Source organism: Cydia pomonella, chromosome 12, assembly GCF_033807575.1.
Source record: "Cydia pomonella isolate Wapato2018A chromosome 12, ilCydPomo1, whole genome shotgun sequence".
Taxonomy (NCBI): Eukaryota; Metazoa; Arthropoda; class Insecta; order Lepidoptera; family Tortricidae; genus Cydia; species Cydia pomonella.
The window spans coordinates 14012613-14131905 of NC_084714.1; the positions used below are offsets into that span (position 1 = coordinate 14012613).

At 38.3% G+C, this 119293-nt stretch overlaps 1 protein-coding gene and 1 non-coding gene across 5 annotated transcripts; one reads left to right on the forward strand and one right to left on the reverse strand.

Moving 5' to 3' along the window:
- The first annotated feature begins 2737 nt into the window (after window positions 1-2737).
- LOC133523665 (protein-L-histidine N-pros-methyltransferase) lies at window positions 2738-117997 on the forward strand. 4 transcript variants are annotated; one of them, XM_061859343.1, is made up of 6 exons: window positions 2742-3514; window positions 11146-11352; window positions 50770-50960; window positions 114791-114991; window positions 115570-115745; window positions 116131-117997. In XM_061859343.1, the coding sequence occupies exons 1-6, from the start codon at window positions 3458-3460 to the stop codon at window positions 116352-116354; spliced, it is 1056 nt and encodes a 351-aa protein (XP_061715327.1). In that variant the 5' UTR covers window positions 2742-3457; the 3' UTR covers window positions 116355-117997. The 4 variants fall into 4 exon arrangements, with proteins under 4 accessions (XP_061715329.1, XP_061715327.1, XP_061715326.1 ...); XM_061859345.1 differs by lacking the exon at window positions 11146-11352 and having other exon boundaries at window positions 2738-3514; XM_061859342.1 differs by lacking the exon at window positions 2742-3514 and having other exon boundaries at window positions 10736-11352.
- Trnaq-cug (transfer RNA glutamine (anticodon CUG)) lies at window positions 32890-32961 on the reverse strand. The gene has a single exon. It is a non-coding gene; the product is annotated as a tRNA-Gln (tRNA).
- Window positions 117998-119293: the final 1296 nt, after the last annotated feature.

Below are 119293 nucleotides of genomic sequence, written 5' to 3' on the forward strand. Positions count from 1 at the left end.
TTTAATGACATTTTCTTGGAACGTGAAGCCGCAAGAAAACAACCAACATGCCCGGTTAGCCGTAAATCATAGAAAGATTTGCGCGCATTGATAAAAATAAACGACGGATGAGATTACGAAATCAATATGAAATTGCATTTCCTAATGTCAATTGTTAGTTACGAAGTGCAATAAAGTTCCAATAATCATGATATGAAATAATTCCTGAGCGATGCGCCAGAGTGACTTCGATCTCTGTTTAGCTTTAGTGTTGGTATAAGTCCTTCTCTTTCGTGGCCCGAGGATCGCACGGGGTATGATGAACACGGTAATGATCCAATCAGAAGTGAAGTGCATCAGCCGGCCGCTGTGAGAATGCGGTTGGGGGTGCAAAAACTACGAGCACGGATTTAAATTAAACTGACCGCTTGCTTTTATTCTGAAACACCTTGTTGTAATATATATATTATGGTTCAGATAATTATTTGGGTACAGATCTGATTGCTTGATTGACTTAAATTATTACTATACATAATTAGGTATATAGTATTTCACTTGTAGTAAAAGCTCTTCTTCAGTATGACTAGAAGGAAATTACTAAGCTATTGAAAATTTAAATCGATATTATGATCGAAATCGAGATAGATACAGGGGTATAACTGCCTCCTTTTAGTTTTCACTAATGTAAAGAAGATGAGACGCTTTCCAGATAGATTTATGTACATTGACCCACCTGTTGCTATCTCTATTGCACGCGCATAATTATATTACTGTCAAACCGCACAGTGCCAATTGCAACGGGCATCATGGGTGGGACAGCAATATGATTATGCGTCTCTAATTAGGTTAAAGTACGGGTAGGATGCACGGATATCAATAACGAAAGATTTTATAGATCAATACTTATAGCCGTCTACTTCGTAGCCGTTGAAACTAGTTGACCGATTTTTATTAATGATGTGTCAAATGACTCTATTTCATGGCACGAGTGACATAAATCGATTTCTTTATTGGTATATAGCGAAATCTCTAGTTGGGTAAATGATATATTACTCGACTAGAGATTTCGCTAACACTTTGAATCCCAAGAATCCCTAAAGGCGTCGTTACTGCTTTACTAGTCGTGCCCACAGCGCCAAAGACAACTATAGGTGTCATGACGTACGCTGTCAAAGAAACCTTCACACTTTTAAGTACCTAAGGTTTACATTAGCTCGCTTGCGCCCGGGAGCTTGGCGTTTGAGTGATGTTTGTGTTTATGACATAAAGCGTTCAAAAGGTTAAACTTTTTATACTTTGTCAGATACTTGGAATGCCAAATTACTAATAGTAATATCATACTAACAAACTCATTGGCTTCACTAAGCTGCGGTATCAAGTAATATGGCTTCGGATTCCAATTTTTAATCATTTCGTATCTTTATTGGATTACTTGGATTAGATACCTACTGAACTTGTCAAATTAAAAATACTTATTGAAGGTTGTAAATCGCATAATCTAATTATTTAGCTAGAATCCAAGAGATTCGAGTACCTATAAATGTAACTAACGCGAAACCATGTATAGTGCGGCTACACCGACATGTAAAATAATTGATTACCTATTTCATCCAAATTATGGTATAATAGTCATTGCGCTAGTTTCCTTCTAGCTCTAGTTCTCGTCCACTAGGCGAAGGAGCAACTAATATATTTCATTTTTACTTCGCTACTTACCAAATATATTTTTTTATGTAGATATATCTATTGTGACATTAAGTCGTTTTTCACAGAAGGGAAACATCGTGAGAAAACCGAACTGACCCCAATAAGGCTTAGTTTCCCCTTCACTTGCCGCCCTGGAACTAAGTACCATAATGATATGATAACACTAGAATATGTTATATCTTGTGGCTACACCCAATATTGTCGGCGAAACAAAAGCTCACCGTCTCCGCTGGCTTGGCCACGTTTTGAGAATGGAGGAGGATCGCGGCGCTAAAAGGGCATACCTGGGACGCCCGGTAGGGCGGAGGCCTATCGGACGTCTCAGATATCGCTGGGGCGATGCTGTTGAAGCGGACTTGCGCGATCTCCAGGCCGATAACTGGCGGGAGATGGCGCAGGATCGAGACAACTGGCGTGTACTCGTGTCGGAGGCCAAGACTCATTTTCGGTCGCTGCGCCATTAAGTAGTAGTAGTAGTAGTAGTAGTAGAATATGTTGAACCTAGAATTAGATGTAAAAACATTTTTGCGATATGATATAATTTTCTTGAAACCTGTGCTTTACTGGGTTTAAATTATGTAGGTATCTTCTCGCGTCCCTTTAGCAAAATTTTCACCAAAAATCCATAAACCTAATTACACGCAGCATAATTCATACACCAAAATTACACGAAAAACTTGTAACAGTCTCATTTATTGCCCGTATTGCACCAATAGGCACTAAGTGTGTGCTTTTAAGCATTTTTTGGAATTAAAAAATAAGTAATGGTCTCAAAACACTGGCTGTTACGTTTCTCCGATGGCTTGTAATTATTTTAAATGTCCCGCGAGGCGCGGACGCAGCGCCGCGGGCGCGCGTGATCGACTAAACTAAACCGTATTGAACCTAAACAAATTAAAATGGTTAGTCTCCGATTATTTTATTAAAAAATACTTAGCCGCAGTGCTAGGTCACTTTCGTTTTATCTTTGCGTCCACTACATTTAATCTATCACTGATGATATAATTATTTTGAATATTAGGCCTTATGGTTACTGTGTCGCGAGTTGTTATTAAAACACGTCGAATTGAGCCCTGAGAGGCTACCGGCACCGCGGAATATGGCATCAATGTAATGGAAACGCACAGATCTTATGCCATGTTATTGACAATATCGAAAATAGGTAGCTATCAGGTCAATTCGAACGTATACATAGGTACTGACATCAGAATAATATCTGAATGATGTTAGTTAGTTATCGAACATATCACTCGTACTTGTTCGTACCTGTCTTCACATCATGCAGATATCATTTTCATATCAATGTACGTTCAAATTGGCCTTTATGATCCTGTGACACAACTCGACTTATTTTAGTGAGACCTTGAGCTTTATTAATCACTTTCGGAAAAACCAGCGATGACTCCAATACTTGGAATACAGACAAATAGACATCATTATCCTCATAGTCTTGACCGATTACGATCTCATTCTTGTTACCACAATGCTTGATGGTTGATCACATACTTGATAACAATAATCGAAGTGGGTCGCGCTACCGCGTGCGCACTGTAAACCGTGTGCTCAAACCATTTTAATTACACACTTAACATTTTCTAATGTTCACGTATTTCTAGAATAATCTGAATAATTCCGTTATCGGTTTTAGAACAACGTTATCTCGTTAACGATATAAATACTACAGCTATAGATAAACGAAATTACTTATCGCTCACTTCAAGGCGGTCGGTGCGCGGTTTACAACTGAATTCACAGTGTTAAGTGTTTCAAAATGTCAGATTGGCGGACAGAGTGGCAAAACTTAAAAATACCAGACATTGAAGAAGATGTGAGTACATATTACCTACTGAATATTTAGCCTCAAAGTGCATAGTTTAAAATTGAAACCTACGACACTAGCACTCAACGCGATGTAGTCTATTTACTTAGCTATGCATGTATTTTAATTAAGCGTATAGAGTGAGATCCAGATATATAGGTAACTCCGCAGCGTGTTTATAGCACAGCACAGGCTGTGCAAGTGTTATGTAAAACGTCTAATTTGAGTTTAAAATAACTCTTGCACATCCTATGCATAGATTTGCAGGTTTACTCTTTACTCATCACACTGAAATACTTAGAATCTTTTTCCTTACGTTCCGAATTGTTTATAAACAAACTGAGCAAGCGCGCAAATAACACCTCTGGAGTTGCAGCCCATAGGCTACGGAGACTGCTTACCATTAGGCGGGCCGTATGCTTGTTTGACACCGACGTAGTATAAAACTAATTACTTACTCCGTTGGTTCAGTGACCCAACATTTATTTATTTAATCGTAAGGTAAGATTCGAGTCGCTTAAGGTATTAGAAAGTAATAAAGAGTTATAGTAATCATCTGTATATATCCATTATGTATATTGTTATTGAAATAAAGAGTTAGAGAACTATATCCAATGTCTTGGCCCATATTAGGGCTGCGTCTTCACTAGGAGCGAGCAAGTCTTCATGGTTGCCAATAAACTTTCTCTAAGGGCAGTCGACTGTTATGTGGTGGATAGTCTGCTTTGAGCTCCGCAGTCACACTCTGGCGAGTCTCGCCACCCGCACTTGAAAATATAATCGGCACAGCGTCCATGCTCAGTTCGAAGTCGGTTGATCTGGCACCATTCCTTTCTGGGAGCCGAAAAACATGACCCAACGTGAGAATTGGCTTCAGACACAAGTCACAAGTTGGCGAATTGAAGCATCCCAGGGGTAGTGGATATTAGGGGAACGGTCGGTAGCACAGGCTAGCTACGTTACTCGGCTATTGTAATTGTAAGTCCGATGGGTTCGCTAACCAACGTAGGGTGTGTTCCTCCAGCATATTAGACGTTATTCGGCGGTTTAACACCCTTCCCACGGAAAAATTACCATTAATACGAAAATGACACAGGATAAGAATATAGGTAAGAAAAGAACTGGTAGGTAACAACATGTGTATTGTGTATCATGGTTTTTTTATGAAGTATGTGTAGGTGAAGTATTAATAAATTAATTAAAAAGATGAGTATGCGGATACATTAATTAAAAACTGCATTTTTCTATACACGCTCTTATTGTCAGCAGCATTCAGCTGAGCCTACATGATGTCCTTTGTGCGTCTATCTGGAGTTTTTCCTTTATGCTTGGCCATCTTCATAACTCTATTAGAATATTATCGAAACTGTGGAAGTATCTATTATACAAAATTTCAGTTTAATCAAACACCAGGAAACGGTACCTTTTTAGCCTCCAAGATTACCAGACACTTAACCGAAGACAGGTACTAGCACCGGCAACGGCAAATTGCTAAAGCAGATCACCGCTTAGACTATTATTTGACATCAGCGACTACTATGTAAGTACTAGAAATCCGGTAGGTACATACTACTACTTACTATATTTAGTTATCTTCCTCTCTATCGCTCGAATATGCAAGAGTGATAGAGAAGCAGATAACGCATTCTCGATTTTCGCTATGGGCCCTGTGCTGGGTAGTTAGAAGCACGATACAAAAAATAAATTAATCGGACTGAAGCTAAGTAAAAGTGTAGGTCAAATAAGCTTTTTTTTTTAATTTCATTTTTGGGACAAGCTTTTATCGCTGACTGTCTTTTCTTCCCACAGGCAACTAAAACTCATCGAGACAAATCTAAAAACCCCAAACACAATTAGAGTCGATACAGACAGACTGCAAGCCGACGTTGCAGTTGGCGTGCAGTCGGCGTGCAGTTCCCATACAAATTGCAATCGGGTTGCAGTCCATCCCTTAGGTTACTTTTTATCACATGCAGAGTTAGTTCCCACGGCCAGCACCTGTCTCCATCATTAGATCAGCTCGATGGTACCATGATGATGTAATATGCATTGTCACCCGAATGAAAATTTTCAGCTCAATCGAAAACTGGGAAGTGGGTCAAATTTAGCTTCCAAGATTTGACCCACACAAACATTACATTCTAACAGGCCAAGTTAAATAAAAACTTATACTTAATTAAATTCTGAATTCACTTACCGAATGGTTTGAAATAGAAATTTTAGCTCGGTAGCTCCACCCACAGCCTCTCCTCTCCTCCATTCAATTACTCGAGCGAGTATCATCATCAACATAGGCATATGAAATAAAACTGTGTACCTACTGTGTACCGCATTAGATATATTGCGTATTATGAATTTAGGATACATCTTTCCGTTGCGATCCGTTTTCATGCGTTTCACTCTCGCGGTAACCAAAGAGAATATCAACATATTATATTATATTGCACTATTGGGCACGAGACTCATTTTATACACGAGAGGAACAGATGCTAGTGGTAGATCTTAGATTCATAATTTGTGTCTTTACAGTTTCCAGTAATTTCTGGATGTGATAGACGGACGGACCACGCCTAACGCCGCCTCTGTGCAGAGGTATAATATAAGCCATCGCGCCATAATTCTTTCCTTCACATCTGATCCAAACCCTACGGGTTTTTAAAGAGGTTTATCTCACGTTTCACGTCAAGAAAACAGCAAGTATTACAAATTGTGTGATACATATACGGAACCCTTGGAACGTGAGTCCGCCTCGCATTTGGCCGGTTTACTTTTAAATATTTATTAAGTGATTACAACTATTTTACGAGATTAATCATACCGGACCGTACCTACCGATCCTCCAGGCTCACAGTCCTACCTATGGTACTTATTCAGTAAGAAAAAAAATATTTTTTAAAACAGAAATAATTAACTTTATCTCTAACATTATATGGTTCAAACTTCATTGGTAAATTTTGGACTTTTTTCTTGTATGGCTGGGCCTTAGAAATCTATAGAAAGAAACAAGATAAGTCAGATAAGTGCCCTTTGACACCCAGGTACCTACTACCTAGTACGTAGCACCTACATACAATATATTTTACAAACGATATCACATTTCACATCGATACATTTTACTTTTTTAGTAAAAAGATCTATCGCAACTGCTCAAGCGCGGCGGTTACTGTTACCAGTGAACGGTCGGTCACGGGCAAGGCCAAACCTTAACAATCGGGCTTATAGGCACTTTTACCGAACATTTCATTATTAAACTAACCAGGACACACTCCGACTTTCATTTGATAGTGTTTAAGACTATTGGGAAGACCATTAATTAGTAAAAATCAACCGCGTGTGTGCTAAAGTGCGTAAACGACGATAACAAACAGTTGAAGTCGGAGAAAGCAAGATGGTGCACTATTTACTTCGAGAGATGCGATCCATCGCGAGGGCTTCGGTGGAGTCTAAACAAGATACGGTTAGTAGGTACTTTCGGTGCCGGGTGCCCCGTCTCCAGTACAAAATGAACACACATACGTGTTCTTGGCAGTGAATGTGTAGTTTTTGGTTTACCTTCTGCTAAACTTCTACCAGCCAATATTTAGGCGCATTTCAGTATAGGAGCCCTAAAAAAACCAAGTGATTTTTTTTTCTGTTGAAATGTATTATATGTACCTACATGTCATCTAGGTACATCTTATTCTGACCTTATAAATGCGAAAATGAGACGAGACGAAAGGCGAGGAAGGCACGCCGTGAACGTTCTCCATACAGACGTAGTTTCCATTTTCCTCTCTGAATATTAATAACATTATAGAAAATATTTTGACGCAAATTGATGTCAAACGAATATGCCAATGTCCTGAGAGAAAAATGGGGACTACGTTTGTACGAAAACCGGTCGTCCACTATCCTCAAACACACACAATTTTCTCAACTTTAGTACGAGTAGGTACGGTCAGCTGCAGAGAAAAGTACCACCCGTGCATATAAACTTCTATAAGTACTAGTTTGAACCATAAATGCTCTAAATACGAAATATTATTTATTGGCCGCTCGTATACCTACCTACTTCATCGTATATCGTCCACGGTAACGCTAACGACACGATTTTATCGTCACGACACCAGGGCCAATTACATCCACACTAAATCAGGCCTGATGTCGGGCCCGAGTAAGAGTAATTTTGCGAGCATAGCCTGTGCAAGTGTCATAATATCATAGATATTGGACGTTTAGAATTAGAACATTTGCACGGGCTCTCAAAATCGCTGCCAACTTGTCTTGGTTATCAATATCAATAAAAGCGACTATACTCTGGTAGTCACTTTGTAGAAAAAAGTGCGATATTCAAATTTTGTATAGAACTGACTGACCCTTCGCGCCTACATTTAATAGCTTGCTAAACTACACATACAATCGCACAAATTTTGGTCCCCTGCTGTGATATGATATGACCATAAAGTCGTGTCGTTACCGTTGCTGACGCTCTTAAGTATTAAAGCGCCAATTACATCCACTCTTCTCGATATCGAGACCGAAATAAGTCCCGATGTCGGGCCTGATAATGGTTTCACGGAATATCGACACATCCTTAACAATATTTGAAATGTAAAAAATACTTTGTCTCTAATTGCCAAAAATGATATTTTTGTGATATTGATATTTGCATATGAACCATTTTTTTTACATGTCAAATATTGTTAGAGTCAGACCATGATAACTGGCAGCAATTTTGATAGCCCAGCCTGTGCAAGTGGTAAACGTCATAATTTCATAGATGTTTGACGTTTAAAATAACATTTGCACAGCCTGGGCTACCAAAATCGCTGCCAACTTATCTATTCCGTGATACAGAAAACGCTTATCAGGCCCGACATCGGAACTGATTTCGGGCCCGATATCGGGAAGTGTGAATGTAATTGGACCTTATAAGCCATAAGGCCATAACAGATGACCGCACCGGACCGTGACCTTGAAGTGGTTCTAGGAATAGCATGGACTTCCACACAATCGCGCCGAACCATCAAAACGGTACGATACTGCACTACAGACGGCCGTACACTTCCGCAAGTGTTGCCCATATTTCAATGATTATGTACGGTGAACACACGATCGAAATTGTGCTGGACCGCACCAAGGTCACGATCCGGTGCGGCCGTCTGTAGACACTTTAAAAGCGACCAGTAGGTAAAGCCTGATCAGTAATATTTGCTCTCTCTTGCAAGACTTGGGGGCTAATTTCAAGACAACACAACGAAATACGCGACTTATTTGTTGAACTATGTCACCAATCTTGGAGCAACGTCACAATAGAACCCATAATCATAGAAGAAGACCTTTGATTACGTAGTGACTTATCTTGTCGTGGCGTATGGAATGCTCAGAGAGAGGCGTTATTTGATATCAGTGTTGTAGACACTGACGCTCCCTCTTATATTGCACGCCATCTCACTTCTGTCCTAAAATCTGCCGAGACTGAAAAACAAAGAAAATACTCCGCTGCCTGCGAAGCGATACATGCTACCTTCACCCCTCTCGTGACCTCTGTCGATGGTGTATTCGCACCACAGATTACCTCCTTTTTCAAACACATGTACAGTCAGCGTCAAATACTTTGTAGCAACCAAAGTAGCCAAATAGTTCGGTACACCATATATTTTGTATGGTGTACCGAACTATTTGGCCACTTTGACTGCTACAAAGTATTTGACGCTGACTGTACGAAGTCCTCGCGAACCGTTGGAATAAATCGCTGAGTACGATACTGGGTTAGCTTAGAACAAAGATATTATTATGCATTGCTATAATTCGAGCCACGAGTATGTGCATACGAGGCACACGTCACAAATTCAAACCTGCAGCGAAACTGTTGGGGTTTTAGGAAGGTAGCAGCCATTTAATTCCCAGCACCAACTTCACCTGACCATGCATTGCAGAGATGTGAATTATTAATATTTTTTAATTAATTATATCGTCTAATATTTTTTATTGATCACAAAAAGAGAGATTCATTTACTTACATTTCAGATTAATATATTAAATTAATAGTATTTTATGCAACAGTTGTATAAGAAGGGTCAAAAAAGGAGAGTGGCGTGAGTTACAATGTGAGCCGGAGCCGAAGGCGTAGGCGAACATTGTAAAGGAATACGCCACGAGCATTTTTTGACCTACTTATACAACGTTGCATACAATATTTTTCCTACGTGTCAACAAAAATAAATCTTAATTTAGGTAAACAAATTACAGCAAAAGTATATAGCCAAGACGCGCGAGCATACCTTGTTACGCGCCCAGCCCGCCCCGGGCCGCGGCCGGCCGGTCAGCGACACCTCGTAACTCATGAGGCCCTGGTACTTGCTACTTGCAAAATTAAATTTTTGGACAGTTTTTTCTCAATTTTGGCCACCGTAGCCTACGGAGACTAACAAGCAACGCTAAGCGGTCTTCGTAGTCTATGGGTGTTGCTATATTACGGGTGTCACATGCGTGTTTCTAACTTATGAAGTAATTATTTTTACTGTGCAACCAAATGAATATTCTGTAAGTTGGCAGCAATGCACTTAGTTTAAAACTGTACTTCGTTTTGGTTTTGTTAGGTTGGTAGCCATTAATCGCAGTAACGTTACAGCGATTAAAAGCACAAGAGCTTTTATGAGGAATAGACAATATAGACTTTTCTTGAAACCTTTTATGTATGTTCTTATATTCGTGTTAATGAATGCATAAATGACAGATAACAGTAGAGGAGTAGGAAAATATGTTTATTATATTTTTTATACATTATTGTCATTATTTCTTTGTTATAATAAACCAGAGACATGTCAGTCGCTATGTAATAAACTTCGATGATCACGCGCCATATTGCGGAATTTCATTGGAACTAAATTTTTCATACAAATCTGAACTGTCACCCTATACATGAGAATAACAGCGCCCTCTTGACAATGATCATATGGTCGGGCTTTAAATAAGAACTTCTAAATTTGGTAACTGGCAAGGTGACAAGAGGAACGGGACGCCGCAATACGTGAAACACGATAAGAGAGGTCTTATTCGTATACAATAGCTACTATGATGGCTCTTAAAAATTGATTTATAATAAAAATATAGGGATGAAGAAACTGAAAACATGTCTTGAATGTTTTTTTTTCAAGAATGGTTTTTAATCATTCCATTATATAAAAAAAGTAAAAAATAATAATACTTTCATTTGTATTAATAGCTGTTCCCAACTACACAAATTGTAAGTTGTGTGGTTGGGAACAGCTATATCCGTAAACGCATATCTGTCACCGTGAGAACGCCCTCTGTTGGGCGACAAGAAAACTGCTATGACATTTAGAAACCAAATAATATTTATTTAAATGTATTGTTATCATTTTCATATCTCAACTGTGTTAAAACACATATTTAAGGCACGTGATAGTAGAGATATTTCATGAAGTTATTTACTCTGGATAGAATGTATTTCATAGCCAGGGAAAAGAGACACATAACCTGAAAAAATGTAACATACTGACCAAAATACCAAAGAATATTAAATGCCTATTGTTTTCCGTATGATATTATGCCAATTAAGCATAATATGTTATGCTGTGACTGCTGTGAATATAAGAATTAGATCTGATACTGATTTATATTATTGTTACTCAAAGGAAACCCAACAAGAGTGTCCTAAGGATGAGGAGTTTCTGAATACAAAATACTGTAGCCCTAAACAAGAAAACGATCAGAGTTTCATTGAAGACATGGCTAATAATAACCAATTGAATGGATTATACCGTCCTAGGAGCGCCCTGGCTCGTGCATTTTATGAAAAACAAAGGAATGACAGGCATCTGCAAGAATTTGACCAAACTGAGGTAAGTTTATAGTATTTATATTGTAACTGTCGTGTTCCTTTAATTATCTATGTATTGGTTTTTATCATATTTTGAGGCTGAACAAATATGCTTGTCAGCTATTTATTTGTTATTATTTATGAATGCATAGGCAGGGGGTGATATGTGCAAATCAATGTCCTGCACCTGTGTTTTGTCCATTTATAAAATGTTTGTCGAGTCTGTTTTTAAAAGAGTTCACTGAGGGTGCACTGATTACGGATTTGGGCAAACTGTTCCACACTTTCACTACGCAGTTAAGACAGGAAGTGTTGTCTTAGGTTGCTACTACTCTGCATCCTTGTCAGCTTCAGAGAATGCCCTCTCAGTCTATGTAGTCTTAGTCAAGAGTAGGAGCTTGGTACAGTCAAGGTATTAAATATCGGCATGGATAAAATGCCAAAAATATGTATACACGACCTTATTTCCCATACATTATGGTAGCGTATACATATTTTTGGCACTTTGTCCGTGTCAATATTTAATACCTTGACTGTAATCCGGCATGTCCAGTAATCCAGCAGTTTTCGTCTTGGATGGCCCGCTCTGTAATCCGGCATTCGGCTGTATTACTGCCAGTAGCTAATAGCGGTTGGATTGTTTGTGTGATTTTGCTCCCATCTTGGGCAGTTTAAAACATTGCTTTAGATAACACTTTACTGACTTTGAGGAAGTTAATAAGAGGCAATATTAGTAACAAAATATATTATAACAAGAAGGAATCAAAAGTAAATAAATATTTGTTAAAGAATAATTTTCCACTTACGCAACCAAAAAGGTTCTACATGTTGAACAGAATAATAATGAGATCCAACAGGTTGCCATTACTGATTAAACTATGTTTTCTATATAAAACTTTTATTTCTATATAAATCCATTAATCCAGCACTTCCAATAATCCAGCAGAAGGAAAAAATTCCAGTGCCAGATCATTGAGTGTCTACTGTACTTAGTTGATAGGAGAATCCTAGTTTATGTGTTTATGTTTAGTCCATTCAAAGGAGCAATAATTGTCTAAATAAATCAACTTTTCACTGAGTATAATGTCTGCTAATAAGTGTTTCTCACTATCGTTTGAGAATAAAAGGATAAATAAAAGAATCTTTCTAGGTCGAGACTCAAATTTGTGACTTTGGCAACTCAGCACACTCATATCTAGCTTGAAGCATTAGTTTTTTTTTTTCATTTTGGGTGTATTTCTAAATAGTAGTCCTATGAAACTAAAATTACTATATACATTCTCTTGTTTAAAAATGTAATTATTACAAAACATTCAATGTTAACTCCAAATATTAATTACAAAAATTTTAAGTTGCCTTATGGGTTAGTACAAAATTTTCAAACAATATTCTGCAAAACAACAAATCATACTACTGATATAATATTTTTTTCATTCTTCTGGTCATTTAAAAAGTTATGTGTAAAATATGTGTTTAAAAAGTTGGCTATGTTGTGCTGATCATACTGCTGCCCGCCATATTGCATTTATTTCATATTCTTGAAATGCCAAAAGAAATTCAACAAATTATTATAGAAAAAATATATATCACTATAAACTCTCAGAACCTGATGAAGCCTGTACAAAGATCAAGTGATCGCACATTTCCTCATAAATTTGTGTACTTCATTACATACTTCAACAATCCAGTAAGACTACATTTTTCCATGTGTATATGTGTACAATTGTGTAAATATTGATAGAACAGAAAAATGCAATTGCACTCTCATACTACAGTATGAGTATGGAATTACCATTATTTGGTATGTGTGTCATCATCTCGCTATCATATAACAGTCATCTTACATGTTCCTTGGTTGGTAAGTTACACATCTCACATCACTTACCAACCTGTAGCGATTCCACATGAAAGCAAACTATGATATACCTACCCTTTCGCATGGAAAACTCTCACAGCGAGGAAATATAATTTAATTTCTTGACAGTAAAAGTTCTGACGACTGTATGTGATGTAGGTATGCCAATGGGATCATTTTTACCACACTAATAAATAAGGAAGACTAAGGTTTTTCAAGATTTATAATGGATGTACATGTCTATTCTTTAGCTATAATTAGTTTTATACTTTTTTTTTTTACTTATAACTTGCTTGCTTGTAACATATGAGCTACATACATGCAAAAAATAGAGATAGCTTGTGGTGGATTCCTGTTGATCAATAAAAATTAAAGATGGCTCTCGTCTCGGAGGCCAAGATTCTTTTTGGATCACTGAGCCAAAATAGTTATGGAACATTCATGATTTTATGTTCCAAGGATCATGTTTATTTTTTATAAATTAAGAATAATTATTTCAAAAACCCATTTTAATTGGTATAGCATAATTATTTATACTTATTTGATAAAAGAATATCTTAATTTACAAAAAAGTCGACCTAACACCATAACTGCCATAAGATATAATAACAAAGTGATAGTAATTTACACCATGTTTTTTTTATTTCCGTTAATTTCAAGGGTACATTCCTGAGCTTAAATTAAGTAACTTTCTCAAAGACACCGGTATTCTAATTAACTCAATTTCGGAGAAACTCAATAATTTATTTTTATCTTATGAGGCCCCTACGAGCGTATACACTTATATATATATATATATATATATATATATACAAGAATTGCTCGTTTAAAGGTATAAGATAAACTAACTGTGACGTTCAACGGGAAAAGGTACCTCATGCGGGATTTCAGTTTCGGAGATGTTAAATGTCTTGTGAAAAGGTGAAAACATGTTTAATTTTTTTATATTGCGTGATCTCAAACCACTATGTGTAACGATTGTTTACCTGTGTTTTATTGATAAGTAAGTTATATGCCTAGTAATTTCAAAGTTTAGTAGAAAAGGTGCCTTACGGTGGAGTTATTGAAAATATTCAAAAATTATTATTCAGTAGCCGGGTCCACCCTGAGCGAACATACGCGCGAGGCAATTTCCTCACGCACAATACGGCTAGTGTAGACGCGCAATACACGTATAGTATGGTAAAAGAAGTTTGGTAGGGAACTGTATTATCATTCTGAAAGACAAATTTGATCATTTCAGTTCTGCCTGGGAACGAATATTATGACACCATAAATGCCAATGACTGTGTTTTTTACAAATCCAAGTAGCCTGCTATCATATCAAGATGCTTCTGTAAAGTCTTTAGGGCAGAATATCTTCATTTAGTTCAATTGCATGCAATAACTCTGCCATTGGATAGCTGAAAAATTGCCAATACCTGAAGCCTTATGTGAGGTTACCAAACGATATCCACAAGCCACTTATGGCACTATGGTAACCTGCCAAAAAATAGACGGGAAGAGAAGTAGAGTAAGAGCCTGGTGGACACAGTAAAGGCATATGCAGGACTCAAGGCCCTGGCTTGCCTGCAAATGGCGCAGAATATGAGTTCCTGAAAGAAGATGGTGCTAAGCGTCTGTGGTAATCACGACCTTTAGCATCAGCAATAAGGATACGACTAGAAAGAAGTAAAAGCCAAAAATATATATTTGATAACATATTTCATTATTTATGCCATCTTAACCCCAAAGTAAGTTTATCCTAAGGCCGGTTGTAGATGTCCGGTGTTTTCGCCGGAAACCGGACCGTGTTACGCGACTATGTCCGGTTTTGTACATGGCTACCGACAGCTACACCCAAGAAAACCAGACATCGTCGCCGAACACGGACAATTGTCCGGCGAAACCACCGGACTTCTACAACCGGCCTAACTGTTCCATCATTCATTGTGCCTCATCATGTAACTTAGCCACAAGGAACCTTTTTTTTACATACATATTATTGGTATTTTTTAAAGAATTTTATGAGGATGAACTAATTGTATTTGGGCAGTTTATTGTTAAATTAATAAATTAAATTCATAAAAAGATGAAATTTAATGTAATCGATTTCTTGTACGGATGAATTGTTAAACTTATTTCCATAACTACCTTTTCTTAAATGTATGGAGCAAAGACCGTGAAAAGTTAAAATTACTAGGTATTTAATTGCGGTTTAAAAATTGATATGCGCTCGAATATTTTATTTCTAGTCATCGTTATCAAATAGATAAATTTAAAACTTGAGAGCTCATTGCAATTAATCGTGAAAATAAAACAATACTGTACCCCTAGTGTAAATAAATTCGATTTCCAAACGTGACGTACGCGTTTGCGTTTAGTCTCATTTTGTATTGAATTTCGAAAGAGCGCGCCAAGCGGGACGTTTTGGAAACTCAAAATCCTATACAATATGACACTTAACGCAAACGCGTTCGTCACGTTATGATGTCGATCAAAGTTACACTAGGGGTACAGTATGCATATTAATCAGTCGATATCGAAGGTTTCGATTTGTTAAAAGTATGTCGCAACATTTTTTTAATCTGAAGAGTCTAAAGTATAATATAAGTTTAAGTAAGTTACATATTTATAGTCAAATATGTAACTTACTTCAGTAACATAGTTTTTAGGTGGCTAAACTTCTTCTTCGTCTGCTTCGTAAAATTGCTCTAATTACAATAATATTTTCAATTAATATTAATATTTCCTCTGTAACTACACAACTTACGAGGTTGATATTTTGTGTTATCGATAGCTTATTACTCTTAGATAATTACTGAGATATGCATAACTCCATACCAACCATAAGGTACCTTTACCCATGGAATGTCACAACTTATAAAATAAAACTTAATTTATACCAAAAAAAATATTAATGAAACTAAAATACATTTGAAAATTGGGCCCTTTGGCATGGCGCTGAGGATGCTGTCAGCATTTCCCCGCTGTATTGCGATACTGATATGTTGCGGGAGAAAGCTGCCAGCTCTTTGGTTACCAGTGAAATCAACCAGTTTTTTTAATTAAATGTATAATAGGTACTCACTACTCAAGTTTTATTGAAGTCACCTTCAAGAGTAGCTCTAGCATTATTTCAAGAATTTTAAATAGAGTCAAACAAGATAAGTTGGCAGCAATTTGGATAGCCCAGACAGTGCAAGTGTACAACATGTGTGTATTAACGTTCAACATGTATGAAATTATGACATTTACTTAACACTTGCACAGGCTGGGCTATCAAAATCTCTGCCAACTTAGCTTGGTCTGACTTTATAATTTTTTGCAGTACCAGAACTATGAACCTACCGAAATATAGCAGCCAATATTATCACATCAAATATATTTTTCATCACACTTGCTCGAAAAAGATCTTATTTCACGCAGGTGAACTTAAGGACAAAAACCTATATTGTTCCCGCGGGAGTTATGGATTGTGAAAAAACTTATAACTCCCTAGGGAGTTATAGCCTTTTTTATTATGACACTTATTCATACAAACCAAGTAGCATAAATGAGTTTTAGTTTTAAAATACTGACGTTTATTATTTAATATTTTGTTTATGTGTAAATTATTTAATTTGATTCATTTAACAGTCGTTTAAAATATTTTTATATAAATTTCAATCGTGGCTGAATGCCGAATAGGTGCCGCCTTCGATGCCTAAGCTGTCAAGAAATTACAAAATGGCGGACGAAAGTTTGAAATGTCACCGTATTTAGGAATTATTTCGCTTATAATTTAGTTTTTTCTTTGCAAGTGTGATGAAAAACATTGTGTGTAACTCCGGGGGTAAGCATACATATTGCAAAGCCTACGGCTGTCGGGAATTACCACCCTCGCTTCCAAAATTACACTTACCCCCCTCGTTGCACAATGTACTATAACATTTCTGCCAATGGTATTCCCCCCACCCCCAACCTACAAATTTTAAAAAGCAGAACTAATTTAGCAAATTTTATCTAATAAGACCTGTAGAATACCGAACGGGCGGAGTCTGAGCGCATTTCACATGTGTATGGCCGTAAGCCGATCGGCTCCTCGCGGACGCGGACGTCTCCGGACGGAATAAGAATAAGAATAAGAAATATGTATTAGCACAAAAAGTTACAAAATTTAGATTAATATTTAATTGTACTCACAGAAAATTGCGCTAAAAGGTCTTCACTCGGCTTGATAAATAAGGACTGCCTGGACTGACATAATGTATTACAAGAAGCCAAGTGCGAGTCGGACTCGCCCATGAAGGGTTCCGTACCATTTGTGACGTATTAAAAAAACTACTTACTAGATCTCGTTCAAACCAATTTTCTGTGGAAGTTTGCATAGTAATGTACATCATATATATTTTTTTAGTTTTAACATTCCCTTATTTTAGAAGTTACAGGGGGGGGGGGGGGGGGCACACATTTTACCACTTCGGAAGTGTCTCTCGCGCAATCTATTCAGTTTAGAAAAAAATTATATTAGAAACCTCAATATCATTTTTCAAGACCTATCCATAGATACCCCACACGTATGGGTTTGATGAAAAATTTGAGTTTCAGTTCTAAGTATGGGGAATCCCCAAAATTTATTGTTTTTTTTTTCTATTTTTGTGTGAAAATTTTAATGCGGTTCACAGAATATATCTACTTACCAAGTTTCAACAGTTCTTATAGTTTCGGAAAAAAGTGGTTGTGACATACGGACGGACAGACGGACAGACATGACGAGTCCATAAGGGTTCCGTTTTTTGCCATTTGGCTACAGAACCCTAAAAATGCGCTCTGGCGCGGCCCGACTCCAGCGGGTTGGTGGGAATCGTACATTAGCTATTTTCATATTTGTGACCCATACCCTTATTGCGAAAATGCTTAATTAGCCGGGTCCACACAGAGCGAGCTGAGATGCTCGCTCTGTGTGGACCCGGCTAATTAAATGTCAGTTAGTGACTTATTATCTACTAAGGGCATAGTCGACTTGTATCAGAATGTCCTATAATATGTGTATTAAAGTAAGTACAAGTAATTTAGTTGTATGTAGACTATGTAGCATCCTACCTAAATCGTTTCATAACCTTTCACCACGCGCATGTAGCTCTGTCTGCTACGCCGTAGCAATTCACTCTGTACATGACTGTGGTGCTGCCCGAGTGGGTATGGTACACTATAGTTATCTAACAGTTACCAGCTGTTTAACTACTACTGTACTAAATACACTGTCTGTGTGTACTAGAGTATCTGGGAGCTGTAGACCTCGTGCACCCCTATGGTTCCGCCATTTTGAAAAATTCCAAAAAATATTGATATCGAACCTGCTCCCAAAATTTCACGAGAATCGGTTGAGACTCGAGACATGCGACCGACCTGTAGAGAACAGCCGGACATACGAAAGCATTTATGTCCGAGCGGAACTCAAGACGTATCGCTCGCGCTTTGCGCTCTCTCAGGCAATGAAGATGTCGTCCCATGACATGAAACCTCACATTTCCCACGCCGCTCAGCTCATGACTGCTCGGAGCAGTAATTAAGGCAAGGTCTAGCTAGCGAGTGAGAGAAATAGTGTGTGTCAAACGTCGGTTTTTTTAGACAGTGAGCGTTTTGTACGTGTAAATCTATTCTGTGACCGTAACGCGTAGCATGCTTGTGGCCCAATAGCTCTATACGATATCACGTATTCGTTATTCGTTTATAAAACCATTTTTGACTTCTTTATGAAAAATACGGATTTGCTTCTCCCCACATATAATCATTTAACCTAATATAAACTGTTGATAAATTTAAAAATAATCAGTGGGAAAGGTTTAATTAAAATATGTTTGTTTGAGATACCGAGTGTATCAGACACGTAAAATGTTTTGTTATGATAATGAGGAGGAGGTAGATCGAAGGAAAAACTCCGATACTGAACTCGCTTCGTGGCTTACGTTACCTTGTCGCGTCATTTTTATTTGACATATACCAGATTTTAAAAAAGCACTCGATAACAAACCACGAAATAGTTAAATTGTTCTCTACTTTCATTTGGCTTTGCCGACTTACTATACTCGTACAAGAACCTCTCTAGTTGGGTTTCATATAGGAACACATTTTTTTAAACTCCGTTAATTTCAAGCTTTCCTGAGCTTAAATTAAGTTCCTTTCTTGAAGACACCGTTATTCCAATTAACTCAATTTTGGAGATAATCAATAATTCATTTTTATCTGATAACGGCCCCTACTTACGAGATTGCACACTGGCCCCAGGGCCTGTTTACACATTGCTTACCTAGTGTTTAGAACGCAACTTGCTTACTTACTTACTCACTTATACTTACGATCCCGGACGATCGATGTTCGAAATGACATTGATGCTCGTATGCCGTAGTAGTCAATTGTTTGGTTGAGTTAAATATAATGTCCGTGTTACAACAACGCTATACTTACAGTCTGTAAATCCAATACGGGCGAGTAATTAAAACAGATATAGAAATCAGTGTAATTATTAATTAAGAGTTTTTAGAAGTTACGGTTAATTATGATACGGGGTCATTAATTTTTGAAAATTCACCAAGCACAGCAATGTACTGCAAACATTACGAGACATAACATGACGTGAAGTAATGATGTACGAACTTTTTATAGTAACTGCCAACAAGCGTTGACAGTTGCTTTAAAAAACTCGTATCAGGTAACTTGTGTGTTGCTTTACATTGCGGGCTGAATTAAGTAAGTAAATATTCTTTATTGCACCAACAATTATACATTTTACATATCTGCAAAACTACAAATACATTTTAAAGGAAAATAGAACAAGGTAACCACAGGCGGCCTTATCGCTAAAAAGCGATCTCTTCTATGTTGGACTATTAAACACAAACACAAATACTACTTATATAAGTATTAAAACAATAGGTACTGTATTGAGGTGTGCAATAAAGAGTATTTGTATTGTATTGTACTTAATACCCAAATAAATATACAATATATAGTTAATATTTTCTTTGTTCTAAGCAAAATTTATCTCAATATACTTTTAGGTCCTATGCTAACCACCGTTTAAATATTCGCCCGTATTGAATTTAGACACTATGCAACATTTTATTACTTTATAAGAATATATATATATATATATATATATATGAGCTGTTGTACCTAGAACAAATAAAATACGCCACAAATCAGCACTATTCCCTGTAATAACTAATTATTATATTTTTTAAACAAGTTATTTAATAGCCAGCCTATATTACGTCTCAGAAACTTCCTTTATGACATGTTGTAGGTAGTTTGCAAATAAAATCTAGTGAAATAACGGCGGCTAGGAGCCTTGAAGGGCTCACAGCCTGATTGCCAGATCCAATTTTCCTCCTGTAGCCAATTCCCTCAAGCATCAGGTCGCCCGGGCACTTCTTGGCGCGTACGCAATCGACGCTCACGTGTACCTCCATAACGAGGATATATTTGCGTATGAAGAACACGAAATACCTCTGAATTGTGGAGGGAATAAGGCATTCAACCCGCTCCATTCCACCCCGAAAACGCCTCCCGCTCGCGACCCTTTTAACTTTCATCTCTGTCGAGTGCTCGGTCCACATACTTTTGTTCTATTTGATCAATGTTATTAAAATGTCGCGGGCTTCGGGATTACAGACATCTGACTATCGTATAAGCCGCTCAAGTGTAATAAGGGACTGGATTTCATGAAAGTTTGCGGTTTGAATTTTCTTATCTCGTTTATTGCACGGCCCTTGTGGTATTTTTTGGATAATATAAAACGAAAGGTACACAAACGCTTTCAATGAACTAATAAAACGAAGTGGTGGTGAATTTGGCTGACTTTCTTGATTTGACCGACCTTCTTTCATCATAAGTTGGAAACATTATAATATTCTTAAGGCCGTTTTCGTATTTTTTCAACTCGTAAGTGCCTGCATCATCTGTGTATAACGCCTTCTTATATATTTTTTTTATTTTTCCGAAATGTTTACAATTTCATATCATGTGATTCACGTGTGGTAATCTAAATCTTTCAACCTCGCACATATCTTATGTAGGTAGTTTCTTAACGAAACCCTTGTTTGGTCGAGAAAATTTCGTCTCGTATACATATTGATTTAGAGATGTTTCATATTCATATTATATTATATTCATATTATATGTATATGTTTTATGTTACTTCTGACTTAAAGATGACTTTACGGAAGGGTACTAGAAATGTCCGATGAATTGATCTAGATAAAGAAGTGAACTGGAAAAAGCATGTCGAACTTACCAAAACCAAAGCACTGAGAGTGTTTGGAATGTGTATATCGGCATATAGCAAAACATGGGTTTTCAATCCAAAGGGACTAAGATGGATCTATAATCCATGATGGTAAGACCTATCATTTTGCATGGTGGCCAGGCCAAGGACACTAAAAAGCACATGCAGGGATGCCCTTATGAAAATACAAATAACGGCATGCATGGCTATTGCAGGCGCGTTCAGAACGACGCCAACAGCGGCGATGGGATACCTACTGCTACACCTAGTAGTGATATAATCAGAGGCGCAGAAATCGTTACACAGGTTGGCTTTAAGAGGGAAGTATACCACGTGATCGTCCAAAAAAATGAGAAATTGTTTTTCCGCTTGTAAATATTTTCCATTATCCACGATTTTTTAGTTTGTCAAAATGAAAAAGAGGTTATAGGTTTTCCTTTTTTTTTTTCAAAATTAGCAATACAAAATATACATATTTGTTTATTTTCTAAAGCGAATTCTATAAACCGAGAATATATTATGCTGAAGCTATCGACAAGATCAAAGTGCTTTCTTAAGATTTAGTTAGTGGAAAACGTTTTCTCCTGAAATGACATTTCATAGAAAAAGTACCGTTATTTCGCTAAGATCGAAAAGCTATTCTTCCCTCTTAACAGGCCTCTGGGGCGATAACAAGCCAAAGACTAAACACACAAACAATGTGGCAAATTTAAGAAAAGGACAATGAATATGTTAAATATATCAAATCGGGTTACTAACGTATATCAAGTCGATGATTGCTCGACAGGTTTCGTTATGGAGCGAAACATGACAAGCAATCATCGACTTTAGATACGTGAGTTATCCGGTTTAATACATTTAATATGTCAGTGTCTCACGTAAGGTTTGTTATTAAGATAACGAATATGGGTTGGGATAAGATGTAACCCAAGTTTGTGTTCCGCAAGAATTTTAAATTTAAAGTTCCTACAAAGGCCGAATGGACTCAAGGTTTTGAAGCATCAATTTCTGATGGCAACAACATCATATGATACACAGACGGGTCCAAGACAGTATCTGGTACGGGGCAGCCATTTATGCAAATGACTTTAGTAGTAATAAGTAGTATAAGCATGGGCAATTACGCCACTGTGTTCCAAGCCGATAAATACGCTATAATTGCATGTGTAGTTAGGCAGACCCAAGGGAAGAATATCTTTATACTCAGCGACAGTCAGGCTGCATTCAATGCGCTGAAGGCGCCCAGAGTGGACTCTAGACTGGTATACAATGGCGTCCAAGCTCTGAACAAGCTTGGAAGGCAAAACAAAGTGCAACTGGTACAGATCCCATGGCACGAGGGATTCATAGGCAATGAAAATGCAGATGAACTTGCTAGAGCCGGATCTGTAAGCAAACTTATAGGCCCATTCGTGGGGCTCTCACAGAGAACCATTATAACGGCTATAAAAGAACATACTAAGATCAAACATCAAAAAGAATAACAGAGTCTGACGGGTCTAAAGCACTCAAAGCTCTTTATGCAAAGAGTAGACTCCGGTTGGAGAAAAAGCTAAGTTAACGGATCATTCTTAAGGGGGTAATTGCACAATAGATCCCTATGGGTCCAAATGTATCCGTATAAAATTATAAGATAAGATCTCTTCTTCCTCGCGTTGTCCCGGCATTTTGCCACGGCTCATGGGAGCCTGGGGTCCGCTTGATAACTAATCCTAAGATTTGGCGTAGGCACTAGTTTTTACGAAAGCGACTGCCATCTGACCTTCCAACCCAGAGGGTAAACTAGGCCCTGTTGGGATTAGTCCGGTTTTCTCACGATGTTTTTCCTTCACCGAAAAGCGACTGGTAAAAATCAAATGATATTTCGTACATAAGTTCCGAAAAACTCATTAGTACGAGCCGGGGTTTGAACCCGCGACCTCCGGATTGCAAGTCGCACGCTCTTACCGCTAGGCCACCAGCGCTTTTTTTTAAATTATAAGATAAGATACAGATGACAAATTATTGATCAGCACTGTAACAAGCACCGTGTCGCTGCACTTATAAATTACGGCGTGTGTTGTGTTGTGTGTGCTGTGTCAAGAAAAGAAAATCTTATTTATAGTTGTTTGGATACAATTTATAAGCGCAACGACGCGACAGAATAAGACTCGCTGCGCTCGCGTCACACGATCTCAACCGTCACCCGTAATCACTGCTATCCATTCTGTTAAAACCACCCGGGGATAAATTAGTTAAGTAGACGCTTCCGCTAATCGGCCGGTTGGTGCCGGTCGCTCTAAATGGATTAATTTATACTTATGAGCGAGGACATTTTCGGTGTCACGCGAGGATGGGGTGATTGTGTTGTGATTGCTTGCGCTTCCTATGAAGGCATCCTTTATTAAACGGGTCGGCCTCGCGCCCGTCCGTAACATTAAAACTCTTTAGTATTGCGTTGCGCAAGGCGATAACACTTTGCGATACATTATCCACTTGCTTTCATAGTTCACCAATTGACGCTGCATTCTATTTAAGGAACTCTTTTGACGTTGTAGGTCACCTTTGTTTCAATTAGTGTTTTGCGAATTTGAATAGGTGATAAATACTGATAATGTGTACATTGTAAAATGTTGTTTAAGGTATATTGCATTTTGCATGCTAGTAAAGTTCAGTACTCATCAGAAGTTACCGTTGTTTAAGGATATTTTTCTGATTGTACAGTGTACATTCCAGTGTTGGCCGAACCTTAATTAGAATTGAAAATATTGAAAACTCACCATTAAAAATGTGAACTGTAAACCGTAACGGACGGTTACAGTTTACGGTACGATTTGTAATGGGTAATTTTCAATTCTAATTAACGTTCGGCCAACACTGGTACATTCGGATGGAGGGAAGGGGACCCTGGGCCACCATCCAACATGAAGTTATGTCAAATTGACTACTTTATAAACTTTGATACCTAGTGGTTTCTTGCGCTACGAAAAAAGTGACTGCATCTCTTTTGTTTTCTCTATAATAAGAGATGTGATGTGATTTATCTATTCTCAATTATAAAGCCCGAACCTAACCTAACAAACGACTCTTTTTGGCCTAGTGGTTGGCTGTTTATAATTCTTATTTTATGTGCAAAGAAGTTTAAATAAATAAATAAGAGATGCGACACTAGTCGGCAACTGTCCGTAGTATCAGAAGCTTCAATTATTTCTATAACTGAAGTGCATAGACAACGTATTCCTCTGCTGGACCGAAGTTGGTTTACTTCAATTCCATCTTCCTCAGCTATTCAAATACGCTCATATTCCTATTTGTTTGCCGTATAGATGCACCTCGAATACCTCGATACCGGAGGCGTGGTGTCCACGTCCTAAGACACCTGAGTCGCACTGGGCGCATCGCTCACTGCAATCTGTACATTATTTCTCCATTGTTCGCGTAACGAGCCCCCTCCCCCTGAAGGCGCCACCCGTCAACCTCCCCCCTGTTCCCAGGCGCCCCCCCGGGCGGGTGGCTCGCGCCTTTCTTTTATCATTCCTCTCTTTATTTCCGAATGCAAATAATCCTCCACACGTGTGAGAACCGAAACCATTGTTCTCGCCTCCCGCCCCCACCGGGGACCTTGGTGACGCAATCTTTTTCTTCGGCATTTAGGCAAATGTGAGCATCTACATATCAGCACATGAGTCGTTACGTCATATTTTGAGAAAACTATAGGTACGAATACAAGATCGCATACAACTTGTTGACATAAGGCCATCGAAAACAATAAACAAATATACTTAACAAAACATATCTATGCCTGCTTTGCTGAAAAACTAATTTATAGCACCATACCTTGTAACCTCATGTTGGTTTAACATTTTTGTATTGAAAAATAATAGTTAATTTTGACTAGGTTCCAATGAAATATACATGTTATTCTCATGCTCAATCATTGCTCTATCACTTCTTCGAGTATTAAATGCCTCTTATAAACGAAAAGTAGACACTCTCTACTTATTCTACTTCTAAGTACATATTTTCATTGCTCTCGGCTATAGTAACAATTTTTTCTTCATTACTTATTATTAATCACCGTCTTTAAGAAGTAAATAATGGGCGGGCAAAGGGCTAGGGCAGAGCGCTCGGGCCAGCGACGGCGGCGCCCTACTTGCCGAGTGGAGGACAAACAGCTCGTTAGGCCTCCGCGGAAGGGTGGAGCGCTGACTCCCAGAAAAACGCTAAGTGGGAAATCAATAGGTATTAGGCGCGATATCGGACCACCGTGTCACACCATGATGGATGGCAGCCCCTAACTTCCCGCCTCGAATCTAATAATGACAATATACAAATTGACGTCCGCGACCGCTTCCGAAACGCGATAGTGCGCCCCTGTCACCACTCACATTATGTAAACAAACATGAAAAAACGGATCGGTCGCTCTCAATTTCAGTAATAGAAATCTCAATTACGGATATGTTTTTTGCGTCGCCATCTATCATGCGGCGTCCTCAGAAGGCTGCTCCCGTGTGAGTCAATCGTCGCGTCGAATAATGGCATCGCCTCCGTGACGTCTCAGAGCGCGATATTGGAGAGGATCGACGGGCGGGAGTCACTCGCGCCTCTACATATTGAAAGCTATTCGGAATTTGCAAATAAATACACACAGGTACATGCACGCCACCTTAGCCTGCCGCCGCGCGCGACACCTCGCGCATCACTGGTGCCTCTAATAAAATTGAAATCGCATTTGCTGACTCTCCGAGACCATCCTTCTTTGATATCGGAAGCCTCAAACCCATATTAGTTCTGAATTTCAAATAGTGCGCCCTTTACGAACTTGGGCGGCTCAAATTCTAATTTCTAAGCTACCACTTGAAGTAAAGTGGAAATAGTGCCATTGAAAGGGTTTTTCTAATTTCGTTGTCTGAGAATATGCTCAAAGCTTGGGTGTGCGTATGGAATGAAACTAAAAGAGTTTTCATGTTGATTTGGTTTGTGGTATTGTGACTCTCCACATTTGCAATCATGAGTCTGTTAAAGGCACACAAACTAATTTTGGTACATTTCTCAACCTTTCTTTAGAGAACTATAGCTCATTTTCAAGCAAATTCTTAAGGTGCAGTGAGTTAAGGTCGTCCTGAGAACTCAGCTCGCTGAGCACTGAGCGGACGGCCGTACCGTGTAAAAAAAGGTAATAGATGAGTTCGATCACAAGTACCTACGCATTTTTAGAAGGAATTTTGATTATGATCTAAAAATGGCAGTTTAAACTGCTGGCTGAACCCACTGCTGAAACTGTTCTAGGTGGTGGTCTAGATTGTAATATTTAGAGTTTACTTAAGCTAACAATACTTTCTACAACTCCAATGGGAAAATTATATGAACAATGAAAAACTGTCAACAGATTGTATGTATTGCTGAGGTAGACAAAACCACAAAGGGGCCATACCAATACTGATGTTGTTCAAGTTATAACTATCAAGATCAAACAAATATTTACGTTGCTGCTCTATGTTATTTCTACGGTTAGTCTAAAGTAAGAAATTTACTTAAGTAAGTTAACTAATTCGAGGTGAAGTGGCCAGCAAGAGCTCAAGCCGTTTTAATGCTAACTACTTCCGCGATGTCTAGTCTTACATGAGATTAAGCCGGGGTGGCAGGAGAGTGTGGGGGGTGTATTTATGTCACCTCGGGGACACGAGCGCTCGCCCCTCTCCCAATTATACCGCAGTAAAAGTCATAAAAAGACACCCGAAGTTTTTACACGAACCAAGAAGAGGCTCACGCGAAATTAAGAGGGGCGCCGAAATGTGAGATGAGCATGAATTTTTTATAAGCCCAGATGATGGTGCTCCGTTTATGATGTCTTATGGCGGTAAATGCTCGCGGAGCACGCGCTCTTTGTTTGCTCGGCTGAATCTTTGATAAGCCCGCTTTATTGCTGCCAGCTCTATCAAATAATTAATTACTATCCGGAACACACCTTCATGCCTCGAGTGACCATGGCTTGATGGATGTGTATCTTTATTATCATCTCTAATGTTCCATCCTGCATCGTAAAGGGAACTCAATATGTAGCAGACTATAAAAAGCATTCACAAACACAGCCTTAAATCGATAAACTGCAATTACCTACTTGGATACAGCACTTACATTTTTTATGTATTAAATATCATTTTTAACAACGGATATTCTATAAACCCGACACTTATATATTTTATTTATAATGTCATTGCCTTATTGCGTACTTATTTGTAACTTATGTTGACTTTTAGATGAAAATAATACGTTGTTATTATGGATATAGAATCCTATATGAGTACGTAAAGTCGATCGTACTTATTCAGTAGATGGACGCCATAAATTATACCTTTAATGCGATTTATGTTTACGAAAGCAGGTCGAAAACGACCTGAGACCTGGTTAACGCAAACAATGATTTTTGTTTTGTTTACGCTTTGTATGGAACAATACATTCTTACGTTTAATTTCTTTTGGGCCCCAATTGATTTCTTTTACGACCTTGTTTATTGAGTTCGCTCAAAACTTGAAAATGGCAATTGTTCGTTGGGGCTCGAAGCAGCGCCATTGCAGTCTGTACCGCTTTATCCTCTTAAGCTTAAGTTTTTCTAGACTGTAATAAAAATCTAGCGCAGTTCAAGGCATAATGTGTTCGATGCACCCGTAGCCTCGCCAGATAAAGAGGCAGCCTGAACACAAATCAATGTATAATTCATACGGTGAAAACACTTATATTAACGCGTTGCGTATCGCCTGTATCGCTACGCCATGTTTGTTATCGCTACTTTATGTACAGACAGCTGGATTAAAAATTATAATGAGTGCTACTAGAGCATCGGTGTAATAAGATCCTTACATTAACATGCTGTTATAGTATTCTATTCTTGGGCATACCCATTATGCCATCGCTGCGTCACACAAATCTTTGTTTCTTTATCTGAAAGACGGCTCTAGGAGCATAACTTGAGTTATTAGTTATTAGTAGTGACAGGACACTGACAACAAAGGCTATTAAATAAGATAATGAAACTTAGATAATCTTCTACACGTTTCGATTGATTAGTTCATTAAAGGAAATTAGTTTGTGTAGCAAATTGGATCTAAATTTAACTATCGTTTTATGCTTTAGTAATAAGTAATCTCCCGAGTTAGAAATCATGTTGTTATGGGTTTAACTGGCCAATTTAGCCTGCCGCTTAAAACGCATCGCAGTTTCGATCAAAATAGGTACTTGTTTAATTAAACTATCTTTTCAATACTTGTTTCAGTTAGGTGTCAGAAGCTAGACAAAAATATAAATGAGTTTATGGTCGTTATTACTCTAAAAGATTGCTGTCTAGGTGGAGTGTCTTGTTACATTCACGTCGAACGTCTCGTATCGTGCACACACGTCGTAAACTTTGAGTGGAAGTGCGGCAGAGGTGTCACGGCACCAAGGGTATGGACCGGGGACCCTTGAGTATGTACCTGCTCTGCGTGCGTGCCGGCCTCCGGTCCTCTGAGCTAATATGATTATGACAACGCTACGTGCCAACCCAGCGCCGGGAATCCTCGCACAAATATTCATTAATCTTTCACGGGCCGACGTCGGCCGCGATGGAGATTTAATCAGATTAAGGATCATCTTTTTTTGCGGGAAAAGTCATGCCCTTTTGTTGCTAGTCGGCCGTCGCTCGCACTTTTGTGCTGAATTTATGACTGACGACGTTTGTTCTGAATGTGAATTGTGTAGGCTTTCTCTTCTTACTTAATTGTTAGTATGGTTAGTCGGCGTGTGGCGTGTTAGGCGCCGCGGCGGCTGTCGTATTGGTTGCTTGCTCTGACACTGCGGCCCGCGCCCGTGCGCCACGCAGTCTGACCCAGACGAGGCGCCCGACGATGCGCTTTATGGCCGATACGAGACGTAAATACCTACACGGGGATACGACTTTCACGGTCAACAACTGTAAAACGCTCACTCATAGAGTAATCGGTTTCTCGATAGGGTTCATCCATTTAATATTCCCAATTAACACCAAGTACGATTGGATTAGAAAGGAACATACACGAAAGCAAATGCCGAGCAATAAATACAGTATTCGACTGCCTTCTCAAAAATGTTAACACTTAAATGTTCGTGCGGCAAGCAGTCCGTTTGATTCGTAGATAGGGCGCTGAAGGCCGTATAAAAAGGAGAATTAAGCGCGGCGAAACGCGCGTAAAATTATTTTACCATTGTATGCAAATCAACGCCGCCGTGATTATTTTATTTCCTAAGAGTCTCTGAATATAAATCTCGATTAAAAATAAACTAGTCTGCCAAACGGCTCTTAGTTGATAGGTGTTTTAATAGGCCATTAAGTGCCGCGTTTAAATTTCACCAAGATAACTTTTTCTATTGATTTGGCGCAGACAGAAAAATAGCCGCGTTGAAGACCAATAACGGGCTCAGACATACAAGAAAAGTATGAATGAGTAAATAAATACACGGAAAGTTGACAACACCGAAGTTTGCGGACGTTTACAGCTAACAAAAAGGTCGTGCGTGCGCGTCCGCCGAATGTGGAAATACCTGTGCACGTTTTGATGAATCCAACTTCTGACAGCTACGCTGTGTTACAAGTGACCGATGTTTATTTTGATAAAAACATTTCTTTCCAATACCTAACGGAAGATTATTATTAGAACGAAACTTCTTTCTTTTTCAAAGCTGAACAGCTTTTGTGATGCACCTTAAATAATTTTATACCACTTCAGTGGCATTTAACCATACGGCCCGCTTGATGGTAAGCCTTAAGCCTATGAACATCCGCAACTCCAGGTGTAAATAATTACATCCCTTTTTATACAATAGAAATTTTACTCAAAAAAACAAATGCGTTGATGCTGTGATTTTAAAATCGTATTACTTGCAGACTACACCGGTTTTGGGTTAATGAAGATGTTGCCACCCCTCACCAAGGCTACGTGTTCAAAAGAAGCAGTTCAAAAGACTTGTAAAATGTCCCAGAGTAGATATGTACCTACACATTGCATTTTTCTGCATTCGTAACGATTTACATTAAACTATCAAGCGGAAAGGTCCGGGTAATCGTAACATTCTTGACACCCGAGCGGGATAAAACGGGCGGCCATCTTGGATATAAACGCATAACTCATTTATTAAAAGGAGTCGCTTCGGTCCCTGCGGCGTGCGGTGTCTAATGAAAGTTGCGCTGCAAAAACGTAGCGTCGCCGGGAATGTGTCGCCCGCGCGTTCGAAGACGTGTACAGGCTATAAAAATACCAAGTGTCATTCCAATTCCTTACCGAGCACAGGGAAAACGAAAGGTCATGTGAACCAGTATATCGCCGTTCCAGTTTAAGCATAATTGTTGCTGGATTCGAGGGCAAGTTTCAATAGGTGGCCCGAGAACCTGATTAGCTTGCGATTGCATAACCTATGGGAATATTCACCCGGCCGACTCGCGCCCCTCTCCATTTCTTTTTCAATCAATTCAATCAAAGGCTTCCATATTCGATTCCCGTTTGATGGCCGAACTGCGTGATATTTTAGACGGAAACGAGTAAAACTCGATCCACCAATTAACCGGTAAATTTAAAAAAATTATGTAATGATAAAACCAAAAACCGTCGATTCGTTAAAATAAATTTACTCCCGAAACGACTTCTAATTTCGGAGCGCGAGAGTTAAAGCGGCTGCTTTTTGCCGCTGTTAATTTCAGCGGACAATAGGTGGAGCGATCGCCGAACGCGTTCGGACAATCGACACTCCATTCTGAGCGCACTTAATTGCTCCTTTTGCCATTGAATAATTTCCATTCCAGCGCCCGCACATAATGAACGTTTGCTTATTTCAACAATTTTCCATTGGCAAACAACTCTATCACACTGATCTTTGCTGGAATTTAATTGTCGACCCGGCGGAATGTTTCGATAATAGGCCTCAATGAAAGTGGGATCGACTTAGAACTGACCCATAGTTAACCTGGAGTTATTTTAACAGCCGAGCGCTTGGGTGGTAACGAGCGACGATATTGTCTCGAGACATAACGGCTGATTTTACGATCAAATCGGCCCAGTTGGTGCTTAATGTAGAACCAGTTTAAATACACTCGTAAATCTGGCGCGCGCGTGCCCACGCCTCGGATGACGGCTCGTCTGCGGCGCGTGCGGCTTGACAGCTCTGACAAACCTGATCTCAAACCTGCTGCTCTGATAAACTTTATCAATAGCAGGCCCTAGGTTTTGATTCCACACATGACTTAGGCCAAACAATCCTCATTTCGAAAACTACATTCAGGGCCAGTTGTCAGCTCGTTCCTGGATCAAACGCACACGTTGTCGTTGTATTTCCGAGCGAACCCCGTGCTCAGGTTGAAACTGGGAATACGCTATGACTATATGTCAAGTAATAGATAATAGTATCTACCGAAAAAAACAAAAACTCAGCAGACTGCAGAACTTTCTGATCTATAAGGGGATTGTACAAATATGATAATATGTATTTAACAGACAGACATAGAAATGTTTTTCATTTCATTTAAACGGCGTTTTTATTATGTCTCGAGGTGCTAAATAAAAAGTTTAAAGTTTTTAGAGAGCCAAGAGTTTAAAGTTTTTCAGTCGTTTTTAGGGTTCCGTAGTCAACCAGGAACCCTTATAGTTTCGCCATGTCCGTCTGTCTGTCCGTCCGCGGCTTTGCTCAGTGATGACAGGACGGTAAAATAAAAACAAAAAAATTTTTTTTTTTATTCCCACACAAAATTTTTTTTTCGTTTTAACCCAATGGTGTGAGGTATCGACGCAATACGAATTCGGGTCTCCAACAATCTCTCCGAAAGAAAAAAAATGCGTCCCCCCTTTCTAATTGTAGAACCTTGGGTCCAAAAAATATAAAAAAAAAATTGTTAGACAAAAGCTTAATAAATACTTTCAATGAAAACTATAGCGAACATGATCGGTCCAGCCGTTTTTGAGTTATATCAAAAAGTCTTCTCTTCTTAGTAAAACGACGTAAATACAAAGCGCTGCGAAGGTACTCCCTTATGCTTGTAATGTACATGATACTTACTAAGTACTAGCCCCCGTTTAGCCTATTCTGACAGAATGGTAACACGGAACCCTACATTACTACATTTTTATTAAATGCAGCACCTATATGACTGTTGATATAGTAAGTTTTCTTTTGACCGTTCATATTTATTATCGTTTTCTATTCGATTTATATATACTCATGTTTAGAAAAAAAAATTGTGCGTGGAAGTCCCTCCGCGCGGAAGAAGTGAAATTTCGTAATGTGGAGATGAAAATAATGCTCTAAAACCATATGGTTTATATTAAGAGGTTTATATTAACCTTGTTGGAAGTCGCATAAGTTTCACTTCAAAAATATTTTAAATTAAGATTAATAAATAGATTTAATATCTAAATATATATATTCTAAAATTCCTAAATAATAGAAAATATAAAAAGAAAAAATACAAAAGTCAGGTTCCACCGAGATTTGAACTCGGATCGCTGGATTCAGAGTCCAGAGTGCTAACCATTACACCGTGGAACCGGCTGAGCTAATCGACGAATTTACTCATCACAAACTCTTACTACTTTATGTTACCGATTATAGCGTTAAACGTTTAACGCAACCTTGTTGGAAGTCCCATAAGAAGTTTCACTTCAAAAACTTACCCACATGTATCAAATTCAACTTCTTCATACTATTGGCAATGTTAAATTTGCACCGATTCGTGATACAAATTGTTCGAGAGATCACTAAACTTGTCCTTCTGTTACTTGACAGAAACAGGGTTTAGTCTCTTCATTGCCCTAGACCCTAAGCGCAAGGTATATTAGCATTAGTCCAAATTCATTAACGTAACTGTTTGCCGGGAAAAGATTAAGAATCGTGAAGAAACGCAAAAGAACCTGCTATATATTATATAGGTACTTTTACTGGAGATTCCATTACCAAATCCAATGATTTGGTTAAAAGCCTGCATTCCCATGCTCTGATGCGGAAGTATCGCAATGCAAATTGACGAATAACTGTCGCATCCTCGAAACTAACCTTAAATTACATCAAACTCAACTTTATGAAGACACGTTAAAGTTTAAGTTTGGAACATTTGAAACGTTATACGATCGTGCGAAAGTATAGTAGAAATGAATCTGCGCGAGATCACGTCGCCTATAAATCCCGTCCCGATAGAACAATTAAAAGACGAGTTTGAAACAATTACGCAGCCCCTCCGGCGCGTCGTGACGATACGGCCAACCATGGCAATCTTAGTGTAATTGCGTTATTATAGGACATTTGTTTACTGAAAATTATGATAAATGCAAAATAATCGAGCTAGGCTATTAAATGGTTAGCACGTCTCGGAAATGATTTTTAAATGTACTTACGCGCAATATTTATATACGTGTTTAACGTAAGGTGAGTTCGACTAAAATGGGACACCGGGCAAGACGGTATGATTCAAATTTCCTCATGTTGCGGGGTTTTTTTAATGCTGGCAATGTGATGCAACGCACCATTTTATCCCGCACCCCCTTCAGTCCGCACTTGTTGCTCAGACTATAATAAGTCGCGTGATATGCCATATATATATATATATATATATAAGTGCAAACGTCAAAAAAAATATCCGGAAAGATTTTTTGTTTAATAACTGGTAAGTTTAGCGTTAAAATTTAATGAAAAGTAAATAATAAGATAAATTAAATTATCGATATTTTCCTTAATATTAGTAATCGCCGGCCCCCAGCTTCGTTTGTAACTGTATGTTTTATATGACCCCTAGGTTAGAAAAAAAGTATAATCAGTGAAGTTTAAAAAAATCCCTTTAAAATAAAGGAAAAGGGCTGCATTATTATCTTGTTTCATGTTAATACTTTCAATATTTATTTATTTTTTCAAACAAAGCTTGGAGCGATTACTATTTTACTCATCATAATTGCAAAGAAGTATCGATAATTGGGTTTATCGATAAAGGAACTCCCCTATCTGTCATTAAATTTTGCCCCCTAAATAACGATGTCTGCGTATAACGTATCTGCCACTTCTTGTGTAGTCGCTTATAAAAATGAATGGTTCGGTCTCTGTGTTCAGCTTAGGACCACGAGCAACTAAAACCAATAACCAATATCGCAGACATGTATTAGTCGAAGCAGGTCCAGCCGCGAGGCAACGGCAGTATGTAATGGAATGCTTTATCGAGTAGCAGCATTGTCGGACGTTAATCGAAATCAATTGTTTCACGGCAATAAGTCTTCGCAAGCAGTTTTAATTGAGACTTGCTATCAATGCTATCGTAATATCTTTGCCTCGGGCCGCTTCCATGGTTGCTTGTGATAGCAATGTCTGCTGTAGGTCCAAAGTAATCGCGCCATCTATGAATTCACTTTACTATTTTAATGACGGGAAATTGGAAAGCATAAGCGATTTGAATTCAAATTTCAGGTCGGTTTCTAGTGATTAGGCAATGAAAAAATCCTTTTACAAGTAGGTAGGTAATATTGTCAGTAGAGAAAATTAAAGTGTGATTTTAACGACCTGTCTGGCCTAGTGGGTAGTGAAGGGTCATTGGCAGGGGTCAATGACGTATATTTATGAGGTAGTGACACGTTAAGGAAAATTTAAACACATTCACGTGCAAAAAGATCACTCGTACTAGGCAGGGATCGAAAAATCAACTCTGCAACCATCCCATCAAACTGACCAAGTCGTTTAAAATTATGTCACATGTATGACCAAAAGTATACAGCAAGCTCTCAGCGGAGATATAGAGAAGTAGAAGAGAGAGAAATGCGGGTAGTACCCAAACATAAAAAAAATATTAAGATAATAGCTTTTGGGCTACTCTTTTTACGACATTAAAGATTTTTTTTGACCTGCCTAATAATTTATAAATGCAATTTAATCATTATTATATATTGTATCTAATTTAATAATTTTAGTGAATAATTCACATTTACCTTTTTTATTTATGTTACGTCGGTGGCAAACAAGCATATGGCCTGCCTGATGGTAAGCAGTCTCCGTAGCCTATGTATGCCTGCAACTCCAGAGGAGTTACATGCGCGTTGCCGACCCTAACCCCACCCCCCTCGTTGAGCTCTGGCAACCTTACTCACCGGCAGGAACATAACACTATGAGTAGGATCAAGTGTTATTTGGCTGCGGTTTTCTGTAAGGTGGAGGTACTTCCCCAGTTGGGCTCTGCTCTAGATCTGGAATGACATCCGCCGTGCTGTGCCCTACCACACAAGGCGAGATGATATTCACATTGCCCATACCTCTCTTTTGGACGTAGTTTAAGGACATACCCGGGTCCCGGGTCCGGGTTACCTATCCTAATATTATAATTAATATATATATTATTTAGTTATATATAGGGTTCCGTAGCCAAATGGCAAAAAACGGAACCCTTATAGATTCGTCATGTCCGTCTGTCTGTCCGTTTATGTCACAGCCACTTTTTTCCGAAACTATTAGAACTATACTGTTCAAACTTGGTAAGTAGATGTATTCTATGAACCGCATTAAGATTTTCACACAAAAATAGAAAAAAAAAACAATAAATTTTGGGGGTTCCCCATACTTAGAACTGAAACTCGAATTTTTTTTTTCATCAAACCCATACGTGTATCATGGATAGGTCTTCAAAAATGATATTGAGGTTTCTAATATCATCGTTTGCGCGAGAGACAGTTCCAAAGTGGTAAAATGTGTGTCCCCCTGTAACTTCTAAAATAAGAGTGATAAACCTAAAAAAAAAACAGTACATTACCATGCAAACTTCCACCGAAAATTGGTTTGAACGAGATCTAGCAAGTAGTTTTTTTAATACGTCATAAAATTAAAAAAATATATACATATATTTCATCAAACCCATACGTGTGGGGTATCTATGGATAGGTCAAGATCTAGTAAGTAGTTTTTTTTAATACGTCATAAATGATACGGAACCCTTCATGGGCGAGTCCGCTTTTTTTTGTAAATTGCAACTTAATATTGCCAAATTTATTTGAATAATTGACATTGTACCTTTCCGAATATTTTAATTAATTTGAATGTAATATGCAGACATAGATATTGCAACTGAATAATGCCTTGATTAATAACCTGATATAATATTTATGATACTATAAATAAATAACTATGAAGCCGATGGTCCCGGTTTCAAATCCTGGTAAGGGCATTTATTTGTGTGATGAGTACAGATATTTGTTCCTGAGACTAGGGTGTTTTCTATGTATTTAAGTATTTTTACATTATATATATCGTTGTTTAAATACCCACAACACAAGCCTTGTTTAGCTTACTGTGGGACTTGGTCAATATGTGCAGTAATGTCCTATAATATTTATATATTTGCTTACAAGTAAATTCAAATACATAGATGAATGTAAGGCATTTTGAAAATGAAAGTGAAAATGAAGTTTAGAAAGTGTGAAAAAAGTGAAATTCGTTATTTTTACACCACCTAGGTACTTATTCTTATGTACATATTTATATGACAAAACTTCCAAAACCGTTAGTTAAATTCACTCTTGAAACTACTTACATCAATCAGTATTCTGATCCGTACTCCAGGCGCACAGAGCTCAGAATGCCTGGACAGCCCGGTGTTTGTATTAATGAATATTCCGCGAGTACATATCCGGGAGTAGTGCAGCTAGTGATGTTCCACGGAATATAATACATGTATATTGCGAATTTTAAATATCCATATCCATTAATTTTAAAAATAAATTTTTCGGCGGCAGCATACAAAAAACTGGCCAAGTACGTGTACGTGTTGACACATAATTTTTGACTGTGGCAAAATACCGTGAAAACCAGTTTTAACTGAAATTAATTTTGAATAATTACCTAGTGAAAACTAGTTTGCACCCAAGTACTTTGCAAAAACTAGTTTTGACTGAAAAATCCTAGTTAAGGCCCAGTAAGTACTTGTTCTTCTCTCACTCTCACTGAGCGTAAGCGAGAGCGAGATGGGTGTGAGTGCCCGGGAGCGCGGATATCATGTTTTATGATATTGAAGATTCTTGGAAGCAATAGTTTTAGCTTTTGTGCAAGATTTGTTACAAATTTTAAAGTGCATTTTAGACCTATGTTCGTGATTTTTTTTAATCGAGCGAAAGTCAAAAACTCAGGATTCGAATTCATAGAGTCTACGAGCGAGCGTACGTAAAAGAGCGCTACGACTCTTCAAAAACTTCGCTCTCTGAACCTACTGCACCTTAAAACTAGTTATCACTAAGGCGTTTCGGAAAACTAGTTTTAACTACTGAAAATGCGTTTTCATCAAGGCGATACAGAAAACTAGTTTTAACTAGGTAGGGAAAACGAGTTTTAACTTAAAACGGGTTTTTATGGTAATATATACACTTTTTGTCTTTTTCTTAACTTCATATATTTATTCAATCTAACGTAACGAAATATGCCTAAACGTAACGTGACCTTAAAGTCACACTAATTTTCATCAACTTATCGCTGCCCTAGAAATTTTACTCCTTTCCATATAATAATATTGTGTTTAAAGTTTTATTTTCAACAGGTCACATTTCCAGAACATTCATATTCCCTTGGACTACCAGGGAAATAGGTATTCTTTGGAACATCACTAAGTGCATCTCGCGTTCCGCTCTAGCGTCCAGAGATCTGCATAGGGGCTGATCCCATTTTAATGGAGCGCCCGGCAAACAAGCTCCCGAGCCGCTTACGGCAAATCCACCGGGATCCCCGCGCCACTTAGTGAGAACATAGCTTTTATATGCTGTTTTCTTATGTTTAACTTATTTTTAAAGAAATTGCAGTAAATTTGTCATATTTGTCCTGATCGATGAATTTATATGCTGAACTGAATACCAAGATAGACATTGGAAATAAATAATTGTATTATATACTCCCTATTACGTATTCAGGGATACTGAATGCGCATAATACTGCATGTAAGTAGGTACAGCATAAATTTGATAAAATAAATAAATATGAGAGAGATAAATACATATGAGGTGATACAAATACCTATATTATGAATATGAATATAACAGAGTCACGTGATTTTTAAGTAGGTAGGTAGTAGGTACCTAAAATAACCAACTATAGTAACATTTGATGATGATAATTAGATTACCTGTTCTATGAAATGTTTTATGTTTATTCCTCTCAAATGACCCGTTTTCAATTTACCGTGTTTTCATTAAAAAGGAACTGTCGCAGAGGAATTGAAGTCATAATTAATTACGGACTGCTATTTCTTAAGGTCTATTCAGGTCTCAAAGAGTAGGTACATGGGTCCAACAAGTACAAAACCGTGCTGCAAACGCGGCAGCCTTTACATCTCACCATTCATTTTATATGCAGATACATCGAGAGCTGTAGATCCGTGTTTTTATATTATTGTATTCGAGTAGAAAATACCTTATACATTAACAGATTAACCGCTTATGAAATAGTACTATCTATTAATAGAAAGTTTATCTATTTAAAAAAACCTTCACTTCAATGTTAAATATATTATGTCGTAAAAGAGATATTCGTATTAGGAAGTAAACAGTTTGTGTTCTTCATAGTTTTTTTACAAAATATATTACAATGAGTTACGCGATTGGTCAGCAAATACTATGTTATTTGACTTGATTTAGGTATCTGTTGAAATAATGGCCCTAACTAATCTGGCACGTGAGTATTTTAAAATGACGCATGAATTAAGTCTTGCATATTTACAAGACTTAATGTTTATAGGAGGTATACAGGTTGGCTTAAAGAGCAGCTCACATTAATATCGTCCACAATCGCCTCTACACCTCCAGCCATCCACGATTTCACACATTTAAACGAGAATTAATCTGGCATTGTGAGCTCTCGCGCGGTCGTTAATATTTCGCTCCGTATTGACAATGCGTCCACACTAAAGGATTTGATTCATTAGCCCAGGGACTAACGTCCTCGGTACAAAGAGCTCGTCCTATCCGAAGGATGCACTCTCTGACCTTCTCGCTAACGAGTTGGGATAATGATCGTATTCAAAACGATGTGACTCGTCGAATGCCGTGATAAACAATTACGATGATTATTAAGTTTTACCTTTAAATTCTTCTGCAACGTGAGTCACTTTTGGATTACCAGCATCTTTCACCGGACGTGTGAACAAAGATTGGCATATTCCTAAATATATTTGCCAATGCGATATATGCAATTCGCTCGGGGAATGGCGACCTAGTACAAACTTGCATTGACCAAAACAGCTCAGACGGTCTCAGGGGAGCTAACACTGTCTTGCATCGCGAAGTTGTCTAGTCGCCAGTTTTCTAAATTATTTAAAACCTGTGCTTAGAAAAGTCAAGATAAAATTATTCTTCCCAGCACATTTTATTTATATTGCTGAAAATCCAATCATTGTTACATTAGTTTGGTGACTAGATGTTTGTTTTCTACTTTATGTAACCTTTTAATTATTATAATTATTTTAGGCCGTCTTATCTAAAAACATGTTTAAAGAAATATTGTATTATTTAGTTCTTTCCAATTCAAATATTATATTCAAATTAAGTAAAAAACAATAATAAATATCATGAGTGTGCTAAGAAATATATAGGCTAAAAGCGATATAATATAGTTTTTCAAACGTCTTTCCTGTTTTTATCCACGTGACGTAGGTATACATTATCCATGGACCACATCGACAATATTAGTAACCCAGATAAACTCGAAAACAAAGTATCTATAGTCATAGCTCGGCCTCGAAACCTCGAGGTTGAATAAATCATTATCGATCTGTCTTCCTTAGCAGGTAGATCTGAGCGAGCCAAGGAAGTAATTTTTATTCATTCAAATCTTAGTCTACTCGTGCTGAAATAGAATATTAAAAAGCGTGTCTCATAAAAAGTCATTTTGTTCACAAACACCAATGCGGAAGCAAAAATACACATAGTTCATGTTTATGTTGATTTTAATGTTTTATCGAAATGCTTATATCAGTTATATCCCATGGAACCTACGTTTTTGTTATTGTTGAGAATCAGGGTGAATATAATACAAGCATGTCACCTGCCATCTACTATTTTCTTTAATAAGGACCTCATTGATGAATTGATGATTGTTGGTGATATCGACGTAATTCTACATTTAGGTACTGATATTTGACAAATGAATTAATAAGTACCTAGTTAGTTATTTTTGTATTTAAAATAAATTCAGTCGTTAATGCCAAGATTAAAGATCATTAAAATTAATAAGCTTTTAAACAATTTTTTTTTGTATTAGGTACACAATGTATCTTCTTGAAAAAAATCGGTGTTTTTTATTGATTAATATTAAGAGTCCTTATTCCTACAGACGAGCGTATTTTGTAAAATGCTTCCTTTTTCATTCAAGATTACGACGTAACTATTAGTATTTATTCAAAAACTGATAACGTACTTAAATAATCGTTTCCTAAACTAGGGGCTCCAACAGTTCAAATTTTCATTTTCTCTTTTAAACCTCTTTTTTAATGAGGTTTTTTGGGAGTCTTTTCCAAATTTTGCAGTGAGATGTGGCGTTTCGGTTCTCAATTTTGCTATAAACAAGAATCATTTGGTACATGAATGACTACAATTTGATTCAACATATCTCGTACGAGGGGCTGGAATGATTAACAATCGAAGATTCATTTGAAAAAACTGAAAAATACCTTCCGAGTTTTCTTCATTTTTTTGGCGAAAACAGGGTTTTAGTATATTTTATTTCCGCAAATTGTACGCATGTTTTGCTTTAAAAATAATATTATAGCAAACTGTAACTTTATGTTAACCTATAAAAAAAAAATCGTAACTATGGGACCTACATTGCCGTAAATTTATATTTTTTTAAAACACGTATAAATCACGCAGCAGCGACGCCCCGCTCTCAGTCCGCGCGGAGCGCGCTTAGAGGACGGACCTGTGCTCGATTGTCAGGCATTCGTTGCGATCGTAATCAGCTACGGAGTTCCGAGAAGTGCTATATACTGCGATTAGAAAATCTTAATAAAAGTTCATTTTTTACAGTATGCCTAACAGACTCGCTTATTGATGGATTTTCAGTGTTACTTTTTTTTTAATACTAAGTCGGTGGCAAACAAGCATACGGCCCGCATATGTACGCCTGCAACTCCAGAGGAGTTACATGCGCGTTGCCGACCCTAACCCCCTCCCGCCCCTCGTTGAGCTCTGGCAACCTTACTCACCGGCAGGAACACAACACTATGAGTAAGGTCTAGTGTTATTTGGCTGCGATTTTCTGAAAAACGCATTTTCACTTGAAATTACGTTAGGGTTTGCATTATTATTTTTGACCCGGATGAAGTCCAAGTTCTCATGATGGAGTCAGGAGTTGGTCACCAGAACTTCTAATCTACTAATTATAATCCCATCGTGTTTGGGCTCAAAAGATTTGCCCTGACGAACACCATCGATCTAGATGAGGTCCAGGGTCTCATGATGGAGTCAGGAGTTGGTCACTAGAACTCCTAATCTACTCATTATAATTCCATCGTGTTTGGGCTCAACAGAGTTGCCCTGATGAGCACCTTCAATCTAGATGAGGTCCAGAGTCTCATGATGGAGTCAGGAGCTGGTCACCAGAACTCCTAATCTACTCATCATAACTCCATCGTGTTTGGGTTCAATAGAGTTGCCCTGACGAGCACCATCAATCTAGATGAGGTCCAGGGTCTCATGATGGAGTCAGGAGCTGGTCACCAGATCTCCTAATCTACTCATCATAACTCCATCGTGTTTGGGCTCAATAGATTTGCCCTGATGAACACCATCGATCTAGATGAGGCCCAGGGTCTCATGATGGAGTCAGGAGTTGGTCACCAGAACTCCTAAACTACTCATCATAACCTCATCGTGTTCGGGCTCAATAGATTTGCCCTGACGAGCATCATCAATCTAGATAAAGTCCAGGGTCTCATGATGGAGTCAGGAGTTGGTCACTAGAACTCCTAATCTACTCATTATAATTCCAACGTGTTTGGGCTCAAAAGATTTTCCCTGATGAGCACCATCGATCTAGATGAGGTCCAGCGTCTCATGATGGAGTCAGGAGTTGGTCACCAGAACTCCTACTCTACTCATCATAACTCCAGCGTGTTTGGGCTCAATAGAGTTGCCCTGACGAGCACCTTCAATCTAGATGAGGTCCAGGGTCTCATGATGGAGTCAGGAGCTGGTCACCAGAACTCCTAATCTACTCATCATAACTCCATCGTGTTTGGGTTCAATAGAGTTGCCCTGACGAGCACCATCAATCTAGATGAGGTCCAGGGTCTCGTGATGGAGTCAGGAGCTGGTTACCAGAACTCCTAATCTACTCATCATAACTCCATCGTGTTTGGGCTCAATAGATTTGCCCTGATGAACACCATCGATCTAGATGAGGCCCAGGGTCTCATGATGGAGTCAGGAGTTGGTCACCAGAACTCCTAATCTACTCATCATAACCTCATCTTGTTCGGGCTCAATAGATTTGCCCTGACGAGCATCATCAATCTAGATAAAGTCCAGGGTCTCATGATGGAGTTAGGAGTTGGTCACTAGAACTCCTAATCTACTCATTATAATTCCAACGTGTTTGGGCTCAAAAGATTTGCCCTGACGAGCACCATCGATCTAGATGAGGTCCAGGGTCTCATGATGGAGTCAGGAGTTGGTCACCAGAACTCCTAATCTACTCATCATAACTCCATCGTGTATGGGCTCAATAGAGTTGCCCTGACGAGCACCATCAATCTAGATCAGGTCCAGGGTCTCATGATGGACTCAGGAGTTGATCACCAGAACTCCTAGTCTATTCATCATAACTCCATCGTGTTTGGGCTCAAAAGATTTGCCCTGACGAGTACCATCGATCTAGATTAAGTCGAGGGTCTCATGATGGACTCAGTAGTTAGTTGGTCACCAGAACTCCTAATCTATTCATCATAATGGTAATTTGATGGTGCTTGTCGGAGTAAATCTATTGAGCCCAAACACGATGGAGTTATGATAAATAGATTACGAGTTCTGGTGACCAACTCCTGACTCCATCATGAGACCCTGGACTTCATCTAGATCGATGGTACTCGTCAGGGCAAATCTTTTGAGCCCAAACACGATGGAATTATAATGAGTAGATTAGGAGTTCTAGTGACCAACTCCTGACTCCATCATGAGACCCTGAACATCATCTAGATTGATGGTGCTCGTGAGGGCAAATCTATTGAGCCCAAACACGATGGAGTTATGATGAGTAGATTAGGAATTATGGTGACCAACTCCTGACTCCATCATGAGACCCTGGACTTCATCTAGATCGATGGTACTCGTCAGGGCAAATCTTTTGAGCCCAAACACGATGGAATTATAATGAGTAGATTAGGAGTTCTGGTGAACAACTCCTGACTCCATCATGAGACCCTGGACTTCATTTAGATCGATGGTACTCGTCAGGGCAAATCTATTGAGCTCGAATACGATGGAATTATAATGAGTAGATTAGGAGTTCTAGTGACCTACTCCTGACTCCATCATGAGACCCTGGACTTCATCTAGATTGATGGTGCTCATCAGGGTAAATCTATTGAGCCCAAACTCGATGGAGTTATGATGAGTAGATTAGGAGTTCTGGGGAGTTCTGGTGACCAACTCCTGACTCCGTCATGAGACGGCCTGGACCTCATCTAGATCGATGGTGTTCGTCAGGGCAAATCTTTTGAGCCCAAGCACGATGGAATTATAATGAGTAGATTAGGAGTTCTGGTGACCAACTCCTGACTCCATCATAAGAACCTGGATGGACTTCATTCGGGTCAAAAATAATAATACAAACCCTAACGTGATTTCAAATAACACTGAAACTCTATAGCACTAATGTGCGCAAACGATTGGCATCTTGACTACGCAGCATGGGTGCGTAGCCACCATGCCAATCGATACGACAACGAAACACTATCTGTCTCTCTCGTACTAATATGCACAAACGATTGGCATCTTGGCTGGGCAGCATGGGTGCGTAGCCAACATGCCAAACGTTTACGATACGACAAGGAAACACTATCTGTCTCTCTATCGCACTAATATGCGCAATCGATTGGCGTCTTGGCTAGGTATCATGGGTGCGTAGCCAACATGCCAATCGTTTACGATACGACAACGAAGCACTACTCTCTCTCTATTGCACTAATATACGCAAACGATTGGTATTTTGGCTAGGCACTAAGCAAGTGTGTGGCCAACATGCCAATCGTTTACGATACGACAACGAAACACTATCTGTCTCTCTATCGCACTAATATACTTTATTTATACCTGCAGTCATTTAGTAACTTCTTCATTTTCCATTGGTGTGAAAGAGACAGAATAAAGAGCAAGGGTTATAGTACACTCTGTAGTCTGTACACTTAGTAGTAGTGTACATAAAAAAAAAAACTACTGTGCATATACAATAAAATAAAGAGTGCCCATATGATATCATATGACACTAAAATTAATGTTGCTTGAAATTATATTGAAAACTATCAAGATTATTCTAGTCTGCATTGAAACGCGCGTCGCGTTGCCGGCGCTCGCGTACCGAGCGCCAACGCCATCTATCGAGCGTTATTTCGTGAAATCGGAGAACGCTCCAAGGATTAAGGGCTCTTAATCACAGGGCCTATCCCGTTATCTGCTTTATTATTCGTTCTATGCACGACTACAGCGCCGCCCTGGTGGTTGTTGGAGACATTCAATTGACAGCTGTCACATAGTAGGTATGAAGATCTCGTCACATTTTCCCACACCGTACTTTATCGTAATTTATATTTCCCCCTCCACGCGCTTCGCGCGCATATCCAATAGGTAGTATAGTGTTACATTTTGACATATTTTATAAAATTTTGTAATGTATACCTAAATCATCGAAAATCGATCAGTCAAAACTTCATTTATGTCATGTCCGTGCTTTTATTATAAGACTAGCGACTTTCCCCGGCGTCGCACGGGTTACATAAAACCTTAACAAATTATACACCTAAACCTGCCTCAGAAATCACTCTATTGATAGGTGAAAACCGCATGAAAATCTAATCAGTAGTTTTCGAGTTTATTGCGAACATACGTACACACAGGCAGACGCGGCGGGGACTTCGTTTTATAAGGTGTAGTGATTTAATGGGTAAAGAAACGTTTTCATATCACGCCTGTTAATTCCGTTACGGTTAACAGTTGGTTTTCTGCTATGATTCGAGATTTTTATTAATTTATGTGCCTTGAATTTAGGTGCGCAATAATAATATATTTACCCTATTTTTTTTGCATATTTATACATTAATTTCCTCTCGTCCAATGCATCCGGCCCGATTCGAAGAAAGATTAAGATACGTTTAAGATCTTGGAAATATCTTTAAAAGATCGATAACTAAACGACATGTCAAAATTGACGTTTATTTCAATTCAGCTGTGATACCAATAAGATCTATCTACGATATTTCAAACTTTCTAAATTGCCGGAATCTAGCTGCTTCTGTCAATTATACGACATACAAACGATATCTAAATGAGAACTTATCTAAACCAGAACTTATCGTTTTCGTATCTCATTCTTCGAATTGGGCCGATCATCTCTAACTTGATTTAACGTCTAGCTTAGTATCTTCCGTAACCTTAGATCAGAGATATACTGGTCTGAATAATGGCAGTAATGCAGTGTGAAGGTTAGCTCGGAACACCAAAATCATCATCAATTTTGGCTCCGATAGAAGACACTAAATAACATATAATACTCATGAGAATGTATGTATGTGTTAGCTTATTTATAAACACAATTTTTACAACAAAGTTAAAAATAGAAACATTCAAAATGTGATAAAGACTTTCCCTCTTATAAACGTGTACTAAAGTTACGATGCCGCTAATAATCGTTTGTCCCTTTCCATCATACCAATTCGTCGGAAAGGGAAAAACGATGATTAGCGGCATCGTAACTTTAGTAGTAGTACACGTTTATTAATAAGGGGGTTTGTTATTAGGAACCATGGCGTCGTGGGTGCAACTGCGTTTTCAGATTTTCTTAAAACCCTAAGGCGCCATACGCACTATGCGGCCAGCCGCGTGCGGTTGCGGCGGACCGCTTAGTGCGTTCAGTATTTATGGTTGCGGTTTCATACATTCTTAACCGTCATGCGGCTGTCCGCACGCGGCTAGCCGCTTAGTGCGTACGTAGCCTTACACGTAATGACAATCGGACCCGGCCAATTCTGTAAAAACACTGGAAATCTTGGCTTAATGGGAATTCATGGTGGAGGTTCAAGAGAATACGATCGTTAAGAGGGAAGGATACCACATGATCGCCCATACAAACAGAGCAAAACGTTTTTCCACTTCTAAATATTTTCCATTCTCCATGATTTTTATTATTACGTTATTGACACAATGAAAAACTAGGTTTATAGGTTTTCCTTTTTTTTTTCAAAATTTGTAATACATTTTTTTAAAGCACATCCTATAAACCTAGAATATATTATGCTGAAGCGATCAACATCAAAATCAAAGTGATTTGTTAAGATTTGGTTAGTGGAAAACGTTTTCTCCTGAAATGGAATTTCATAGAAAAAATTACCGTTATTTCGTTAGGATCGTAAAGCTATTCTTCCCTCTTAAGTAGGATTTCATATAATCTAGGACTATTCATATAGTCATAATTAATTAAAATTAACTTATTTACTTAGTTTTAGTTTTATTTTAGAATACATGTACTTTAGTTTTATTGATTAGTTCGTTTAAACATATAATTTTAAATGTTACTGTATTTTGTAATTTTATGTCTCCTTTAAATAAAATAGGAATACTTAATTAATTGACTTACGAAATGTCGAAATTTCTGTTGTTTGGTAACAATATATTATACTACATTATAAATTTCCAGTAATGGAAATCTATAAAGTTTTTCTTACGATCAAAATATACGTTCAACAAATTTAGATTGTTATGTCCGCATCGGTTGTTCCAGGCAACCTCACGCATGTTTATAAAGGGACCCACTGATTACCAGTTCGCCGGACGATATCGGCCTATCAGTTATTCGCGGTTGTCAGCTTAAGCGAATAACTGACAGGCCGTTATCGTCCGGCGAACTGGTAATTAGTGGGCCCCTTTAGAATAGCTAACCCGTATCGTATTAAGTCGTTTGCTCATAAAAAATCAATATCTAATCTTTTCAATTCACCAGCAACACAAGGTATGTAAATTTATGTTTTAGTTATTGATAACAATCGGAAAACAAGTGACACGAACGATCCCTACACTTCAGAATATCATCAACGATCGGCATTCGAAATTTTCCACAATTTGTATTCTGTCTGGATAATTCCCTTTCGCCTTGGCCTGCATTCTGTTATCCAAATCAAATCTTTATCTAATTCCAATTCAGTCCGATAATAAGGGGTTGATTCAGTAAAATATTTCGTAAAATTGTGTGTGACAAAAACTAGTAGGTATACTTTCGTGGAAATTAGTAACACTTTGCGTTGGTACACAGTAAAATAAAAAAAGAAACCGGCCAAGCTCAGTATAGGGTTCCATAGTAGGGTCAAATTTTTCACAATAGACTGCCTTGAACGGGGACTATTAGATGGTATCCTGTGTATAACAAGCATGGTTCTAAAGTTAGAAGGGGACACATTTTTTTTCTTCTGGAGCGAATATTTCCGAAAATATTTTCTTTAGCAAAAATGATTTTTAAAGACCCGTATTCATTTGGAAGATCTATCCAACGGTTGTACCTTTAAATATTTTTTTTTTGTTTTTACATTTTGTTGCCATGATTGATCCTTGCCAAATTGCAGCTTTCTAGCACTAACGATCGCAGAGCAAAGCGGCGGACGGACAGACAGACGGACATGGCAAAACTATAAGGGTTTCTAATTGACTACGGAACCCTATAAATGGGTGTTTTTAAGAGACGATATGTAGGTATACGTTTGGGAAAAGAAACTGTTTGTGACTTTGAGCACACGATTAATGTTCTCTTTTCTCTCCATTTGGATTTGACCATTTATTTGTTGTGTTCTGTCAAATATTTTTGAAAAATCAGCGATGGTTGTTAAATATTTTTGGTGCATTTTTGGTCTGGTTTCAAAATAGAGTTTAACATAACTTTTTTTTAAATTGGTAGGCATTACGTTGGTCACGCTCATACACATTTAAGTTTTAAATAATTCAAATCTAATATCAATATAAGAAGGTATTTTTTTTATTCTAGAATAAATCTCACTATTGAATCCCATAGTTCTGACGTAGCTAGACTATTTTGAATGTAAAGACTGTGTATTGCATAATCACCGACATGATTCACCATCAGGAGTCGATTGAGTATTAAATATTTACTACCTCCCGTTTTTATATTACCTTTGGCGTTGGATCGTAATTTGCAGTAATGTTGTAGTGATGTTTTTGTTTCTTTAGGTAGATATTTGATAGGATGAAGTTGATCTGTTCATAAATGTTATAAACATTCGATGTGTAGTGGTTGCGCATTTTCTAATCCATCAATTTTGATTTTGAGATTTGATAAGCAAACCATGTTGCTGTATTATGTAGGTACCTACTGCCTGCCAGCTCTACTTGAGGCCGCCGGCATTTTAAGAGACGATGGTAAGAGACCAGACGGAATCACACTAATCCCGTGGAAGATGGGACAGGTGCTGGTCTGGGACGCCACTTTCCCGTCTCATTTCCACGGCACATCTGCTGAGGTCGGCGCGGCGGCAGAAGAGGCCGAAAAATTAAAAATGACCAAATATGGGGTCTCGGCGGAGAATACTATTTCATACCTTTTGGCGTCGAGCGAGACCACTGGCCCGTGGGGTCAAAATGCTCTTAAATTAATAAAGGAACTTTCCTAAAGGTTAGCAGAGGTCACCGGCGACCGGAGCTGGCTGCTTCCTCGCTCAAAGAATTAGTGCCTTGCAATACAGCGAGGAAATGCTGCCAACATCTACGGCACCCTGCCACAGGGGGATATTTTTTTAGTATTTTACTTTAGGTTTAGTATTATTTATTTTTAGATTTAAGTTTTATAATTTAGTTATATAATTGAATGTGTCATTTTATAAATAATAAACGAATATATCCTAATCATTTCAATAAGTGGTGTAAATAGAGGACTTGTCACTTTGACAAGGACAAGATTGCACATGTAAAACAAAAGTAGAATTGATTGAGAGAAAACGCACAATATTTCAATGCATGAGTTGTTGTTGAACTGAAATTAGTCGTACTTAACCCGATATAATCATATACGGGACAAGCAAGTAAACTTTTAACACTTTGGTATTATTTACGACCCCTCGTATCGTATCAAAGTCATAATAAAAATTCAATGGCTGCTACCAGCCGCCGCCAACGCGCCGTGACGATTGTTTCGACTACCGGTTTTAGATAATTATCTTTTTCATCACACACCCGTCTTTCGATTTTTAATATAAAGACAGATCGGGCATTAATTAAGCTGGGCTGATGAGTTCGCGGCGTCCCGCTCGCTCAGTCATTACGGCATGTAGAGGCGAGAAGTTTTTTTAATTTGTTATTATTCTGTGGCGTAAAGAAATGTTAATTTGAGGCAGCGTGAAATTAACAGCGGCCCTTTGTAGGGCCGCGGCGGCTGACTTAAACACACAACGGGTGACGAGCTACACGCTCCTTTCATACTCCACTCTCTTATTTGCACTCGAATTAATCTTTTTATACACTTTCATTAAGAGCTCGGGTTGTTAAACATCGATTTGTAGTTCGGAGCACAATTGCTTATGCTTAATGTAGAAACTTTGGTATGAATGGTCCAATAACGGCATGATTATGTTCGCAATGTTCAATCATGTCATTACTAATACCTGAGTAATGTTCCATTAGAATCTCTTAAGCGTCCGTTTACCGTTATTTGAATTTGTTGTCGACAGTTGAAACCTACTAAAATGCTCGCTTTGATGATTATTAAACCAAAATATCAGATAGTTAAGTTAAACTAATTCCTCCATTAATAAGAGCTACAGCCATCCTATACGCGACAAGTTTTAGCAGTAATGCAACAATATGTTTAGTTATCACACTAACTTGATGTAAAAGCGTGAAATTATGTCTTCTTAAGCTGCGTACATCATCATTATGTATGGGAATACTACGACATCTATGTAAATTTTGATGCTCTGCGAGAAATCAACAGGAGGCCACAGCCGAGAATTGCGGTAGCTGAGGGTAACGAGAGGATGTGAGGCCTCTAGTATTGATAATATATTTATGCTATTGTGCGACTATCTTCCATTTTCCTGTAAAATAAGCTTTAACGAATCAGTATTAAATAAAAACATTTGTATTGCAGTGGTATCGTGTGGACAAAGGCCTCCTTAGTCCAGAGCTCAAGCAGAAGTTCAAGCAGCTAGATCCCGACGACGACACAAAGGCGTTCCTGTCGGCTTCCATCGACAAGTCCACGTGGGTCTGGACGCAGATCTGGTATCTGCTGGCCAAGGCCGTACTTCGACACTTCTGGTCTATCACCGACATCAATGGGTAAGTATTATGTTAGTTCAAGCAACTAGACGTATGCCGGCTTATCCTGGCTGGGTGTGGCGCCTGTCTCTTGTCATGTCAAGCAGCTACGCTGACGTCATTCCTACTGGCCTCCATTGAAAATCACCGACAATGGGTACATACGTCACCTATGCTGGTTAGTTCAAGTAGCTGGACTCAGACGACAAGAAGATATTCCCACCTTCATTGACAAGTTCACGTGGGTCTGGACACAGATCTCCATCGTGTCCATCGTAATCTGGATGGAGGGTGTTGCTGTGCTGGCGAAGGCCATCCTCAAGCACTTTTAATATGATCACGGACAATGATTACCTTTTATTGCATTACAGTCTCGTTTTTGAAGATGTACTCGATTTTTCGAGGTTTTGACATAATACATGGACGTGAAATCCATCATCGAATCCATGATAAATATCTATAAGATGGAGCGTAGAGCCACTCTGGCTAGTAAATTAAAAAAAAGCCCTCGATTTTTTTTATTCCTCGCCTTGCAGAGTACATCCTTCAATTGATAGTCTATAACAAACTGTGTCAATTTCAATCTTTGTTATAAATTTAGTAAAAACAGGAAACAAAGGTACAAAACAACCGAACAAAGCTGAACTAAGACGGTGTGAATCATGGAAGTTCAACTCAAGGTAAGTTACAAATCTTTGTAAGTGAAAGAAAACTTTTCTCTCATCCTTACGAACACGCTATCAAACTTTTTCATTTAAAAGTAATGAATCATTTCTTTCACAAACGATGAATTGCCATTTGAATCACGACAATTGGGCATTATTAAGTGCGTCCAGATTCGTCCAATTACGCCAATTACACTCCCGGTAGCTGTAAGTATGTATGAGTATATTATTTCCTCGTCCATTGTGTCGTGTATGCACAAATTAACTAATTCAAGTACTTAGCGCTGCGCATTCATCGATAAATAAAATCACTATTATTGTAGTAACGTTTACTGTTTGCTATAAACCTAGATTAACATAGGTGCGTTTGTAAAATTTCGTTTTAATCGCGATATTTTTCGTTTAGATGGAGGAGAAATGAAATACCGACGATGTTTTATTATTCTTATCGACAATGAATTGTTGGTTTAGCCTTTGATCGTTTAAAAACAATTTTACTACTTATATAGGTACGGTGCAATGCATGGTAAAAGTATCGATATCGATAATCGCGATTACGGGTCGGGAGTCACTGGTCGCGTCCGGGGCTCTGTGAACGGCACTGAAAGCGATCACGGCGGGTGTCTATAGCCGACCACTAATAAATAATTTAAATAAATTGACGGACGAGATTTACTCATTGGCTGTTTCCGTCTCTCAATTACGTTTTATTTATCACTTGCTACTCGGCGGCTCAAGAGGACCGCGCCGCGACCGAGCCTTTGATTTGCATGTTTGTACATCGGATTTCGCGCTAACTCAGATTGGCGTAGAAATATTGCCCGTTCAACGTTCGAATTACGAAAATTTCAATTGAATTGGATTTCGAAATAATTTCGATTGAGTTGTCTATGAAACGCCAATCAATATTAAATAAAGTTTAGAGAGATATTGCGAGAGAAATGATTGCTATTGATTTGTTTAGTTTGTTGGAAGTCGTTTTTGTTTACTCATTTCGGTCGCTTTCATATTGTTTAAGCTGTAATCATTTTCATTGCTTTGTTTTTATTAAAATGACTGATCTTAAGTCAATAATATCATTTAGAATGACAATCGTGGATGCAAATTAAAACAAAAATAGTGCTTTTATAATTCTTTATGGACTAGACTGATTACAAAAAATTAGGCTTTGGATATTTAAACCTTTTGGCTTTACTTTATATTATAAAGAACGTTGACTGATACTTATGAATTATGAACAATTCGCAAGGTATTCATAAACGCAGTCGGTAATCCCAGTGAGACTACAGGATATTTAATCATCACCAAGGCACTTAAAATATATGAGTCAATAAACGCCTTCCTAATAATGTAGTTTCCGGACAAAAATATTTAAACGAATACATTTCGAAGGAATGACACTTGATAGAATTGATTTTTATTTGTGTCAACATACGGAATTGTAGAGACATCCTCATTTACACTAATTGAATTTGATTTTGATTTAACAGCTCATGTCAATTCAAGAAAGACGTGTTATGATCAATATAAGTGTGAAATTTGATTTTTGTCGGTACCTATAGATAACATGTTTGATTTCTTCGTTAGTACTATATATAATAATAAATACTATAAACTATCAAAAACTAGGAAGTAGGTAGATAGTAGATACGTATTTACGTATCACGTCGTATTTACTTTTGTACTCATGATTTGAGTCGTTACTATTATCGTATGGAATGTTACAAGGGCTTTCTTCAAGATAGTACCTATGTTATATCGTTTAACACAGGATTTGTAATTATTTCCCAAGGTGCCTGAGGTGGATGAGCTTTCTGTAATGTGACGAAGCCTGCGCTGTGGATCTGATGGTATGCTTTTTTTTGGTTGATACAGGTTTTTTCCCAGGTAGTCATAGTGACAAACAACATAAAAGTAGCTAGAGACCTCATACTATTGTCACTGTGACAAGGTACGAAATGGGTCACAAATTAAATCTTTTGGATAAGTATACCAAGCTCGTCGCCATCGACTTGTAGTTATTCTCTTTTTGGTAAAGTATTTTTCAACTTTCTCTTACTTGTGCTAGCTCTTTGACTTTTTGATACAGTTTTTTTTTTCACTTGTTCCAAATATCTGCGTTTGTCCCTGACTCTTTTGCGGGCTACCCTCCCTATCAAATAGTTTAATAGAAATGGTCGTGTCCAAGTCCCAGGCTACAGATCATATATACATACATACGTATGTGCTATTAATTAGTTCAAAGTAGAAACGCATTTCAATCAGCCACAGTCATGTTAATTGGCGCGACGACGCACGCCCGAACCAATTGGAGATTGTTCAAATTTCGAACATACCCATTACGTGTGAAAGCAATGACCCATGATCATTAATTATCACTTGCGTTTATTGATATGAATATTAGGTCAATCAAATTCGAGCTATTTAAAAGCGTTTTGAGGAATTAATTTCCAGCAAGCTGGAAATCATTTTAATACCTTCATCTGGTCCTAAAATTGCTTAAATTGTGTGCTTAAATTTTGAAAGCCTTAGGAAATATTTTTTCCTAGGATTGCCAAACCACTCGATGTAGAAGGAACCCACCATTAATTACAATGGCACTACCAGCAAGGTTTGATGCATTGTTGAAAAGATGTTTTTTACTTTTTGTAGGTTTTTGTGTGTTTGTCCCTATTGATAGATATCAAAATAACAAGGAACACTTTGAATAGATTAGTTTTTACATAAATTTTTATGTATTAATATGAATTAGCACTGTTTTTTCGTATGTATATGCTATTTTGATATCTGTCATTAAGGACGTCTAGACTAGGTCCCTTAGTGGCGACATCCTCACCAAAAAGGCGTTATACACTAAATCACTATAAAAAAACGTTTTTTTTTTTAAATTGGTATTAACTCTGAAACTGGGCGACTTAAAAAAAGTTTATATGATATTTTTGTCTCTAAATACGATATGAGAAAAGAGAGTACTCCCATCTTAAATGCCGGCAACGCACTTACAACCCCTCTGGCCATGGGCGGCGGTAATCGCTTACAATCAGGTTATCCGTCTGCTCGTTTGCCTCCTATATAAAAAAAAGGATCCGGAATAGTGTTGAGTTGCTCACTCGTGAGGCACCTCATTTGTACCACTCATTTAGTTAAATTGTCGCAGAACTTCACACCGCATAAATGTCATACATCACTCCTCAATTAATTTTACTCATTTACTCGCGCGCATCACACACAGCTCTTACCACTCAAACCATTCAAACACTTCAAATTTGAAAAAAAAACTCTCAGCCTTTCAAACTCACTCGCGTTCCTCACAACTCGCAAGAGAGTCGCGAGGCGCTCGGTGCTCGCCGACATTCAAATGAAGAAATGAGTCATTGACGTCATCGCATTCATCGCTCACACTATCAACTGCCCAACTACAAACCTTATTGCAAGGACAAAAGGTCCACCGAGAAATGCGTGTTTGTACCATTCACTCGCCTCACTGTGACATCCCCTCAGAAATCCTTTCAAAATGAAACAATGAATTAGATTTACCGAAAGAGGGAGTGAGACAGACACGCGCCGTGCTTCAATAACACCTCATCGAAAATACGTTAAAAATGAAACACGAAAGAAAACAAGCGTAAGCGTCCCGCAAGCTTACATACATATTACGCCATTTTGATCCTAGCATTGCTAAGTTACTTGTCAAAAGCGAAAAATCTAAGTCATCAAAGAACCTACCGAAGAAAGTTTTTTCTCTCTGTCGCACTTGTAATTTCATACGTAAGTGCGACAGCAAAGCAAAACTTCGTGGTTCGCGGTAGGCCTCCATATTTGTTAGCTATTATTGTACTAACGCGCATACCAGTATAACCTGACCTCAAGACTCATATTGCTGGTGTCATGTATAATCTGAATCAATTAGACTGGACAGTGAAATAGTTACTTGATAAGCGATTGAAATGCCAACCAAGTCTCACTGGGCATTTACGAAGCTAGCTTAGAAACAGTTATCGTTTAAGAGACCAAAAGATTATTTAAATTATTGAAATATAATATAGTGGCGTACACAAAATATGATATTTTACATTAGTTTATTAATAAAAAAGTAAATATAATTTGTATAGGTGAAATAAACATGTACATTTTAACGATTTGAATTTGTAATACTTTTTGTTAACGTGCTTCGTATAGTATTTCGATCATTTATGATTTTGACATATTTATAGTACGAGAAACTCGAAAAAGTTGTTCGTAATCTTTAGTTGTGTTTTATAAATAGTGATCAGTGACCATTCTTATAATTATACCAAAATAACAATATATTAACATTGTTTTCGCGATAAAATATACCTGTGGGTCTTTCTTTGTGTCTTTTGCATACAAAAATCAAGTGTATATTACACGCCGGTGGCATTACCGCGCGAACGTTATTGAGGCTTTCGTTTGTTATCATATTACAATGCTATTATTACTGATAAATTATGAGGTGGTAAGTTAGTAATTTCTATATAATAATGGTACAAAAAATATTGGATTTGTTCTCCTTAGTTTGTTAATTGGTTGTTTGGTAGTTTATGGTTAGTATTTATTTCAATATATGAATGTTAAACTTAAAATTATATCAAGTAGCAAGGATTGATACTGAACAATCTAACAATAAAAATAATAAACTGCTAAATTAGAACAAGTTTCATAAAAGCATCAAATTAAGTTGCAATAGGATGTATGTACTTTAACTCATTAGTTTGATTCTTAAATGTATGTCTTCTGTTGTTAAAGTTCTGTTTTAAACCTCCAGAATTGCACTCCAAGTAAATATTTAAAAGGAAGTTTAGCAATGCCTAAATATGTATTTACATTAAATATGGTTTGCTGCCGTTGGAGTTGATGGAATAGTCGATGCTGCAAAAGTGCTAGTACCTCTCCTCATTTGAAGTAAGACATTGTAACACCTCATTTTAGAGAATGAGGTACTCATACAAACTCATTTTAAATTGATGTCCTACCCATCACTAATCCGGAATATACTGTTAAAATCTTTTCGTTTCCTAGCGGGCACTGTGTATGTATTTTAATTTTGAATGTGTATCGTCTCTACTTTTACGATTAATAAATCTAATAATCGTTGAACTTTCTTATAGAGTATTGAAATGGAATTCTTACTTTAAGTATCACATATTTATAAATGATATACTCGTTTGTCTATCCCCTTTATTTGGTCATTTATGTTGCTTTGTATAATAATACCTAATATTGTAAATCATTTCGCTTAAAAAATTAAGATGAACGGAGAATTATAACATTTCCTGTTCTTACCTGTCAACCAAACTCCGGTCTGTAACCCTAAGCTTAGACTACTGCTTGGTACGGTAACAAACTGACTCAGTATTTATGATATAACCGTAGTCATAAACTTCAAGTCAGTAATATCATTGAAATACAATTTCGCAATCAAAATACGTAATTGAATCCGATCTGTACGGGTTCGATGACAGCATTCGGTCACCAATTTGCCGGCACCTCATTACGTTTTATGGGCACTCAATCATTGGCCGAATTATGCACACACCGTTACTGCCCACACTTCGTGCTGACACAAAATCTCTTTACGTCACTGTCATTCTGAAGAAGAGGGAACGAGAGGCAATCGAGTGTAAACGGTACGCAAGCGAGGGTAACATCTCATAGTATCTCAACTGGACTGTAGTAAGCATGTTTCAATATCTTACTCCAGTGGTTATTGTTCCTACACAAGTAATGCATTTATTTACACTCAGTCATTGCACATAAATGGTTGCGAAGAAATTAAACCGTAACTTGTATGCTCTGAAAATAACAAGAAAATTGATTGTCATGTTTATTTGTTTAAAAAGCGGCCAAGTGCGAGTCGGACTCGCGCATGAAGGGTTCCGTACCATTTAAGACGTATTAAAAAAAAATCTACTTGCTAGATCTTGTTCAACATTTTACCACTTTGGAAACACATTTTACCACTTTGGAACTGTCTCTCGCGCAAACTATTCAGTTTAGAAAAAAATGATGTTAGGAACCTAAATATCATTTTTGAAGACCTATCCATAGATACCCCACACGAATGGGTTTGATGAAAAAATTTTTTTTTTAATTTATTGACGTATTAAAAAAAAACTATTCACTAGATCTCGTTCAAAACCAATTTTCGGTGGAAGTTTGCATGGTAATGTATATCATATATTTTTTTTAGATTTTTCATTCTGTTATTTTAGAAGTTACAGGGGGGGGGACACACATTTTTTCACTTTGGAAGTGTCTCTCGCGCAAACTATTCAGTTTAGAAAAAAATTATATTAGAAACCTAAATATCATTTTTGAAGACCTATCCATAGATACCCCACACGTATGGGTTTGATGAAAAAAAATTTTTTTTTAAATTTTTATGACGTATTAAAAAAAAACTACTTACTAGATCTCGTTCGAACCAATTTTCGGTGGAAGTTTGCATGGCAATGTATATCATATATTTTTTTTTAGATTTTTCATTCTGTTATTTTAGAAGTTACAGGGGGGGGGACACACATTTTTTCACTTTGGAAGTGTCTCTCGCGCAAACTATTCAGTTTAGAAAAAAATGATATTAGAAACCTAAATATCATTTTTGAAGACCTATCCATAGATACCCCACACGTATGGGTTTGATGAAAAAAAATTTTTTTTAAAATTTTTATGACGTATTAAAAAAAAACTACTTACTAGATCTCGTTCGAACCAATTTTCGGTGGAAGTTTGCATGGCAATGTATATCATATATTTTTTTTAGATTTTTCATTCTGTTATTTTAGAAGTTACGGGGGGGGGGGGGGGGGGGCACACTTTTTACCACTTTGGAAGTGTCTCTCGCGCAAACTTTTCAGTTTAGAAAAAAATGATATTAGAAACCTCAATATCATTTTTAAAGACCTATCCATAGATACCCCACACGTATGAGTTTGATGAAAAAAGATTTTTTGAGTTTCAGTTCTAAGTATGGGGAACCCCCAAAATTTATTGTTTTTTTTCTATTTTTGTGTGAACATCATAATGCGGTTCATAGAATACATCTACTTACCAAGTTTGAACAGTATAGCTTTTATAGTTTCGGAAAAAAGTGGCTGTGACAGAATCGGACAGACAGACGGACATGACGAATCTATAAGGGTTCCGTTTTTTGCCATTTGGCTACGGAACCCTAAAAAAAAGAACCGTAAAGTCAGTGACATAGATTGTGGGGTGTGGTATATTGTATGGCATAACTTTAATCTACCGCGCTGGTGGCCTAGCGGTAAGAGCGTGCGACTTGCAATCCGGAGGTCGCGGGTTCAATCAAACCCCGATTCGTACGAATGAGTTTTTAGGAACTTATGTACAGTAGCGGAAAAAAATCTATCATATTGTGATTTTTCTGTAAAATATTTCAAATTAGATGAAACCAATAACTGAATTTGTTGATAACTAATCAAAAAAGGTTATATTGATTTATTCTCAACCAATTATACGCTAACAGGCCGGTACATATTTCGAAATTCAATTTGAATTAATTTTTCTGGAATTTAGCGTCCGTCACTAGTGGTATTTAAGTCGATAAAAAACGGAATATCGTGCTAATTCATAATCATATTTGTAAGAAATATCGGTCACGTCATGGGGAGACCTCGTGGAAATAAAAACTTAACAGTAGCTAAGATACAAGAAGCAATTATAAATGGCTTCACACAAACGACGCTGGCTAAGCAATTTCAAGTCTATATCGAAGGTTTTGAAACGGGAAAAAGCTCACGGAGGTGTCAAAAGGCCCAACAGACCTGGTCGCCCACGATGCACATGAAGTTTGGTAGACCGCAACATTTTGCGAATAGCAAGACACAATCCACGACTCACGGCGAACGACATTATGCGGGAAATATCGTGTGGAAATTCAGTTTCTGTGTCTCTACGTACTGTAAGAAATCGCCTGATGGATGGCCTGGTGGACTTCCTGCTCGTCGTCCTGCAAAGAAACCACTGATTTCCAAGAGAAATCGAGCAGCTAGAAAAAAATATGCGAAAGAACATCTTTCTTGGACTGCGGAAATGTGGGAAAAGGTAATCTGGAGCGATGAATCCAAGATTTTACTGTTCGGAACAGATGGAATTACCTACGTACGACGTCCCGACCCCAAGTATCAGCGCCCTACAGTCTGCAGTGAGCTGTTTCAGTGCAAGTGGAGTTGGTCCTTTACATCGAATAAACGGCATTATGACGAAGGAAGTTTATGAAGGAATATTACAAGATGTGTTTCTTCCGTGGGCACGCCAAAATTTCGGCAGAGCGTTTATGTTTCAGCAAGACCCGAAACATTCGTCTAATCTTGTTAAACAATGGTTCAAAAAACGTAGAGTGAGGGTTTTGGAATGGCCCAGCCAAAGTCCGGACTTGAATCCTATAGAAAACCTATGGAAGGAACTAGATTGTCGTGTGAGTGCATGAAATGTCAACGAAAGATTTGAACAATTAAAGGAAGAGTGGGAACGCATTCCAAGTTCTTTGCTCGCGAAGTTGATTGCATCACTGCCCCGAAATGCCAAGCTGTTCTTGATGCAAAGGGTTTCAGTACCAAGTACTAATCTAATATTTTGATTTTCAGTGCAGAATCTGTAATTATTGTTGTTTACTTTTACCTATATTCCGAGTATTAATTATTTTATGCACTTTTTAATAAACTCGTACAAAACGAGTTTCTTATATGGTGTCATACAAATGTAGTATATGATTTTACTCTCCATCTAAAGGACTTTCACATGATAATCGTTTAGGCAGGCTTAGTCATTCTCATAAAAAAATACTTAAAAAAAAAACACAAATATGATAGATTATTTTCCGCTACTGTACGAAATATTATATTTGTTATTTACCAGTCGCTTTTCGGTTAAGGAAACTGGACTAACACCCCCCCCCCCCCCCCCCCCCCCCCCATTAAGGCCTAGTTTACCCTCTGGGTTGGAAGGTCAGATGGCAGTCGCTTTCGTAAAAACTAGTGCCTACGCCAAATCTTGGGATTGGTTGTCAAGCAGACCCCAGGCTCCCATGAGCCGTGGCAAAATGCCGGGACAACGCGAGGAAGAAGAAGACCTACCGCTCTAGTTAAGTAGTGTATAAGTATGTAGGTTATAAATGGGTATATAACATGTTAAAGAGCGCTTTATCCGCCAACAAACTGTCTTCAGCTTGCGGAATATAATTATGGAAACACCATTTAAGTTTTTTAGTTAATTTTTTTCTCCATTGAAAGCCCGGCAGGCTACAGGTTGAGTACCGCTGGATTAAATAATGCATATAAACCCATCCCAATTGTCCCACATCCCGAGGTGTTTACTTATTACACATAACTTCACAGCAACCGTGAGTAATAAATGATACAATTTCCATTTATGTCCATGACAATATTAAAATAACTTGAAATTACGCACACCCCAATCGAACACATGTTAAAAAGCCAATACACAAATGTAATCTTTTTTTGAGGTAAGATAAACTAAATTATGGGCTAAAACACGTATAATAAAATAAAAACTCACTTAAAACTCGTATGATTAAGGGACCTTCGTATGCAAATATCTCCATAAACGTCTCTCGTGACGTTAGCGTGATTGTTATTGCAAACATTAATTACTGCGACCTTCTTAAATCGTGAGTTAATAACTTGGGGGCGAATTCAGAATCAGTAAATGCTGTACCAATGCAATATTCATATCAGTGCGTCTAACTGAAACACACAAGCAGATCTAGCCTTCTTCATAGACTTCTTCAAATCGAAGGTCATTGGTTCGAATCTTGCCTCCTAGAAATGTGTGGTATATCATTGGTTCACAAGCATAGAAATACAATGATGTGGTATGTAAGCCAATTGAACCATCGTAGGGATTATAGACCAATACCACGCGTGCTTGACACTAAAAACACAAATACCAATTTACTATGTATACGCGTACCACCGCGTCGTGCTTCTACATACATATACAAGGTGTAACAAAAATAGTGTACAAACTTTTTTTCGAGCGTAAAATTTTGTTTTTCAATGGGGCCGGTCGTCCAAGTCGGCCAACAAAGGCCAAAAAATTTTCGCGTCAAAAAAATATCTTCTACTTTTTCCTGTTCAGAACAGCCCTTAAACGGATCCTCACTATTTTTGTGAAGTACTCCTTGTATGTACAGCGAGGGAACAGAGTGAACAGACTGAAAAATAAGAGTATGATATTGATATTGTTTTGATACAACTAATTCACATTCGAGAATGAGGCACATTCGAGAATACAATTATATTTCGGTCGCGCCTGTTTAATACTTTATCTTTTTACATTAACGCTTAAATGCTTGTTTTTGTTAACAATAATTACGTCTCTTGTTCATTCTCATATTTCGACTCGTTTATGTCCAACTCACGAGTTATAATGAATTGCTTTAATTACCCTTTTTCTCTGAAACGTTAATTACGATCCTGTATCAAAAGAAAGGATTTTTCTCAGCATAGTAAGGTCCATAGACCTTACAAGAATTGAATGAAGCGTATTAACGTAGCTACTCATTATCGGAAATTATTTACATTGAAAAACTTGGCGATTGACACCAATGAAATAAAATAAGAAACCTAAAAATTTTGTAAACAATGTTCAAACGAAAGGGCCTTTTCATGCTTTTAAATTAATAACAATATCCTTATAGTTCCTTACCAAAGCTTTTTCTGTTCTATCACATAGCTTTACCCAGAGTTAGTATAATATATTTATCTATTCAATCACGAGTGCCCATTTTCCATAAATAGAAGGTAATCGCAAGAAATAGACCACTTCTTAGCCCGACGTCTTTTGAGGCGTAATTACGCTTTCTTACGCGACGTGTCCGCAGACGACAAAAGGTCTAGACTGCGCGGCTAACTACTGGAAGGAAATATTCAAGCAGGCAATAAGATTAAGGTTATTTATTGTGAGCAGTAAACCGCCGTGTGGTCCGTATTCCGCGGCGGTCGCCACTTCTCAAGCAGCAGCGATCCTTCGATAGTGTACCATTAGCGCGAACGCTCGCGCCGGCATCCAATTGTGCGTTTAGATATCGCATACAAATGTCGATCGGGTGCGCGGCCGCGCCGGCTCATCTGCATTCAATCCCATTGTTGCGGTTATTATTGAATGTATGCGTAATCGCTAATTTATGGGGCACACTGACCACTCGGCTCACATCCGATCTAATCTCGGTTTGGCGTTTAGAATTCAGATCGAGCTGAATCCGCATTACGACCCGCTTGTTAACATCGACAATGCGCCGCTTACGTCCGAAGGCACTAGGCCGCAGCCAGACGTAGATGAGTATCGTAAATATTTCCATCCCGGGATCGTAATTATTTGTAAAAAAAAGGCGACAGTGTCGTAATAGGGAGTGAAAAGCGGCGGCCTCCGCCCGCACCCGCGCTGCCGTAAAAAGCGCAAAGAATACACCTCGATATGATCGCACAAAGGCCGCTCCTGAATCCTACCTCAATGCTAATTTCCACTATCGCGCTCGCCCTCATTCATTTTCAATCGGAGCCAGCCTCCGCTTACTTCTATTTTTTTAAATCACATTAAAGAATCGAATATGGTAGACGTTTTTTTGTGCAGCTGGTGCGTGCGACGCGATTTATTTATTTGCGGAGTTTTTTAAAGCGACATTCCGGCTCGCTGTATACTTGTGTCTACCCGCAATTGGCATTTCGGGCTAAGCGCGAGGTATACAAAGTCGCCGGTTTTAACGGTTGTTTTTAACGCTCGAATCCTCGCGCAAGAAACGGAGGATACAAATAAATTATTAATCGTTTGTCCTGTCTTTTATAAATTAAAATCCATCCTTTTTTTGGTCGAGCGCGCCCTGGCCGAGTATTTTTTGGCGTCGCGTTTCATTGTCTGTCTTCGAATTTATTAAGCTTATGCCAGAGGTGAGCAATTAAATCTGTGACAGAAATTAATACGAGCACACAGCCTCGCGCGGGCGACGCGGGTCGACCGGTTATTAATTCACAGCTTGTGTGCTTTATTAATCCCCATATTATAAATAAAGACTTTACATTGGTAGCCGCAATAAAGTACGCCAGTGCAGTGTAGGCAGACACAATTTATTATGAATACTTACCCGAATCGTAACGGCTTCATAAAACGTCTAACTAGGGTACGGTACGTCACAGAAATAAATTGAAGCAAATTAGATTTATTTTATGTGCCTGACACTTCAAACACACCGGTAATTCGTGAGTAACGTAAATTAAAATTTCCCCGTGTCCGGATGCGCAGCGTAGGAAAATTCATGAAAATTATCTAATTACGTGTGTGCAGAGAAAAATCGCGAGTTTACTTAGTAACCGCCCGGAAAATTACCCACATAAATCAACTGGCGCGCGCGGGGCGCTTGATTTTCCATTCGCTATCTTTTACGCTGTTATTATTTTGATTTATTCGTCCTGGTAATGAAGCCGTACGACTCTTATTGACTTACAGAAATCCGGTGCTCTTCTCACTTCGCGAAATTGCTTTTCCTCCTTTGTGTTGGTGTTCAATTATTATTAGAACTTTAAAAACGAAAAGTTCCCTTCCGCGAAAATCAACCAAACAATTCTACAAATAGGTAATTCATCATAAACATGATTGTCATTTTCTACTTTACCCAAATCTGCACCATGCAAACTCATGCTAATCAGTCGCAAACACTTTAAAACTTGGACTAAGTATTGTAACATGTCTTAAAATTGAATCGGTCGTCTCAAGATATCTTAATTCATAATCAATAGTAGTGTCCTTTCAGCCGTTTTCGAATCGATCTCTTCAATTTTCCATACGTCAGGTAATAAAGTAAGTTACGCATCACCACAAATAGGTGTTAGCCGTGAAAAATAAAACAGCGGACGTTGCGGTGGGCCCGCAGGGTTTCTATTCCGATTCCTTGCCAAGCGCAAGCGACACAAACGCTTACACAAACCAGTATCTCGCTCTCGCAGCAAATCCCTGGTTGGTGTAAGGAACCATCTACTGCAATTTTGAAACCCCATCTCCTCATCTGATTTGCAATCTTCCTCGCTGCCTGGTGGCATTAATTTTTCTCTGGACTACGACTCCACTTAGGGCGACATAATGTGGCTAAAGTTTAACTCTCTAACACCATAGCGAATAATAATAAATATAGAGCGCAAATTGTGAACATTAATGTGTATTTGAATGTACGTATTTTCTTTTTCTAAATTATCTAGCAGGTAAGTTAATATTCATGTGTTAACATATCTACATAATATTCATAATAACTGACGAAAATTTGTCTGTCAACACCGCCTTCTTTAAATACCGTCTAGGTTAAATTTGTACCAACTTGGGAGTGATCGCGTACGGGAGCACTGCGCGACGGACGCCCTACATACATTAAAGCAGCCAGACCCTGTCACGGTTTTCGAGTACACAGTTACGCTGGCTCATCTCACCTGCGTTCTTACAGCATTGGAACAACACAGTAGGATGCGCGTGATGGGGCGGCGATACAGGCTCGTTAACAGAGTGCTACATTCCGCGACACCGCACATCAGCTGCGGCGAGCTAACCAGCACGCAATTATGAAGGGACACGGCTAAAAGCTAGGCAACACTAGATTTCGCCTCTTGTAAGGGTTCTCTAGAGGGAAGATCGACATATAACCTTACTTTTTCTTTTCTAATAGATTATACATACATTCGTAAAAGTAGATTGCTGGAATATCGCTGATTGACTATTGTTCTTTAAAAAATGTTAAAACCCGTGTTACGCCAAACGTTGGTAGAGTATGACAATAAACGAGTTTGCCTGATGAACCCGCAATTTTTTTTTTCTTCTGGTGCTATGAGTAACTATGATAAACTACCCTTAATTATTAGGGTTACCCATAACGGTGGGTGACCCACCTGATAAGCAGCGCATCGCAGGTTTGTTCCACTCTGCTCCCTTAATTAATACGAGAAGATTCAACCACGTTGCAAAAGGTATAATTTCAAAAGAGAAGTTTCTATTGAGAATACACCGCACACTATCAGTGTAATCAGTGTATTTATTGCTTTCATAGGTTATACAGGTGGTACATTATATTAGTTCAGCTATGAAACCCTGTAGGGCACTGCAATATAACTTAAATCTAACTTAATAACTATGGCTTAGGGCTATCTCTAATATTTTTTTTTTTAAATAACCATGCGATCATGCATCATATTATATTCATATACATCTTTTAAACAGTTACAAATATTTTTAGGTTGCGATATCTAAACTACTATATTAAATACTAATACTATAATTAACTATTTAAGAATTCTTGCACTGAGTAAAAACAGCTATCTAATAACTATTTTGTAATTTTTCTGTTAAATAAAGTATTTTTTTTCTTCATCTCTAATTGTCTTTGGAAGTTTATTGTACACTTTTATACACATTGCATGTGGACTAGAGGCGTGCATTTTTAGTTTAGATGGTGGCATTGGAATTCTGTCTCTAGGGCGTATGTTAATATTGCTAGGGTTCTTTGCTTTTGGGAAAAACTGGTTATACTTTCATAAAAATGTACAAAGTTTGAATCTGTACAATGATGTCAGAGTCATAATGTTGAGCTTAGGAAAATGTGGCCTGCAACTATCGGGTTGATTTATATTAGCTAAGATCCTTATACATTTCTTTTGTTACAAAAAGAGATCATTAACATTTGTACTGTTGCCCCATATTATAATACCATACCGTAGCCACGACTGGGCGAAAAAAAAACTGGGCGAACTAGGTTAACCAACTACCCAATTATGACAACGTCGTCTTCATCATTGCGATACTGCATCATCTTTTGGGGAACCTCTTCATCCCAAACAGCAGTGTTACAATCGTAAAACCGAATTATACTCAAGCATAACTATGAATTATACTAAGCATACTATATTAGAAAAATTTACCATATGTATTTAAAATACTGACGTCGAAAGAATCACTTTTTTCTCTCTCTGTCATGGCATTACCCGTGAATATCTGGTTAACAGGGCGCTACACTCTCCACCGCACATCAGCCTAACCAGCTCCGCAATTATGACGCGATGATGTCGCTAGCCACTAACTCGGCGAGATTATCTCTACCGCTTGTAAGGATTCTTATACAGTTCCTAAGTAGCTTGGTTAGGCGGACGGATTTTATTATCACTTTAATATGTTGCCGTGGTTTGCAGCTACTTCACTTGCCTGTCTGAAAGTTGACGTTGGTGCTCAGTATTTTTATTATAGATAAAATTTACAGCCATAGGTAACACACACTTTATAGGTGAACACTTGACTATCGCACCTAATAATTCTCTAGAGACAAATTATTTTTCGCCTAGTTAGTATCTTTTTTTTACCAAACTGATAAGGGAGGTTAGTGCGTCGAGTAGGGCTTCTATTCTCGTTATTAAAATCCCACGTCTTTTTTAGGGTTCCGTAGCCAAATAGTAAAAAACGGAACCCGTATGGATTCGTCATGTCTGTCTGTCTGTCTCTCTGCCCGTCCGTATGTCACAGCCACTTTTTGCCGAAACTATAAGAACTATACTGTTGAAAATTGGTAAGTAGATGTATTCTGTGAACCGCATTAAGATTTTCACACAAAAATAGAAAAAAAAGCAATAAATGTTGGGGGTTCCCCATACTTAGAACTGAATCTCAATTTTTTTTAATCAAACCCATACGTGTGGGGTATCTATGGATAGGTCTTTAAAAATGATATTGAGGTTTCTAATTTTTTTTTTTCTAAACTGAATAGTTTGCGCGAGAGACACTTCCAAAGTGGTAAAATGTGTGCCCCCCCCCCCCCCTGTAACTTCTAAAATAAGATAATGATAAAACTAAAAAAAATATATGATGTACATTGCCATGCAAACTTCCACAGAAAATTTGTTTGAACGAGATCTAGTAAGTATTTTTTTTAATACGTCATAAATGGTACGGAACCGCTTTTTTTCAGTTTCGCTTGCTGCAGGATTTGAGAGACCGCATGCTAGACGATGCAGCGGGAGTTAGAGTTAACTATGTTGTCAGCCTCCCATCTTATTTGTTCGTCGGAATTTTGGGCTAATACACTTCAAACGACCATCCTCCATCATCGTGAAAATTATTCAGAGCCCACTGTGTCCCACTGCTGGGCAAAGGCCTCCCCCCTATTTTTCCATTCGTCTCTGTTTAGTGCTATATCTGGCCAGCCTCTTAAAAAGGAGTTCAAGTTATCCCGCCATCGCCGACGAGGTCCCCCCCCGGAATTTGACATTTGAGAGTAGTTCAAACAAAATTGGTCGGAGTTATGCGGCAAAATGGAGAAAATTGGAATTCGTAGGGTTAATCAGTTCTTTTTTTTGGAAGGCAAAACTGCGAAAATACGCGAATTAGCTGAAGCCACAAACATATCTTCTAGCGGGTGCATCTTAATTTACCCAACGAGTTGCACATGAAAAAGCTTTGTGCATGATGGGTGCCGCGATTGACTCCAGAACTAATGCGTATCCGCATGCAAATATCTGATGAAAGTTTGCAACTGTTTAAAAAAATCCAACAGATTTTATTCGACGTTTTGTCACTATGGATCAAACCTGGAACCATCTCTACATCCCGGACACGAAACTACAGTCGTTTAGAGCTTCTTGCACACCCTGCTTATTCACAGATTTGGCTCCGTCGAACACCTCTTCCCGAAACTCAAAACATTTCTCTTCTTCTTCTTCCTCGCATTGTCCCGGCATTTTACCACGGCTCATGGGAGCCTGGGCTCCGCTTGACAACTAATCCCAAGATTTGGCGTAGGCACTAGTGTTTACGAAAGCGACTGTCATCTGACATTCCAACCCAGAGGGTAAACTAGGCCTGGTTGGGATTATTCCGGTTTCCTCACGATGTTTTCCTTCACCGAAAAGCGACTGGTAAATATCAAATGATATTTCGTACGTAAATTCCGAAAAACTCATTGGTACATTGTATGAGCCGGGTTTGAACCCGAGACCTCCGGATCGCAAATCGCACGCTCTTACCGCTAGGCCGCCAGCGCTTCACTCAAAACATTTATCTTAGTGCGAAAATTTAAGTCCAATGAGAAGGTTCTACGGGAGGTCAATACTTATTTCGAGGCCCTTGAAGAGACGTACTTCCGTGAAGGCAAAGAGAAGTTGCAAATTCGTTGGGACAAATGCGTAGAAGTTCGGGGGGAATACGTAGAGAAATAAAAGAAATACATTTGCAATATTATTATTTTTTCATATCAAACCAAGTCACTACCTAGACAACCCTCGTACCGCAGGTACGGATATAAAATTTTGGATTCCCTAGATATTCGGATGCGGTGGTCGTCGTTGCTAAAGTCAACGGTGACGGCGTCATTAGGCGTCATTCCGGGCATTCCAGCACTCGCGTCAACACGCAGCCCGCATTAGCACAATTGTATTCGACTTGTCCGATGTTAGCTAGGGACATAGCGGCGATACGCCACTTTTATGTAAAGCAAATTGGCAAGAATGCGTAAGTGCTCGGATTATATATTAATAAATACATTTCATTCAAAGTCGCCGTTCATCTGGTTTGAAATATTAATAAACACCATATTTTTATGAATATGACGACCGGTTGGCCTAGTGGGTAGTGACCCTGCCTACGAAGCTGATGGTCCCGGGTTCAAATCCTGGTAAGGGCATTTATTCGTGTGATGAGCATGGATATTTGTTCCTGAGTCATGGGTGTTTTCTATGTATTTAAGTATTTATAAATATTTATATATTATATATATCGTTGTCTAAGTACCCTCAACACAAGCCTTATTGAGCTTACTGTGGGACTTAGTCAATTTGTGTAATAATGTCCTATAATATTTATTTTTATTTATTTATTTATGATGTAGTATAGACAGACTACAGATGTATCAAGGTATAGAAATGGAAATTAGACTTATGGCTCTCTTGATATTTCACAAAATTTGCAATGTCATAATATGAACAATTATAAAACAACGCGAAATTGCGCCTCCTGGGGTATGCGACAACACTTTATCAGCGGATTTTACTCCGCTCGATTACCACACTTCCCGTTTACGGACAATTTGCAAATAAATAGTAACATAATCGCAAAATATTAGAGATATTACATCTCCCATTTGAAATGTCATTATTTCCCGTTGAATCACATTTCCACTGCCGCGTAAATCATTAGTTCTAGAAAAAGCTCTCTTAAATTTGGTTCAAGATTAAATCTGGGCTTAGAATCGGGTTTTACAATAAAATCGGCGTGTTCGATCTTTATGTTACTAATTATAACACCCATAAAGCGGTGTCCACTTCCAATTGAACAGCTCCTTCGAAGCCTCACCAGCATTCCTTTAGGCACCCCAATAATTTAACCGGTAGACCATAATAAATCTGAGGTCTGCTCAAATAAAAGTCCAAAACTTTTAACGGCAGTTCGAACATTTCTTAATTAGCCAGTTTTTATTGAACAGCAAATTCGGTTAACTCCAACAAAGGGGCCTCTCAAATAAAAATAAAGCTGTGATTCGTGACGAATCCTGAAGGTGTTTTGCTTGATCCCTCGTAACCCTTTTTGTAACCGTCTGACTAATCTAGAGATGGCCTCTCGGTTTTAATTAAAGAAGTGTAACATAGCTGCACGTTCTATAGTGCTCGCACACCGCCATTTTAGGGTTGTCGGCACACATTAAGACCAATTAAATTCTAAATAAAATGAAATATTTTAATGAGAATTCCGATGTCGTGCAATCTGACAGTGATGAATGACCATTTGCAATTATCTTACCTATGTGAGAAAGTATGCAACGAGTTCACGCTTTTCCAGTTTTTTTCTGGAAAGCGATATTGCGCAATGGAAATCCTTGGTGAACATTAACCGCACGTTTGAGATTTCATTCTCCCATTCTGGCTTTAGGAGTACTTGATCTAAATTAAACGAACTTTATATATGTACTGGTTCCCATTATCATACTCGTTTAAGTACGTTCAGTTCAGACTTTTCATTGAAATCAATTTATATACATAATTCTAAAGAAAATATGACAGGGCTCCAGTGCCTATAAGGGTGAATTTTAACGACTAGTATTCGCTGTTAACGCCATTCATTGCTTTTATGCACTAAACCGGCAGAAGACATTCGAATTTGAGATTGTTTTTTATTTTAATGGCTGTCTGCTATCCAACACTCAAAACAGTTACTTCAGTATAAACATGGTACCCTGACTCATTCGTGGTCTGGTTGGTGCCACTCGAAGGTACGAGAATGAGATTTTACTCATATTTTGTTTTTCATATTCCATATACCTTACCTATATGATTTAGCTGATAAAGACCACATTAATTTATTTAATATTTTAATCGCATTATACATGAGCAACCCTGGTCCACGCAGTCCGATAATTAGTTGGAAGCTTATTCGGGCGTTCTGAATGGCAGCAACAATGAAGTCGGTAGCCGCCTGCCCGCGCCTCACCCAATATTCAATTAAAAAAACACAATAATCGACTCACTTCATTCTTATAGCTACCTCAATCACACCACATGTATTTAAAAACGTAACTATTAATGTCATTCGTGACTTTATTTTAAAATTGTCACTATCACAAAAAGATTAAACCAGAAGCCACCATTAGGTACGTCCAAATGTGAAGGCTCTTCAATTTTCGTTCACATTAACAAAAAGTAACATTAAGACGCTCTTAATAGTCGACTTGATTACCATCTAAGTTGAGTGGAAGACGATTATTTGGGAGTCGGCGTCTGAGTGGAATAAAAATGCGTACCTACCTACGCACGCGCTGCCACCGGGTTACGCTGTCGTTAAGAAATTACCGCGCCGACGCCGGGCTGATTTTATCGATGGAATTTATTGTCCACACTCGCTGGGGTGTTATTCCAATCTCTTACAACGCTGACACGAACTAGTATAAATTGCTCCTCCGATTACGCATTATACGTACTCGCAGTTACGCTGGATCTTAAGCAATCAACTCACATGCACTCGTTAAGCAAAGAACATACACGAATGTGCTCGCACGTGCGCCGATATGATGACGAGCCGAGATGATTCCCCGCCGATATTCAAGCGGTCTAGAGATCGCGATTTTCTCGATTGTCATTTCAGCGTCGTCATCAAAACATATTCTATTAGGTTTTATAGTGTCGATCACGTCGGCGCGGGCGCAGCACGGTAGTAACGAGTGTATAATTACACCGGCGCCGGTAGCCTTTCGGCCGACTCATCGTAATTTGATGGCGTCGCGCCCCGCCCGCCCCGCCACCACAAAAAAACTAATTAACAGAGATGAAGCTGGGTCCTTATTCATGAACTTACATTCGATGTATCAGAATGACATCGAAAACACATTGTTTTCATGCACTTGCTGGCTTTAGCGCAACTAAACGTAAATACCTGCGCGAGGGCGACGGACTATTGTTCATCTTGGATTGGCGTTGTATTTTTATCTTGTAAATACAGCACTTGTGCCACATATCTTTACAACGTTGTATTCGCGGGAACCAAATTTGGTAATTATTTTCGAAGATTGTTAGCTCTTGGGTCTTGAGCTTTTAGCCGAGGTCTTGTTTTTTTTTTCAAGTTTATGCTACTGTCGGCCTACGACTCTTGACTTTTCTCGAAACAATGGCAAATGTCTGTATGTGGGAAATCTTTTATACTACTTGTTGAGATTTGATTACTGTTGCAAAATTATTAACTGAACGGTGAAAGTCATAGGATAGATTTGTCCTAATGATAAAATATGAAAAAAGAAAAACACACGTATTTATATTTTACGAGTATAGCTGTTATATGATCCTACCCAAAACATAATCGTATGAAATAGATGCCGTGTATCCCTGATTCATCTCAACCTAATACGAGTATGAGTAAAAATAGGACGAGTCTTGATAAGCTTCTTTGGAGTGCCAAAGTTGCGTTTGGTAATAATGACCAATACTCCCATATCTCCGTATTTTGTACATCACTGTTTTCCGTGATAGATTAGCTTCTAGTAGATAGGTTTTTATATATCTGAAGCGAGCACGGTCAATGTATATATTACATAAAACATGCGTTACGCTAGTTCGCACCGTGAATCCGCGTCAGCATATTCCGTTCTGGCCTGTAAAATTAATAACTACTGTGTTCAATTTTTATTTATTTATATATTTAAACTTTATTGCACAAAAGAACAACTTAATGTACAAAAGGCGAACTTAATGCCATGAGGCATTCTCTACCAGTCAACCTTAGAGCAAAGCAGAACAGATTGTAGACGGTGCATTTAAAACTAAAATAAATTGTTATTGAAAGAATTAGAGTCCTAATTCACATAAATTAATTATAAACTACTTAAATACATAAAGATACATACATAAATTACATAAATAAATATAAAATAAAATTACATAAAAAAATACACAACCTATTCGTGAGACTGATACTTAAGTGGTCTTTGAACTAACAAATTAATGCTAGTTCATTTAACAAGGGCACTAGGATGTAGCTCTGCCTTTCAGAAGCAAAGAGACTAAAATCCAGATTACATCCAGATTAGGGTCTAATAATTGTGCTCTTAAACCTCCATTAATGTTTTTGAGAGACTATACATTATAGGGTTCGTCAAAAAAGGACAGGGTTTAAAGGGTCTGGAACGCACATGAAGCACCACTGGCATTGCCTCGTCCGGGGGTCCCTAGGCTACATTGCCAGGCGTCAAAATGGATCTGATTGATCACTCGATCGCTGTTTAATGTTAGATGAGTTTCCTACTGCCGCGTCTCTTATGACGCCTAGCTGCCTATCGTGTCAGTAGGCGCTAATTATCTGCTCCTCTTTCCCTACGCAACTAGAGCTAGCCATGAATACCATACGCTTATGAAAATTAGCTGACATTATGACGACCGCGCGTGGTGAAAACGTGTGATATTTAGTAAACTCTTTCATCACTCCGTAAAAACACTTACGAAAATATTTTTAATAGTTGATGGTTACGACGGGAACAACCCTCCCGTGATAGATCGTCGCCATGATGGATCGCGAACGCCAATAACGTCGAGACAACCGCAGACACCAGACACCGCGCGACATATTGCCGCGCGACTAACATTATTACAATCAGCCCGATACAACTGACAATCTCCATTCTAATAACATTCAGAGGAATAGCAGATACCACGGAAATCTCGGGAGTACAGTCGAAATTGTCGAATCTCGAATTAAATGTCTCGTAAATATTTTCTATTTATTGTCCCTGATATTTTGCGCAGTGTATAGAAATTTATAAGGGCACAACATTGTGCATTTTAAAGGTTACTTATACCCTGAACTAACCGACCACTCAACAATAACCTTTTATTTTAGTCTTCGAGGAAGTTTTTGACGACCGTGGTCAATCAAGGACTGTCTTCGGGAGCTCAAACCAACAAACAATCATCCCGTCTCTCGTTCGATTATTTCTAGACATGAGAGCGAGAGTGACAGGGCGAAAAATTTTCCTTTAAGCCCTGGACCTCCATGAATGAGTATTGCCTGACGAAATCCGATAACCGGGTGCGTCACGTCAACAAGCCGGACTTAATCCCTTTAATACTCATTTACCGTGGAAGCGGGTACAAAGCTGCGAATTGCCATTGTTCGAGTTACGCGCCTCTGTTTTATTGCCTACTTTGCGTGCGCATGAATATACCCGTTATGATAAATCGAAGGCTTTTGCGGACAGTGGTCAGAATACAAATAAAATTTTACTCGACGATTTAGCTAAGTACAGTAGATAACTTTCTAGCAACTATCGATTTAGGTGCAAGTACCTACCCAACTCTTAACTCGTTTAGCACTTATCTTATCAAAAGTTCAATAAGTAAAAAAACTTGTTGACGCTTGGTTGAAAAACTTGAGGTGTAGTTAGGCATAAGGTATCTGGCATGGTGGTATTGAAAGCAGTCATGCTTTGGACTCAACATTTCATGAGACAGTTTTGACTAAAATATTTACTTCGCTACCGAGTGAAATCTCCCTTTCGAATATGGAAATTTTCAAAAACGTAACAAAACTATTCAACCTTCCAAAGGTCAGTTTGTTTACGGATATAGTCCCTAATTTGGTTAGCCAAAAAAACTCTAAGAAAATTGGCGGCGCCGAAATAGGACGCTTCATTAACACAGGCAGGGACACGGCGACCCGAAGAAATGTCACGTCAAAATCGCTTTCCGAGAACCGTAGCGCTACCGGAGCCGAAAGGGAATTAATAAATACAAAAGGGTTATAAAAACTGTGACAGAATTAACAGCGGGCAGCGCGAAGGCGACGCGAACAAGTGAAACATAATGCGCGAAACAAAGCAGCCGGAGCGAATGCCTTAAATCATTTTTAATTATGTTATGGCGCGGCCGAGGTGCGTTGGGTTGGGTTACTTGCGGAGTGTTCTCATCAAATGTGCGAGCGCAGGCGATTTAATTTTTTAAATAAACTAGTGTTAACTGACCTCGAGATCCGTTAAAACAATGCGCCACTGGAGAGCGCTCTTATACTGGCTCATCTAAGACTTTGATTCATAGGTACTATGGAAGCGATCGGAATGCCACCCCTTGGGTTACGGCGGCTGCTGCGCTCGCAATGCTAATCATGAGCTTGAGCTCGCGCCGCGATGCGCTGCATGTCAACGTCCGATCGATGTAGAGACGCACCTGTTCCCAGGAACATTCCCGACATAAAAAGAAGGAGAAGAAATTTCTCTTTAAAAGAAGTTACTAAATAAGAAATATCTCTTCTTATTAAGTAACTTCTTATAAAGTAGATTCTGTTTTTCTTGCGTATTTGAAATATCTCGTGGAGATGCTGTTGAAAATTGTCGGGTCGGTTTATTAATCTGATTAAAAGGCGCAAAATAGTACTTCTTTGGTAATTTGGAATATAAAAACATGTCGACTTTTTGTTATGTCACCTTCAAGTATATATTTTCCTTAACCAGACAGATCAAGTCTGAATACAACATATTTTACAAGCTTTTATTAAGTTTCACCTGTCCCGTTGTCTGTTGGTCTATAATCAAAACTTAAATTTGACCCACGTCCCGGTTTCCAATGAAGCTGAAAATTTGCATACATATGTAAGTCGGGTGACAATGCAATATTATGGTACCATCGAGCTGATCTGATGATGGAGACAGGAGGTAGCCACAGGAACTCTGTGATGAAACAACGCAACCTAATTGTGCTTGGGGTTTTTTAGAATTGTCTCGATGAGTATTAGTTTCCTGTGGAAAGAAGGGTACAGTCAGCGATAAAAGCTTACACCAAAATAAAATTATTTTGTACTCGGACCTTCGCACTCTCCTTCTTATTTTAGGAAAAAAGACTACTATGACAATATTTAGTATATCCTATTATTATTTTATTTATTAAAATACAGTAGTATTCTTCAATGTAGGTAGTCATAGCCCCACAAAACTCAGCAATGTGTTTGACTGTGGGGTCGTCAGTCTCTAGTTATAAATAAATATTATAGGACATTATTCCACAAATTGACTAAGTCCCACAGTAAGCTCAATAAGGCTTGTGTTGAGGGTACTTAGACAACGATATATATAATATATAAATATTTATAAATACTTAAATACATAGAAAACATCCATGACTCAGGAACAAATATCCATTGCTCATCACACGAATAAATGCCCTTACCAGGATTTGAACCCGGGACCATCGGCTTCATAGGCAGGGTCACTACCCACTAGGCCAGACCGGTCGTCAACTATGTAACTAAAATAACTTATAGTAGGTAATTAATTACTACAATGTATGAAAATCTTAAAAAAAACTATTAAGTAAGTATGGAATTATTTTCCTAAGGGTGCTATCCCCGTAGTAGTTCTTTATTCTAGAAACGGGTAGTTTTCCTCAAGTCACAGCCTTTGTTATATAAGCGTGAGTAACTGGTGTTAAGACGAAAGCGGAGGTCCCTTGCGAAATCGCCTTTTCATACAAACGTAGTCCTCATTTTCCTCTCTGGATATTATTGAAAATATTTTCACACAATTTGTTGTATATCGACCACAGCTATGCCCCTACATTAAAAAGGAGTGCACAGGTTTTTAAAGGTCGGCAACGCGCAAGTAACAGATCTGGAGTTACAGGCGTCCATAGGCTGCGATGACTGCTTACCATCAGGCGGGCTGTATGCTTGTTTGCCACTGTCGTGCTATTAAAAAAAAAAGAGTTAAGAACATTAAAAAAATTGTATGAAAACTTTTTTTCGCTCCTAATTTTTACATTAACCAAAAAATAATAATTTGTTAATATACATCCAATTATGTAAACATATTTACCATATTGTCAATATCCAGAGAGGAAAATGGGGACTACGTCTGTATAAAGAAGCGGCCGTCCTCTTTCCTCTTAAGGACTCCGCTGAGTTAAGCTCTAATATATATTTCCGAATATTTTCTACTATCCCGGAAATATATATGTATTTAGACCAAGACAAGTCTGTAACAATTTTGATAGCACAAGCAGTGCAAGTGTTATTTTAAACGTCAAACTTCTATGAAATTATGACGTATAAATATCGACGTATGCTATGCTATGAATATCGTTCCAGACTTATATTATTCTAACTTTATCAACCTTTATGGGAACGAGAATGTTCCTGCGGCACATCACAAAATCAATGCTCTTGCGCCTCACACTCGACTCAGTGCCTTTTATCTGAGCCTTTAGTGTAATCGTGGCGTGCTTGTTCATTTTGCACAGTCACCTCAGTCAACGTGGGATACGCATACCTTCTACAGCATCGCCTGTGGGGAAAATCAGGATAGTCGCTGACAATGTTTGCACGTAGTTAGCAGAAACGACAACACAAAGAACTGCATTTGACCTTTTGCATAAAAGTACTTAAGAGAATACGGGAGCTGAGATTTTAATACTCTAGGTCAATATATCCGTCTCGTTAATGGAAGCGGCTCCTAAAACTAGTCTGATAAGGACAACTAAGTTAGGCGTAATAACCTGCGTAAAAATCTCATAAAACGATGTTTCGCACTCCACTGTTTCCTCCTCCAAAACTTAACCAAATGTAACGAAATTTTGAGATCTAAGTAAATGGTAAAATTATCTGTGTCGGACTGGTTTGCTTTTTAGGCTAATTGATATCAGTTTTGAATAACATGCTGCTCTTTGGGGCCTAGTAAATTTGGCCGTTTTTGGGAATATTTGAACTGCACTAGCGCCTTAAGAAACAAAAATAGCACAAAAAGCGAAACAGTCCGACATTGATATTAATAAAAATATTGTATTAAAATAATCATTGCTCTAGCTTCAAAAACCACGCAGGAAACAGTCGAGTACGTTTATATGGAGACATGACCACTCGTTTTGCCTCTTAAGGCTTTTAAGTTTTACCATGTCCGTATGTCGGTCTGTCTGTCCGAGGCTTTGCTCCATGATCCATTGCAGTGCTAGAAAGATACCATTTAGCATGGAATCCGACAAAATCGTAGAATAAAATCTAATAAAAAATCCTCCTACCTCTTCCCCTACACGTAAAGTGGGGATGACATTTTTTTCTATTTTTGTGTAAAAATCTTAATGCGGTTCATACAATACATCTACTTACCAAGTTTGAACAGTATAGCTCTTATAGTTTCGGAAAAAAGTGGCTGTGACATAAACGGACAGACAGACGGACATGACGAATCTATAAGGGTTCCGTTTTTTGCCATTTGGCTACGGAACCCTAAAAAAGCGGCCAAGTGCGAGTCGGACTCGCCCATGAAGGGTTCCGTACCATTTATGACGTATTAAAAAAACTACTTACTAGATCTGGTTCAAACCAATTTTCGTTGGAAGTTTGCATAGTAATGTATATCATATATTTTTTTTAGATTTTTCATTCCGTTATTTTAGAAGTTACAGAGGGGGGGACACACTTTTTTTCACTTTGGAAGTGTCTCTCGCGCAAACTATTCAGTTTAGAAAAAAATGATATTAGAAACCTAAATATCATTTTTGAAAACCTATCCTTAGATACCCCACACGTATGGGTTTGATGAAAAAAAAAATTATTTTTATTTTTTTGACGTATTAAAAAAAAACTACTTACTAGATCTCGTTCGAACCAATTTTCGTTGGAAGTTTGCATAGTAATGTATATCATATATTTTTTTTAGATTTTTCATTCCGTTATTTTAGAAGTTACAGAGGGGGGGACACACTTTTTTCACTTTGGAAGTGTCTCTCGCGCAAACTATTCAGTTTAGAAAAAAATGATATTAGAAACCTAAATATCATTTTTGAAGACCTATCCTTAGATACCCCACACGTATGGGTTTGATGAAAAAAAAAATTATTTTTATTTTTTTGACGTATTAAAAAAAAACTACTTACTAGATCTCGTTCGAACCAATTTTCGGTGGAAGTTTGCATGGCAATGTATATCATATATTTTTTTTATACATTGCCATGCAAACTGTTATTTTAGAAGTTACGGGGGGGGGGGACACACTTTTTACCACTTTGGAAGTGTCTCTCGAGCAAACTATTCAGTTTAGAAAAAAATGATATTAGAAACCCCAATATCATTTTTAAAGACCTATCCATAGATACCCCACACGTATGGGTTTGATGAAAAAAGATTTTTTGAGTTTCAGTTCTAAGTATGGGGAACCCCCAAAATTTATTGTTTTTTTTCCATTTTTGTGTAAACATCATAATGCGGTTCATAGAATACATCTACTTACCAAGTTTGAACAGTATAGCTTTTATAGTTTCGGAAAAAAGTGGCTGTGACAGAATCGGACAGACAGACGGACATGACGAATCTATAAGGGTTCCGTTTTTTGCCATTTGGCTACGGAACCCTAAAAATGATACTACATAATAGCACCCGTTCAAGGTTTATTGTGACGGGTGGGTAACTACTATACGGAACCCTATACTGAGCATGGCGCGAAACACTCTTGGCCGGTTTTATTTTTTGAATTTAATAATTCAAAAAATAAAACAAATTAATATTTGCGTTGGTTTCTAAATAGTTAATGATCATTGATACGAATGGGATAATAACAGGTTTTGATTGTTTTTGAATTTTGAGTGATAATGATAAAAAGTTGTTGTAGTTGTGGTTCAGATTAAGAAATATCAATGTTTGCATTTCAAATTTCCCACGGTCAAAAATACCAAAATTGTTTTCCTTCCATAAGTAAATAACGAAATAACCAACAACAGGTATAAACCTAATGTTGGGTATTTCGTTATTTTCATACCCATCCGACGTAACTGGAGTTACCACACAACGTGGAAGCTAATGGAATCTCCCTTTTTCGTCTTATTGGGACGTAATAGTCGTGACGTTTATCATTAAGGCGGTGAAAAAGTGGCGATTATTTAAGAGAACACGTAAGAGTGGTGGCTCATTGTTGACTCGGTCTTATTTCACGCTGGCTTAGCGGGTTCACTGATAAAGGTCACTCACTAGCGCACGGTGCGCGTTCTTTCTAATAAGTACAGAATCATTAACACAGAGAAAAAGTAGCGATTATTCAAGAGAACATGTGAAAGAGGTGACTCATTGTTGACGCGGTCTTATTTCACGCTGGCTTAGCGGGTTCACTGATAAAGGTCACTTGCTTGCGAACGGTACGTGTTCTTGCTAATAAATACACTGAACCTTTATAAATGAATAATGTTACTATTTTATTTATACTTGTAATATTTTAATCAAATTGCAGTAAAAATGTATTAGTCGGTATTATAATATGATTGTGTATAGTGATTGGGTCCTGGTTTGAATTCAATAACCGACCTGAGAGAGAGAGAGAGAGAGAGAGAGAGAGAGAGAGAGAGAGATTATTTATTTGTGAAAACACAGGTACAATGATCGATCTTACATAGGTTTCGTAGTCTCACCATGCTCTGCCAAACGTGGCGTACAAATACTAACTATACTTAAACATAAAACATGAATCATATTAAAATTTACAATTTGTAAATTAAATATTACATAATCATTTAAAACATAGTCACAAAAAATGGAACATAATACTTAAGAAATAAAATTTTAACATTTAATTTTCATCTAAATAATCACTTATTTCATAATAACATTTTTCAATTAATAGTGCAGTCAGTGTTTCTTTAAATTTAGATAGAGGTAATTTTTTTAGACAGTCAGGAATTTTATTGTATATTCTGGTAGCCATTCCAAAAATGCTTTTCCGCATCAACGTAGTGTTCCGTTGCTCATTGTGCAACTTCTGATCGTATTGTGATCGCGTTGCAAATCTGCGGTATTGTGAGACTTTACAGAATAAATTAGGGTTGCATTTAACAAATACTGCCATTTCTAATATATAAATACACGGAAATGTTAAAATTTTCATTAATTTGAATAACGGAACACTGCTTTCTCCGAATTTTTTTCCGCACATTGCTCTTACGCACCGCTTTTGGGCTATAAGTACATTTTGTCTATCGACTGAATTGACGACCTGTTAAAATATGTCTTAGACCAACAGCCCCTAACCAACTAATTTACTGCCCCAAATGCCTTTCTAATAATGAGACCTTCAAGTGTACTACCTACATATATATATATATATATATATATGTTTCGCCTTAAAAATGTAGGAGCTAACTTACGCGAAAGTTTCGGAACTCCAGCCTTAGAGCCAAGCCATCCTGCTTCTTACAGCGACACATTAGTACGGTCAAATTAACTCAAATTTCACTAAAGTCAGGAACTAATTCTAAGGACTAATAAAATCACTACGGATTGTTTTGTATGGGCTAAAAATCGAACTTTATACAATCGTTACTAAATTCACCCCCCCGGAAAGGGGTGAAATCGGCTGAAAATAATGTAATGGTTATAACTAAGAAGAGAAAAAAGGTGTACTCGGTGTAATTTGGCGTACGTTTTACAACACTTATATCTAAATTCGCACGTGTTATTTATGTTAATTTAAGCTACGGAACAGGTAAAAAAAAAACAACATTAAAAAAAAACTATTTTGGCCATTGCGGGTCTGGGGAAATTAATGTACTCGGTGCAAATTGAGTAAATAATTAGAAAAAATATCTAAATCCAATGTCAAATTCGCACCATGGTGCGACACCCGGAAAGTAGTTTTTCATGTTTAAGTGTCGTTGTACTTCGGGGGGAAATTTTAATACTATTGGAAATTGATGCAATCATATTCATTTGATTTTGTTTACATTCGCACCCCATAAAAAATTGGCATTTTTATACGGAACATGCAGTTTTGTAATCAAGTACCAAAAACGTAGAGCAATAAATACACAGAAGCGACAAGCGCGTGATTAGTGGCAAGAGAAGGAACGCGCGTAGATGCACCGACGAAGCACGGCTCTTGAGGCACGAGTAGTGGCATGTACTGCAAAAATAGTAGGGTTTCTGAGTATGCAGACAGACAAGTCAACAAATTAAATACAGGTACGCTCAATGTTTGTTAAATTCGAAAAATCGCGTTTTTCCATATACTTACGAAAACGTTAGACTACTTAGTTCACTCAATGATTGTTTAAAACAATAGTTCCGTTTTAATGCCAGAAGAAAGATTTGTGCTCGTTGCCCGTCAAAAGTGTCAAACAAACTGTCTCGGAACAATCGCTGCGCGTAGGGTTTGAGATCCGGATATCCGAAATATCCGGATATCGGGTCATAAGATCCGGATATTACGGATCCGTTAAATATGGTTATTGACCTATAACCGGAACAATTTTCTAATGAAATTTATGAATAATTTCATACCATATTGTCATTGAAATATAGTATTTTCATATATTTAATCAATTCAAATACTAACAGCACATCAATTTTGATAGGTACATCATGTCACACAGTAACTTTATACAATGAATGCGAATGTTGCTTAATGCAAACATTAGATCATTGGATATCTTGATGACTTTGGGCTATAGGCTCAAAACAAAAGCAACCTGAAGGCCAAGGCTAGGATAGTAGAGTAGGAAGGAGAGAAAATTGGTCTGATAATCAACCACTAGAATATCTCCAAATGAATAGGGCTAAGATGGTCGGCTCTTTATCATTTGTCATGAAGGGCATAGTGACAAGTGATAAAAATAGAACCATGCTGCCACCGCAGATCGAAAAGAAAAGACCTACCTAAAGTAATCGGGAAGAGGAGATAGATGTTCGAATCCAAAATGCCCTAAGATGCTCAGCAGCGCTTCGCCGAGTTCTAGTGTCCAAGCTGATCAGTAGACTGTCCATGATTCAAGTCTATAAGACAATAATTAGATTTTGATGAATGACATCGGTAAGTATTACACTTGGACTCTGAATCAGAAAAAAAAGAACAAGTTCTTAGTGAAGAAGACGAAATTCTGGCGGAATATTCTGGGACCTATCAGAGATGAAGATAGAGAAGATGAAAGCGTAGGAAAAATAGGGAGCTAGAGTAGCCCTAAAACGCCCTCGGAGTATCCAACTAGCGTGGAGTGGTGCAGAATAGAGCAGAGTGACGTTGTTCTTGTATCAAAGGCCAAGATTCTTTTTGGGTCACTGATCCAGTGAAGTAAGTAAGTATTGCTTTCATAGTTAGTATTTCATGACGAATGAACACGAGGTGAGGCATTGGATGTATTTCCAACTATGCACCAGCTAATCCAGATATAAACCCTCCTTATTAAGTACGGTTTTAGAGATAACATTATGTTAGCTATTATAGTAATCAAGTAATCATTTAAAATTAGTTGGGGTGATATCATTGTATTAAAACATAGTTAAAAACGTTATTTCTTTATTATCTAAATCAGTTTATTCGGATATTTATTTTGGTGGATATTCGAATAATTAGAATATCACAATATTCTAATTGCAAACCCTACATATAACTTCCCAGTAGGGACACAAATAGGTAATGTCAATACTGCGAGGGGGATCTTGTTTAGGAAAAACCAGAGCGATCGAGTATATTCCTTCAACAAGATGCTCTCCTACAGCATATAAAAAGGGCTTAACAGACCCACATTGGGACCAATTTACCTGAATAGAGACCCACAAATGCTAGATTCTTGCAACTAGGCTTGGCGAAAGAAAAATGATGGACCAGCGTACACCTCTGCAAGGAGCTATTGTCTTGTAAGTGCAAAGAACGCTGTACAGGGTGTGGGGGAGTAAAACACGGATTTAAATACACTATGCTTTGCGCATTCGAAGGTGCATGCTCTGGGACAAAATAATACGTAAAAAAATAAATATTTTTGTTTAATTAGTGTGTAACTTTAACTAGCTAGATCCGGAGTAAATTACAATAAAACGATCTCAGTATTCTTAATTTTGATAATAATACTTTTATCGAAAATATTTTAAGTTACCTTTATCTTAAACATCATTTGCCTTGCAAATTGTATTGAAACAGCCATCCGACACTTGGTGGTGTCATCCGGTATGGAACAAAAATAGTGTAATTTGCTTGTTTATAAACCGATTTTCAAAATTTTAATGGAATTTTATAGCTTATTAATGTAGCATTCATATCTTGATACAATGTCTTCCTGTAAAGTTACTAGTAAAGTTGATGAAAACAAAAAACGGATTTTTTTTCGGGAAAATTTAAATAAAACTTAAAATTTCTCGCAAACTATGGTATTTACAAGGTCAAATGTATAAACAATATTGTAGCGCATTTAATTTTGCTTTTTATGACACCCCACACAAGCTTACATGTGATATACTTGGTGTGGTATACGCAATATTCTGAACACGGCACCGGCCATTTTGATGACGTCATAACTGGTGACTTAACCACGTTAGAAACTGTCTCCCGGTGGTTTTTTAGTCAGAATAACATGCTTAACAACATACTAAAATATGATGCTGGTTTCATCAAAGGCACCTTTTGGGCCCTATATGACCATAAGGGAAGCGACTTCATACCTACTCGTATATCATTTTTTTATACAATCAAACACATTTGAATAAGTAGTCGATAAAGCAGTCAAACACCGATAGATTATTAATATGTTGTAACATGACATCACTATTTTTGATCTCACTTAGACAATTTACGCACAAACTTGCATTTCATTTTTGGTCGCACTTTTGAAGTTTGACAGTCGTTCTTGATATAGAAATAGGATTTCTATGTATCCGGATCCGAAAAATTGTCGGATATTGCAAACCCTAGCTGCGCGCTGCGCTATCTCCCCGCCCCGCGCGCCCCGCGCCGCGTGCTGCCAACCACCTTCGCTTGCAGTTCGTTGCGATTAATTCTATTTACTTTTTGACTAACTTTCGGTAAAAAAAATCTATTTTTTATTTAGTGCAAATGTAGTGTCTTTAGATAAGTACCGTTTTTAAAAATTTTCACGTCTCTTTTAATTTCCCTCGAAGCACAATGTACAAAATAATTAAAAATACATGTTCCATAATTTGCCCAGGCGTGCAAAGTTAACTGAATGTTTATAATGCTTTAAAAAGCTTAACTTGAGATTGCACCAACCGACTGACTTATCCTCGAGCCGCAATCGAAAAAAAAAATTTTTAGGGTATCATACATTGCACATCTTTTTAATTAAGATATACTATGCACCAAGGTGTTCTCTATACACTACTTAGCTTGAACCTAATAGCTTTTAATTTACTCCAAAATTACGGCACTTTATAGTTTATACCTAAAATTTAACGGTCTTCCGTACATAATAGAAACGGTGCAACTCGGGGGAAACAATCTAGTTGCGCCATCTAACAAATCCAAAAAAAGCACGACTACACGACTTACTTCCATACTTTTTCTTAACTTGACTATACTACATAGCAACATGTTTTGATAATGCACTATATGGTATCACCCGCTATTGTTTCGGCCATGTGTAACTTTAAAGAAAGCATGGATGGAGTGCTACAGCACGACAAAAGCGATGGTTAGTTGAGCTTGTATTGCAACAAGATTTGCTAAAGCTATTAAATATGCTTTATTTTTTTAAAGACCAATACTACGTACCTATGTTTAACGAATAAATGCTTTCTGATTCTATCGCACCTTAAATTTACGTACATGATATAGGTAGTTAGTTATAAGCAGCGGGACCACATTTCTAATAGTAAACAAACGCCGTCGCCGCGAACAACTGTTTATCGTATTATTGTGCCGCGCGCATCGCCGCTCGCTAACTCCACCCCAATACCAAAAAGGTCTATATCCCACGTAAGTAGTTACAGTCGATATACTATTTGGCACCTTATATCGTGACAATAAGGAGAAAATTGTTGACATATTTTGAATACCCATGAACTTCAGCTCTTTTAGCATGGCGGCTCTTAACTAATCTTCCATACTGGCGCGTGCCCAAAGAATCTGCTGCCGACAATACTGCCTGAAAGGTTGTTTACGGGTTTGAGTTAAGATTTTAATTTAAATCTTAACAACATATAAGTAGGTAATATGTAGATACATAAAGTTAAGAAAAATTAAAGTCTCCGAAACCTAATTGATTTATTTATTTATTTATAAATAGATTAGGTTTATTTTTAAAAGACTTTTTTTTTGTATGTTTTTTACCTCAGAACTCCGTTATTCCAGCAGCGCCAGCCAGCATCATGGTCGCATTTTTGTCAACTGTCATGCCATGCGTCACTTTCGCACTTACATACATGTTAGAACATGACAGGCATGGTGACAAATGATAAAGAGCGAGCCATATTAGCCCTACTGAACCGATACATTTTTTTTGTTTGAATGTTTGTAGTCCCAAATTGGTCCCGTTTTTGTCGAAGCCGAAGAAGGTCATGGATCCCATTATCAAAACTGAATAATGGGATCCATGAGGAATCCAGGGAGCTCCTCAAATGTTATATATAGGCGTACATATTACAATTTTAGTATTTTCATCAAGAAATTAAGCACTCTCATCCAAAACCGTGCCATTTGATGAAGTGGAACTGCTGATGATGACAAGAACGGGTTGGTATCTTAACAACGTTATGTTTGTTAAGCAAGTAAATTCTAAAGGAACATTTATGTTAAGGACTAGTTCTGATGATGAGTCCCATAAGTTCCAACTCCTCAAATCCTGATGGCTCTAGACCTTAAAACGTGAAAATATTTAGTCACATGACAGGTTGGCCAGAAAGGAACGAGTCTTAAAACTAAAAATAGAAAAATAAAATAAATTAAAAAAAGTAAAATATACTTCAAAAAGGATAAAATAAAATATTATCCTGTTTAATATGCACTAGCAACAGATACCTTTGAAGGCGGTGCCAAGCCAAATAGTTCCAAGACTGATTATATTGTACTTTTTTATTTATTTTATGTAATCTTTATTGCACATAAGAAAACAGAATGTACAAAGGCGAACTTAACGCCATAAGTCATTATCTACCAGTCAACCTTTAGACAAAGCAGATACGTTGTTGTAGGTGATGCAAAAACATGTGGTATACAATCATAAGAAATACACAAACATAAACATACATATATATATAAATAATATTGGTACAAATATATATACTTACATACATATGAAATCAGATGAACTTACAAAGCAGCAACACTAAGATTTTCCAGTAGTGACAGCAAAGTTTTCACTTAAAGATTTTTTAAAAGCAAATCTGTTCGGACACTGATTCTTTCTTTCTTTCTTATAGAACTACACCAGGGTTGGCATTCGGTTTGAGAGCGTGTTGACTCTTTTCATTTATAATTATTGTATGTATAAAGTTCGAGTTTTGTGAGTTGCATGGGAGGTCTCTCGTCTCGTATCTAAGCAAACTTCTATACGAATTGCACAATTTGTCATATTTTGCTATACAATGTTGATCACCGACAGTTCGCAGATCGAACATCGGCCTTCGGAATGCGTGACTGGTTGGATGCTCAGGAAAAAGCTGCCATCCGCCAGTGAATGAAGCGATTAGCGCTCAATAGCTACATCGAGCCCGGAGCTATCTATTACCGACGAACCCTATAACAATGCCATAAGGTCCACAATAGTGGGGATAAAACAGTCGGCACGCGGAACAAAACGCGAACCACGACGCGCGCGCAACCACGGTATGCATTGTCTCAGCTCGCTTGACCCGTGCCTCATCTAAAAACCGTGACCGAGTAAAAACCACCAAAAACCGCCGATCCGCTTTTAATTGGGGAAAAAATCTTAGTAAAGATGTTTTTGTTGGAAAAAGCTTGGCTTTGATAAATCGGTCGAATCTAACGCTTTCTACCACGCCTAATAAACTTGTATTTTAAACGCGTATTTGTATAATAGAGTTGAAATAAAAAAATGTTTGATGCATGCATACATTAAAAAACAAAGAAAAAGAGAAGACCTGAACATTCCATATAGAAACCCTAAACAAAAAAAAACCTATTTTTATTAGTTTTGAACATACATTATTTCTGAAGTATGTAGGGTCATTATGGCATCAGGAGAGTCACTCTGTGTAGAATTTAGCATATTTCTATTTGTATTTCCATGTCCCTATCTAACTTTATTAGAAAAAGGTACAGACAGAGACTACATTACAGGCCTTTAATTAAACGCGACCACGATAGAGTCAGACCAAGATAAGTTGGCAGCGATTTTGACAACCTAGACAGTGCAGGTGTTATTTTAAACGTCAAGCTACACCGGCTCTAACCCTACACCTTTGAGCCGAGAAGATTGCTTAACAGCTGGCAAGGGTAATCTAATCTTAAAGCATCCTCTGGTAACTTGTTATAAAAATTAATGCATTGCCCAACGAATGACTTTTGTACTTTGCGGACACGAAACTTTCTGATAGAAAGCTTATTTATGGACATCAGAATTCTTAGTGAAGGAGGAGTCTAGATTCTTAACAACATAAATAATACTATCATAGATGTATTGGGAGGCAACAGATAAAATACTTATTTCTTTGAAAAGTTCTCTTAATGATCTACGTGCGTGCTCTTAAGTCATATATAGAACGAACGGCTCTCTTTTGTAAGACAAATATAGTCTGACGGATTTTGTAAGACAAATATAGTTCTACACGGATACAGTATTGATAAGTATCAAATTAAATACGTTAGTTATATTAAGCATTTCATACAGATTACAATGGTTCCTTACACCATACATTTTAAATGAATATTTCGACAGTAATCGTAACTTAAAGTTTCATTTCGAGGCACATAACTTGTATGAAATGTTAAAGACGCTATCCGCAGTTAGTTCTAATTTTTACCACCTTATGCGCTGGGATCGCTTTACTTACCCCAACCATGCACTTCGCACGGTCCCAATATTATACTATACAATAGCTGATACTGTATACGTATATAAGTAAGCGAAACGATTATCTATTTTTTAGATTTGTGTACCCAACCAACCTTTGCTGCATTGCTAGAATAGCGGTGGTTTATTCCCTGATCCCTATAAGACAGGTTTACCTAGTTTAGGGCACTATTCCTAGGCTATCTAACAATAGAATGCTCCTAAAAATGTAATACTCTTCTACACTGTGTAATAAGCTGCAATTTTGATACCTAAATAAATCATTTTTCATTTTCATTATGTTATGTCTTTATTGTAATATAATGTAATGTACCAGTAGCGGAAAACGGTTGTAACACTACGACACTTTATCATTATGCCCATTTTAATCAATAATGAGGATTGATGATTAAATAATAATGAGGATTGTATTTATCTGATTTGGAGCCTACACATGGAGATCACTCGCTTTTAAGTAGTGTGAGAAGTAAAGTATGGAAGCCACGTCACTGTCACTCTGACAAGACGAAAAGGCACCTTGATTTAACGTACGCATCTTACCATTTCCAACGGTTTAAACCAACAAGCCCACCATTAGACCACTAGTAGTAATCACCAACGGTGCGAACACGCGAGTGCAGCCCTTACGCCTCGCATCTCATTTACCTTATTGAGGCAGGAGCCGCGTCAACGTCACTCGTTTCCGAGGAGTAAACGCCTCCTTAGCGAGACTATCGTATCGCCTATCGCCTAGCGGAGGGGTCGGAAAATCACGGCTCGTAAGCCGCCAGCAGTTCTTTCAAGATAAATTGCAGGTTTTCTATTTTCCTAAGTAAATTAGATATAGTTTATGCAAATGACGATTCTGAAGAGTTTTCCTCCCCCTGGAGTAGCCTAGTCGTAGCACGTCTCGCTTAGCCCTCTACACTTTAAGCATACATACAACTAAGATAATAAAAATTTATTTGTTTCCTATTTATTTGGATGCGCTGCATATGAGCAGGTACCGAATAAAAAAATATTTACTAGAAATAATATCTCCGATTTTAAGGCAGTTCATATTTATGTTAGCTCTTTTTGATCCACCACCACTTACAAAATCGCACATAACCCATATTTGCTTTAAACTACTTACTATAAGTATCTTATGGGAAGCGAAAGAAAAATAAGTGTCTAGGACTAGATCAAAGTACCGAAATGACTAAAAAAGTTTTGCAATAATTTGCATTTACAAAACACCCCATACCATGTTACAAGTAGGTGCACAAAACAAATCTATCTTGGATATTACAATCGTTCTAATTTATTGGAAAGCTTATCGCAATTTAGGTCCAAACGCTGCTGGAATCGATGGCCATAAATATGAAAATTTCGAAGTCAGTTCGGGCGATCGGAATAAAAGTTCCGTAATTGTTCAATTCGGATGCTTGCTGCTGAGGAACTCGGCTAATGGTCGTATTCAAATTTGGAATACGGTAAGGGGATAAATTCCGCAACCAGCGTGCCGTGCCTTCCTGAAATACCAGGTTCCCAATAGAATTATAGATTTATGCTGCTAAATTGCAAATCCTGAAATAAATTTGTTGAAAAATTATAAGATAATTTCGTATGCACTTTTATGTAAGTGGCGGTGAGGCCTATATTTAGTTGAATAAATGGTCCCTTGACAGCTGACAGATCAATGTCCATTTCAAATTTATGACAAGAAATTACTGTCTGAATAGACATCTCTAAAATATTTAAAATCTAAATGGAATTAACGAACTATGTAGGTGACTATGACCTTTGCGCCCTTACAACAATTCGACTTAAAAGCCTTTGTTTCTAGCAGAAAAAAAACTGACCTCAATTTAGAAGCTATCGACATAAATAGGTACCTCTACCTATAACATACTGGGTATAGATATAAGTTTGTTATCTTTTTTTTTTTTGAGATAAATTTTATCTATCTTATATTTATGTTAATCCAAGTCATCGGACTCATATTTAAGTAAGTAAGCTAGCTTTGTGCCAAATCATACTCAAATCTATTCAGCACGTGGGGCGCGATTCATAACTTATATTAGTAGAATTCTAGAACTTTAAGGTCGTACTTGGCATTTACTATGTAAAGCTTGGCGTGCTATGTAAAGCTGTTTTCGCTAGACATATGATGATGCCACTTAAAATATTCGTAGGTATATTCCTAGAACTTTCAGCACCTATTTGGCACCTACCTAAAATCTAAATCTAAATCTAAATCTAAAATCTAAATCTAAATCTATTCAAATCTAAAATATCCAGTGCCCCCGCAAACACGAGCCAAGCGAAGCGCAAGGGCACTACCTACCTTTTCACGAAACACTTCGTCGTTTTTTGAACCCTCATATCTTGGGTATGGATAATCCCAGAAAAACGAAATTCTCGGAATATAATGTCAATTAGTGGACTAATGTTGTCCCTAAACGATATCGTCGCTAGCTCACTGATGATCATCAAAATCTTTAGGGTACTTCCTGAAGTCCCAGAAAGCTGAAATTTTGTATGTATGTAAGCTAGTATTAGTACACAAACAACAACAAACCCTAAAACATGTAACTCTTACCCCCCAACCCCTTAAGCTAGAGGATGGAAGTTTGTATGATAGAGACTATATGTATATATATTGAGACATACCAATTGAATATTGACAAAAAGAAAAACAAAAATTTAGACAAAGAGTTAATAAAACAATTGATTTAAATATTAATTATGAGAATACACAGATTGACGAAACTATAATGACACGCTTTTTAAGTTTACATTTAGACAATAAACTGACATAGAAAAATCAATTCGATACAGTATGTAGTAAACTAGACCAATATTCCTACGCTTTATATAACTTAAGGAAAGCAGCTAATCAGTTTACTGTGCTGACAGCATATCACGCCTATGTAACGTATACTTTACGGTATGTTGTTATATTCTGGGGAAACTCCCCAGAAGAGAAAGAGCCTTTAGAGTACAAAAGAAATGTCATAGAGCAGCATTGTTATGAAAAAATAAACAGAATCATGTAAACCCTGTAAACGAAACATCAAATATTAACTTTGCCTTGCCTTTTCATCTATGAAGTAAACATATACGTAAACTTAACATACGTCAACATACTAAACTTCATGGCATTATACACCAAGAAGAAATATACGCAAACCATTGAAAACTGCATTACTTTCCAAAAGCGTATTTGGAATATAATAGCACCCAAATTATATACTAAAATTCCAAAATCTATCTTAGACTGTAATAATGTACATTTTAAGAAAACTTTAAGTACATGACTTTTTGTCAAATAAAGCCTACTACTCCATTCAAGAGTAGATAGGTACCTCTGTGTGTGACACATTTTAACATTATAGCATAGTATTAGATCCCACCAAAAACATATTCATGTCAAATGTTGCCTAAACGAAACCATAAGGCCTAACTTCACAAACTTTAGACCTTAGTCAAATTATGTGGCCTAACTTCACAAACTTTAGACCTTAGTCAAATTATCTGGCATAGCCGTTTCGCTACCGTCACACGGGCGTAAGGTGAAACAATTATTCGCTGTTCATTACTTTTCTGTTATACAATAGTTCTTGTAGTAACGAAACAGCCAAGCCACATATTTTGACTTAGGTCGTGTAGAGTTTGTGAAGTTAGGGCTTGCAAAGTTGCCTCTACTTGAGATCTGGTAACTTTCTGACAGTGCAGTGTCATTTTGACAAAATTTCACATGAAAATGTTTTTGGTGGAATTAGTATGCTCCTAGAACTTGCTTCTATTTGGTACCTATTTGGCGGCCCCTCCGCTCCTGGCTGGCCGCTCTCAGCTAATGAGCTTATTCAGCATGCGCTAGCACTCCCCTGCGTAATGGATAGGAGTTTGAGCACACCAACTATGAGTACGCCTGCAGATTGAAAAACGTTTTCAGTTGTGATACTGCAGCTGGAGCTCTGGAGATTAAATTTCAGAGCCTAATTAGAAACTTAGATTGTGGTTGATGGTCATACGCAGCTGCTTTGATAAAGTTTTGCTTAATAATTCGGTACTTCCACTGTTGTCGTTTTAAAAATAAAGGCCTACTCACACACAATTGTTTAAATTTCATACGTAATTTTCTATTCAATATCACCGGTAGTCCCTTTGGGCCTATTAACTAAGAAACAATTTATTAGCGATTACACATGGTTCTATCTATAAATATAGAAAGTAGGTGCTAAATCAACAACGCATCTTGAAACGCATAATACGAGGATATGTAATAGATGTAGGTAGGTACTATATTAGTTTCTAGTAGTATCTACCCACCTTCAAGGTCATTATTTCGGAGCTAGATTGTATATATTCGAAGCGAGATATTTCCTTTAAATTCAGCAAATTTTGCATTTCATATTCAAATATTAAATATCAATAGGTGCCCACCGAATGAATCGTCTGGTCAATGTTTATCCATAAACACAAAGCGGCTCTTCAGTACAAATAGGAGAGAATCTCAATGACAATGCTCATTGTTTCAATGTAAACAGCGCTCGTCCAATCACCAGAGCGCTCTCAGTAATTAAAAATTCAAATTAGGATCGTCCCTTCGCTCGACGCGGTTGGTGATTACACAGCGTTAATTACCAAGAGCAATTAAAGGGGAGGGGACCGTAGCCAATGGGAGGGCGGCGCTGAAAGGAGGCGTGGTAATTAAGACGCGAAAGGGTTGATTTCCCGGGCGGCGGGGCGGCGATTAATCACTCGGGGTGTGGCGACGCTATCCAGGCTTCGTGCTAATAGCTATGTACGGGTGGTATATGCTCAGCTCATGTATAAGGTAAATCTGCATTTTCTTTATCTTGGTTCAAGCGTAAGAAATTGTTGCACTTTAGGCTAGTTTGTTTATATTTTCAGATAACCACATGAAAATGTGCCCAATGTTCATTTTTTCCTACCAATTTTTAGCAATTACCTACTTAGGCAGTTGGCAGTTGGCACTTAATTTCTAATCTAATTAACTTAAAAGTTTACCCCACTTTCACACAAGTCTTTCAACAGACCTCTTGTTCTTAACTTATGGTTTCTTCCTCAATTCGTAACCCGATTTTGTAAGGTAAATACTAAACCCATGTTTACTTTAATGTACACTTGTTTCTCTTTTGCCAAATATAGCATAAACAGTAGTAACTTACGAACAAATGGCCTTTTCAATTCCCCTGCATTCCTGCACCGTAGGTATGACTACTTATTTAGGTATACTATGTAGATAGAGATGTAGATAGGCTTTAGGCTGGTCGGTGGTCAAATGGATCCTTGGGTTTTCTATCACTTCATGGGTAGGTACTTTATCAAGTAGGGAAAAACGTTAAAAAAAGTATCTTCCTTGAACTTATGGCCGTATTCGAATAATACTTCTAAGTGATCACTGCGGTACGATACCGATCTGTCAGTGTGATCAAAAGGACGTTTTTGGTTGAAGGAATTACATTTTTGGCACTGACAGTTCTTTATCGTACCGGAGTGATCTCTTAGAACAATTGTTCAAATACGGCCGTTAAATTCCAGATACTTAAATAGGTATCAGCATTAAAACCACTCCCGACGTCATTTTATCCTGTCGATACCAATTATCCCGGGTTTGTCTCGAGATTTAAATTTACCACGTAGATGTTAAGATCGAACTTCACTTCAGGTAAGTTCGTTTGATCATCTAAAAATAGGTATGCATTTTTCATATCCTGATCTGACATGTTCTTATTTACTTATTAGGGGTATGTATGCTACACGAACACCTCTGTATACCTGATCCAACATCTACTGCATAAATAAATAAATAACAAAATGCATTAGGTATGTACTCTAATCCATAACCCTCAAAACAGCAAAACATTTCGCGCACATTTAAACACGGCAACGTTATTAACAGAGCCGATGAAGTATAAACGATGCGTGTACTCACCGCTGAAAGAGAGTTATTCCCACCACCCCCTACCCCGCGGCTCCCGCCCCCGCCCGTCACTTCCAGAAGAAAAATGCTAACACGACCCGCGAAAACTATTCGTTATTTTGGCACCCCCAGCCTGCCGTGTTTCTCTCAATTATGGACCACTGATGATTCACTATTAGGCAAAAAACTCGTTTTGAGGAATATTGGTTGCGCACACAAAATTGTATATAGGATACTCTAAATTGTGACCTGTAATAATGATTTTAGCTCCAAAAGTTCTCATAAGTCATTCCAGCTAGTGCTTATTAGGTACCCACATTTAATTATAAGGCTGTACTTTGACTCTATACGATACCTACTCGAGAACTGGATTGGTGTAAAAAAGACGAGCAAAAATATTAATTCAGAAACTGGCTAACGTTGGCTAGATATCCATAATAAGAGTGATATTATTGGATCGTAAACCTTTTATTACTGTTAAGTTATTTTTATGCTAGTTGAGTGCACGTGGTTGATATTAATGGCTGTCAACTACAGTCTATGCCACACCAGTCTGGCTTCTATCCAACGTGTCTGGTAGGTACCTATCTAACTTCTCAAACAAAATTAAATGACACTAACATTGTTGTCATAATTGTCATTTTATTAAATGATAAATACTTTATTTCAATTTGAAAATAAAACATAATTAAACTATAAAACTTAAAATAAAATACTAAAAAATATCCCCCTGCGGCATGGTGCCGTAGATACTGGCAGCATTTCCTCGCTGTATTGCAAGACTAATTCTTAAGTCGTTCATTTCCGACAAGTTTTACATTTATAAAATTTAATAGCTACCTATAAATATCTGATTCTCATGATCTAGGATGCCTAACCCAAGGATCTCAACGACCATTGGACGTGCGTTTCCCTTAACCGAAGGTTCATTTAAATTTTAACAAATCGTGTTGTTATGGCTAATTTCTCCCTACGGCTGCGTCTTTCAATTTTTATTTGGCTATAGGTAAAACTCATAACTTGTTATTTATTGAATATCTTAATCTTGTCTTTAGATGCGTTAATAGGTAAAGTTAATACCCAAGAAATTGTTTTCATACTTGTTGGGGTCCTGTTCCTTCAATTTAAATTATGTGGTTGGCCCATCTGACCTACTTTGAGATTGAAGTATAAATGTAAAAAATAAAAAGGAATAGCTGTTTATGTAAGTTTTCAGAAAATAGTGTACGAGTACTACTACTTACGCTACGACTAGCTAAGAAACGTTAGTCGCTGTCAGTTTTCTGACGTCAATTAAGCATGACATTTTTATGGGAAACACTGATTTAAACTTTCACGAATTTTACACATTATTAAATCATAGAAACGGAACGTAATCTCGTATTGAGTTTTAAATTTACCTCGGTCTCGGAGCAGAGACCACGGGGACAACGCCGTCCTTAAAACGTCGGAGGTAAATTTAAAACTCAATACGCGGTTAAGTCCCGTTCCTATGATTTAATAATCTTTATGGGAATCAACATTTTTAGCTCATGGAATTGTTACTTTTTACCTTGCATGAAATGAGGTAGTTCTGTTTTTTTTTATGTGTCGATAGTAGTGATGAAATGGTAATGACAAATCCAAGTTTTCGACCTCGAAAGCCATTCGGATCATTGTTAAATACTTAAAAATCCATAAAATTTTAGGTTTTTTTTTCAGTTTTTGAAAATTTTTACCACCAAGGACCTATTTTAAGGCAAAAGTCACTATGCTACCTTTCAAGTACAAAGACAAACTTTTTAAATAAATGAGGATAGTCTGGTCTTGGTAGGACAAATAGTTATTAAGATACGGCTATTTAAAAGTCTGCAAGAGTTCAAAAAAAAGAAAGTATAACAGTTTTATTTAGTTTTCGACAATTTTGACCCATAAGGAGTGGGTTTATGGCAAAAGTTATGTTATTAGCTATTAAGGTCCACTAAATTTCCAACAAAATGAGACCAACTCTGTCAACTTACACCTGATAGTTCTTGAGACACCGGACACAGCTGTTCAAAGTTGTTGAGTTAAGTTATGTACTAGTAGGGTTTGCAAGTAGGTCCTGTTAGTGAAATAAGCATTATAATTAATCAAAATAAACATTTTACTTATTAAAACATTAATATGTAAAATGTATTGAAACGCCTCATTGTATTTTATGTATAGTACAGTTAGGGAAATAGTTGTTACTCGCGTTTTTTGCGTATTTTTGATGGACCGGGCTGGTCATCTGAATCCACAACACACCTTTTGGGGGTAGCTTGCTGAGGTAGACTTTCTTCGTCGAACTGGTCGAAATCGTCATTTGGGTCACACAGGTCTGGTGTGTTCTCGCAAGATTGGCCAGTGCAGTAGGTAGCAACCACAACTGTTGGTGCAACCTTTTTGCAGTTACAGGAAATCATATTTAGCAGAGCTTGAGGAGCTGGTGGTGCCATCGTCGGTTGGAATGAGGCCTTGTGTACTCCGCATCCAGTCCCAATCGAGAGGATTCTACTCATTTTCCAGCCACTTCTGTACCTAAAACCAAATCAACCACAAAGTTAAGAACCATGTATAAATAATGTGGTCTGAAGCAGTAAGGAATACAGGCAAAAAACTTGTTGTCACACCTGGTGGTTGTTCGCAGAGAGTGAAATCTTGCAGCATCCCTGGTTGGAGGCAATCTTGCGAGGTTCATGTTGGGCTTAGCCGCCGCCTTTGTGAACAACTGGAAGCGAAGGTCGTTAAGATTTTGCGATTCTCTGTTGCCTCCATAAAGCGAAACGAAGAAAGGTCTCTTCTACGTCGGCAACTTGCACAGGTGTGGCATCTAAGCTTAAGAAAACTTTTGCGTTTTGTTCGAGGCGTAGCTGTTTTTTTAATTGTCGATATAAATTTCTTTTTTTCTTGGCCAAAAAGTGCTGATGTTGTATCACAACCGGTAAATGCGTGAAGGAATAATGCTACTCCGGATTGCGATAATTCCGTCAAGGAATTGGTCGAGTAGCTGACATCTACACATTTATTTTTACATTACATCTACACGTTTATTTTTACATCTACATCTACACGTTTACTTTTACTTTTATACTGGGTTATTTTTTAGTCAGTGCGCAAACTTTCAGACGTGAATATACTCATGATAATGAATAACTTTCGCTTAGAAACATGGGTCGAAATATGAAAAAAAAAATTGAGCTGTCCGATCATTTTCTATGGAAGGTCAAATTTTTTTTATCATAATTCGACCCATATTCCTAAGGGAAAGTTGTTAGTTATCATAAGTACATTCACGTCTGAAAGTTTGCACACTGACTAAAAAATAACCTTGTATTCACGATACGTTCCCAGCAATTCGGAATATTCCCGGGACGGGAATATTCCCAATTTTGGGAACATTTCCGGGAAGGGCACATCACTGCTCACGACAGATATACCGGCCGGCGAAGTAGAAAAAAAGTTCATCAGACACCACCCAACTCCTTCCTCTTTGTTTGAAATTGTGCAAATCTTTGAATAGCCGTATCATAGAAAATATTTGGCCGACCTAAACCAAATTATTCTCATTTATGCCGTAACAGGCTAATTGAGTAATTATAAGTAAATATTGCGGGAATTGAAATCCCTAGCTAGGTGCGTGAATGTTCAATCATCCCAGCCTACATGGCACTTGGCAGGCGGCAAACAACAGCTCCTCGGCCCTTTACGGCCTCGTTGTTTAATTGACCTCTCTGAACTGTCATCTCACATGGGTTTACCCTACAGGCGAGACAGCGCGGCATACGCTACGTACGAATAGGAGCCACGCAAACTGTGTAAACGTTTTCTTCCTCATCAATTAATGCGACACATCAGCATCACAGCCTTTTAGGTCATGTCGCATCTAAAGAGAAACTTAACACAGAATTTGTTTGATAGGTACATAGGTACATACGAACTTACGGAGCATGGCTTCTTGATAAAATAAATCCTGTTCGTTTTAATAACATAAATGAGAAAAACGTGCGCAACGGCGGGGCCTAGTGCCGCAGTGGGCTACAAGCTTAAAGCTTTTATAGCCCATCTATAGTTATGCACAAGAGCCGATTTGAGCTTAATTACATTTGACGACGGTTGACCTACTTCCCTTCGGTAAGGGTTGAGTCTCTTGGGCTATAAAAATGCCGAATAATGAAAATGACTTTCTTAATTTAGTTAAAAGCATGTAAACAATTAGCGTGATGGATCAATTGTGGAAATCCCAACGTAATTACAGGTGGAATTGAAAGCATGTGTTTGCCGAGGCTCCCGGCTAACGACGTCTCGAGGTAGATAATGTACAACAAAGCGCTCACATGCCGGCGCACCGCACAAAAGAGCACACATAAATGAACAAACAAGACGTACATAGATAGACAAAGCACACAGGCACGTGAGGTCATCTCCCCTCATTAGGTGGTTAGTTTTCCGGGCGTGTCCGCAGACTCCGCGGGGTGTGAGGAAGGGGTGCGGGAGGGGGCGAGTGGACGGGAAGTTTCTTAATTAATCCCCGCAAGGCCGCCATTGGCCGGCGCCGGGGCGGGCTCATCGCCTACGCGTTAATTGGGTGGGAAGCTGCCCGGCCAGATTAGGAAAGCGTCCGTTTAATGAAACTGGCTTTTCCTGGCTGAGGTACGGCGCCCTTAGTACCTATTGTTACGACGCAAGGTGCTCTGATTGCGGTCTATATTACAGTAACGTTTACCGTTCGTGAACATTGCGCGGCGTAAATGAAAGAGCTGTTTACGTTTTATACCTGCGAAATGAAACACTGCCTGAAAAGAAAGTACACTATTTGTATTTTCCCCAGAGCTATAACGTGATTGTAAGTAGATACTTTATCTACACTTCTCGAATCAAACTCCTATAAATTATACAAAACGATGAGAATATATAACTCAGCCATCTGATACTAGACGTCAAGTTAGCTTTATAAACTCCTAAATATTAAAATCGCAGCAGCTGCATATTTCCTTAAAAAGGCGAAAGATAACAAGTGAGTTAATAAATATTGTAGTAGGGAAGGAGTTGCTCGAAACTAATATCGCTCTCCGCGTCAAGTGAACGTATAAAGCTCAGATTTAGCGAGAGCCGAGGGGCTGAGGCGCGAACGCCCAGGTAAAGCACCTACTTACACCTCGATATACGACCATACGTAAATTATAATATTGCGCGTGTCGACGGTGCCTAACCCTCTCCTGCGAGCGAGGTACTAGCGCCCACAGTTGCTAGTGTACGGCGGCGGGACACGCGTCTTGAGCGGCTCCGTTGCTTACCTACATGAGGTGATAAATGCACAAAGCCATATTCTAGTAACGCTTTACTCTCTTGTATTTCATATGATTTATCAACACTAATCCACTTTGTGTCTGGTTTCTTTTGGAAGAAAACCGACACAAAATTAATTGCAGATAAATCGAATTTAGCTCCTAATATTTATTTGACCTTACAAAACGTCTTCATCCGCATCTACTGCATTTTATACAGTATTCTGCATATATACCATTATTTTAAAGATGTTACATATAAACAATGATTTTGAGATGTTTTAAGACCATTCTAATAATTTAAATAAAAAGAGCACACATAAGAAATGTTAATGCGTCATAACTGCGTGAAGGGTTGCACACGGGCGCGGCGCGAGCGTACCCCGAGCGCGTATGTGTGCGCCCGCTGAAAGAAAAGCAATTTCCTCAGGCGGGCGGAGGAGGGTTTGGGGTCTCGCGCGAATATAATTTTCTTCATTTTTTCATTCGGCCGAGTTAATTCGGCTTCGCGGCGAGTCCGCTATTGATTAGGGCGCGTCTTAGGTTTTAATTTGTTTGCGCGCGCAGCTGCGAATATGCAGCCGAGATGAGAGCGCCCCACCCGGTTAATGAGGCGTCTGCAGCGGTATTTGACTTTTTTAATGATATAGTGTGATTTGGACCATATTTTGTTGGTTTTAAATTTAGGCAGATACTGTTTTGTGAAAGTGACAGTATAAAACGTTAGGCATTGTCACTATAGAAGTATTAAGTATTATTTTTCGGAATATTGGAACTTAAAAGTTAAACAATGACGTTTCCCTTATTCGAGTACCTATCAACAGTTCAACAGCCAACATTACATTTACATTGGCACAAGCTGTCAAATAACTCTACCACTATTTGTTAGCGAACGTGTTTGTAATCACGTCAATCAGGAGGCTATTAACAACGCTGACGTCATTAACTTCTATGTTGCGTAAACCACGTCAACTCGAGTCTTTCCAGTCTCGAGCTAGTCGAGCTCGAGCCGTTTTGCGTTGAGCCGCGATAACGTGAATGTCTCGTTTTTATGGCTGGAGGTGTTTGAGATGCTCTCAATTTCTTCCTGCTTTATTACGTGTCTCTGTAGGTAATAATGCATTGGAATTGGCTTTGAATTGTTCTCCTTGTGTCTACTTAATGTTATTTGAAGTAAAAACCTTTGTATTACCTACTACCACTTGCCCTAATTATTGAGCCACATTAGCCTTTATTGAGCTTACTCCGGCTTTGGGCCACAATGGTATTTAAAAAAAAATTTAGACAGTAGGCAGATAATCTGTTTAAAGTCACATATCTCTAAGGCACGGTCAAGTTGCAGTGCCATTCGAAGGTTGTTTTACACATTGCGTGATCTCAGTCTGTACGAGACGGTACATGAGAAATTATAATGAAGTCTGTCAAAAAGGTCAATTCAATGTCAGTACAGAACTAACCACAAGCGCTAACGGTATACGAACCTTTAGTTTACATCTATAATGTAGTGTAATAATAAATGAGTGGAAATATAGTTCATTTTCAATATATATAAATATGTTTCATTAGTGCCTTAACACAGTCCGATAATTTTCTCTATTTGATTAGGCTGACCAAAAGTGTAGTACCTAGAATATACGAGCTTATATAAACAACCTACCTTAGTAAATACGGACACCCTCCCGCGAGCGCTGGTCATATCGGGCAGATATCAGCGTCGTAATTAAGGCTGCATCGTCGGCGGGTGGCGTCGCGGCGCCATTGGTCATCTCCCCCACCCCCGAGTAGGGGGCGCTGAGAAACAACGCCGCCTGCATGTGACACATTAGTAAATGAGACGACATTCGTTACGCGGCAGCTCGCCCGTTTCCTGTCCGGCTAAAGTTGGGTCACTTGTTTGTTAGGGCTAGGGCTTCAGGAAAACGAGAATATTGAGCAGCCTTAATGTTCAATTTAGAGAAACGGCCCGATTCGAAGAATGATAAAGACACGTTTAAGATCTTTAAAAGATCGATAACTACACGACATGTCAGAATAAGATCTATGATATTTACTTGAGATGTTTAAAAGTAGATTAGATATACGAAAATGTATGTGAATGATCAGATTACCAATATCTACATGGATTTTAATATGGGTAAATATCGACTACCAAACATTAATTCATAACTTTTTTCCGGTTCCATCTCTTGGAAATCCTAACCCACCCTAGTTTGACAAAATCGGGCTCAAAACAATTATTCGGTATTTGTTTTGGTAGCGAAGTGTATCGAATGTTCCGTACAAGGCAACGCTCGGTCGGGCTTAACCTTGACCGGCTGTCCCCCCGAGCTTACGCACTTCACGTGTTTCAGCTGACCCACTGTCCAGCGACACGCACTTCAACCCCTCGCGCACTTGAAACTGGTTCAAACACGGGGTTTACAACTTTATAAAGTTATCTATGTGCATGGCAGTGATGACTTCTGGCGTCTATTATCAAATTCGGGTTTGAAATAGAAATAGCTTAAAAAGTCCCAATTTATGCCACAGCGTACGCTGTAACTGATTTAATTTCTGACAGAAACCTGAGACACTTAACACATGTCCTACATTTGTGCTAATATATAGTAAATAGGTGTATCCAGATATATTATTTCTGTAAATTCTGTGAGGATACAAGTTTTATTAGGGTATTATAATATTTTGACTGGGCACCGCCGAATTTGGCTACGATCCTCTCGCCGATGGCGAGATGAAAGCGCGTCGCTCAATAAATCGAATCGCCGCCGCCCCCGTCCGGCCATTAAGCCTTTCGATAGTGGATGCTCGACGGTGCTCACCTTGTTTTATTACTTTCATTTTATTGTTTTAATTTGTGTGCGGGTGCGCTATTTGCGTGCGCGCAGTTTGTCGCGCGCCCCGCCCACCGCGCGGCGGCCAATGGCGCGCCACCCGCTAACGAGCCCCGCGCCCGCGCGCGTGCCCGCTCCCGCTGCCGCCGCTGCGCTCGCGCCCGCGCGCCATCCATGCCCGCGACAATACTCATTGTTCCGACGATTCTCATTTTGTTTTACTTTCGCCAACCTCATCGGCCGACCGGACGCCGCGGACGACGCGCGCCTCCCACTAAGCGATAATTTCAATGTCGCTGCGTATATTGTGATATTGACTGAGATTCCGCTCCGGACATGTTTTATCGTCGGAGGCGCGTTTCGTCAGAGCTACTCAATAAGCAATAAACCATTCGCCTCCGAGAAGTTATTTTGAAGTCCGACTGGGACGCGGATTGAGCCCACGCCTTTACACCTTTTAAAGGTTATTGTGTTCCCGAAACGCTCAAGATATTACCGTCAGCAACCACACACTATGCTCACAATGTAGGCCGCCCGTAAAACATAAGTCCGCATCTTCATAAACGATCATTTATGGGACTCGAAACAACTCTCATTATAAACTTTTTGAGCTGAGCCATATAACCTAATTACCTTCTAGTAAATAACTGAAAACCCCCGAACGGCAATAAACCGTATTGGCATCAAATCGAGCTTCCTCAATTGAAAAGGTTCAGAGGTTCGTGCAAAGCGCTCGTAGAGCAGAGGCGGCAAGTATATCCTCAGGGCAACTCTATGGTGTTGTCGCACGAATAATGTTTAAGGCGAAACTAAGCAATTGATAGTAAAATTGGACGGCGAAATAGAAAAATATCGTCGGGCGATTTGGTGGATCGTGGGCTGGTAAAATATTCAATCGGGGCAATTCGGGTCCGCGTATAAATTCGAGTCCGCCATTATTTGTAGCGTCCTCGCGACCGAAAATCGGTACAGTGATAGTCGTCATTTTTCTTGTAGCTATCGTTAATATTTTACGGGTGCGTGTCAACGGTTTATGGGCCCACTCTTGACACTAAAACGTTTTAACCGTAGGTACTCATATTGTTTATACATTTTACTATCCACTTTTTATTGTTTATAGCTACCCCAGAGCTGTGCGGGGATATGATGGGACGCTACAGTTCGATTATATGCTATCGAACTTGATTTTTATTAGGGACCTTGATAGCTCAAACTTTTTTATTGTTTTATGTTAGATATGTTTATTTATGAAACTGAAGCGGAGTGCGTCAAAGTGCTCGAAGGTTACGACATAGGTAATAGCCCCTGTAGCTCTTTGATCTGCTTAACAATTTGTCTTTTTTTTCTACTATTACCTTAAATATCCTGTCTTAAAAGGAACGGGTCTTATCTAAGTGTAATTATCCAGCCAAGTTTGCGAGCTCGGAGAAAGAATTGCTCTCGTCTTTGTGTGTGTAAGAGCACTAACGGGCGGGGGTCGCAGGGTGGGGGTGGGGGCGGAGAGGGGGTAGGCTCACATGGGACGCGCTCTAATGAGGTGCCTGAAAGCGACAATGTCTTTGAGCAAAGCAAATGTGTACCTATCTACATACATTGGGGAGGGGCTGGTATTACATTACGTATCTAATATGGTTAGCTATATTTACATAGCTAATGTAGGTATGTAATTATTTTTCATATACGTTTTATTACATAAGGAGAGGCTTGAAAAGGGACGGGATTTCAGTAATAAGAAGGGGTAACTGGTAGCTAAGCGCCTGATTTAAGTCGTCGATCTTGACTTTTATTTGTTTTCGTCTTCTAGACGCATATTTACGAGATACTCCATAGCTACAACATTTTGGATTTATAAATGACAGTCGTACATACTCATTATACGTTTCTTTGAATTAAGGCATAACGAATCAGCAGAATAAATCTAAAAGGACGTAGTTTAGTTTGCAAGGAAGTAGTTCCCATCTGACAACTAATTTGCTTAGCATCGTATTTGATATTGACAAAAGATACATATGTTTACACTTTTGTACCTTACTCTTTTGTAATAAGGCGAAAATTATAAATATATAGTTGACGTCTCCTGTACACTATATTCTGTTATACTTACGCAGACTTATCTGAAATCGGTTACAAGGATTGATATGTTCGTATCTGCAGCGAGGTGTGATTGGCGATCGGAACCGCGTGGGTCGATCGCAACTTCCGGTTCCGCATCGGTTTTAATTTCCCGCGCTCGCCAGCGTCACTTTAAACGGCCGGAGATGAACACTAATATCATGCAAGGCCCGGGCCGTCGCCATAGCGACGCACAAATGACGTGTGTGGCGCGTGGTGTGAGGCCGGGGGTAATATGATTTGAGCGCCCCGGGCCGACACCCCCCCGCTTGTTTGCTCTCCGATGCAATCGCGATACGAACCCGCCCGCCCCGCCTCGCGCTCGGCCGGCGACACATCTCTCACCTCCGTCGATAACCGCATCGGATTCCTTGTTGCAAGCCACCGCATTCTATTGAAATAGATCTACCTATCCTACGATATCAAGTGTATTGCGACATACAACCCATGCGCCTTTACAATTTTCAGCTGCATCCATTGGAACATGTTGTCATAAAGTATATGGGACGTCTACACGTGCTTCTCTCGACGTAGTGCTTATATTAAATAAATAAGCTACCTAAGCTTATTTGTACCCATATTTTTTGCTTTAAATCCATTTTTTGATTAAAATAAATGTTACCTAAGTTATAAATATTTTGATTTTAAATATATTATCAACTTCAACAGATAATACGCAGGGCGGGTTATTTTAGATTTATCTTTACATTATTTTGACTCGTGAGTGAGGTATCAAACCTAGTATTAGTTAATGACCTACGTATTTAGCCCGTAAAATTGTTGTTTATTTATTGTTGTGTATAGTTGAAACGTACTTATATAAGTTAGGTAAGATAATCTCTGTCACAAGAGAACATTAAAACCGATTTAATTGAAAGTCTATATCCGCGACTGTTATGGTGCGCGGAGCGTACTGCATTAGGGTAGTTTAATGTTAGTGTCCACGGCTCCCTTTGGCTCGCAGCCTGTTTACGGCGCAAATAAATCAATCACGACGCCCGGTGTAACAAGCGACGTCATATTCGCGCGTCGTTTTTGCGCGACTCAATCGCTCGTTGTTGTATTGGTTGGAAATCGGAATTTGTGGAGATTGGTCGGCACGGTGACAATTACGCGGTGAGCGTCGGCGCTCATTAGCTGCGCGGCCGCCTCATGTATCATGGATCGCGCGTCGCAAACGCCGCCCGCACAATAAAGCAATCAATCCGCACCCGCAGTAGTGTTATGTCAGGTCGCCGGCAGCGCGGACACCTCGGCCGTATCGTAATTGTGCCTCTTTTGGTTTTCACATTCGCATTACTGTCTTCGACCCCAAAGGTCGTCAACCCTCACGCAGTTCCTTGCATTCGACCTGGCCCGGTTTTCCCATCGTTTACTTGTCACAAGCGAGCAAGAGTCCAACCAAACAGAGTAACAGTGATTTCGAGCAGATAAGCAATCGGAGGTCTCGCTTAACTGGTTACCATCACTTGATTGCTCACCTGCGGTTGTGATTGGAATAACCGCAGCAATACTCTTTATAGGTTTTTAAAGCGTTTTACGATATTATGTAAAGTCATATCAATAATACTTGTAAAATAAAGTTTTCAACCTTTTATTATATATCTATGTATATGTATATAACACTTCAAGATTGGAGATTTTAAGTTATTTTTAAACTTTTAAACTTCTGCAAACGATAGGCACGACAATAAGGCGCATGTGAAGGAGGATACATGTGGTCGAAATATTCACCGTCAACAGGTAGATCGCGCTAGCTCAGTTGGTAAAGCGACGGGCTGATATCCCGGACTCGCAAGTTTGAATATCGTCCGAGACATTGATATTTTCCAGTTACCCTTTATTTCTAAGCATTAAGAGCTTTTAGAGTTCAAGCTTAAAATGCTAGATCATTTTCAGCTCACCATAAAAAAAAAATAACCCTTGGAGTGGTGGGCTGTCGACTCCCGACCGAGTATGTCATTCAAATTTTAAATTTGATTAATTGAAATACAATCAAAATTCCAATAACTCAAAAACGACACATGCCACTTGAAGAGATAATAGGCTTAAACTTTATTATTTGACAGCGATTTGTTGTTGACGATAACGACTCAAGCAGATCGTACAATATGTAACCGGAGACTTGCGGCGTAACTAGCGACGTGACACTATCGGTTACCGCTTATTACACAACGAGAAAGAACATGTTACCAACTGGTTGCCTACTGTCATAGCTTTATTATGTATAGCGCTTTGAAAAACTAAACCTGTAACTGAATAAATGTCTCGTTAAGTGTAGGTATATTATACTCTTACCTTTGTAGATTTAGGAGCAGAGTACCTTTGTAGAATATTATTTACGTCTCAATGGTAACTTGTGTAGTGTGTAGAGCATTTTCTCGGTACTTTTTATGGGCCTACCGGAATGTTACTTGTTCTTCTTACAAAATGAGCATGCCATCGATGACATAATCGCCAATATCAGATTTTCTGACATGCAATACAGGATGTAACAAAAATAGTAGGGGTCAGTTTAAAGGCATATTCGGTATCATGATGTTCTGATTAGGAAAAAGTGGAAGAACATTTTTTATGAGAATAAAAAAAAATTTTAGGTTCAATTTTTTTTTCAGCTTTTCCTAATCAGAATACCTTGCGAAATATTAAACGAATCCCCACTTTTTTGTTACACTTTGTATAAAATTTCGTAATATTGTCCAGATTACATATTAGGGTCGGTTCCATATGGCGGTCATATATGGCATATTGGAAATACAAGCTTTATTTATAAATTCGTGAATATTGCCCTTGGTCTATACAATCTGTGGTAAAATTTAACAAGTAACCAAACGTAAGGGACCCTGAGAACTGTTCGGTTCCGGTCTGGAATGTAAGATACCAAGGAATATATTGGTCTGCCCTTATGACATATCTTACCAGAGATTTCGTTTGTCTTGTCGTTCTCACCGGCTTGCTAACTGTTCCTAGTTCCACAACAATTATGTTGCTACCAAAAACGCGTAATGTCTTGTTATGTGCAGAAGATGTCAATTACACTGGTCCTCTAGAAAGAACTTAGTGCAGTTAGTCTGAAACTTGAAGTAGGTACGTATAAGGCTATCCTAATAGGGCATTGTGACCGATCCGAGCGCTGCGCCGTACGAGTAATTGCGGCGCGGACGCCGGGGGCCGCGGATAATGCCGCGCGTGATATATGGTACTACGGCTAATAACAGAGCTGGCCGGAGTGCGATTATCCCTTTACCCATCGAAGACGAATTCGTATCGATCGCCGCGACGCTCGCTCTCAGCTAATGAGAGCGGGATTTACTACTCATTATCCACTTTCGCCGCTCGCCCGGGGCGCGATGAAGACGTCGGTGCTCGGCGCAGTCGGCCGAGCGAGCGCCGAGCTTGGGCGAGTAGACCAATAGTGGGACCGGATTTTTGCCCTATAAGTTTCGATAATTCTAAAGAGTGAAAAGTGATGTTTATCTAGTATGGGACATATTTTTAAGCATATTTGTAATATATGAAGAAAATTTAGAACGAGCGTTAGATATAAATAAGGTATTTATGTATTTTTATTGATGAATTTTGAATATTGAATTAAAGTACAAAATTTAAGCATCGTCTTTTATAATATGTATGAGGCTTTATGCTATCAAATTTTTAGAAAAAAAATCAACGTGCTACTTTGTCAAACTCAAATTAGCTTATTATTTTGTCAATATTGAATTAAAGTTTGAAAAATCCACAATATCATATCTAAATTCTTAAGTTAATAGGCAAGGCAAAAAATTAGAAAAATAGGATACGTGCTTTACAATTAATATGCGTTTTTTGTCCTGTAAGATCTAATATTGAATTAAAGTCCGTAGAGATAAGTCTATTACTATAAAATAATATATGCAGCCATTTTATGGAAAGGTAGAAATATCTGTGTGTAGCTTGCATTGTAATAGTATAATCAACTTAAAAAGGCGCGAAATTCATAACCACGCCGCGCTGGTCCGTCAACATGTCGGCTCGGCGCGCGGGAGCCTATCGTAGCCGACCTAGTGAGCGATAGATACCTCGCCCCGCCCGCGCCCCCCGCTCAGCTTCGCAAGTGCTGTTTGTCTTTTCTTTCAAATCATTCATTTGTTTATTTATCGTGCACATAAATTAAATGCGGACATTACATGAATTTAATTATAGAATAAAAGTTATTATGACTTCAAAATGAGTGAAAAATGTTTGATATGTGTACTGTACTGACTTAGTAACAGAGAAAAAACGAGGAATTGAGCAGTTAATAACTGCGAGCAAATAATCTTTCTTGGTGATGGGAAAGTTAAATATTTCTACGGGAAAGAGGAACTACGTTTCCATATAAAAAGTGTAGATTATACATTGAGTCGAAGGCTATACCGGCGTACAAAAGACTAATGGAGGTGGCATCAGAGGGCTTACCGCGAACCACGTTCGACGTGTTGCCTCCCTGTCATACTTACGTACGAATTTACAAGTGCGACAGAGAGGTAACACGTCGAACGTGGTTCGCGATAGGCCCTCAAATGTACAGCCAAGTGACGATGATGAAAATTACATTTTCAAAACTTTTGTCTTTTGTTACCATTGTGTTAGCCGCCTGTACTTACTTTCAACATATATTAGTAGTTTATGTTACTGCTACATAATAAAAGGCATTAAAATGCACGAGTGTGGGCTTAGGAAACGAACGAAGTGAGTTTCTGAAAAAGATCACACGAGTGTTTTAATGCCTAATTATCTTATACCTTTAAACGAGCAATTCTTGTATATATATATTTCCGGGATCTCGGAAACGGCTCGATACGAACGAACGATTTTGCTGAAATTTGGTATATGGGGGTTTTTGGGGGTAAACAATCGATCTAGATTAGTCTTATGTTTGGGAAAACGCGTGTTTTCGAGTTTTCATCCGTTTTTCTTTCGACGCAGAATATGGTCGCTAATTTCGTGTTGCCGGCCACTGTCCGTCTGGTCCAGCGGGTTAAGACGCGGACTGCAAAACGAGTGTTACGGGTTCGAATCCCGCCTGGTGACTAACTTTTGTTTTTTTTTATATGTTCAATTTTATATATAATTTTTTAATTTTTATTGTTTTAGACAAGTTTAATTTAGTAAAAGAATGTAGTTAAGATTATCACCTATACACCACCATATTACAATAAATAGTTAGTTATAACCGAGCAAAGCTCGGTCGCCCAGGTACTGTATAGTTATTGCAGATAGTTCGCAATCACATTTTTAGCACAGGCATTATAAGAGAGGTATGGGCATTGTAAATGTCATCTGGCTCTGTGTGGTAGGGCACAGCACAGCGGATGTCATTCCAGATCTAGAGCAGAACCCAACTGGGGATGTACCTCCACCTTACAGAAAATCGCAGCCAAATAACACTAGACCCTACTCATAGTGTTGTGTTCCTGCCGGTGAGTAAGGTTGCCAGAGCTCAACGAGGGGTGGGAGGGTGTTAGGGTCGGCAACGCGCATGTAACTCCTCTGGAGTTGCAGGCGTACATAGGCTACGGATACTGCTTACCACCAGGCAGGCCGTATGCTTGTTTGCCACCGACGTAGTATAAAAAAAAAAAAACACACACATTTATAATATTTCATACGACATGTGCTAATTATTTGTCTCAGTGTAAACAAAAATATATCATAATTATGATATCAATTTTCAAATTCAAAATGGCGGACATGTTTTATAACTTATTTTAAGAAATTATGAGTAGTTTAAGACTTTAAAAAGCAAGAAATTGTTTGTCTTGTCTGTTGTCTGTATTTGATGTTTTCATTATTTTTGAAAGTCCTCAGGGTGCCGATTACGAAAATGACATCCATTATGGAACCCAAGATGGCGGACATTCATTTTTCTTAAAAATCGGTATGGGTGTCATCTCCGAGGTTCTTCGAGGTTCCGATTGCGAAAATGACGTCCATTTTGCAATCCAAGATGGCGAACATTATTTTCTCTTAAAAATCGATATGGGTGTCATCTCCGAGGTTCCTCGGGGATCCGATTACGAAAATGACGTTCATTTTGAAATCCAAGATGGCGGAAATTATTTTTTCTTAAGTCGATATGGGTGTCATATCCGAGGTTCCTCGGGGTTCCAATTACGAAAATGACGTTCATTTTGAAATCCAAGATGGCGGACATTAATTTTTCTTAAAAATCGATATGGGTGTCATCTCCGAGGTTCCTCGGGGATCCGATTACGAAAATGACGTTCATTTTGAAATCCAAGATGGCGGAAATTATTTTTTCTTAAAAGTCGATATGGGTGTCATATCCGAGGTTCCTCGGGATTCCGATTACGAAAATGACGTCTATTTTGAAATCCAAGATGGCGGACATTAATTTTTCTTAAAAATCGATATGGGTGTCATCTCCGAGGTTCCTCGGGGTTCCAATTACAAAAATGACGTCAATTTTGGCGGTTCTTGTTGGTGCAGATTTCAAAAATAGAGACCATTTTAGAATTAAAGGTGGTTGATATCACGGCTACACACATCGACACCCATTTCAAAAAGTAGCGTCCGTCATATTTATTTTCAAAATAGATGCCATTTTTGAAATCCACACCCATAAAAACCCAGAAAACAACACCCATGACGACTTTTTCAAAAAAGTGACGTCCGCCCTCTTTATTTCCAAAATGGACGTCATTTGTAAAATTAGTACACATACATCATACAACATGAAAACTAAAAACATTTCCATCCTCTTTTGGGCAGTTGTGTAAGTCTGTGATAACCCTAGGTAGGTACGGAGACCTTGAGCGGTGTCGGCATTTACGCAAACATCAAAGGCGTCGGCCCACTGTTACTTTTTACACTGTGCTTTTAGTATGTAAACGAAAACGTCACATGATATATCAAAAGAAAAGTTATTTTATCTTATACCTTTAAACGAGCAATTCTTGTATATATATATAATTATATTTCTGTGATCTCGGAAACGGCTCTAACGATTTCGCTGAAATTTGGTATATAGGGGTTTTTGGGGGTATACAATCTATCTAGATTAGTCTTATGTTTGGGAAAACGCGTGTTTTCGAGTTTTCATGCGTTTTTCTTTCGACGCAGAATATGGTCACTAATTTCGTGTTGCCGGCCACTGTCCGTCTGATCCAGCGGGTTAAGACGCGGACTGCTAAACGAGTGTTACGGGTTCGAATCTCGCCCGGTGACTAACTTTTGTTTTTTTTATATGTTCAAGTTTATATATAATTTTTTAATTTTTATTGTTTTACACAAGTTTAATTTAGTAAAAAAAAATGACCTATGTAATAAGAGAAATCGACAATAGATGGCGTTACTCTGTGACAAGTGCTGTAAGGTTAAAATCGATTGTAAATAATAATAATTGTCAATTCACATTTTACTTTTTAAGTTTATGTAGATTATCACCACCATATTACAATAAATAGTTATAACCGAGCAAAGCTCGGTCTCCCAGGTACTATATTACTAACTGTACTAGGTTGCCTTTTTAACAAGTTGGTCCAGTCCATGGTTGCCTACATTTTATTTAAAAATCGGTTAATCTAGGCGACCATTAACTGGACCAACTTTTTTAATACGGCAACTTTCAAATAAGCTTTCATTTGATATACTTATCATACGATGAAATAACAAACAAAAAAACTATCCGTACGCAATCTTACAAGGCAACCTACTTGAAATGTATCACTGTGAATTTTGTCTTACATTTATTTCTTATCAGAAATAAATAACATGAGGGTGCATATACCTTATAACGTATCTCTATATAACTATCGGTTATCAATATTAGCATTAGCGGTTAACAACAACATTCCCCTTAAAACAAATAACTATCGCGAGGAAAATACCAAGTCCAAACATCTGAAAAAAATCGGGAAAGAAAAGCTGCAACTGGCTTTTAAAATGGTACAAGGAAGGGTGGTCATCTGTATGAGAATGTGTTTTTTTTGTCTCTATTTGACCCAATGGTTGACTGGTAGAGAATGCCTTTTGGCATTAAGTCCGCCATTTGTGTTTTTTTTTTTGTTTGTGCAATAAAGTTTAAATAAATAAATAATATTCATGTAACGCGATAACGAATTCTACGTGAACGAAACCGCGGGCAATACCTATTATAGTAACAACAAAATAACAATTTTCTATTGCTATTAATTTAAAACACGCTTTAGGAATTTTTTTGATGGACCGTAGACGCAGTCAAGGGCACCCCGCTCCCCACTACCGTTGTTCGCTGCCTCCTGCCACAGCGCGCGGCGCGCGCAAACTTGCCGCGCGTTTGAAACGTAACGTATTTATATAAGCAAGGAATGCATACATATCAGTAATGAGTGTCGCCGTGATTTTATATTTCTAAATTTTTGTTTAGTAACTGAGATCATTGTTGATGATCGATTATTATTAACTCTACAAACTTTAATTCAATATTAGCTATACTGCTTAACCTGAAATCAATATCTAGACAAGCACATTGTCTGCATGTCTAACTTTTTACTAGAATACTAAGTTGATTGATAATATCGTAATTTTGCAATATCAGCAACTCTAATTCTATATTTACAAAATAACTCGTGTTTTTACGTTTACCAGAAAGCAGCTGTTCCAGATTTCTAAAAACTGAAAATTGTACATAAATTGAAGTGTTATTCGATATGCTAAAGTTTTCTGTAACTTTAATTCTATATTTACTTAGTTATTAGCAAAAATTAAAATATTTAAATATAACCGAAAGCTCAACCTTAAAATTTCTAACTTTTTACCAAAGTATTATTTAACATACTCCCAATGACATATCAAAAAAGAAAAAACTTTAATATTATCGAAACCCATTTTTGTTCAACCGCTGGTCTAGAGTGCCGCGGGCGCACAATTTGCAGTCGGCCGAGCCCCGCAGCTCGCAGCCCGCTTTATATTTTATCCCCAGTAATTGCGGCCCGAACCACCTTTGAACGGCCACCACCACACGACCAACGGTAGTGGATAATTGCCCTATTGTTGCTCGGCTGCGCGGCGACTAGCCTACAAATCGCTTTCAAGGAAGTACCTACCTAATCCCTCAGCTAAATTAGAAGGTTCTAGCAACGGGCCAAGTTTGTTATCGACAATTAAGTTAGATAAGAAAATGTATAGTTGCATTGAAATAGCGGCGGTAATAGCGCATCGCATGTGCTTTCTGTGAGGAACGCGAGCACACCCTGTACTTTGACGCTATTTTCTGTGAAGGCTGATATTAACAGCTAATTTGATAGCTATCAATAAAATTGTAACTACAATCTGATAGGTTGTCTAGTAATTATTATATCAGTACCACTTACCAAATGAGAATTTCAAAATTTAGCTATAATACCTGGTATTTATAACTTACGCTAGGGGTTGGTTTGTACTGCCATTAAATATATTTTCCATAAGCCTACGTAATCAAAGGAAATTCTAATTTATTTAAATTAATTTAAACTTCGTATTTTATTACAACAAGTTGCGCTCTTATTAAAAGAAAATACTCTTTGAGACTCACCCGAGACCCCAAGTCTTCTTTCTCAGGAACCACCCCCACAAGTCAGTGCCGCATTTTAGATTCGGACTTAGATCCTGAAGAGTCTATTATCGCATAAGAATAAAAATGTTTTCTTATATCGATCTTTTTAACATACACAGGTTTTCCTTGCTTCGTCGTTTGTGAAACCTAAGTATTTCGCTGAATCATACATGTGAATAACGTATATTTTATCACAAGTGATCATTGTCCACAGATGGCTGGGCCGCGGCTCGATGTTCGTGCTATCTTCCGCGCAAGCGCGCACGCTGTTGGGCGGCGCGCCAACCGGCGCACTCGTGGACGTCGGCGCCGGCGACGGCGAGGTCAGCCGCCGCTTCGCGCAGCTGTTCGACGAGCGCTACGCCACCGAGATCTCCGCCAGCATGAGAAAGGCGCTCAGCAGTAAGGGATATACGTGGGTACCTTAGTAGTTCTTTGATATGGAATGATGCTCATTGCTCACAATTGCACTCTACTGGGGGCGATCAACCCCACACGTGTTAAAATTTAGTGGGCAATATTTTTCCCTTGTCATGAATAAAGAAATGAAAACCTGACCTACACTTGGGTCGTGGAGCTTGACATCACGTTTAGGTACTAATATAAGCTATTCTATATTAGTAGAAGCTATAGGCCCGATTTGAAGAATGATTAAGACACATTTAAGATCTTGGTAAGATCTTTAAAAGATCTATAACTAAACGACATGTCAAAATTGACATTTATTTCGATTCCGCTGTGATCCCAGTAAGATCTATCTGCGATATTTCCAACGTCAAAGTGACATTGGTTGCCCGAATCGAGCTTCTTCTGTCAATTATACGACATACAAAGGATATCTAAATGAGAACTTATCTAAACCAGAACTTATCGTTATCGTATCTCATTCTTCGAATAGGGCCGTATTATTGGATTTTATCTGTCTATTCTGTCTTAGTAGTGCGTATGACCGTTTTTCTCCCAGATTACCTCCTACATTACATTTTTTTGCAGTATCCTTGATACGGAGAACTGGTGGCGCAGGCAGCAGTTCCAATGCGTGAGCATGATGAACTTGATCGACCGCTGCAGCCGACCCAAGACCATGCTGCTAGAAGCCCGCGCCGCGCTCGCGCCCGGAGGGATCCTGCTCTTAGCCCTAGTCCTGCCCTACAAGCCCTACGTAGAAGGTGAGCATGATCCTGATCGACCGCTGCAGCTGACCCAAGACCATGCTGCTAGAAGCCCGCACCATGCTCGCGCCCGGAGGGATCCTGCTCTTAGCCCTAGTCCTGCCCTACAAGCCCTACGTAGAAGGTGAGCATGACCCTGATCGACCGCTGCAGCCGACCCAGGACCATGCTACTAGAAGCCCGCGCCGCACTCGCGCCCAAGCGAGCCTGCTCTTAGCCCTAGTCCTGCCCTACAAGCCCTACGTAGAAGGTGAGCATGACCCTGATCGACCACTGCAGCCCTAAGTGCATATTGCATCGCATAAAAATTCTTAAACGTCCTAACCTCATTTAGGTTCCCGGTCTACAAAAGATTTCTTACGAATTCATTTTTCTTTACCAGTAACGCCTGACCACAAACCCGAAGAGCGGCTACCAATCAGCGGCGCCCGCTTCGAGCAGCAAGTGGAGTCGTTCGTGGCGTTCATGCGCGACGAGTGCGGGTTCGAGCTGGTGTCGTGGGCGCGCGTGCCGTACCTCTGCGAGGGCGACTTCGCGCAGGCATACTACTGGCTCGATGATTCGGTCTACGTGTTCACGCCTAAGCCCATTCATGAGTCTTCTTAAGATAAGGTGCAGTGGGTTCAGCCAGCAGTTTTTGAGTAATCGTAGTGTTTTTTTTTACGGTTGCTAATAATACGAATAGCAATATTGAGGCCTTTATTTTCTAGTAACTCACCGATTCCAATTTAAACCTGATGTATTAGCAACTTTCGCTAGTTAGAAAAAAAAACACGATCATAGGTCTAAAGCGCACCATATAAAATCTGGAATTATTTTTGCACAATAGCTATTAACACGAAAACTGCTTCTAAAAATGCGTAATTTTTGATCGATAGATGAAAATAATCGATGAGTATTAAATTTTTAAATAACGGACACGCACGTCTTTCCGCTCAGAAACCAGCGAGATGCGACCTGAACTCAGCGCCTTAAATAAAGTGAATCATATTGCTTTACTTTTGACAATGACGTAAAACGTAATTGTCGAAAGTCGTAACTAGAATCGGATTACGCTAAGTTTTCATGCCAAGTGCTATGTCAAGTACCTATGGCACTCCAGTGCATACTTAGCGTGGTCGGAGTCTATCATAATTCCTTAGTAACTTCGTTATCTTCGTCGCTGTTCGATGTTAAATTACCGGGGAGCCGTTTTATAAACGCAAGTAACTTGCAACACAAGCTGATTTTTTTTCTAGGAAATGAAGGTGTATACAGTTGATTTATAAAACGGCCCCCGACTTTCTAACTTCGTCCGGCGGTTGTCGTCTTAAAATAACATGTTTTATTGAACGAAGTATTATAAATATTGTTTCGTGAGCAATCAGAAACAACGATATTGGTGTTGTGGTCCTAAGCAAAATACTGAATGATATTGATGTGATGTTAATGTGGCACCAGAAACAGAAAAGTTGTTTAAGAACATTTCCGATATTGTTAACAGAACTTACTGCCAAAGTTAAAACAAAGGTTCCTTTTTGCTACTAACCATTCTTAAGAACTGAAAACTGCTGAAAATAAGTAGGTAGTACCTCACAATTAAACTATGAGTGAGATATATTGATTGAATGAATGATCTCTAGTTATAGATCGTGTCATTCACGAAGACGCGTGCCTTGACTCTTATTGTCATGTTATTAAAGGTTAGATTTGACAAATCTGCGCGTCATCGTGGATGACTCGAACTATATTTTACTAATCTAGCCAGGACGCCTCGAGGAACGCACATTTTTGTCATCGAATGGGTGTTTTTTATATTCTACATTTTAATGGTGTAAGTGATAAATCGCATTGAATTTATTAGATATTTTATAGATGTTTACTACTTTTTCTACTTTGTATGGTAACTAGTTATACGTAGCTGAATAAGATAAAGATCAAGTAATATATTAAAATCACGATGAACTATCACAAGTTGAAACCGAATTGTGTTGAAATTGTCGTATCTCCAAAAGAATTGGAGTCGTTGTACTTACCTACCTATTACCTACGTAGGTTTAAATTTAATCATTCCTACATTCAAATACGGCCATGTAAAATTTGAAATATATTTGTATGTGTGTCTTTGTGAATAATTATTTGTGTTGTACTAACTCTAGCATTCCAATAAGACTTAGAAATATTGAAACATTTTCATCAAAATGTACTTTCAATACTGTAAAGATGTCCAGTGTCAGTCAAAATGAATTAATACAAAGCAAGCAACTCAAGTCTTTTTATTTCTTTAACCTTTCATATGTGTGGTGGCCAAAAATGGTGGATCTAATTCAAACCTTGTGCTACATAAGCAGAAAAATCACTCTCGAAAAAAGATAACTAAAAATTCGGACAGACAAGAGGTTAATGCGAAACATGGTATAAGAAGGATGTTCGACCATGACTATAAATAATGTTTTCTATGTATTTAATAATTATACCGTCTAGTATCCACTACACAAGCCTTAGGGCCAGTTGCACCAATCACATTTAGCGGACTGATCAACGTCGATCTGCGGTGTGGTATGAACTTCCCATACAATTTAGCGAACGCTTTAACGGTGACAGACAGTTTGGTGTGACCGCCCCTTATTGAGCTTACTGTAGAGCTGGGTCGTTGGATATGATAGACCAATATTTTTTATTATATAAAAAACGAACATGATAAAATTATCAGGTTCGGGTACTGTATACGGTATAATCCCTGCTTTAGTATTATAAATGCGAAAGTAATTCTATCTGTCGGTTACCTCTCGGCGCTAAAACCGCTGAACCGATTTAGATGAAATTTGGTATGATAGTTTTCCACGCAGACGAAGTCGCGAACAGAGCTAGTAGTGAAAAAAATCTCAACTTCCACATATTATACATTAAGATGCCAGAAAACCTTATGCTTAAATGATTTTCTGCGGAGTTCTTTCTAATACTAAAAAAATATCTCATCAAAAACATTTTCATGTAAAATGTTGCCAAGACGAAGCCGTATGGCTCGCACTGTCAAAAAGTTATGAGATCTCTTGTAGAGCCAAGCTTCTAACTCTACAAGACCTAACTTCATAAATTCTACACCTTGGTCAAAACATGTGGCTTGGCCGTTTTGCTACCGTCACATGGGCGTGAGGTGAAAAAAATATTTACTATTCATTATTTTTTATTATACTACAATAGTTCTTGTAGTAACGAAGCGACCAAGCCACATATTTTGACTGTTGTAGAATTTGTGAAGTTAGGGCTTGTAGAGTTAGAAGATTGACTCTACAAGAGATCTGATAACTTTTTGACAGTGCGAGCCATATGGTTTCGTTTTGGCAACATTTTACATAAAAATGTTTTTGATGGGATTTCACTTCTTTTTGTAAGTTGCTTATAACAATCTACCATCCCCTAATTTAAAGCGTTGGGGGTGAATTACTATTAAAATCTTGAAATACGTATCCTTTTTCCCCCTAACGCCCTTTTCACCCTTCCCCATAACAAAAACTATCTACATACCAAATTTCAACAATTGGTTCAGCGGTTATTGATTCCCC

What these genes read in the sequence shown, in the direction of transcription:
- LOC133523665 (XM_061859342.1), top strand. Translation starts at nt 11,032, where the DNA reads ATGCCTATTGTTTTCCGTATGATATTATGCCAATTAAGCATAATATGT. An exon ending in TCTATCACCGACATCAATGG is followed by an intron (nt 50,961 to 114,790) that starts GTAAGTATTATG and finishes CATTGTCCACAG; the next exon opens with ATGGCTGGGCCGCGGCTCGA. An exon ending in CTCAGCAGTAAGGGATATAC is followed by an intron (nt 114,992 to 115,569) that starts GTGGGTACCTTA and finishes ATTTTTTTGCAG; the next exon opens with TATCCTTGATACGGAGAACT.